Consider the following 133,264-nt stretch of genomic DNA (forward strand, 5'->3'; position numbering starts at 1 on the left):
TGCATTAGAGGGAGGAGATCAAAACGCGCAATTAAATTCAAACACGTTTCACAATCTTGGTGTGACAAGCGATCGCGATGACGGGAAACAGGGTTTGTCATTACAGTGCAAAACTCGAGCCTCATATTAATGATAGTCAAAACATGGAGGGACATTGATAGTGTGTCCGTCCCCTCAAAAAGTGGGGGAGGTGTCCCCTGCCCCCTTTAGATTGATGCCATTACGCGGGTTTTGCAATACTAGTGAATTTCATCTAAAGATGGTCAAAAAGACATTGGGGGGGGGGGGGTGGGAGGGGGCATTTTGATATTGTGCCTCCCCACCGTTCAAAGTGTGGGACACTCCCTTGTCCCTCTCACTCTTGTAACTGGGGGACGATGAATCCTTCGGGTGTGAGGTCAGTTACGGCGTGCGGTCCGGGCCCGCTTAAGGGCCCGGGAAAATACTGCATTGCAGATGCTGGTCAAAAACATGTCAAAATTTAGGGGGGGGGGACATGTCCCCTGTCAACCCCTCCCCCCCCCCCCCCGATTGACGCCCACGCAACACATTATTATTGCCAGTGTGTTTATAGAGCTTATAATTTGAAGTCGTGAGTTTTATTGAGTGTGGATGAACTCCTTTTAAAAAAGTTGACAGGATCAATACACGTTTCCTGGTAACATGACACAATTGCCCATTCCGAAATCAATACCGAAGCAGGGTGACCAAACGAAGATCGATTTGGTCCCTCATGACCACGGCCCCCCCCCCCCCCCCCCCCCCCCCGCTATTTGTTTCTTTCCCAAACGACATTGCAATGATTTGGTAACAGAGCAAGCCAATTTCATATTTGACGGAAAGAGCCAATACTATGAGGGGCCGTTTATGACTAATAAATGAGCAAACTCATATTATATAAGAGCAAAACCATATATATGAGCAAAACCATATATATAAGAGCAAATCCATACATATAGGAGCAAACCAATATATATAAGAGCAAACCAATATATTTAAGAGCAAAGATAAATATATCATGATCAAAAAATATGATCAAAAAATATATATCAAAGACCACCGAAAATTTATAAAGGATCAACGGCAAATAATTATATTATAAAGGACCAAAAACTAAAATATAAAAGACAAACACAAATATATTTAACAGCGCCCTCTATATTGGCATAGTTTCATATATACATATATATAAGACATGTGCACCCATATATAATAAGACATAAAAGTCTCATACTGATCTGATCAGTGTGCATGCTGCACGTACACCGACAGCGATTCCTCTCTTCAATACTATAGTGTAAAAACAAATTAGGATAACAGGAAAACTGTTCATAATCAAAAACTATAAATCAACTGTCCAACCTTTTTACACCGTGTGTTCGAAATCTTAAAAGTTTTGGTTTTACGCTGTGAGAGATAGTCCGCCATTTACTTTGCTAATGTATGCACGACATTGGAGCGACGTCATATGTTTTCATTACTTTCATTGGTTCTTATTTTTATTCTTTATTTGGCCATTAAACAATTACAAATACAAGCCTGAGCAGACAGTATGTCAAATAGGTAATATAAGTACATGTACCCTCCTCTTACCAGTTTTCACGGTATTATGCCTTTTTCTTTGACATGGGAAAAAAATAATGATGCCATAATCAACCGATGCCCTAATTATCTTCATTTGTTAATTATAAAGTATGCAAACATTATATTAAAACTTGATGGACATTGAAATGTTACACTACACACCGATCTTCGATGACTTCAACTGGCCCCATTTGTTTTGAGTTTTTCCTGAAACAAGAAAGTATGGTTTCCCGGTGAACCCATACATGGAAGAAACATCTGCAGTGATTACAAGTGTTCTTTGAGACTCTGTGTATGACTCTATAGCCAGTAGTTGTCTTCGTTTTATTCAAAATATTTTTTAATGAAATTAAAAAAATTACCATGGTAATTTGCAAAAAATTACAAAAATAACAAATTTAATAAAAAGTGTGAATAATCATTGGCTTTCAAATCTGATTTTTATTTAGTTTTTTTCCCTTTTTTTTCTTAACATTTATGATAAAGCGTATAAATAAACAGGGTGATAATTGAATCAACAAGCTGATGTTTAAATTTTAATATTAATAATAATATTGATATGAGGGTTAAAAAATAAAAATCTCAAAAAATATTAGAAAATGATATAAGGCACATGGCTTCTTTAAGCCTCTGGATTTTTTTTTCAGAATGCTCAGCAAAATATTCAGTAACATGATTTGATCATCATGAATTGTGAATTGAAATAGTGTTTGATTAAAAACTTTTTGGGTGGGCAAATATTTTTATATGGCCTCAACATTATGACATATTTTTGTACCTTGTAGAAATGCCTAAAATACCAAACTTTTTGCATTTACAAAGGCAAATAACCAGTGGAGCCTTACATGTTTCTAAGTTTTGGTCAAGGGAGAGGAGACTCTTTTCTTGGCAAATAAAACCACAAATATTTTATCTAGGGACTGTTTACATCGCTCACAGAGAGGTACATGTAAAAGATTTGCCACGATTTTAGGGACACCTTGAAAACAGGACCTCATAATACAAAAGTTACAAAGCAAGAAAAACAGTGAGGGCACGAAATTACACAAGAACCCTAATGTGAGGGCCAGGATCAACAGGTATTTTATTGAATATTAAGAAGCTGGTATGCCGTGCAAAATAAATCAAAAATCTCATTCAATTATAATAAACAAATTAATTACAACTATAAGTCACGCAGTCGCGACGTGTCGGTCACCCTCTCCCTTTCCCAGCGAAACGTACGCTACCAAGTGCCAGACCAAGGCTGAATTTACGGCTCGGTGATTTTCGTTCCCGATTTTAACCTTTGACGGCTGTTGACGTCCTTTTTATGAGACTTTTATGTCTTATGTGCACATGTCTTATATATGAAACTACGTCCAATATAGAGGGCGCTGTTAAATATATTTGTGTTTGTCTTTTATATTTGAGTTTTTGATCCTTTATATTTATTTTTGCATCTATTATATATTTGCCGTTGATCTTTATATATATTTTCGGTGGTCTTTTATATAAATTGTTTGCTCCTATATATATGCGTTTGCTCTTATATATATGGGTTTGCTTCTATATTATATGGTTTTTGCTTTTTTACATAATATATATATGGTTTTGCTCCTATAAATATATGGTTTTGCTCTTATATAAAATTAAATGGGTTTGCTCCTATATATATGGGTTTGCTCCTATATATGTGGTTTTGCTCCATTATATATGTGGTTTTGCTCCAATATATATGGTGTTGCTCCTATGTTTGCTCCTTTATATGTGGTTTTGCTCCTATATATATGGTTTTGCTCCTATATATATGGTTTTGCTCCTATATATATGGTTTTGCTCCTATATATGGGTTTGCTCTTATATTTATATGGTTTTGCTCCTATATATATGGGTTTGCTCCTATATATGTGGTTTTGCTCCTATATATATGGTTTTGGTCCTATATATGTGGGTTTGCTCCTATTATGTGGTTTTGCTCCTTTATATGTGGTGTTGCTCCTATATATATGGTGTTGCTCCTATATATATGGTGTTGCTCCTATATATATGGTTTTGCTCCTATATATATGGGTTTGCTCCTATATAAAAATTATGTGGTTTTGCTCCTATATATATGGTTTTGCTCCTATATATATGGTTTTGCTCCTTTATATATGGTTTTGCTCTTATATATATGGTTTTGCTCTTATATATATGGTTTTGCTTATTTAGTCATAAACGGTCCCTCATGCTATGAAATCACAGCGGCAGGGGAAAAAAATATTGCAATGTCGTTTGGGGAAAAAAAATCGCCGCCCGCGCATCCCCCATCCCAGTGCACAAACGTCTGTGGCACAAACTCCTTCTGATATAGCGCCCTCTTTTGAATTTTGATTTGGGGGACTCCGGCGGACATTTATTTCCCTCGGTGTCCGGCTTCTATCAATGCAGTTTATAAAACACCAGATGTGCATCTTTTCAATTGCGAAAGAACCAACCATACTTTTCTTGCATTTTTTCTTTTAAATAGCATCAGAACAGGTGCACTTGTTGAATGTAATGCTGTTGTTACATACAATCGATGATTGACCCATCATCCCATTGTTATTGCTTTGTTGCTCTGCGTAAAGCCCCCCAACTGATTCATATCAACAAAAACATTATTTTTCTGAACATTTTTTAAAGTAACAGATCAGCAGTTGGATGGGGATTGCTAAATACTAATGACATTATAAAGCCTCAAAATACAAATTTCGACTCGACAAGAAAAAAATACATAACTCATTTGTATTGTATTTTGCTTCACCAGTTTAATATTGTTCCATAGCGGAGCTCACAAATCGCAGACACGTTTGACAACAAGAAAGTCTCATCTGCGTACACGTAGTTGACAAAATATTGTATATTAAAATACAAAAAAATATAAACATTTGATTATTTGATTACATTTGATTATAATATAATCACAATTGAAAACTTTCATGAAATTTTTACGAATTTTATTTAAAGTTAAGTTCAAGTTAACAGTTTTATTTTAGAGTAATAATCATTTAATTCTAATTCTTCTAGCACAGTATTTGACTTAATTAAATATGCATAAATTTATCTTGCTGGTTGGAAAGAAAAGATGCAGCAGTGAATCTGGCAGAAAATTACTTCTTATAGAATTATACAAAAACGTAATGGGTGGGCATAGGTGGGTGGACAAGATAAACATTAAACAATTTTTGTCTCAAACTTTAAAAAAACAAAAACAATTCTAAAACACTAAGAGATGTCAAAAGAGTTACAAATCATTTTAATCTACTTCAGAGACAGATAAGTTTAATGTTGGGTTCAATGCATTCGATTAACTGGAAATCACTTCTTCTTTTGCGATAACAAACCATTCCAACGATTTCGAGTATTGTATCTGAGGAAATAATATTGACAGTTGTGGACAATTCCTTGCAAACATGAAATCCTAATAAATAAGACCACTTCATCAGAAGATTATGAACAATTTACACGGCTGCAACCATGTTTGTCCTGTATATATACATTTATACTCAGTTTTACTTGTTGTGATTGAGAAACTGATTTCAAACTCCAGTTTTAAAAATATCCTTTCATAAAAAAAACTGCAAGGTTTTCTTTATGCAAAAAAATATTACAAAATAATAATGAAACCAAAATCAATATTTTACAGAAAATGTCACTGGAAACTGAGCTTGAACCCACTTGCCCCCCCCCCCCCATAATGAGCAGCTTTGCATTGTTTGTTTGCAATTAATGTAATAACAGGGGTTCCTAACCCCTTCTAAAACTCCTAAATCACCCATCCAATCAATCCAAGTTAAGTTTTTGGAACAATAGGGGGATAATAACATATGAGCAAGCACCTACTCCAAAGTAATTGATGTAACGATACGGTAGCTCTACGAACAACAGCCGCTTGGTGCGTTCATTGATCTCAATGTTGTAAATAACTGGAATCACTTGCAGTAGAAATGCTCTTACTGCCAAATACATGACGGCAGTTAGTAGCTGGGCCATCAAGTACTTGATGAACATCAACCCTACTGTGGTCCAGCCTGGCCACCCGATGACGCCCCCGAGAGGGGCAAGGGCATCAGGGAGCATCCCGGTACGGTAGTTGAACCAAAAGCCACAAAGAGCACCAGACACTGCACAAAGGATAGTGATGGTATCAGCTCTGGTTGAAGCAACCCCATTCTGGCAGGGGTAGATGATGCAGAGGAACACTGATGTTGAGATGACCACAAGTGGGGCCTGGGGATGGGTCAGCAGGAAGTGATCCATCTGGTCCAGCCATGGCCAAAGGAGCAGCATCAGAACCAATGTTATAGTCACACCAGCCACTAGGTCCTATATCAGCAAAAAGAGTCATAAAACAACACACAAAGAAATAGAAAAAGAAAATATAAAAACACAATAATATCACATGAGAGATATCATTTTTTACCATGTATTCTACTTGCATAAGGATGTGGCTTGATGAATATTTTCACACATCTTGATTTATCTTAGATGCTTTATCTTGAGGATGGTCATTTCATCTGTGAGACCACACCTTCACAGACATCTGACAATGTGAACCATCTAGCTGTGGCAAAACAAATACAAACTATAAGAACCATTGCAACAAGAACATAATGATCACAATAATATTTGCCAACCTCTACTTTGCAATTTTTTTTTTTGCTCCCGAGAAAATGCTGTCCAACATGAGAGGAAGAAACAACCTTGAACAGATTTTTTTCAAGAAAAGAATTTGGCCAGTCACTGCATAACAATACCACCTCTCCCCACTTTCCACACATATCCAAACTGCAGTGTGGATTATTATTATTATTATTATTTATTCGGCCAAGATTTCAACAAACAGTACACGATACAATATTACCGTACTAAAGAAATATAACAGTATAAGAAACAACGAATGTAAACTTATGATGCCTAGAACAATTGTAAACCAATGATTGAATGAGACAGAGCACTGGCTATCAAGCAAGACAATTATAAAAACAGACAAGACAAGCCCATTCTAAGATGGCCAGGATTAATAAAAGTGAACCTAACCACTGTGACTCGAAAGCCTATCAATCCAATCTTAAAATAGGAATAGAATCTTTAACAAACATTTAAAAACAGTAAAGATAAACTTTGGAAAATATAATAAATATTAAGAACAAAATAAATATGTATATTATGTTAAGAAAAACCTATTTATATGTAGCAAGATTATTTGGAAGTACACATTTGAGTTTAAAAAAGCTGACCTAAAAACAATGAACAAGTTTTGCTGAAAGTGTTGTAGTATATGGGCACCATGCAGGCAGCCCATACTCAAGAATAGGTAATACAAGGGTTCTGTAAAGGGACATTAATGCAGTTGGGGATGTTCCACCTGCCGTATGCCAGTTGAAACCTAGAGTCCTATTTGCCTTGGAGACAACACTGTTGACATGGCCACACCAAGTGTGCTTGCATTGACCATGACTGAGCAGGTTTCACTACCACTACATGATGTTGCTGGTTGCAATTCACAATTTAAAATGTATGTAAATATTATAATTACAAAAGGGCAAATTCAGTGTCTAGTCAACAAATGCGCGATGTGCTTGCTGTGGGGATCAGTGGACTGTGAAGCTTCTAAAGCAGTGTTTAACTACACTATTTTATACACTATTTTATCTGAGTCAAAAGACATGCATGAACGCACAAATAATAATTTTAAAAAACGAATTTCCTTCAACAAAATAACCCTCCAAGGTCCTATCAACCCTTTCACGGAGAAATAAAACAAAACATTAAAAACATTATAACCTCATCAATAATTATTATAATAATTGCTTTTTATACAGATATTTTTTTCCAGTCACTTACCAGAATAAAGTGCATTCCTTTGTACAGTCTGCTGAAACATACCAGCATAGCCCAGCTGAAAGCTAATATTGTGCCCAATGTGTGTGAATACTATAGAAAAGGGAAAAAGGTCAAACATCAATCATAAAAGTATGACTAGCTTGCTCTAGTCATCGTCAGGAGACTGCATATGAAAGCCTTTCACTATCCGAGCTTCACCCCAATGGCATTGGGCTTTTGAAGCAGAGAACAATTTTGCTTTTTCAGAAAACCAGCATCCGGGGTAAAATTGTTACTGACGGTTTTACTCTGCACAATTCCAATACACATTTCAAATTATTATCTGATGAGTAACTAAAAATGCAGTCAAATTCATCCGATGAGAAAACAACGTTAAAGTACATTCCCTTGTTACTTGTTTGCTTTCATTAACAACAACAACAACAACAACAACCAATTGTTTGTAAGATTTGTTTTCTTAAACGAAACTAAGATGTAACTGCATCTTCACACAAACGAAGAAGGTCATTTTGTGAAAAGGGAGTATTACCTCATAGTGATCCCAAGTGCCGCACAAAAATGTGAATGGCATCAAAGTACCGACAATGGCATGAGTGGACGGCATCCCATACTCCATGAAGTATCTTCTCTCCAACCGGACAACAGGTGGTTCGCTGGGCCGCGGCCATTTCAACAACTCCTTTGCCGCCTGCCCGATGTACATACAAATTCCCCATATTAGAAGCATTCGTCTTGAGACCCACCACGATAGATTTGAAATAACCAGGGAGAAAACAACGAAATAAAATGAGTCGTCTCCAAGCCAAGCTCCAAAAGAAAACAAGTAATACCACAGCTTGTTTTGGGCAATGAAGCAAGGTGCTTCATCTTTCTCTCCCGCCTCATCATCATCACCATCGGTGAAGTTTTCTCCCGGGTGCTCCGACTGCCCTTGGCCGGTGTTTTTCTCTCCTCCCCCGTGGTTGTTGTTCTTGGTCAGAGACGGTGGATGTCCGTTGTTCTCAAAAGAAGCATAATTGGGATAGAGACCGAAACATCTTTGAAGTTTCGCCACGGTGTATGCGTCGTAGAATGGTAATCTACTTTGCTCTGATGATGAACCGAATATTTTCGGCCAAGTAATCGTCACTTTCATGATTGGAGACGGTTATAGAGTGAACTGCAAAATGCGCATAGCTTCGGGAATGTTCACGGGCCTAATTGTGGTTCCACCACTGATGAATAAATCCACCATATGTTATAGAGCGAGCATGGAGGTAGAGTTACAACTCTTGCCTGTTGTGTCTTGTGTAGGCCTATAGTGTGTCACGACCGCATATAGAATGTGTACGTGTGTGTACACATGAAGCGTGTTTAGTTGCAATGTTTGTTTACTATTAATAATAAAACCGCGCCCACAGCTCGCTCGCGGGCTCTCTATGGACAAAGTGCGTTTACCCTCGTAAGGTAACCAACAACAAAGCCTTGGATATCATCAAAGAGATATCATTCATGAAGTTATTTGAACCAATGAACCGCGGAGAACCATTCCATGGGACCTCGTGTGGGGTCATTTTCGATTGGGGTAAAAATTCGGTTTATTATGGAATAATCCACCAATGGAGAACACTGGGATGGAATTTGAAAGAGATTTATAGTAAATTCAAAGTAGGCATAGAACAGTTGAGGGAGTCTTCTTAATAGGCCCTAATAAGTCTTTATCCCTCATCATTTCTGTGAGGACTGACTATTTTTGTTTTTTAATTGGGCGAAATTGCACATGCCAATGAAGATACTAAATCAAAAGGAATTGTGGACTAAGTTGCAAACAACACTGTATCTTTATAGTTGGGTGGTTCAGCCGTCTATTTCCACATCTATGGTTTCAGTAAAATCTCCATACTTAATACTATGTGTCCCCCAGCTAGCTATACTAATCCCCCAGCCCCTATCTTCTGTGTGCAACACAGCCCCGTTCTGAGTCCCCCCCCCCCCCCCCCCCAAATGTGCAACACTGATCAAAATAAAACACTACAATGTATTTAATATCAGCAGTCCAGACAAGAAATAAAACAAAGTTTCAGGGTTTATGTTCAATCCAGGACAGATTTATTTTTTACACATGTTCTATTTTTATTAGATTTATATAATTAACTTCAACTGCAAAAGTATACATTTCAGTAATCGAAGCACAAAGCCTTATTTTTTATAGCTTGAAATTCAAAGGAAGTGTACACCATGGGAAACCATTTTGCGTAAAAATGTGCATTATCACCAAAACACAATTCAAACATGCAACTTAAAACAAACATTAAAACCTGCTCCTCACATTGAATTGAGTTAGAAAGACTCTTGTCTTTTCTTTCAAAATATTAATTTCTTTCTCAACTTCAAAAAATACCTTCAAACATCAGTACAGTAAAAGGCTTGAATTTTGATTGCTATAAGACATATAATAATCAAGCCATCCTTTGAAGCTGGAAGTACAGTACTGAAAAGCATGGTCAATGAACCAGTGTGACATTCTAGGCATGTGGCATTGACTCACTTTTTGAAAACTCTGGGGTCAGAATGGACCCAGACCAAGGAGGCCTGACCCAATCTGTGTCAAATTGAAATAGAGTTAAAATCACATTTTATTTCCCACAATTTTTCCTGGTCGCCCTGACCAAGAAATAGTCGAAGGACACGCCAAAGGACATGCCAACTCATTTACTAGAGGTGTACACTCCCTCGAAACTGTCTTTTACCCTTCACAACACTAAAACATACTTTATAGAACTTGCAATTAATATCTATTATAAACCGAATCTCATTCTCAGTCAACCAATAACCCATAAGGACAAAATAGTAAATCAAAATATGATCACACTGATCATCAAAAAAATGTATCATTTACATAGTATATAATGTACCTTTTATCTGAAGTTATAAACAATTTTACTTTAAAGAAACTTTGTTTTTTCCATGATTTGTTTTTGTTTGAATTATAGTTTTTTAAAAGAAGACGACAAATTGAGAAAAGGAAGCCAAGAAAGAACTTTGGGAATCTCTATGGCTTATTGCTAGTCCAATCATAGTACAATTAACAACACGAATCTACAACCACAAAGGATTGTGTGAACTATCAGTGGATAAGCTCTATGGTGTAGGCATAGGCATGGAGGAATAAATTAGAATTTATTCCTCCATGGCATAGGTGTGCATGCAGTACAAAAAAAACAGGGAGAAAAAAACTCTAATGAATTCAATACAAATGTAGTACAAAAAGTAAGTAAGAAACTGTTAAGATGTGACATGCTGGGAAGATGAAAAAGATTGTAAAGATTTCAGTTGCAATAGGTTAAATAAAAACAATGCACTGTCATCATGAGGACTATTTTGCACTTCAGTGTTTGCCTTAAACTTGGGAAGCCCATGGCTTTCAATCTATTCAAAAATATAAATCTGTTTGACGACCTATACTATAGCTAATGTGTTTGACATAGTCTTTGTTTACTCAGTCCATTAATGACCTTTACACAACATAAAGGAATCACCTACTTTTCCTTTGGGATGGCGGTTCAATGAAAGAGAAATGAAAGTTTATTTATGGAAAGAACATTGAATGAAATTCATTCGTGAATTTACAAAAAGAAAATATATAATTTTAATGACATATTAGTTGAATAATCCACAATAATAAAAGGGTGGTACTTGTTTATAAGGAAGGATACTTTCTCTCAAATTTTACCGCATTTCATACCCAAAAACTATGACTAAATTAGGAGAATTACAAGAATACTTTACACACTTATGCCAACAACATGATTAAATGTCTGCATGCACGATAAATATTCTAACAGGAAATAAAACATTATCAATACCACTGCAAAATCTTCCATTCAATAATAAATAAACTTAGAAAATTATTTTTCAATATTGTCAATATTATATTATTACATGTTATAAGGAATATTACAAGTATTCTGTGATTGGTTTTGCGTCACATAATATGTCATTTTTTCACTAGAAAGCCGCAAAATCATAATGAGCTGTACCCGTACGTAGCAATTGAATGAAACTACATTTTACCCGTACCAATCACTGGACTATATTCCCATAGCAACCAATGTATATGCAGCAACCAGTGTACTATACTCGCAGTAACAGCTAGTACTACCTATCTAGACACAGTAAGACACTTCCACCCTAATAATAATTCTAGTCATTTGTAAATTCACAGACTTAAAAACCATGTTTATGGTGAAATAAATATTAATGGCCACCACCAAGTTGTAAATTTAAGGCTTTTGATCAATATACAAATAAAGGCTTATTTTCAAACAATTCCGCAGACCTCTCAACACAAATGGCTGCATATGGATACATCCCATGCAAGTTTTTTAGATTGCATCACAGGAAATGCTAATCTTTTGAGTAAAGATTCAACCTATTTACCTGCATATGTTGTATCATGTGTTTACATCTGACTAAGCATACAGTCCACAGTTTGCACCAATCATCACTGAAACTAAAATCCATTAAAGGCAGTGGACACCATTGGTATTTACTCAAAATAATTATTGGCATAAAACCTTTCTTGGTGACGAGTAATGGGGAGAGGTTGACGGTGTAAAACATTGTGAGAAACGGCTCCCTCTGAAGTGCCATAGTTTTCGAGAAAGAAGTAATTTTCCACAAATTTGATTTCGAGACCTCAGATTTAGAACTTGAGGTCTCGAAATCAACCATCTAACCGCAAACAACTTCGTGAGACAAGGGTTAATTTTTCTTTCATTACTTTCTCGCAACTTCGATGACCGATTGAGCTCAAATTTTCACAGGTTTGTTATTTTATGCATATGTTGAGATACACCAACTGTGAAGGCTAGTCTTTGACAATTACCAATAGTGTCCACTGCCTTTAACAGGGAGTGTACTAAGAACGAGTGTACAAATGTACAAGCATGGACAAGTAGTAAATTTCAATCATTTGTACAGAAAAACTACACTTACCTAGTGAGTGGAACGTCCATTGTTTTAAAGGCTACATATTACACATTCAATCTGAAATGAATACCATACAATGCTCGTCATGCATATTTGTTTTGTGAAGACAATTTCAAACTATATTATTACCCCACCACCCCAATAATAATAGCACAGTGTGTTTGTGTAGCTATCAATGAAACATACATTCTATTATATATATTATTAGTTCACCCTTAGCAATACATGTAACCAATAAGGTTTAAAGGCAGTGGACACTATTGGTAATTACTCAAAATAATTATCATCATAAAACCTTTCTTGACTACGAGTAATGGGGAGAGGTTGATGGTATAGAACACTGTGAGAAACAGCTCCCTCTGAAGTGACGTAGTTTTCGAGAAAGAAGTAATGTTCCACGAATTTGATTTTGAGACCTCAAGTTTAGAATTTGAGGTCCCAAAATCAAGCATCAGACAGCACACAACTTCGTGTGACAAGGGTGTTTGTTTCTTTCATTATTATCTCACAAACCTGTGAAAATTCGACGACCGATTGAGCTCAAATTTTCACAGGTTTGTTATTTTATGCATATGTTGAGATACACCAACTGTGAAGACTAGTCTTTGACAATTACCAATAGTGTCCACTGTCTTTAAACATAAAAGACCCTTCCACGTTACGAACACACAGTTGCAACACAGAGCAGTGTGTATGTGTGAACGTTTGAGCTGCATTTATTACATGTACAATGACATACATATAGTGACCATTTTGCGTAAAAAGAGATATACAAACGAAAGATAAAGATTTAATAAGTAAGGGTGTGTCCCCCCCCACCCCAAACACACTTGGCTTTTTCAGCAGCATTGTTATCTCTGGCTTTTTAAGTCAGTCAAATTAAACCCCAAATATAAAAACTATTTATATATAAGGCAACAAGAAATTGGTGAAATGTTTGAAGCTTGCCCGAGAAGCAGGGGACTTGTGAAAAGACCAATACAGAATACAAATACAAAATAGTTTAAATTACATAGGCCTACATATCCAAACCAAATCACTACAACAGGGCTTGCTTTTAAATTTTTAAAGTGACCTGCCGTTGATTTCACCAAATTCTTCCTAACTTGGGATCAATCTTAGGACTTAGGGCGGGTTCAGTTCCGTATCCAAATACGTAGGACGCATTGAACCCATCCTAAGTTAGGACGGGTTACTCGTCCTAACTTGAGTTAGGATTAATCCTAGCGTTTTGTGAAATCGGCCTCAGCCCACGGGATCAGTTAGCTTGTAAATTTTAAACTGGTCTGCCAGCTTTTTCACTACATTTTCATCTGCCTGAGATGTGCCGTTAGAAGCAATATCAGTGGTTTACATGTTAAGGTGGGAAGCAATGAATAGCCAGCTTAAAGCTGTGCTATTTGGACAAAATTCGGACTTGGACTTGGACGTCTAACACCACTGTTAAGGAAGATTACTATACAACTTTTATAAAGTTGTACTTTAAACAAACACTTCATTTCATTGAAAATAAAAAAAAAGGTATTTTAAATACATTTACAGGATCGTTAATAATCAAATACAGATAATGGAGTTTTCTTGTTTGGTTTGAATCCCACCCGAGTTGGCGTAATGTGCCTATAAACAAAATTCACAGAAATAGGGCATGTACTAGTACGATTACACACATCGCTTCGGTTTATATGGGTAAACCAAAATTTATTTAACTTGTTGCTAGTACTATTTATGACCAGTTTCATAGAACTGTGTGCTTTCAGATTTCAGATACCTGAAAAGGCAGCTCTGGCTTCATGCCTATTTGAAGTCTTTTTTCAGATTCAATTTTTTGGGTGACCAATTATTACTTTCTGAAATTACAATATTTCAACGGTTCGTTTTTTTTCTACTGCTGTTTTATCAACATCTCTCCAGTGATCTTTACAAAGTCAATTTTTATGGTAGTTAATTTTTTGAGAATTTACCAAAGGTATACCCTCCCTTTAAGAATGCAGTAATTTTAGCATCGCATACAGTCACTGTTGTTAGGATCAGTGTTTCAATCAAATATTCCACAAAACAGACCCAAGAATATAAAGGATATGATTAGTGTCTGTGTTTTTTCATTTTCATTCCAGTCCAAGCCACCTGTAAATCCATGGTCCCAATTGAAACCCAATGATCATGGTTAACCAATGCGGGATATAGCCATAAGGTATCTGGATAATCAACAGCTTTTTGGTCTCTTCATTTACTTCGATGCCAACCACGTAATAGAAGAATTTCTTCACAAGGAACTTTGTTCCGAAGAACAAAATAATAGCACATACTTTCACCAAAGCATACTTAACAAACATAACACCAGCGGTGGGCATATCGGGCCACATGATCACCCCGCCAAGCGGTCCATCGGCGTCGGGTAAGATCCCATTGTGGTAGTTGAACCAAAAGGCAGAGGAACCCCCAGCCATGGCGCCAAGGATAGAGATTGTGTCTTTCCGGGTTGCACCAACACCATCCAGGGCTGGATACAGGATACAGAGAAGGAGCGTTACAATAATGATGATGACAGGTGCGTAGGGATGGGTTAACTGGAAGTGGTCCAACATATCCAGCCAGGGCCAGATGAGGGCCATCAGTAGGCACGTCAGTGTCACACCTGCCACAATATCCTGAAAAAGTCACAATTGGAATTATAGTCAATCAAAATGAGCAGAAAAAAATCAGTCAACTTTTGAACTAAACTTGGATTGTGCATGATTTAAGGAACTCAATTAGCACCCTCTTCTAATGTTTTTGATATTGATTTTAACCAGGAAAGGGTGAGGTTTTAATCCAACATAGCACAACAAAATGTGTGCTTCAATTTACCTCTATGGCAACATTGTTCAACAAGGTGAATTTGGTGTTTCTGCAACCATATAATCATATTTACCACACACAATCAATGATTTCATAAACAGCATAGCAAAATTTTAAACAAAATGTTCCAGGTTGTTGTAGCCAAACGGTTCATGATGGGGCCATGCAATAAGTTAAATGGCCTTTCGACTGGTGTTCTATCTCTGCGACATTTGATACTCCTTATCATTGTCTCAAACCAAAGCTCAGTTCAGTGGACACTAGTTTGAAATCTGTGTTGGGATTGGCAGCATAATGTTTTTTTTGCTCAGAGTGCTGAGCATTACATTGTGAGTCATGGGCAGACAGGCCCACCCACCACCATGGCTACAACACTGCCTGTGGCAAAACAGATCCTGATATACCTGTTGAGTGTTGACCATGTGACTTACCAACATAAAATGCATTCCTCGGTACAGTCTGCTGCAACAAACCAACAACGTCCAGTTGCATGCCAAGACAATGCCAAGCATGTGTGGGTACTGTGAAACAAAAGAACAAAATCAACAAATGAAGGATCATCAATCAAAAGTGCTGCCATGTAATACAAACAAGTTAGATCATAACATATCTTGTGTCTGATCGACCAAAGCTGTCAAGGGGCTAGTTAGTAATTAGTTGCATTGTTCATGACCCTCCATCTTCCTGGTAAAAAACCTCAGGAGGATGGAGGGTTGGGAAGGACAAGCAAGCTCTAAACATTATGGCATTATGCGCTACTCTGCTCTTAACGACTTAACAGAAAATCAGCCCATTATTAATAATTTTGAGTTCAATTTGATTTATATTCCTTCAATTGAAGGTGAACATACTCAATTTGAATTCCTTAGAAATTAGACCATTGAGTGTAATTGTCTTCCTCCATTAATACCCACTTGATCTTGATATAATGACTGATCGGCTCCTTACTAGGAACAACACTCAATGAGGTTTTAGGTCAGGAGGGAGGAACTCCTAGCTAGCTTGATCTTGACTATGTGGCACTATTAAATAAAATAACATTTTCCCATTGAAATAAAGGTCAATTTAATACAAATAAAATACTTTTAAGTTTATTTTGAAATGTTACTGCTACTAATACTAGGGATGGACTGTGGACACACCTACCTCATAATGATTCCATGTGCTGACCAACAATGTAAATGGGACCAGTGTACCAACCATAGCATGGGTGGATGGCATACCATACTCTTTGAAGTACCGCTTCTCCAAGCGTATCACAGGTGGCTCGCTGGGTCTTGGCCACTGCAAGATTTCCTTACTCGCCTGCCCAATGAACATACAAAAACCCCATACCATCAGCAATCGTCGGATGACCCACCATGACATGTTGGCAATGGCAAACGGGAAAACGAAGAAGTAGAACAGATCATCGCCTAGCGCAGCACCAAAGGAGAATACACAGTACCAAAACCAGCTCCCAACATGGTACCTCTCTCTGGGGTTTGCATTTGCTTCCTCCGAGTTGACGGGTGCTGGTGACCCAGCGTCCCCGTTGCAACTCTCATGGGCTTCCCCCGATTTGCGGTGTTTCAGCTGAAAGTAAGTGATACCGCGGTCCTTGTCGTCAACACGTACATCATTGCCATTATTGGGAAGTTCAACTGTTTTTTGCACGCATTCTTCGGCTGTTTTTGCGGCTAATTCCAGACCGAAAAACCGCTGTAGTTGAGCCACATTTTGCTCGTTGTAGAGTGGCAGGGTGCTTTCAGGGTAGGCCTTCATTATTCAAAGAAAGTTCAAGAAAACATAGCTGAGTGACAAGTCCAATATTCGGTCCAGCGCTTGAAGTGCAGCAGGTGTACACAACAATGCATGTAGTGCATCAGCAGTTACCGCACGACACACGCGATGTACGTAAACATGTATCCATAATAATGTGATCCAGATCGTTTAGCACGTGCACGTGACTATCGAGTTGGGTGTGTACAATGGTGCGACGTGGGGGGCGGGGCGGGGAATCGGCGGGAGACGAAAGTTCAATGAGATCCGTTATTATTTTACATAGTTTTGCTACTTTCACTGTATTACCCATATTATGCTACTCCTTCTATTCAGAAGTTTGAAGGAAGGAAGTAATGCTATCAAAGATAAGCCTTATTCAAGTGCTTGATAGGCATGGATCTATGTTATAGCTCCCTCTTGTAAAAGAGACACAAGTGACTTGAAAAAACGTTACCCAATGAATTCAGGAATGATTCGGGTTTCTCACACTGTAAGTTTACATTCAGAAACATTTCTTTCTTGATGATATTAAACTCGTTGTAAATTGTTTGGTCGGGGACAAAAAGGTATTAAAGCACCACAATTGGTTCCAATTTAAGTTGAAGTTTAGTTCAGGTCTGCCTGTTCAGGGACTAAAATAAAGATAGCATGTTTGGATCTTTGGGGGATTTCCTTCAAATCTGAAATTGCTTTCACTTTCAATTTCCTCTCTAGTCAACCTTAGGTTGAGGGGAATATCTATTGAAGAGGTTTAGCATTCCACCAGGGTCGGTAAATGTTGGAATCCATAAGAAGGCAGTGTCCGGTCAAACGTTGTAGTCCAGACCCGCCGACAGTCTGAGCTCAAGACCTAGAAACGGGTCCGATGAGGAGGAGTTAGGTGACCGGTCTCGAGACCCAGACCAGTCTCGAGACACGCCAGGGCACAAGGACTACCTCTACTTGTACTGGTTCCTCATGATTTTTTTTTCAAAAGCTCCTTTATAGAGCAAAGGAAATGTCAAACATGTATCTGGTCAGGTTGACCAAATCACATCCCTAGTGTTTAAGCTCCTCAATCTTCTAATCGTCTGTAAATAAGTGAAGTTCTAAACAGAACAATATTGATACGACCATTGTAACTGATTTAATCATTCACCACTATACTTTTATGCCGTTTCAATTATACATCTTTATATCTTATTGTTTTTTTTCGCTCATTAGTCTTCTTTACTTTAGTTTAATTTAATGTTCATTCTTCGCCAAAAACATTGCCCCTTACTAGCAAAATAGCCCAAAATGAACAAAATACTTGTTACATAACATTATGTAAAGTTTAGTTTGCATCATTAGGGCCTATAGCTCTATGGTTTACATGCAAGCACCATCCCAAGCACCCCGCAATGCTTAATCATAAAAAAGAAGAACATACATATCCTGGAACATCTTTTCAAAATTAAACACATTTTTGATGAAATCCACAATTTCACCCCATCAAAGTAATTAAGTATGATAATTGAAGGAATTAGCATCTTTACAGACATGCCAACCTCTGGGATCACAAAACTGTATTCTGAAACCCCAAACCTGTATTTTGCATCAAAAACCTGTATTTTTTTTTAAACACGCGTAAACGTAATTTTAAGCCCCGAGACAGGCAAAATAGAGAAGGTGTGAAGGCCATTAGGTTATCAAACAGCCTAATTAAACCAGTTAATTAAAACTAAAAAATAAAAAAAAATTAAAAAAATAAAAATAATAAAGTATAAAAAAATTAACAAATTGGGCGGAGGTTTCCCTACGGGTGGTTAACCCAATGGAACAGGTTTTGTATGAAAAAAAAAATATTGATAAATCATATCTTAAAGACATTGATTAATCATATCCTATTTCATATAGAAACCTTTGTCAATTAATTAAATATCATTTTCTTTGTCAAAAGAAGACAAGTACAAAACAAAACCAATTTAATTTCAATGAAGAAGACAACAAAAAAAAATCATCCCAAAAAGTTTCGTTTGTTGTATTTGGGGGCATAGTTCTTAAATTTATCTTATAAAAATCTCGCTTCAGGCGCTCTATATCTTTTGTGTCTTTATTTTGGCAAAAAATTCTTTTGCAAACTCGATTCGTCCGTTCATAAAACGACCGATACCATAAAGGGCATTTTGACAACAGCGCCCTCTGTTGTTCAATGAATTGTGTTAGACGGGTTCCCTGTGAAATCGGGACGTCAGATAAACTGGCGTGTAGTAGGCAATGCAGGTTTGTGCTACTAGCGTGCGTGCAATGATGGATGCGAGGGAATCTCTGTTGCGCTCTGTGGTGAAAAAGTTGAATAAGGAATACCCCCGTGGAATAATAGAGTTCACTGGATAATCATTATCGGCCGTAAGTAGTCGGCCGAAAACTTATTTGTGTCAATAAAAAAATATTGAACTTGAGTTAAAAAAGGGCACGACGGCCAACTGGGATAAAATTGTATTTTTGCGGTGGCGATGCTCAAACCCGTATACCCGTATTGTTTACAAAAACCCGTACGAAATACGGGAAAAACGTACTAGTTGGCATGTCTGTCTTTAGTTTGTAAATGCTTTGATCTGTGGTGAGCGCGCAGCGCACTACTGCTGACAAAAAGGTTTTGAAACTAGGATGTTTAGAAAATTTATTGAACTGATGGCTTTTCCAAGTTTTTGTAATCCCTTAGATTTCAATGAACTTTTTGGATCAGTGTCCTCAGGAATTGATTAAAAGGTGGGACTTTCTTATCTGAAAAAAACACAGCTTATTTTTTTCACCAAGCAGGCGTAAAGCTCTGAACTCAGTTATAAGTCTGAAATTTCACATCCCTGTTTGAAGCTTATTCAGTGAGCTGCTTTGCTAAACAAATTTTAAAAACTTGTTTGTGACTGAATGATTCCAGAGCCTTGTCACACCAGGTAACTTTTGCAGGCAACCAAATGCAGTGCATGCTACAATGTCTTACGATTCCCAAGAAAATTATGAGAAAGTTCAAATATGAATGAATTCTCTCCTTGAAAATTGCCTGGAACTCGTACCTTGTAAATTGTCTCGGGGTCTGGCAAAGCCCTAAGGCAACAACCACCTACCAGAAACCCAACATCCAACGCACATCACAGCAGAAAATCAGAAGCAATACAATGACTACATTTTTATCAATAATGTAAAACTTTACTTCTTCCATTCCAACAATTGCTCTTCCTTGCTCTGTTTTTCTTTTCATATTCTAAATTTAAATTGTGTACATTACTTATGTTTCTGAAACAAATTAACAATATCCAGCTAGATTTAGTGGATTTTTAAACTGCTCAAAACCTTCTGCCTGGCACACTTGCTTATGTTGAGAACCACATAAGACAAAATATCTCCATGATAAAGCAGCTTCAAACTACTTAACCATTTTGTCTTAGTCCAATTGAAATCAATGTTAACCAAATCAAGGCTACAGAAAAGTAGTCAGACCCCTCTTTGGTGTGACAAGAATCAGCATTCATTATTGTTATTTCACACATGGAACATGACATACATTACGACACCTGATGATTTATACTTCTCAAACCATAAAGTCGAGTCTTTAATTTAATGTTTACTGCTTGTTGCAAAAAATAGGTCTAACAAAATAATATTGAATAGCTACTGGCTTGTCGTATAATTCTCATGTAACTTAATTTATTGTAAAGCTGAGGACTTCCATACAAAGATGCATAACCAGTGAGCTGGACAAATCAGATAACTTGTTTCTCACAAAACTCCAGTGAATAAAAACCCCTTCAGCTCACAGAAACCTAGTGTGAGAACTATAACACATAACACACATTTGTTTTTGGATGTTTGACTTATTGACATCTTATTTACAAAATAAAGCTTTATCTCAGTATAATGTTCTGATGCTTCACGGAGGCAACGGAGGCAATTGCCTTCGTTGCCCCTTGTCATTGCCTTGGTGCCCTTGAAATGTTACAGTAGAAATTTACAATTTCCTCATAGGGTGCCCTTTGCCAAATAGAAAATGCCTTGGTGCCCTTGCCTTCTCAAAAACGAAGCATACAGCCCTGAATGTTCACTAGCTCAAATTTAGCATTAAATGAATATAATTTTTAAATAAACTTTAAAGAAGCAGATATTCCACATATTTAACTGGACATTTTAAATACATGTAAATTTCACCAAATTCCTCTTTCCAGGTAATAATGGTCAATTTCTCAAAGAAATACCGACATCTTCTTCTTCAAACACCAACACATGAAAATCCCCACATTGAGCGCACAGCACTGAGTTGAACCAGATTACAAACTTACTGGTGCATAACGACATGTGGCACAGTGCAAGGTGCAAACATGACAGCACATTGTCAAATTCAACCAGTGAACAATTCACTCTCCTGCAATTACACAAAATTTAAAATACTGGCTGTTAAGTTTCTACATCCTTTTTTTAGCAATAATAATTATGCGCTACATTATAAGACTCTGGCGGGTGTAGATACGACTTTGACACCCAAAGAAATAACCAATTAGATTGGTTTTACAAAATAAATCATTGAAATTTACCGTAAACAAATATCATGTAAAAAAAAAAAATTGTAAGTTGTTCTGTTTACTTTTAATCAACTCCCTTTCTTAGTAACTTTCATTCTATATAAACTCCGATTTGTTATTAGTTAGAATCTATTAATCTTATATTATAGATTTCCTGATACTTTTCTATGATTTGTCTTTGGAAAAATATCTACTCTCTCTCTCTCTCTCTCTCTCTCTCTAAAGCCACACAAAGGCAGTAAACTCTAAGACACTACGATGCCCCCCCCAAAAAAAAAAGGATGAGAAACAAAAATTGTACCTAATAGTCCAAGAATTTTGTGATAACCTTGATCTTTTTAAATCAATTAGACATATCAGATGACAAGATTGATTTCCACTTTAAAGGCACTGGACACTATTGGTAATTAATCAAAATAACTGTTATCATAAAAACTTAATCGGTAACGAGCAATGGAAAGCTGTTGATAGTATAACACATTGTGAGAAACGGCTCCCTCTGAAGTAACGTTGTTTTGAGAAAGAAGTAATTTCTCACTAAAATATTTTAGTGAGACCTCAGCTGAGGTCTCGAATTCAAGCATCTGAAGCACAAAACTTCCATTATTCTCTCACAACTTTGACAACCAATTGAGTTCAAATTTTCACAGGTTTGTTATTTTATGCAAATGTTGAGATACAAAAAGTGAGAAGACATGTCTTTGACAATTACCAAAGGTGTCCAGTGTCTTTAAGTCAAGTGTGACTCAATTCCAACCAAAGCTAAACCCACTTCACACAAACTTCCTTGCTCCAATGATTACCCAAAGCCCAAATCCATTGAGCTACTTTTTATTTTGGACATGCCCATCTCATGTTCAGAAAGGATAGGTACATGTAATGGCTCACTTCAGTGACTCTTAGATAAACAAAACATGAACAAAAGACATTTTTCTTCCAAGTTGGCAAACACATGCATGTTCCAGAAGTTAGTGGTCATATCCAGTCTATTACCATTAGGAAGCAGTTAGCTACATCACCCAATTGCACAGTGAACTCCTCGAGAGGAGACTACCAATCGGCATCTCCTCCAGCCTTAAAGAAGATGTAATCTCGACCTTTCACATTCATGATGCCATTTTTTAGATGAAACTTCCAGCGATTTCTACTTCTGCTGATCTGTTGAAGCGAAGGGGAGAGGTAGAGGAGGACGGGGAAAAAATGATTAAGAGGATTGTCATGATATGTGGAAAGGGGTTGAAAGTATGATTTATCATTGGTTTGTGGATGAGAAAAGTCAATCCCGTCCCCTAATATTTCAGTCAAACAAAATGCAACATTTTAAGTTTCTGTAGTCTTTGTCTTCATTACTTTCAGTTCTTCAAGTTCTGTTTATGGTAGGCACTTTTGTGTCAGATTTGCACTCCACCAACAATCAATCCTCACTTAAGGCTCCTGGCAAGTTAACAACGTAAATGTTTGTGGGCAGCTTTCATCAAAGAAAAGGTTTTTTCTTTGGGGTGTGTGGAACCCAACAAGCTGACTGAGGTCTTTGTCTTTTTTTCTCCATGGTTTGTATGCAACATCTCTTTAAAAAAGTGGGTGTCTACAATTTCTTTTCCAGGGAGGTCCAGAAGGAATGTGGGAGAAATCAAACTCACTCCCCTTGAAAAGGACACATTGCATGGTACTTTGTTGTTATATCAAACAATACAAATTAATCAGTCTCAGATTTGGTTCTATCTGAATTTGCTTTGTCTGGAAGAGCTTACACGTATGTTCTATCTACTGACTGAGTTTATTGCATCATTTAAAGCAGCTCAAACCACCATAGGATTTATTGATACCCTTCCAAGCTATGGTCAGGATTGACTGTGCTTTAAAATGTCCATATTTGGTCAAACTTGGCCCTAACTCTTACCTTGTCATACTGGCACACAACTACATTCTCAGTCTCAAAAAGTTCTGCAGGATCTTCATCGCTGACATCATCATCAGAATTTAATGGTTTCTATGGACAGAGTTAAATACAATCATTTAACTTTCTTAATGATGCCAATTGCAAAAGGGATGCTAATTGCACAATATGAAATATACTATTGCATTCCATGAGTGCATTAAAATATTTGTATGAATGCCTTGATAGTGTGCTGAAAGGGAATTTCTTTCTGGTCTGATAATAGATGAACCGCCAGATTTCTTTGGGAAAAATGGTCATATCTTAAACAAGTGACAACAAGAAATTGGCCCAGTGTAATGAGTTTCTTTCTTATGTTTTTGGCTTCCAGGGCTTGTCAGAAAAATATGTAGGCTAAAAAGGTCAAATCTTTGGACATTAAAATAGCATTACATTTTGTTTACAGAAATTTAAATTAAAAAATATAACAGCAGGGCTACAAATACGTGCAGACCACAGAGGCCCTTTAAGATTAAATTCCACACTTAGTAAGATTTGAGGGTAGATTTATAAAATATCACAAACCTCTTCAATATCTTGAGAATAATCATTGTTGTCTTCATTTTCATCATCGTCATTTTCATTATCTTCATCGTCGTCATCATCATCATCATCGTCTTCATCGGAAGTATCGTTCGCTCCATCCACTTGCTGGAGTACACGCGCCTAAATAAATCAATGTTCAATGGATAAATAATGTTCAAAAATATTGTTTACAAGACTCATTTGACACTTTTTAATTATAAAACTAAAAAAAAACCAGAAATTTTCATACAGACTAAAATAATACTTCAGAAATAACACCTTTATGAGATTGAAGCTAAATGTTAAACAATTATTATGACAACAGTTATTAAATGAAATTTGATCTTAACTCTTAAATAAGCCAATAAACACAGAGGTAAACAGATACAGATTGGAAGGCATCAAAAGCTATCAAAAAATTAAATGCATTTACACATTCAAACAGTAATCACTTTTGAGAAATAAAACAAGACCCATTAAATATTACAGGGTTGAGAGTCACTACTAACAAAAGAGTCTGAAACTGTGATCCAGATCTTATGATGTATGTATGTATGTTGGATTTGGTGAAAAATCCAAAAGACTTGTAGCTCAACACTTTTACTGGACCAGAGAATTTGTTACAAGACTGGAATTAAATGAAAATAACACTATCTTTACAGTTTCACATTTGAGGTGTTTATAGAACAAGCACTATAAGAAAACATTTGTCTCATTGTTCTTATGATAAATATTTCAATACTCAATGGAATTGAAATATATTTGTATTTATCAGTTTAAATGAAAAATGCAGTGCAGTGTTATTATTCAAAAACACACGACTGCTGGACTTCAGTCATAAGTTTACTGGCACGATGCTAAAATCACTGGCCTCAAGCCTGCAGTCAAGTGTTATTATCAAGCCCTGCTAGAAACCTCTGAAGTTATAGATTTTGAGGACTACTTGAGTAAAGCTAATGACAAACCTGAACTGTTGTTATGTTGATGGTGGGTTGTGCTCCCCCTGCTTGCTGACTTTGTTGTGACTGAGGCACCTGGGGTGGAGGTTGAATCATAACTGTTTGCCCAGAGGGCAGCACGGCCTGGTAGCTGGGTTGTAAGCCTCCTTGTGGCTGGCTCAATGTGTAGGCTGGAAATGTCTGAGTTACTGCTGCAAGTTAACAAATGTTGGAACATTTATAGCTTTCATAAAAGACATATATCCCCTGCCCATAAGACTGTATAATACAGCCCTTTATGAGAAAACAAGAAAATTTAACCTCATAAATTTATGCTTAACAATCGACCTGTACGACTTATCAATTAAGTTCGGCCAGAATCAATGCCCTGCAAATGGAAAACATGCGCGTGTAAAGCCATAGTTCCAGTGTGTTGTAGTGTGTTGTTTTGCATGTAAAATAATCCAGTACTTTTTGATAAGAGCAGGCAGGGGGTTCACCCATGTGTTTTCTAGCATGGTTGGCTGCAGATTGTGCCACAGCACCTTTTAAACAGTCACACCTTGTTAACAGTATAACATGGTGCATACTTTGTACAAAACAATTGAACACTTTTGGGACGCCCTCCAGTGCTATAAGAACTACAATGTATTATTGTTATTCATATGAATTTTTAATAGAGCCAGACCCATGAACACCTTGGTGGATCTGGGCGCTATACAAGAAGTCATTATTACTATAAAATGAGGTTTGATGGCCGGCATGAGGAATGATGGGCAGGGCCATTTCCTGAGGATATCCTTCACACACCCTGCAGGATCTTACCTGGCTGTGCTAGTGTAAGTCCAGCGGGCAAGGTTGTCAAGGGATGTTGTAATTGAAGCACACCTTGTTGAAAGGCAAGAGCTGCTGCTGCAGCGGACGAACTCTGCAAACACAAAAGTTTTAAAAGAGGGTAAACAAAAAAAATATGTGTAATAGACCTCCAACACTATAATTTAATGTTCAGAACTAATCAAGTTTAACTTTTTAAACTACTTACAAGTTGCTGTGTAGCTGCACCCGTTATCTGGAATGGCTGATTGCCTGAAGGGAGAAAAAAGGTGTTTCAGATAGTGCAAAGCATCAACTGAATATAAATTTAGATATATGTTTCTTACTGCTAGGCACATATTATTTATGTACTTTGGGTGAAATGATTTCCCAAGTGAATGTATTTTTAATTTTTTGACTTTAACCAATCATTATCACATTATCCAAACCAAAGCAACTTTTGTGGTACCCGTTGCTTCAAATGTAATAATACTGGCTGAAATGAGCAGTACTGTAATTCTTTAACAAATGGAAATAAAAGGTACATGAAGTAAGAAGGTACCAACGTTGATGGCACACTTTACTTTTGACCGTGTCCAACTCCCAAGCCCCACCCCCTTAAGGATCAGGCATACACCACCTTAATCATAGTCATACAAGTTGGATGTTGAATTTATGGTGTTGACTTTGTGAGAAAGGATTCCAAGTAAATCACTCAAAGATTGTTGAGAATAATGCGGAAATCCTGAAGATTCCTGGGCCCAATTTCATAAAGCCTGTAAGCACAAAAACTTGCTTAGCACAGAAAAATATTGCTTAATAGAAACGGGTTACCAGTCAAAATAACATTAAGTTTACATTGTTGCGACTGGTGTGTCGCTCAATTTTTGCTTAGCAAAGCAATTTGTCAATATGAAATCCACCCCAGGTCACTACAATTTACCCTGTTGCTGTGTAGCTGCGGCCCTGCTCGCTGCTGCTGTTTGCCGTTGCTGTGCATCAGCCACTGCCTGTAACTGCATCTGGGCCTGCATGTGTGATGCACTAGAGGATGCATTACTGCGGGAATGGTGACCCCTGGACTGACGGCTGGACTCTGCCTGTGGGAGGGGCTGTGGTGTTGGATCCACTGCTCTCGTCAATATCAACTTGTTCATCCATATCTACAAAGAAATCAATAAGAACATAATAATCAGAATGGATCATTTAGAAAACAGGCCTTCTACTTCACAGAGGCAACTAAAGTAATTATCTCAATACCCCCCCCCCAGTCATTGCCTTGGTGCCCTTGAAATGCTCCAGTAGAAATTCACAATTTCCTAATAGAGTGCCTTTTACTAAGGAAAGGAGAACATGCCTCCATGGTGCCTTTCCCCATTAAAAAATGAAGCATACAGGCCTGGGAAAACAATGTTATTTTTCTTTTATCTGACTTGTTTGTGAAAGGATTGTCCGGGTGTCTTTAGGGGCACTCTATTTGTTATTGTTTATTGTCTATTATTGTTAATTCTCAGCAAATCTGGACAACATGTTTTAAAGTTTTGATTAAATTTCTCAAACGTTGTTGAAGTATTTTTCAAAATGCCACTGAAATGATTAATCTCCAACTAATACACTTTACATTTTGTGTAAAGTGTTTATAAGAAGTTCTACTTCAAGACAATCACCAAACTAAAAATCTTAAAATAATACTAATTTTGAGGGCTTTGGAGAAATGCTTCAAACTTTTTCTGTTTAGTCCGAGCTTAATAGAGTGTGTAGGTTGACCTAAAGAGTTTGTGCGAGAATCTGTTCTTCTGAACTTTACAGCAAAATATTGTTATATGAAAACAACTTGTACTGAGCTGTTTTAATTGATTGCTTCAATTGAATAGGGTTTGAATAAATAAAAGTTTATTTTAGAATGTTTATTTTTTTTTTAAGTTAACCTTAAATTCAGCTTTTACGTTAAGCCAGTAAGTGCAACAAAAGGCGATTATTGTGGTCCCTGATATAAGCATGTAAACTTGAGCAAGCTGCCTCCTTGAGTAGTGTCTGAAAGTCAATAATCAATTTATCACCAGACTTCTCTCACATCCTACAGCTCATAACATTATGTGCACTGTGTTACTCTTTAAAATGCCCACTGCCTGCTGCTATGTCAAATATCGACCAACTAGCATGGCTCTTGAATCAGGTCCCTTGGACTGCACCATTTTTTGATAGGGGGTAAACACTGTAAATGCACCATCGTTTCCTTCCTCTAAGTTAAACATGACACCTTTTCTTACATTTTGTAGTAACATAAATTGTCAAATTCACTGAAGGCACAACATGTTTTAAACAAATTAAACAAAAAGTAACCAGTTTTGTTTAAGAGTAAAAACATTTTATTTTAAAACCATGTAGGCCCCATTTACTTTAATTCGCCACTTTTATCAGGATGTTTTCACACTTCTTAAACTGGTATCACAGATTTACTATTTTTTATGAAAATAACCCATACAATTTGTTTGGGGAAACGTCATTTGGTCCATGATGTGAAATAAATATTGTGGATTCAAACCACTCCCCTATACTATAATTCAGAAGGACCAACAGCTTTTCAATGAACACGCATGGATGGTCAGCTTCCTGTTTTCATGCTAAATATTCATAAGACAGCTAATATTTTATGCACCCAGAGAGCATGTGATTGGTTGTCAGTGACATCATTGTCAAACGAGAGATGAACTATAAATACACTTGTATATGCAAATATCTGGGTTTCAAGAGAGCCGTGCAATGCTGGAGCAATGGCAGACAGCGCTCTGTCGTCCTGACGGCGGTAGGAAGAAGCCCAATCGCACACAAAAGATCTGCCACCATATGGACTATAATCAACCCGTTTTCATCTCAAAAGCCGCTAGTTTTAAGCTCAAATTGAACTGTACGATGCTTGAAATATATTGTAGAGTCACATTGTGGAGTTTTCAAGATTGATAGCTTGCAACTTGTGCCTACACCGCTCGCTTATTTCAACAAGTTCACGACAAATGTTGTGTGTGCGGTACATACCGTACACGCACACTGTCGTATTAACACAGCACACGGGGAAAGTGACGATCATCACCGTCCACCGGGTATGTGTAAACCGCGATGGCCAAATTATTGTGAACTTTAAAGATTTACACCGTTGAATAATCGTTCATATCTCACCTGTTTAAGTTCCTGGAGAACTTGTTCGTCGACTCCTTCGTCGAGAAAGGCCTCTCGAACATTGAGAATAACATCATCAATCACAGACTTGTATAATTTGTACTGAAAAAGGTGGGAAATTATGAAGTGTTTTTTATTAATTTGTGAAATAGTTCTATTGCAAGATTTTTTCGTAATGGAGAATTTCGTACGCATTTAACCCTCCCAAACATATTTTGTGCAAATTTAAACCACTAAAAACAGATAAATGCTGTTCATTAAAATCCATAATTGTATACATTACCACTGCTTGTGAATTAGCCATGTTTATGAGCAAAACACAGCGAATTGTGATGGAAAATAAGCCGTAACAGATTGTTTTTTCCCACTACGGTCTCTTGTGAGTGTGGGCTTCCCCGAAGCCAGTCTGCCAATGTTGCACTGCGCTTTTATACATTTCATCAAGTCCCCAAACACTGAGAGGGGGTGGCGCTATTCATCAATTGTAGATACCCCTAAAACTAAATTTTGTTGGTTGAGCAACATTATTTTTACTTTCCCAACCTATTTCCATAAAATTAACTTCAGTTAAATAATAAGAAATTGTATATTTATGTACTGAATTAATTACCAATGTTTGAAACTGTCAACTTTTGAAAATTTCAGGCTCCATGTTTTAAAATTGCATGGCCAGATTTTCGCCCAAAGTTTTTTTGAAACAAATTTATCTCTGGAGTGGATTTTGGCAGAGTGATACTTTCGAAAAACATACACATTTTTTGTACATGCTGCCACTGACAAAAATGCACAAAATAAATGTAATACATGCAAATTAATATTGTTTGTACTTCGGATGTAATAATGGAAGTGAGTTAAAATGACAGGATCCAGACAATGATTCAGTTTTAAGTTTTTAATTAACTTCCACTTATCATTTTATAATTTTGTTTGTATCAAAAAAATAACAACTGATGGGGCTCTTACAAAAAATACATTCAGACTATTATTAGAGCGAATTTGCAAATTAATGTACGGTGTCCCAGTTTCTGGGTCAGACCATCTAGCCTATTAAAACCTGACCCAGCTAGCAACAGCAAGTTAAGTTGTCAAAATTGGCTTTAATGATCAAACAGTTTGTATTTGATATTGAAAAAATAATTGGTTCTCAACATGTGTACTATATAGTGACTATTGATGAATAAAGATAAAGTATTTGAAACAAACATTTGTTGTGTTTACTTAAAAAAAAAATATCGAAACTGGTATTTGTTTTTTAAATTAATTTCATTTGAGTATTTTGGTGCTCACAGTCATATAAATAGAGCAATTATAAATGCATGCATTAAAGTGCGTCAAAATCTCAACTTCATCACACTTTGCCAATGAGCAGGTTTGCAAAAACAATATAGCTTGATAATGTCCACTTTTTTGGCTCATGTAGCCAATATTTGAATCTGAAAGGTATTAGGTACACAATGCAGAATTGCCTTTTATTTGGAGATTCAAGTTGATGTAAAACAAATATAAACCAATGCCCATTGTTTTATTATTTTACAAACATCACTCGAAAGAGTATACTTCTTGGTTTGGGTGCTTTATAATAACAGTGGTCTGATATGGTACTTTTTTTTCAGAAGGGGTAATTTTACCACCCCTCCCACAAGCCACGTTGAGTTGCAACCCCCACCCCTCGGCCCCCGCCCACCCCCATGACCGACTGGTCTTTTTTTTACCGGCTGGGTGAAAGAGCGCCACCAATTGGTCATTGATTATTGCGCAATCGCTTGCATGAGTTCTATTTACATCGGCGGTCGGGTCTGCTTCTGCGCTGCACTGCTACACTTTTTCTCCTCTAACACTAGATAATTCCACACTATAAAAGTCTACACTATAAAAGTTCTTAATTCTTGTTAGCTATGGCCGGACCTCACAAAGGACACGACTGGTCTCGTTCCAAGAAAAGCGAAGAAGACGAGGAGGATGAGGAAGATGATCCCGTGGACGGTATGCTGAAGAAAGCTGGCTGTCTGGAGTTACATCATGCAGTTCAGGTAAGGATCAAGAAGACGGGTCCGACTCCGAGATTGGGATTGGTGATTAATCATTCACACTAGCTGGGACTCGGGAGTAGGTGGACTAGCTAGGACAATCTGTAGACGTTCCCTTTTTTCAGTAAATAAACAATAGATCGCCCCGACTGGCAAATATATATAATTGTTGAATAGCCATACAATTACAAGTACTACTTACTACCCTAAATATTAATATTATTATTAATTATTATTATTTATTTATTTAGAAAATTAGAATTGATAAATTATATGTCTTGCAAACTCAGAAGTATGATGAGGAACGTTCCGCTAATTATTGGAGATGTTGATTCTTGATATAGGCTATCTGATAGATAGCGGAATGAAACCCCATCATGGAGGTATTGAAGGCCAACCCAACTCTGATTTGAGCCCTAAAGTAAAATTGTACTTGAAAATTAAATTTTCCCTTAATAATGAAAAATTCCTCTCTTTTTTGTGCAAAATGCTTTGATAAATTATTATATTTTTAAAAACATTATGAACATTATTGTTCAAAAAGTGGGATTTCCAAATGGGTCAGTACTGAGAGACATGACAATTGAAAGTAAAGTTTAGAAACCATTGAGTAAATTGTATTTTCTTCATTTTTTGTTGTTGTAGGACTGTATGGCGGAAAACAGAGATTGGCGAAAGTGTCAGAAAGAAGTAGCTGCCTTCAAAGATTGCGTTTCAGGAAAAGTCGCAACTGCTACAACTAAACAGAAGGTAGAAACTACAACTAGATAAATCTGAGTGACACTGCTATCAATGCAATCAGGATATTTGTGTACAAGTGAAAAACATAGCTTCCAGATGTAACTTTAGGATCTCATAACTAGCCACTTCATGAGGGTTAAGATTTTAAAAGTTGTATTCAGGAATTGTATATGAGGACGGAAATGTTCTGACTCAACTTGACGATCGCTCCAACTACATGTACAGTTAATTTGGACCAGTCCAAAATTGAGTTTTACAGTTGGGGCGGTCCAAGGTCCAACTATAGTTGGGATCATCTTTCACTGACTGAGTGATAGCGACCATTATCATATGGATGTGATGCGTACATTGAGTATGCACATTACGCGTACATCAACATGGTTGGCAGTATTGATGACTTGCGCAGTCTCTTGAAAGGTTTTCTTAGTTTTCAAACTTTGGATCAGGTTCTGCTTTGTCTTTGGTTCCAGTCTCCTATCTGTTTTGATGTTTTCATTAAAAAAAACAGGGTACAATTTATACTGCTCCAAAATTGATGCTGGAGCCTGATCCCAGCACTCACCAGGAAGCACCCTCATTAACAGCAACACCTGTGAAATGTATGCAGAGATCCCATGGTCTGGACCCTGGCTCTGCTGGTACGCCCTACTGCCCCAGCTGTAGTGGGACCACCCAAACTGCGACACTCAAGTTGGACTTGGTCCCAACTATAAGCGGGGCAACTCATAAGTTTGCACGGAACAGATAAGCTTCACCAATCAACAAACTTTGTCCTAATTGACTAAACATTTTAAACAATGGCCGTCTTACATCTATGTAAAATGTTCTGCATACAGTTTAATTCATCATGATATGGAAGCCTGGGACTGCTTTTATCATACCGACGTTTTGTTTTTGTATCAATAGTTGGTTTGTATTTTTATACATTTGTAGTTAAATTTTGAATGAATTGTACATGTGTGTGTCATGAACAAACAGTCTAGCGCAAGTTCTGATCAGCAGAGTCTTGGTCGGTTCTCAGTCGTGACACACTTGTGTCCTCCAGCAAGATACTGTGCTTAACCATTGAGATTGCCATGGGATGTAAAGTTGTTGGTCCAGCGTGTTGTGTGATGCATTTTAAAGGAATCCATTGCACTTATTATCATTAAGACGAAGGGTTTGCCTCGGTATTCTTTGCCAGGTTGATTGCAGATTGTACTGTACCACAGAACCTTCTCTTGTGAGCCTTACTTTCAAAAAAGTGCTATGAAAAGCGTCTCATAAGTCAAGCAAATCACACCTGTATTGTCTGCCACTGTGTGTGAATTTTGTGGCAAAGGCCCTATATTGTTATTTTGTTTAATAAAGAAACTGCTCCACTACATCAATCCAATGAGTTTGTCCCATGGATTATGTTTTGAACAAATCTCTGCTGACGAAATAAATGATGAACAAGAACGCAGTAAAATAATTATCTTTTACACTTCTCAATTAATGTCCTTTCAACAAACACATGATTTCCCCAAATGTTACAAATCGTCCAGGGTTAATGGACAGCTCCCATGTACAGTGTATAAAGTTGCAGGGAAAACGATGAGTGAACTAAACATTAAAAAAACGAGGCAGAATCAATTTATTTCACATTTCTATTCATTGATGTAAATTTAATTTTACATTATTTACAGGAAATATACAAGTGAAAGTAATATAAAAGCAGGCTACATTCTGAGGTCCATGTATTCTTTTGAAAATTGTTTCAGATGTCCCAGGGAAACAGAGGAACCACTGATGGGGGGTCCATGAATAAGGTTTTGACCCAATTTTTTAAAGGGAATTTTCGTCCAACTTAAAACATACCTTTTTTTTTCACTTATAATACAAATGTAAATGAGGTCCACTTATGACCTTATAGTCTTGCCGACAAATGATATATAAAAAACCACAAATGGACTCATGGAATGCGTGTTTTACTAAAATGCAGTACTTGTTTATCACAGAATGGCCTCAGGAGTAGCATTTTTGTTTTCAAGGTGTTTGGAAGCTAATTTGCTGACTGACATCAGAGGTTTTTAGTTCTAGATTAAAACAAAAATTAACAAAGAAAGCAGGCTACATACCTTAGCATAGTAAAATAACCAAATGTACAGTATTTTAGCAAATTTTTCAGTGCTAAAAAAATGAAATGGCTTTTCAGTCAGCAAGCAAAGAGCTGTTGGTGTTTTTAAACATTTTAGTTAAAACTAAAATGTAGTCTTGAAAAGCCCCATGGCTTGTTTGGTTGATACTTCATTTGCCAACTTGAGTCTCGAAATACTGACTGTGAAATATTATTGGTGGTCTGTATGCCGCTGGAAGAAAACAATGTTCGTGTATTCAGTTTCCTATGATGCTAGGACTGCCATCAGCATTTCCATCTTGTTGACAAAGTTTTTGCCCGGTATTCTAGCGAGGTCCACTTCCCTGAAGTCTGTCATAATACTGTCCCATTTGGGATCCGTTACTACATTGCTCTTCTGCTCTGCAGAGTGTGGGTTCTTGCATCCCTTGACAAGGACCTTTATTCCACCCAATGGGTCACTTCTGATAGCTAGTGTCCTAAAGATTAAACAATTATATCAACAATTTAAGAATTCAATAGATGTAAGAATTTGCATCGGGGATAAAGACAAGTAATTTGGTTTGACTGATGTTTCATAAGCACTCCCCAGCACTGTTGCTGAGTTCTGTGAGAAAGTTCTCAGGCAAAATACTGAGGTGGGATTCGAACCCAAGTCACTGTGCACCCTTAGTGGTCTAGTGGTTCAGATTATCTGCTCTCAAATGCAGGGGGTGTGGGTTCGAATCACACCCTAGTAGTAAGTATGCATGTGTTTTTTTTTTCCTCGGGAGTGCAGTGAGTAGACAGTGCTGATCTACATTGCCACAAATGGACAGGTTAAGACACTTAAGCAGGTAAAGCTTTCTATCCTTGATCTAATCCCCATGTATTCCAGGTCTACAAGAAGTGTAGATCTACGAGAAATGTAGACCACTGACACTCACAATTTCCCTCCAACAGCCTTTAACTTAAACCAACTATAACTTGCATTACTAACCTCTTTCCGTGATGTGTTGAAACCAGTACGGACGATGCATTGCCAACCTTGGAGGCTGGCCCAACACCAACATGGTGGTTATAATGAAGGATTTGCATATTCATGGCTTTGGAGAGAGACACTACACAACTCGTCTGGTGTTGGGATATCTGTGCAAAAATAACGTCATCATTTCAGCAAATGAATTTGAATACAACAACCAATGTGAAAATCAACAGTTCATTTCTCAGTCTCAATAATACTTGTCACACAATCTCTGTAATTTGTCCATACGTGTATACTTATTTTTATATTTAACTTTCCCATTCAGTGGTGACCACTGGTCTGCAATGGTTCCCATGATGCAGTATGTACAAAGACAACAATACAAATAACAAGCGTTACTAAATAGACACACAGCAGCAACTAAACCCTCCATCCTCCCAACTAGTCTCAGTCTCGAACATTTAGGTCCCCGTTCTAAGTCTTGGTGGTCTCGACTACAACACTGGATTGACTGATTGAATGTTTGTCAAGGACAAAGTACAGGTTTCAAGCAGGCCTGCATGCTTCGTTTTTGAACGGGCAAGGACACCAAGGTATTTTCTCCTTGGTAAAGGGCACCCTATGAGGAAATTATAAACTTCTACTTGGGCATTTCAAGGGCACCAAGGTAGTGACCAGGGGCATGGAGGCAATCGCCTTCATTGTCTTTCGTAAAGTATCAGGCCTGGATTTGGTAATCACTGGGACACAATTGACCAGTATCAATCTAGAAGACCCACTGACTACAAAATTTCATACCCAGTGTACAATAGGGTAAGGGCACATGATCAATGGAGTAGTCTTACATAACCGACAATAATAGTTACCTGACAACGAAGTAGATCTTTTAGTTCCTGCTCTTCATGGTCGATTTGAACCACCCGACCATCTTTGCAAACCACACGCACAGTGGCAACTTCCACAGTTAGTTGCAGTAAACTCCTGTAGCAGAAGAGCATTCAGTTTTGGATTAAGTCCAAGGCTACATTCTTGTTGTGTGTCGAATACATGTATTGACATGAAGTTTTAAATACCAGATGATGTAATAATAATAATAACTAGTTCTTATATAGAGCATTTCACAATAACGCCTCAATGGTATTCGGCCAATTAATCTTTCTCAGCTCCCTGGGGAATATACAGCCCTGAATTGTTAAATGGCGCTAGTGGCTTTGTCATACACATTATCAACCTCTACCCTCGTAGGTACCCATTTATACCCCTGGGTGAAGATCAAGAACAGATATTGAGTAAAGTTGCAATTCAAATTAGAATAAAGAAACTGCAAGATTCCCAACTCTTTTTGTACTGATCTTATGGAGAGCGAATGCAATCGCTGGCCCCCGCACTCTTTAACCTTTTCTTCGAGGAGTGCGAACAAAATTCCTTGTTTATTGTATAAAATTGAAGTTAATGAGTGCATCATTTCTGAGCACACATCGGTTAAACTTGAATACTCACACTGCCATTTGTTCATAGCCACTTGTAGAGATGTGAATTTTAGCTGTGGATAGGAGCGGTTGAGTGTGAGCACTCCAGTGGACCAGAATAACTGGATCCTGTAATTCACGTGACATCTGGTCGATCACATCTGCCACCCTGAATCGTTAACCCCCAAAAAAGGGAAAATTTTAGATTAGAACTTCACGGGGCCCATCATTTGGGTTGCTGGTGCATAAACTACTTGCCTCTCACCACTGTGGCCCTGGTTCGACTCCCAGCTAGGGCCATATGTGAGTACAGTTGTGCTATGGTTCTTTCTTTCCTATGCCACAAGTGTTTTTTCTCAAGGCACCCCAACTTTCCTCCCTTTGGAAAAATAACTAATGATCTTTGTTCGTGCTGATCACATATGGGTGGATGTAGTACGCTGCCAAAAAGCACCCTACATGTTGTAGCTTCATCCTTCACAATCCAATAAGGGTCACTCTGTTTTGTAGCCAGTGGTTAGATAGACTACATGACTTGCAATCACAAGGTTGTGGGTTCGAATCCTACCAATTTAATTGCCGATTTCACAATGACTAGAATAAGTATTGTTGTCTAGTTGCTGTATCACAATTTCTTTGATTTGTGCAATTCACGAACCATTGTTTGTTTGCGACAGGTTAGCTGTTAGTCAGTTTGGTGATTATATCCCCTTGTGGGAGTCTGCCGAGTTCCCTTGATGGGAAGATCATTAAGACAGACAGAGAGAGAGAGAGACAGACAGACAGACAGACAGACAGACAGACAGACATAGGTAATAAATACCCATTTATGTTTTGCTCAAACAAGAAGACGAAATTGAAACCATTTATGACTCACATCTTCCTCAGTACAATATGCTTGGCTTGCTTCATGATTTTCTCGAGTAGACACTCCCTGATGTCAAAGGCAAGAACAATTAAATTTTACATTTTCTATTTGATGAGTAACATCACCCACAAACATATTTATGATTGTGGAAATTTGTGTGAGCCCAAAATGGTGTTTTTCTTGCGCAGGGGTATTGAATAATTGATTATTTTGCTTGAGTCATTTCTCAGATTAAAATGTTTTGGGGTGAAAAGTAACCAAACCATATTACTTCGAAGAGAATCCTTTCTCAAAATAGTTTATACTATCAAGGTCCCAGCTGTATATTTCAAGAATACCTCTGGGTTTTACCCCTAGTAAAGATGAATATCCCCCCTGGGTATGCTCATTTTCCGGGGTAGAACAGGGTAAAAGCGATCCAAGTGTTATTCCCTGGGGTTCCCTGTGCGAATAGAGTACAGTGTAGTGTGAAAAGGGCTTTAGTTACCCTTGCTGCATGTCGGTCAGTTCTTTCCTGCTAAGAGCGTGTGGTCCTGCGAGTCTTCGCTTCTTGCTCATAGTATGGGAGGCTGTAATTGGCCGAGGTGTGGACCCATTCATGTTGCTTCTGTGTAATTCTCTCAGAAGTTGATGAAGAGAGTGCTCAAGGGCATGGTTGGATTTCTTCACTGGTTCAATCTGCTGGGTGCAAATAAAAATGACAGTTAATTATCAACATCTGTACGTTTTCGTGTGGGGACTTTTTATTTATTCTCAGACCTTGGATTAGTGCAATATTGAGTTTTGCCTTAGCTGTTATTCCTTCACCAGTATGCAAATACATTGTACATTTCTTTGTAGTTGTACAACTCCCTAACATCACAATAATCTTGGTTGGAAACCTGGAATTACACAGAGGCCATGGTCTCTGTTGCCGCCCAGGCCAAATTTCATAGAGCTGCTTAGCACAAAAATTTGCTTAGCATGAAATTTCTTCCTTGATTAAAACAGGATTACCAACCAAATTACCACTTCATTTTCAGGATAAGAAAACAGCAGCTGACTACCAGTAACAAGCAATATGCAACAAATAGAAATTTGGTTTGTAATCCTATTTTTATCAATGAAGAAATTTCATGCTATGCAAATTTTTGTGCTTAGCAGCGCTATGAAATTGGGCCCTGGTCTTGGCCTTGGCTTCCCTCCAAAACTTTACCATAGACAACATTTTACAATGGAAGTGCCCTTTACAAAATGAAAATGGCATTGCCCTCTGCAAGATGAAATTCCAGGCCCGCTGTTGGGCCATTTTGGGAATCAATTTCCCTTTGTGTTCCTTCCATGGAGTATTTTATACAGTTCAGAGTGCACTTAAAGACAGTGAACACTAATGGTAATTGTCAAAGATTAGTCTTCTCACTTAGTGTATCTCCACATATGCATAAAATAACAAACCTGTGAAAGTTTGAGCTCAATCTGTCGTCGAAGTTGCGAGATAATAATGAAAGAAAAAACACCCTTGTCACACGAAGTTGTGTGCTTTCAGATGCTTGATTTCGAGACCTCAAATTCTAAATCTGACGTCTCGAAATCAAATTCGTGGAAAATTACTTCTTTCTCGAAAACTACAATGTTTCAGAGAGAGCCGTTTCTCACAATGTTTTATACTATCAACCTCTCCCCATTACTCGTTACCAAGTGAGGTTTTATGCTAATAATTATTTTGAGTAATAACCAATAGTGTCCACTGCCTTTAACGCCATGCGGGATTTATATGGCAACCATAATACGTGTAATTTGACTCCCAAAATGGCGTGCATGGCAGACACTAGTTGCATGTGAATTTGGTGAACGGTTTCAATCGTTACTCCACCAGCATAGCCCTCCCTCACCAACATAACCCCAAACAATTTAAAGTGAAATGCATGAAGAGTAAGACCTCGATGACTTTATTTATTTTCTCAAAATGAAGATTGAGTTGTAAATGATCATATGCAGCAACTGCAGGTTTTTTTCCCTAGAATTAAAACGGAGAACAAGGAGCTGGCCACCATTGCTTGCCACCATTTGACACCGAAGAATGACACGGTTACAAGGGGCAGTATAGGAATTTGCATTTCTCTGTTATAATTGAGGTTGTGACATACTTCCAGGCCCGATACCTCACGGAAGCAACAAAGGCGATGCGCACTGGTCATTGACTTGGTGCCCTTGAAATGCTTCAACAAATTTAAAATTTTCTCATACAAGGTGCCCTTTACCATAAAGAAAAATGCCTTGGTGCTCTTGATCTTTAAAAACTGAAGCATACACCACAGGCCTGTGCTTAACAGATTATGAATTTAATCCTGACTTCAAAAAGGACATTCGTGCAACTGTTTGTCGAACTATATGGGTCAAGTGAACTTCAAAGTGACCAAACATTCGGCTTTGTCTTTGCATGAAGCATGAACAAGCTGGCGGCTCAGAATGGATGAGTAATTTATTGTTTTAGATGACATCATGCTGGTTGTATGCATCCTGCAAAGGCATTACCACATTTCTTTTCAGAACTGAGAAGTCTCCCGAACCCCTGAACATCTACTCCACAGTAGTAGAAAAAAGAAAGACAGTTCTCTAAGAACAAACTCTACCTGGCAAGTAGATACACACATGGAGTTACCGCAAACCAAATATATATATCATTACAGCATTGTTGTTGTTTACTCTGCCTAGCTAGGGACTCATTGCCATCTGTATGAACCAATGAAACAGGCCCATAACCTGGACCCAATTTCATAGATCTGCTCTTAAGCAGAAAATGTTGCGAAACAATTTCCTGCTTAGCAAAAATGAGCAAGATATGGTAAATGTTGAAAAGTATTTTGGCTGGTAATAAATGGTAACCTTTATTTCTGATAAGCATAACTTTGCTGTGCTTGGCTCCTTTTCTCTATGAAATTGGGCCCTGCCGTCGATTTCACAAAGAGTTAGGACGAGTAACTCTAAGTTTAATCTTAAGGTCTGCATGCTACAGTGCAGGGTTGGAACTTGTCCTAAGTCATAAGTTAGGAAGAGTTTTGAGAAATCGACGGCTGGGCTTTTTTATTACCCAATATTAGAACTTGTATTTCAACGAACAGTCCATAGTTGGAATTACAATGGGTTTTCCACGCTCTCAGTCCAAAATAACCAACCAAAAAACAGTTAAAACTTTTAGGTTACTTTTAGCAGTTATTAAACACATGAATCACAACACCTGCATCCTAACAGATGACCTTAAAACAGACTCAAACTTAAGAACCATCCCCCTCCTCAATTGTAAAAGATGGTATTTAAGCAAAATGTTGTTATGAATGTGGCACTATTTATTCCATCTTATCAAAGATGTGTGAATGTTTTATGTGTTACACAGCAAATCATGTCTTGAAAGGTCATGGGTCAAAGGTGAAATGAACGTGCTCGTTTTGAGTTGATAGTGTTAAGATGGGAGTGCAAACTCACCAAAGGCAGGTAATTAATACTGTCTAACGACTGTAATATAAAATTCAGAACAAATTTTAAAAGACATAAAAAATAACCAAGTTTCGTCAAGATGGCAAGTTTTTGTTGTAATAATAATTTATTTTTCTAAGTGGTTTTATAATTGGATTTTTGTCTTAGGTGTTGCTTTTTTACCTCAGTATATTCTTTTCTGTGTTTAGCGGTTTGACGCCTAGCATAAGACGCTATATAAATACCTTTTTATTATTATTATTTTTGTTATGCAGTGTTACTCCTCCCCATGAAAAAGGAAAAAAACACAAAACAACTCTGGATCAGTCTTGACCCTGGTGACCAAAGACTACAACTTAGGAAGTGATTGTTCTGGTTGCTAACCAACTATGCCAACGATTAATGAAGAATTACAATCACCATATTTTGCTACCCTCCACCTAGGATTGTTTTATGTCACTTTGTGTGATATCCGCTTGGATCTAGTTGGTTGGAAAAAGTGTTTGTTATCACTCTGATGCCTTGCAGTGGCTATGCTGACTTTGTACTTCTATTCTTATAAAATTTAGATTTTTGGGGTTGCACAAAGAAAAATTTACTAGAGCGGGATTTGAACCAACAATCTCCGGATTCTTTCCCTTGTGGTTTATTATTTGATACCGGTAATACAAAATTATTAAGGTTTCATCTCAAATAGAAAAGAAGAAAAGACATTAATAAACAAAACAAAAACAGTTTGTTCTGTATAGTTTCTCATATTTTAAAAAGTTCGCTCAGATTGAAGAGGAATATTGATTACATTTTGGTTTCACAAAGCTGATCATGAAAAAAAAGTTGAGAATGAGTGATTGAGTTGATTAAATATCACCACTCACCACTGGGCGATACTCAATATTGCTTGCAGACTGGAATAAAATCAGACAAGATATTTACCAAGTTGAAAAGTTGCCACTCACTCACACTTGTAATGACAAGTTTACTATTTGGAGTTTTTACAATTACACAAATGTATAATAAGCACCATATACTCAGTGTTTTCTGAGTCTTGTATACTACTCGGAAAGAACTCAGAATAATTATTACAGCCCATACTAAGCCTTCTTTTGAATGGGAGAAAAACACCAGAATAATGACTCATTCAACAAACCCACAAGAATGTTCATATTACCCAATCACTTTGGCTACCGATTGTATAATGAATCAAGATTGCTCTTCTTGCTTTTAAATGCTTGCACAAAACTACTCCTTGATTTGTTTTCAATTTACTGTTACATTACACTTCTCCACGATTTCTTCGGTCCACACTTCACTCGCTTGATTGTTCCCGTGCAAACAAAGTTCTAGGGCAAAAAGCCTTCAGTGTAGCTGGGCCTATCTTCCGACTGCCATTAGCGAATCTGTTACGCTATCTTCATTTCGTAAAGTTCTAAAGACTCATCTTTTTCCAAGTTTAGTTGCTTTTAAGTGCGCTTTGATCTTGATGAAATAGCGCTTCATAAATTTTAATTGTTATGATACATTAAGAATACTGATCACAGTCGCTGTCTGCGTCAGTTACACTGGCCCCATGTGTAAATTGTAGACCAACTAAAATATGGCATTATTGACTATTGTATTTATTAGTTTGTTTTTCTTGTAGTGAAGTGCTGTTTGTATTACCTGGTAATCCACGCTTGTGTTGTGGCACAGTGCAAGGCAGAGCTGAACACCAGGGAACAGATTACAAAAGATCTGATTACCAACTACGATATGGGGTACCGGTGATTTCAACTGTACAGCTTCTCTGGCAATCTGCAAGAAAAGAAGAATCAGTCAAAGTCTATTTTTGGGGTCCAAAACAATTTCATCAAAACTAATTCAATTTATTGCATCTTAGAAGATTTGTATGTAAAATTTGCACATACTTGTTATCACTGATTGATTTAAGAAATGCAATTTAGCCCAAGGCATGATTTTTTATTTTAATATCTGAAGAAGAAAAAAATGTACTTAAAATGTAAAATATTCTTATGTGAGAGCATTGACATCCTATTTTTCAACTTGGAGCACATTTGGATAACACTACATGTATTTTTTAAAATTCTTGCTCACACAACTTAGGCTGAACTCTGATTATCAAGATGTTGTTTTTAATGCTTGTTGACTATCCCTATTCCCTATGCTCTCGTTTGTTTTTGTATGTTTTCCTCTTTTTCTGTAATTCTTGGTCAGATTGTTTTTTTTCCTCAGTCTTCTGTTTATTGTATTGTACTGTCTTCTAAAGCCTGAGTAAATACCTGAGCAAAGATTTCCTTGCAGAAGAGAACAGTCTGAGCCACTTCAAGTCTCTCCTGCCAATGGGCGTTAGTTGATACCCTACTCCTACTGGCTTGGCTTAGAAAAGATGTCGCAATATCTGCTTCTCCTAACAATTAATCAAAAGAAACAAAGTAAGACTTTTATCTATGCCGACAAGATCACCCTCCTACTGGCTGACTATTCAAACATGAATTATAGATGCACTATGCTGAAATTTTTATCCACAAGATTGTAGAAAATACAGTGACTATAATACACCGGGGCTGTCTTTCATACCTTGATGGTAAGTTCACATCTTTCAAGAAAGTTTTTTAGACAAAAAGAGAACCATGTGGAAAGCATCCTGAAATACGAGCAAATCCTGAAAACAAGTCACACGCTCGAGTGATGAACAATTCTATTGGCAACCACTGGATGGAAATCTAAACCACTGCTCTTTGACCTCGGTGATCTCACTGACCTTCTTTTATAATGACTTGTATGTAACTAGTTCCCTCAATATCCGATGGGATGGTTACTCTGAGCGGAGTTGAAAGACTCTTGTCAGTAGAATCAACGTCAATATCGGTCGTCTTCGTCACTTCAAAGGCCCCACTGTGCCAGAATCGGGAGCCAGCTGAAACCAAACAAAATTATGGTGCTGTTGATTCATTGCACTGATGTTAAACTTGGAAATTGTCTGCCCATGAAATAGGGGTAACATTTTATGTAAAGATATGGTGCAGGTCTAACTGCATGTATGTAAGCTAACTTTGCACAGTAAAACACAGGGAATCTGACTCCTAAAATGGCGTTTAGGTACCCAATTAAAGACCTGGATTATAAGAAGCAATCTAGCTCATAGACACAAGTGCCATGGATGGGCCAGGGGCAGAATTTGAACCAACATTCTTAAAACTCTGCCACCAGCACAAAGTCTGGTGATTAAGACCACTTAACCATGACACGCCATAAACATACAGTTCATGGATTATCAGTAAGCTTCAAAACTTTGGATTGTCAATGCTTGTTTTGAGTTCAAATCCAGCCTATCCTGTTGGTCTTGAGCAATACATCTGAACATAATCGCTTTACCCTTTGGATGGGAATTTCAGCAGTAGGTCCCTTGTGTTAGGACAGGTACCAGAAGACATTATTGTGAAAGACTACAGTATGGGTCACCAAATTGGACCAGCAGTCCAGTGGGTGTTTAAAGCCTCCTACTGTCTTACCTGTTCTGACCCTTGTGTTAGGACAGGTACCAGAAGACATTATTGAGAAAGACTACAATATGGGTCACCAAATTGGACCAGCAGTCCAGTGGGTGTTTAAAGCCTCCTACTGTCTTACCTGTTCTGACCCTTGTGTTAGGACAGGTACCAGGACACAATATTGTGAAAGACTACAATATGGGTCACCAAATCGGACCAGCAGTCCAGTGGGTGTTTTAAGCCTCCAACTGTCTTACCTGTTCTGAAGCTGAGGTCACCAAGTATATTCTTGCCAACCTTCTTAAGCCGCCAGTGTTGTCTCAATCTAAGTTGATCGGCATGGAAGTCATTATGATGTTGAGTCTTCTGTGGGCTGCTGGTGGTGGTTTGTGGTTGTCGCATCATACGCGTCGCTCCATTCTGAAGAATACTGGCTGCACCACTCAAACTCTTCATTGCATCAGAAACACAGAAAAGTTAAAATGATTACCAAGCCTGTTGAATAAAATGGCTTCTGAACGGCACATCTTAACAACAATATTGACAAAATAGGAATACTACCAACATTTGGGCTAGATAGCTCAGTTGGAAGAGTTAATTTAGAAGTCGCAGGTTTAAATCTCATTCTAGTGAATTGGTTTGTGGTTTATTACTTTAAATTTCATTTTGTATGCTGTTTCTCTCAATGTTCAAACATAATGTCCTTTCACTCAATGAAAACGCATCAAAACTGGAACTGTCTGATTGTCTTTAGACAATCAGACAATTGTTTGAATCTGTACCTTTTTCTTGTCCAGCAGCTGGACTAATTGCTTGGATTGAGTTTGTTCTTGAGACACGGGGTCCAGAACCATGTAGCGAGGATCTCTTGCCCATCGACAGATGTGTAAGATATCTGACAAGACACTGATTTCAGTAAGGGCACACCTGGAGGAATCAGAAGAAAAAACCCAACTTATATAAAACGGTCTTGATAAAATTGCATCGCAGATGAAGAATATTATATGATTTTACCCATTAGGCTAGCTTGGTGGTCTAAAGGTTAGACATTTACTCTAGATTCATTGGCAAAGGTTGTAGGTGCAAATCCCACCAGAGTAACAAGCCTGTCGATTATTTACAGAGTATACAGTGCTTTAAAACACATTGGTAGATGAGTAAAACACATTATTTAAATACAAACAAGTTTTATTCCAATTTAAATTTGCCCCCCCCCTCCAAACTTGAAGGCCTGTATAGAATTAAAAGGGCGACCACGCAATTAGAACCTGACACCCAACAAAAATGGAAAATGAGCCCAAAACAAATAACACTTAACCCTTTCACAGTAAAGTGCACCCTGTTGAAAATGCACCAATTTGAGCCATATGACGTGTGCCGTGTACTCCAATAAGTGTAAGGTTCGTTCTGCTGGAGACAATAGCAGAACAAACTTCCATAGTTCTTGGAGTATGTGCTGTAATGCTTTTTGCTGTGATGTTTTTTTAACTTCCTCTGTGCTTCTCACAATGTGCGCCAAGTGCGATTATCAAGTAACTATAATCAAAACAAACAACGCCCACAACAAGGCATGGGACAGGTTGAACATGGCGCATCCATAGCAGAGTCTATGGGACAAACCTAAGTTTACTATGCACTGATTCCCACGGCCACTGCACTGCTGTGACTGCTGCTGCTGCCTCATCCTTAGAGGTGTCAGTCTTCTTGCTCTCCTTCTCTCCTTCTGGAGTCACAGCTTCATTGTTGTCTTCTCCCTCGGACTTTGTGAAGTCGATACGGTGTGCTAGCTTGGCAAGGCTTTCTGACATAGAAAGGGGCCTAGACAAACAATGAAAGTAATACATAGGGAAATATATCACTGTTTCTTTCTGAGAAAATGTGTTCCCATTTTCTAGATTTCAATACAAAATCAGTCTGTGTCTGTGAAATATCTACAAAATAAAAGTGGGCAGGTTTTAGTAAGGACAATAATATATCAAATCAATGGTTTGTCAGGGATTTGTTATGTTTTTCTCAGTATTTGCAAGAATAAAAAAGATAACCACCTTTGGGCTGTGAATAAAGTTACAATAAGTCGCTCTGGCAAGGGTCAAAAACTCTTACTTACAATTATTGTATAAACTACTGGGAAATTAGCTTCCAATTCTTGAAAATATTTAAGAGGAAATCAGTAATTACCCTCTCTCTGGAGAATTTAAATTTTACTAATTTTGTTAAAACCAAATTGAGACAAAGCAAAACATCAACCAATCGGGGGCCCAATCATGACAAAAACACCCTCTGCCCATTCGCTATGCTCTGCTACTGACTGTAGTCTACACAAGGCACAATGATGTTAATATTACTGTTACAATGTGACCTTGCAAACCACACAGTGAATAGCATCTATCTAGTTGATGATTGATAGTGTGCATGTTTGTATGGTGATTAAAGTCAACCATGTCAACATGATAAAGTATCAACTAAATTATAGTCTTTCTCAAAAGTCTAGAAAAACAAAAGGTCAAAACTCTTTCAGGGTCGAGTATAAAGCCATTTAATATTTTACTAAACTAGTATAAATGACCGCAAAGCCAAATAAACCAACAGGTCCATTTATTTGGTTTAAATTGTTTTGAAGTTTCGAGTTTGCAACACACATCACATTCTTCACACTTCAATTCAACTGTTCTCTATTCAAAACTAAAAAGTTATATTATTAATTATTATCATTTCATCGAGTAAATTTATAATAATAAAACATACTTAGTATAGGTTTCTTGTCCATCTAACGACACCTCTTGCACTTGAAATTCTTGCAAAGACTCTATAGAAACCGTGACAGAATCCATGTTGGCTACTCATTGAATCGAGACAACACTCTCAAAATAGATGTTTCTAAATCTAGAAATAGATTTGTGCACTGAAGAAGGAGGAATTCCCTTTTTAGTTTTCATCGACTGCTAATGTCACTGGTATCCGATTATAATTTCCGTAAATAGTCTGGTATTTGCTTCAAAGTGTTGTATCTTTATTAATAGAAGGATTACAGGTACAAGGGCATTGGTGTCACGGTGTTTTGTGCGCAAACGAATGATTGAATACGCTGGTAATCGACAGTACCGGCTGTGGTTAGAGTAATGGTCCTGGGCCAAGGTCATTTGACGTCATCCGAACAGCGGTCATGGGGCGATTCCGAGTGAGGAAGGCGAAGATGGCCGGTAAGTTGCCTCCTCTTTCTTAAACATTCCCAGGGTTTTCCCAAAAAACTGCAGGTCCTTATCTCATTATTTTCCCCCTGCGTTCTTTTTCGTTTTAGAAACTCCCACACGGTACTACTGCAACTATTGCCAGGACGAGTTAAAGTCGTTCAGCGTGCGCTGTTGTGAGTGTACGGACTTCGACCTTTGTTTACAGGTAATGGGAAGGGTAGTGCATTGAATGTACCCGTGTGTTCTGTGGTGGTGTGTACATCCGTGTACATGCAGTGTGTGTGATGTGTACATTGGGAGCACTCAGGCGTTTCCTGCCGGCATGTTGTTCACTGCTCACACAGTGATAATGCATGTGCTGGCAATGTAAGCAAATAATAAGGCAGACACTGGTACTATTTTAATTGTGTGTGTGCATTGTGCATGTTTAAATGTACAATCTGAATGCAATTTTGTGATGGGATGCATTGCAAACCATGTTGTGTTTGTGTTGTGTTGTTCAATTGACTACACAGTTGTAACTATAAATAAATAGGCCTACAGCTGATATTGAATTTTAAAGATAAACATTATGTTTACCTAAATACAAATATATAGATTCTGCTGTTGAATGATGATGGTAGCCTTTATTACCATCAACCATGGAGGAATGCATCAACAAAGCCAGTTTTAGTTTTGTTTCTCAATATTCTGCACATCAACAACAACACCAAAGTTCCCAAACAAGTGCTTTATTCCCTTTAATAATAAGCCTTTATTATTATATATATAATCCATTAAACATCAGATTAGATTTTGAGATTTCGAAATCAAGCATCTGAAAGCACACAACTTCGTGTGACAAGGGTGTTTTTTCTTTCATTATTATCTCATAACTTTGACGACCAATTGAGCTCAAATTTTCACAGGTTTGTTATTTTATGCACATGTTGAGATACTCAAAGTGAGAAGACTGGTCTTTGACAATTACCAATAGTGTCCAGCAGAGTCTTTAAAACAGTACTTGAGTCTTGAGGGTGTTGATAAAAGGTTGTAATTTAATTGCTTCTTTGATGTTCCTGTAATACTATTAGTATTTTGATCAGTTTGCTTTTCAACACCAAACTAGCCACTCAGAGAGAGTATAATAATTGACTGGTCACCGGGTGTTTTTAACTGTGGGTGCTGGTCATCTGTTTCTCCTTGTCACTGACTGGCTTGATATTTATACAATTTTGTAAATTTGTGCAGAGCTTCTTTTTTTCTTAAAACCATTATGTATGTACGTAGTTATATTTTGTGGAATGCACCTTTCATTGGCTTTAGTTGTTTTGCCGAGGGTAAAGTGTAGGGTAAATAAATGTAAATTAGGGATAGACATAAATGTTTTTAATAATATGTTATGGTTACTTATGCGCACATATTTACATTGTATGTACTAATCCCATTTGTTTATGATTATTTTGCAGTGTTTTTCTGCTGGAGCGGAACTTGGCTCTCACAAACGAGACCATGATTACCAAATTATTGTAAGTATGGCACAGCATTCTTCATTCAAAGTACTCCAAAGGGGGATATAAAATTAAGACTTTGGTTAAGGAGATGTCCCCCCCCCCCAAAAAAAAAAAAATGGAAAAGAGAGGTATTTGATTGAATTTATTTACTTTTTAATGCCCTGTCTCACATAGGCCTCGATAACGAGAACAAAAACGATCTAGGTTAAAAAATGCACGGCATCGATTGGTTGAATGAGCTGGGGCGTATTCTGCTTGGAGCAATTCAACCAATATAATGCGTTCTCTTTGCGTCGTTATCGTTTTCGCTGGAGTGTGACTCGGCCTTTACACTTGAAGATTTTAAAATTTAAATATTTTTGTTTTTGTATTAAAGGACAACGCACTATTAGCCTGTGGTGACAAAGAATGGAGTATGAGCGAAGAGTACTTATTATTAGATGCAATAGAAACGTTTGGCTTTGGAAACTGGTAAGTAATACAATTGAAAGACAAACATTGTTTTCATATATTCTACTTTATATATGTAATATTCACTTAAAGGCAGTGGACACTATTGGTAATTGTCAAAGACTAGCCTTCACAGTTGGTGTGTCTCAACATATGCATAAAATAACAAACCTGTGAAAACTTCAGCTCAATTGGTTGTTGAAGTTGCGAGACAATAATGAAAGAAAAAACACCCTTGTCAAAGGAAGTTGTGTGCTTTCAGATGCTTGATTTCGAGACCTCAAATTCTAAATCTGAGGTCTTGAAATCAAATTTGTAGAAAATTACTTCTTTCTCGAAAACTACATTACTTCAGACGGAGCCGTTTCTCATAATTTTTTATACTATCATTCTCTCCCCATTACTCATTACCAAGTAAGGTTTTATGCTAATAATTATTTTGAGTAATAACCAATAGTGTCCACTGCCTTTAAATGTGTCGCACTCAGTGTTGTCGAAGACTTAACAGGAAAGTAAATGTACATTGTTGTGTTACCATCCTTTTGTTTTAATAAACACACCATGCCTTACAATACAACAAACCTATGTGTAGAAAACTTCCAGTCATTGGATGAGAACATTCCAAATAAACCAATCTTGACCGGCCACTTCTGCCTCCTACATAGTAAACCCAGTGCCTATAGGTCCTTCTCTGCATTACGTTTGTCCATGTTGTCCTAGGGCTGCCTGGTCTACGTTTCTCACGGCAGTGTTTTTAATTGTGTCGTTTGTATGTTTTTTTTTACCCAGGGCGGATGTTGCAAGTCACATAGGTTCTAAGTCCCCTACAGAAGCAAGAGAACACTATGACAGCAATTATATATGTGGGAATCTCGGCAAAGGTAGGATGGTCCACAAATACTCTCAAAGTAATTTATCAAAATAGAAATGTTTCTGAACATGATATCAGGTTGCAGGCTTGAAAAATTGAAAACCACAGTGTGTCAGCTCAGTGCTAAAGGTTGTTAATTGCAATTTCATAACCATAATAATCAAAAAGGTTCAAAAAGTGACAGATGTGTATAAGTTTGATTTTTTTTCCAAAAATCTACAAGTAAATGTTTTTCTTAGAAACTGAATGTTTCTTTTTGAAGACAACTCTCAATCAATGAGCTCCCTTTACCAGAATTATACAAAACCCATTTTATGAAATCAAGACAAACTGCACTAGCGATCTTATAGTCCTAGATGTATTATTTGGAAAGACAGTAGGAGGGTTAAGGGGCGGAAGTTAATTGATCATCTTAAATCAACAATTAATCTGAGGATGTAATGAATTGTCAATGTTTGTATGTGTTTTGTATTCCAGCCGCTGTTCCAGAGAAACCTACATTTAGGGTGCATGACCACACAGGGCCTGAAGATGGTGAGATTTCTACCCATTGTTACTAAATTATACAATTTTATGAGCTAAAGACTCGGGTCAAGGATAATTTCATCCGTTTCTGAATTTGAGAAGTTTACCCAACGGTATCATTCAATGCCAGGCAGAAACAACTAATGATTTGTCTGACAGAAGCTCCTAAGCAATCACTGTATTGTGAAAACTGAGTTCAAAAGTTTTGACTATTTGTTACATACTTATTGTTTACTCAATTTAGGAAATTCAACTTTAACTGGCTCCACAGAAGTGTGTGGGAGGCTTGTGTCTTTCTACCAGGAACTCAGTGCTATACTTTTGGGGAAATCGTTTGTCATTTATGTGTCTCACTGGTCCTCTAGTATTTTACCAGCTGTCAATTTCACAAAGAGTTAGTACTTGTCTTATCTTGAGTTTGGACGAGTAACTCGTCCTAACTAAGGATTAATTTGTAAGGTCTGCATGCTACAGTGCAGGGTTGGGACTCGTCCTAAGTCCTAAGATTAGTCTTAAGTTAGGAAGAGTTTTGTTAAATCGACGGCTGGTGTTTAGTCAGCAGACCACTGTTGGTAGAGAACACTGTGTGTGGTTAATGCAGGCTTTTCAGAGTCTCTTCTTATCTATTTTCCTAGGTCCATTATCTCCAACCCTCGTAGCAAAGTTCACACCTGTAGAATTGACATTAATTGACCAACAAGAATTAGGATATATGCCACTACGAGATGACTTTGAAAGGGTGAGTACCGAGTAAGGCAAACAGCTGCTTAAAAGGACTATTTCATCAGCTTTTTTAAAAATCTTACATTTTTGTAAATTTGTTTACATACGAATTCTTGATACTTTTATTGCTGTTAAGATTCTCAGAAAATTTCAGAAACTGACATATTATAGTTTCATTCTTTACACCAATTCTTGTGATCGGCGAGCCACTAGTTGTGACTTACTTTGTTCATCAAAACAAATATAGTGCGGACATGGTGCCAAACACAGCAGAACTTAAGTCCGGTGAACTACACCGCTTAGCCACAACACTCCACAAAACACAAATATTTGAACCAAATAATTATCCAATCAGAGAAAGGAAGTTTTGATTTGAATTGAACAGACATTTTCTTGTCCTTGTGTTTTTTTCAGGAATATGACAACGAAGCGGAGACACTAGTTAGTAATTTAGCCATAACAAATGAAGACGATGACTTAGACATTGGTGAGTCAAACATAAAGCTGTTTCCTCAAGGGGCACTTCTTTTTTTGTAGGGGGCGTTCTTTCATTTTAATCACTTAAACCTTAACCAAAGGGATGATACATCATTGGGTTTCGGAAGAGTACCATAACCCCTATTCTTTAATTTCCAGTGATTTAACATGTTATGTGTTGAATGTCTTGCTATGCAAGTTGCTGGCTGAAATCGTTCCCTGCATCCATTTTGCTCATCCTGATCAATCAAAACCTAACCAAATATTTGCCAGTGATTCATCCCAGCCGTGACATAAGATGATAACAGAGGATGTATTCATTTCTCTTTCAGCTATAAAACTCATTCATGTAGATATTTATACGAGACGACTCAAGGAACGAGAGAGGAGGAAGAAGATCTCAAGAGAGTTCGGTCTCATCACAGCAGCTTTGACATCGACAGCTAATAAAGCTAAAGAACAGAAGGACCAAAAAGGAACACAAGGTGAATTCTCTAACCATGGTGTCTTATGGATGCCTTATTTTGACTGGCCCCTGGGGCTGGAATCCAGGAGTGTTGGCATGATATTCTTTCTACTTTAGTCTGATATCCGATTTTTGTTTTGCCCTTGGGGAAAAAGCAAAATAGTTTTGATTAAATATCCTGTAAAGTATGTGAAACCATACACCATTCGAACAAGAAGATCAGTCATTGTATTAAAAAATTATGTTCATACTTTTGAAGGACCAAATATCATGCCTTGTGTTGTTAATGCGAGTCAGACTCAAGTTGCTGATTTCATTGACTTGTGACTTGAATTGACTTGAAGGAAAATGAATTGAGACTTGTCTTGACTTGCACAAAAGTGACTTGAGAATTGAGAAATGACTTGAATAGATTCAATTTTCGACAATGGAATTATTGTTTAAAATAAATGTTTGACTTGACTTTCATAAATGAGCAATGTGAAAGAGCCTGATTGTCATGGATGGAGCGAGCGTCTTGTTTACAGCCACTGTCGTCTGGAATTTGAAAGCCCTACTTGTTCATTCATTTGCATCACTTTAAAAGTATTTATAATGTACAATTTTGAGGCCCAATGTCTTTGAAGTTACTGCAAATTTTGATACATTATTTCCCACTGCAAAATCTACCTTAAACCCTGCCTTAGAGATGTTAACATTACGATGTGTTGTGCATTATGTTAGTTTGATAAAAACAAAATTGATGAAGGTTGGTTTGAGGAGAGTGTGGTGAGTAGAGAAGGGTCCTTATTACTCCTTAAACTCCAGAGGAAAAATACTTGCATCGAATGTTGAACATATAGATTAATTTGAACTATTTATTTTTGGGCATATTTAATCAAGAGAAGACGCAACTATACTTTCAGGGATCCAAACTTCTTTTCTTAAATTCAAAAACACAATTTGTTGTTGAAAACTTGTGTAATTTTTAATTTGTAGTCATCTTATTTGCTTTCTTGTGCAGTGCAACCCCAGAAAAGGAAACCAAGCAAAGAAGAGACGGAGTTGAGAGAGAAGATGAAAGTTCTGGCTCAGTTCCAATCGGGCAAAGAACAGGACGAGTTTTTCGAGAACCTCCAGAGTAAGTACTGAAAATTAGAAATATAGGCCTATCTCTCACATTATAGGATTGTTTACCCAATTTCATAAAGCTGTTGAGCAGAAAATTACTTGGCTTAGCAGAAATTGAGTGGGGCACCAGCCACAACAATGCAAACTTAATGTAATTTTGGCTGGTAACCTGTTTCTGCTAAGCAATTACAATACTATTCTGTGCTTACTTAGCAAATTGTGGTGCTGCCAATATGGATGAAAGTGGGCCCTGGTCGTGACACTTGTGTCCTTAAGCAAGACACCTAATCATTTTATTGCTTCATTCTTTGAATTGGACATAGAGTTGCAGTTCCAGTGTATTGTGTAATGCACGCAAAATAACACAGTTCTTATTGCAAAGAGAATAATGTATTCATTAAAAGATGGTCTGGCTTCTCATTAAATGGAATATTCCTCATTCCAAACTCACAAAATTATTCTTGGATTTGCTTATATATTTTCATATAAATATGAATATTATTTGTATATTGTTGTTTCTGAAGAAATTAAAATTCTTAGCAATCAATAATGTTCCATTCCATTATTGTACTTTTTTCAGAGGAAAAAGACATCAGAGCAAGAATAAAAGAACTCATCAAGTACAGAAGAAATGGAATAACGAAAATAGAAGGTGTGTATAAAGCAAGTAGCAATGAGCACAGTAATGATGAACACTGTGGAGTATTTCTATTTGAAATTAATTTATGGGATATTCCTTAGAAGTCCGGAAAGTGAGTACAGAAATATCAGAGTGTTACCAAGGAACGGTCATATGTGTTACTCTACAAATCATTGAGATTATAACCCTAGGGTCAATTTCACAAAGATGGTCCTAGGAGTTATAACAAATGAGGCTAGTTCTAAGTTTGGATGAGTAATCTAACTCGAGATAAGGCTAGTCTTCAAGGCAGTGGACACTATTGGTAATTGTCAAAGACTAGCCTTCACAGTTGGTGTATCTCAACATATGCATAAAATAAAAACCTGTGAAAATTTGAGCTCAATCGGTCATCAAAGTTGCGAGATAATAATGAAAGAAGAAAACACCCTTGTCACACGAAGTTGTGTGCGTTTAGATGGTTGATTTTGAGACCTCAAGTTCTAAACTTGAGGTCTCGAAATCAAATTCGTAGAAAATTACGTCTTTCTCTAAAACTATGGCACTTCAGAGGGAGCTGTTTCTCACAATGTTTTATACCATCAACCTCTCCCCATTACTTGTCAACAAGAAAGGTTTTATGCTAATAATTATTTTGAGTAATTACCAATAGTATCCACTGCCTTTAAGTTTTGTGAAGTCCACCCTTGCATTTATAGGTCTATATTTGATAATCCCCAAATTGTTACCTTGGAATTATTATGAGCAATCCCACAGTTGCTTTATCTATATTGATCATAGGTATCAATCGTCTATGTTACCCAGTGATTTTCAGGATTTGATTTGACGAGGTTTATTGTCCTTAAAGGGCAAATTGAACAAAATCACTCAAACTAATTTGACTTTTTGTCTTTAAATATTTTGTTTTTTATTTTTGTCATAAGTGTGAATTTTTTCCTCCCGGTAATTTTGTTGAAATCTGATCAGGAAAACTAGCCTCCCCCTCTTTGGTTTTGTCTAGTGTTTTTTCTTTCTGTTGCCCTGCATACTTTCCAGCAAAAACCCATAAATATGAAAAGTGAAAATTTGTTCATTAGACCAATGCAGCATCTTGCCAGCAAAGACTTGCACTGGAATGCTGAACTGGTTTAAAACGTAGTTATTAACCTTGTGTGTATTATATTCCTGTCCCGCTTATTGAAGAAGTCACAGAATATGAAGAAGCCAAGGGTAAACGAGACAGACGGAAGGAAGGAAAGAAGAAAATTGTGAGAAAAAGTGGAGTTGTGTCTTCCAAGAAGACTGAGTAAGTAGGAATGAACGAGTCTTGAAGATTGTTTTCCCTTTTTGGTCAATCATAAGTGCCTATTGGAATGACAACTCTACATAAAATATTTCTCCGCACAACTTTTTGGAGGCAAAGCAGCATAAAAGGTATTGACTTTTTGTACTGACCTCACTCAAGGACTACTGTCTGCCCATGGTCTGCCTTTTTGGAAGTCAAATTGCTTGTCCGTGTGTCGTCTGAAATGCGCACTGCACAGAAACACATTGAGAATCCGCTTGGCATAGAGGCCCCTGCATTATGCACTCTGTTATATGTATTCATGATATTGTGGGTTTTTGTATTTATTTGATTAGGATTCTTTTCTCTTTTTAAGATTGGATTAATTCATGGCTTTCGAGTCACAGTGGTTTTGTTCACTTTGGTTAAATCTGACAATTTTAGAGTTTTTTTTTTTCTTATCATCTGATTCCAATAGTTCTTGCCTTTCTGTTACTACATCATTAGTAACGGAACAATAATAAATATCTCTATTAAATTGTTACATGTTAGTTGAGATCTTGGAATATATCTTAATAATGAGAACAATGTTAATAGTATTAACCACCTTAAAAAAAACCTTATTAACACCTAATTATTTCACTGGAAAAGAAACCCTTTCTTTTTTACACATTTATTTCCAGACCCAAGGAGGAACCTAAGAAAGATGATCGAGGTAAGCGGAGTGTTTTAAATTTTAGAGTTCTCAATGCAGTTTGCCAAGAAGTAACTTTAAATGAAAAAAAAGTACAACTGCGTGTACAACCATGTATGAAATCTCATTTGTGGGAGTGTTGGCTCTGAAAAGACGTTGCGAAAATTATTCTCTACTTCAGGAGAAACAGAGTATACTCTTGTTTTTGCTCCTTGTTATTGCGTTTGTTTGTTTGGTCAAGTAAATAATAATAATACTGTTCACAAAGATGAGACAACACCGGCTCTTTTCAGAGCAAATACACCCACAAAGATATTTAAAACATGGTTGTACACGAAAGTTTACTATCTAATCAGTTTACAGTTACTTCTTATTGTTCACACCATGCAAAGATTCTAACACCACCATAGAGTTATATATAAGAACTAGAGGGCGCACTGGTGATGCTTCTTTCACAAACGCGATGGGACCGCAAGGAGACACGCGCGCGCCATTCCGTGCGCGCGTTGAATATGAAACACACGTTGGAGTTTGTGTTTATTGAACGCTACGCGATGCTGTTTTGTCAACTTACAAAATGGCCGCACAAACACACGCTGTGCGATGCCTGTTTTGTCAATTTAGAAAATGGCCGCCTGCGGGCATGCCGGGTCGTTTATATAGGCCAGTGCGCCCTCTAGTTCTTATATATAACTCTATGAACACAACATAGTTTGCCAGTGTTTACCCCCACGATCCAGAGTTTTGTTTGAATAGCTGTGTCAAATGCAATGAATTAGATTGCTGATTGAAGTCGTTTGTGAATTTTGTTTTCATTATTACAGAAATAGTTGAGGATGAATTTCAAGCAATAAAATCATCTCCTGGTTTTAACTTTCTGTCAGACAGAGAGAAAAGGGTAAGTGAGAGATTTTTACATTGCCTTGATTGTGTTTTTATTATTGTTGATACAATAGAATGAGCAGTTGCAAACTGCTAACCAACCAAAAGGACCTATTAAAGGTACAAATGCAAAACAATGGCCTGACGCTTCAACCCTAGCAGAGTCTTTAGAAACACTCTGCTAGTGTTCAAACGTCAGGCCTTTAATACAGGCCTGGAGTTTCTTATTTGAGAGGGCAAGGCCATTTTCATTTTGCAAAGGGCACTTCCATTGACAAGTCTATGGGAAACTTTTGAAGGGGCACCAAGGCCAATACATGGGTAAACAGAAGTTGTAGGCTCTGCTTAATTCCAGGCCTGTTTTTGTTTAGCACTTTGACAACCAAGAACGTGTGTAAATTTAAGAAGCCATGTTAGCTGGTGGACTACTACTTGAAGGCCATCTTGGCTAGCGGTCTCTATTTGTAGGCCATTTTGGCTGCTAGTCTTTTTCTTATAGGTCATATTCGCTAGTGGTTTCTTGTAGGAATGCATTAAAAACTTAGTCTACCGCCATTTTTGCATGTTTGCCAGAAAACAGATTCTTACTACACCTAAAGGGGGCCAGCCTATGTTTCCTTCCAGCCTTATTTCAGCTAACATTGGTTTTGAATAATATGAATGACTTAACAGTATTTTATCAGCCAGAACAAAATAACAAGAAATATACAAGACTGATTGTTGAATTCTATGTGCTTTATCATTTACAGCTTTGCAACTCCATGAAAATGAAACCAGCTCGATATATTACTCTCAAAACAGTCATAATCAGGGTGAGTTGAAGATAGTCAGGGCCAAGAGATTTGTATTCTTTATTCCATTTGCCTATAATATCACAGTAAAATTAAAACAAGCATTCATTGTCAGTAATATTATCAGTTTTTTATATCAAAAAAAAATAAATAATAACAATTTGTTTGTTTTATTGGAGCTTTTCAAGTTCTATGTCCTAAGGTTTTGTGATTCCAGTGTGACTTGAATCCCCATCACTGCTGCTTAGTTGCAAAAAGTATATACAGATGCATGCAATTCGATCATACAGATGAGCGCCGAATCATTTTCCATAGCTGTAGTGGCCATCATACAGGTTTTATGGAAGATTGTTATTTTGTTTTAGCAAAACCAATGGACCGATTGCCCTACCAATGTTTACATGTGATCACGTGACCTATAGTGGGTATAGAAAGACACAGCTACGCAGTAAAGCCATGAGAAGACTCGTACCGATGGACCATAATTGGCTGTATTTTCAATAAATAACACTTACAACTAAAAACGGAGCCCTTTTTATAAAGTTGAATATTGTGACATTGATTTAAATCACATTTGCTGTTTGGTGTTCCCAGTATTCTACTTCAAAAGAGGTTTCTTTTTGAGATTATGGTTAGACTACGTAGATTACTGAGGTTTGAGCGAGCTTACATGCCGTGGATTTTGCGTTGTGCACGGCGTGGAGTTGGGTTGATAAGAAGGAGATCACGAAGTTGTCCTGCTCATAGCTGACAGCTACCCCTTCTAATCATATAAAGCATTTAAAGAAGTTTCCACCCATGATATCTCTAGTTTGTAATAAGTCTGTGAATACTCTTGAAAGTGAATCGACGTTCTCTCACGATCTCTCTCTGTTTCAGGACCACCTCATGAGGCGCCAAGGTCTTCCGTGTAAGACCCGCTACCCAAGCAACCTCGACAAGTCCCATCGTAAAAGAATCACCAACTATCTTACCAAGAGCGGATGGATCAAGGTTAGCTGAGAGAGGCCCTTTTTTTACCTTTTTTGTATTTAATTGTTTTATGGTTATAGAGTATCTGTATTTCAAGGCTGTTGAATCCCTGACATTTTGGACAGGTCTAACTTTGTTTAAAAGAAATCCTGGTTTAAGGCCATTTTGTAAAAAACATAAGAAAAAGTTTTATTTATTAGACCCTGTCTTGTACATATTTAAAAAAGAAAACGTTCAATTTGTAAGATTGAGAGAGCAATGTTTAACGTATCAACTCAAAAATGGATGACGTAATTTTCAAGACACTTTGTGGTTATGGGCTCCGTCAAAGCACTGGACACCTTTGGTAATTGTCATGACCAGTCTTCTTTATGAAAGCGTGGTCTTTCCTTACAAAGCCCAAGCCATGATTTTAAAAACAGCCATAAACAGCAATACACCATTTTTACGCTGCGTCTTCTGTTGCAAGGTTTCTATGTGCAGACTTGGTTTTTGCTTCATGAAGATATTGGTGGCAGCACAAAGTGTGAACTGTTATCACACTCATCATTCAAAAAGGTGTCAAATCACCTTTCCTTTTATCCTTGGTTTAGTTTCTGTGAATAAGCCATTTGCGGGTTAGATATAAATAAGGTCTGGTACAATGACTTGCTTAGTCACAACGTACCGCTTACATTTTAATTCCTCAGACTATAGAGACAGTTGCTATGTCAAATGGTTCGGGTCAAGCTTTTGTATAGCAACCTCCAGGATGAGCAAACCCTGGTACCATTGTGTCATACACATCCATTCAGAATTGTGTATGGGTGTTCACCGTCTCTTACGTAACTAAGCAAAAGCTTGGCCCTTATCATGTGACATAGCAACTGTCTCGATAGTCTGAGGAGTTCAAATTGAAGTGGTAACTTGTGATCAAGCACATCATTGTACCAGACAAAGTTCAAATCTAACACACAAATGGCTTATTGAAAAAAAGTTGGCTGCACCATGGTGAAAGTGTATTGTGTTTATTCTTGTACAGCAATATTTGACAAGTTAATTGTGATGGTTCAAAAAATAACATGGTACTTTGATAGTTGAAACAACTACTGTTGGATATAAATGTATATAATATTCTGAATTCCAACAGGGTGCCTAAAGACTTGGCATACTTGGCATCCGATTTTTGATATTTGTTTGCATAAAATAAGAAACCATACCGCCTCATTTGTTACACTTGAACTGAGTCAAGCCCATTCAACAAATTTTCCAGGGTTTCAACACTAGAGGGCGCTGTGTGGGATGTTGTGCCTGGAAAGTGGATTATAAAAAAATCAAAATACCAGGGTTTAGGATAGAATGGGTAGGAGGAAACATGTTGAAATCAGGGAAAGGACCTGAACCAAAACAAAACTATTCAATTGTAAACCACATCAATACAAGTAAACAGCATTTTACAGTGGAAAACGACGTTATCCATGTATGAAAAAAAGAGTCATTAAGTTGTTTGAAAAACAATCTCTTTTCTTTTAGAAATCTGATGTAATTTCTCCTGATTAAGTACTTCAGCATTCTTGCCTCGTACAATCACTGCTCCCCTCTGTACACAACTTTTTTTACTTCCTGTGCCACCCCCTCCTTATTTTTATACTTTCATATAGAAAAAAAACTACCATGCCAAATATACTGATGTAAAACAAAACTCCATTCCAAATACGTCCAATAGTTCTCATCATCATCTTCAATAGAATCTTAACTTTTTGTACTCAAAGTGAATATTAATGACAAGCAAATCTTCATTCAACTTGAACAGGGCTCGACACTTTCTTAACGCTTTTGTATGAGTCTCCGTCGCTTATGTCAGAGCAGTTCTGCATACTAGTTTTTAAACTAGGTTTAATTCAAATCCACTTAAAAAAGAAAAGAGAAAATAACTGTGTTGTACAACTCAGTTCCCTTTTTATAATATTTTGTGTGTAAATTCTACAATTTCAATTGTCAAATGCCCCCCCCCCTCTGAAATGTCAGACTCCAACTCCATACTCCAGTCAACTCCATTTTTTTTTACATTCACACAAGAGTGGTCATAATGACCAGTTGTTCGCGTGACCAAATCCCACATCAGGAAGTATTCTTAAATCAAATTGTTTACCCATCAGGAAATGGATCCAGGTTAACTCTCATGATTAATGTAGGCTCATCATTATTACAGGATAATTACAATCCCATGTAAACATGGAAGTCTGGCTGGACCATTTTTTATACAAAATTGATGTTGTTTTAAAAAGCACCTGATAATCATGTGAAAGTAAATGTTGCTTTTGTGAGTACTGTTGATAATATTTGATTAGTGTTCCCCGCTGTGTATTGCCTTGAGCGATCAAACCGTGAAGTCCACTAAATTGCTTTTCAGTTTAATAAGACGTATTTAACTGGACAAAAATTCTACATGTCTGGTGAGAGTTGGTCAGTTGGTCTTCATACATGAATGGCAATGATGAAAAAACAACTGTGAAAGCAATTTGTAAATGTAATATGGAAGCCCACAGCCCATGCATAAATTTTACATCTGTACCAATTCTTCTGAAAATTATTTTCCTCTGAAATACTATGGTATTAAATCTCACCTCTTGTTTTTAATTTTCAAATCAAAGTCAACACATCTGAATACTGAATCACTCTTTGTTGTTTTCCTGCAAAACGTGACTTAGTTTACAAATATTTTCTTTGATGTTGTGTTCATTGAAACAACATACAGGAACAGAAAAAATTATTCAAAATACCAATGATGTTACCATACCTTTAAATCATAGTCACTCTTATCAATAACCATTGCCAAAGAAACTTAAATACATCATTGTATTCTAGAAATCTAAACATATTTAGCTCAAGTTTTGTCTTGTGAATAGTCAAATATTTCAGCATTAACTAGGTGTCCCATGGCATGATGTGCAATATGAAATACAGGCATCCTTAGTTCAAAGGTACAGCATTGTTGTTGGATGCATTGATACTCCTATTAATAAGTCAATGTATCTTGCCTGTATGCATTGATTCCTAACGCTCTCAAACTCTTGGCTTAAAGCCATTGGACCCTTTCGGTACAGATTTACAAATAATTTACAGGGTTTACAGAAGGTAATGGTGAAAGACTTCTCTTGAAATATTAGTTCATGAAATGCTTTACTTTTTGAGAAAACAGTAAAACAATATAAATTCTCGTTAGCGAGAATTACAGATTTATTTTAAACACATGTCATGACACGGCGAAATGCGCGGGAAAAAAGAGTGGGTTTTCCCGCTATTTTCTCCCGACTCCGATGACCGATTGAGCCTAAATTTTCACAGTTTTCTTGTTTTATTGTGATACACGAAGTGTGGGACTTGGACAATACTGTTTACCAAAAGTGTATAATGGCTTTAAAGGCCGTGGACACTATTGGTAATTACTCAAAATAGTTATCTGCATAAAACCTTTCTTGTTGACAAGTAATGGGGAGAGGTTGATGGTATAAAACATTGTGAGAAACAGCTCCCTCTGAAGTGCCATAGTTTTAGAGAAAGACGTAATTTTCTACGAATTTGATTTCGAGACCTCATGTTTAGAACTTGAGGTCTCAAAATCAACCATCTAAACGCACACAACTTCGTGTTATAAGGGTGTTTTCTTTCATTATTATCTCGCAACTTTGATGACCGATTGAGCTCAAATTTTTACAGGTTTGTTATTTTATGCACATGTTGAGATACAGTAAGTGAGAAGACTGGTCTTTGACAATTGCCAATAGTGTCCATTGTCGTTAACCTAAACCTCAATATGTATGTTTTTTTTCGAAGACAAAACTTTTGACAGATATCAATTCTATTTTGAGACATTGGGCCATTGCAAAACATAAGTGAAAGGCTGGTCAAGAGCTTTCTTTAGTTCTAAAAGAAACAGTTGCTCAACATTTTTTTATGAGCTCCTGGTAGTTGGCGGTGCAAAACTTTGTTAGGTGGGCGTGGTTAGGTGGGCGTGGTTTATGATGAAATGGCACACTCGCCAGAAGGATAGACCAGGGCCCAATTTCATGGCTCTGCTTATCGCTGAAGTCTGCTCTCACGATTACGCTTCCCCGCTTATGTGCAAGCGTTGAATTTCTGCGCTAGCCTTTAAGCGTAGAGCCAGAGCCATGAAATTTGGCCTATGCTGTTAAGCCCCACCCACCATAGCAACTACCTAGCAACACAGTACTCCCGTAGTATGGACACATAAACTGCCTCATGTTTCGGCGCTAGCAGAGATAATCTTTAATGCGAGGTTTAAGAATATTGGAGATTGCACCCTTGCTAGAAAACAGTAGTGTACCAGTACTTCAACAATAATTCACTGTTAAGACCTTGCAGGGCAATGTGTTCACTATAATTTTTTAAAGTAAGTGGGTCTTACATTTAGTTTGTTATTTTTAGGGCCGAGCTAAGCTTATTGGTATTTTGCTGTTTGTGGAATATAGAAAGATGAAGGTGTAGTTTTGTGTGTTCAGTAAAACACAGACACATTTCCCCTACTGTTTGGGCTTAGAGAAATATGTTTTTTAACTAATTTTTTATATGTGTACCTGTATTCTGGGGTTAAAAACCCACTTGAAGTTTAAACTTAGTATTAACATTTAAAGGGAATGTATACCTTTAGTTCTTGGAACTGTCGCTTGGATTAATTATGGAGGTAAATCTGTTTCTACCTCCATGGTTTAATCCAATATAAACGTAGATATACACAATACAACTAACATAGGTGAAAATTTCATTTTAAAGGGTGATCTTGTGTTTGGATATCGCCAAAAATCAGGAGGAAGAGTAATCCGTAGTTGGAATACACAATCTGAAAAAATTTATCTGACAGTAATGTTTCTCAGATTTAACATTTTGGAGAATCAAAACTGATACCTTTTTCCATAAACATTACTTAAAAAGTTTAATGATTGTCAAAATGCTTTACACTTTCAAAAGCTGCCTGTACTTCAAACCACGTAGGTTTATATATCAATGGCTTTTAAGAGTGATAACCAAAGGTATACTTTGCTTTTATTTTCATTCAATCCATGGAAATCCAATGAAAGGTTTTGCTTGAATTTGATGGATTCTGTACTTCATAGTTACCATGCTTAGCATGAGGTATTACATGCCAGAGTTAACCATGTTGTTGGGTTTGTGTTGTAGGTTGGTCTTGTTTTTAATTTTTAAATAAACCAAGAAAACATTCTTATGTCGTTGGTGCATTGCTTGATTACTGTTTAAAGGCAGTGGACACTATTGGTAATTGTCAAAGACTAGCCTTCACAGTTGGTGTATCTCAACATATGCATAAAATAACAAACCTGTGAAAATTTGAGCTCAATCGGTCATCGAACTTGTGAGATAACAATGAAAGAAGAAAAAAACACCCTTGTGTGCGTTTAGATGGTTGATTTCGAGACCTCAAGTTCTAAACCTGAGGTCTCAAAATCAAATTCGTGGAAAACTACTTCTTTCTCGAAAACTATGGCACTTCAGAGGGAGCCGTTTCTCACAACGGTTTATACCATCAACCTCTCCCCATTACTCGTCCCCAAGAAAGGTTTTATGGTAATAAATATTTTGAGTAATTACCAATAGTGTCCACTGCCTTTAAGACCAATAACTGTTGCACCACCAGTGAAATTATGCAATTTATATTGCAAGCAATTGTTTTCTACTTCTGTTGTCTTTTGTGTTTTTGATTGTCCTGAAATAGAATCAGTACTTTCAAGCCAATTTGCATTTGTAAATGTGTTTTTGCTAATGATGCAAAAAAACTAGAGTTGAAACAGAATGTTTCTCAAGGGGTTCTTGTCTTGTGGTTGGGTAAATGGAGATATTATGAGAAAGTTGTATGAACGATCTAGACCCAAATTTCATAAAATTTGCTTAAAAAGATTAATACTGCTTGAGAAATGTTTGCTTAGGAAAAATAACTTGGGAACCAGTCACGTTAAGTTCACATTGTATGGTATTTTGGCTGGTAACCATTTTCTTGTAAGCACATTTATTTTGATTCATAGCTAATTTTGGTCATGAAGAACCTCTATGAAATAGGGCTAAATGCTTTGAAATTGTTCCTGTTAAGTCACTATCTGTCTCGTTGCCCATAAAATGACAAACACTGTTTTTGTGTTGATTGCGCATTGCACATTGTATTTGTGTTATAATTGGAATTGTATTATGGTTAAAGCTAAACGCACAATCTATGTCATGGTTATTTCGGTGGTTCTTGTTTTTTAACATAACTTCATTGGTCACTTAATGTGTGCTATTTGTCGCAAGGTCTGTTTTTTCTGTCATTAAAGTGACTTAAGTTTATTTTAAAGGTTCACAAGTTAATCTCACACCAATGTGAGCTTTTTTACCTGTGATCACAGGGTACTCATATCTTTTTGATAGGGGTCATATTAATAGAGCAGTCCATATTTAATGTAATATTGTACATGTCCTGTATTGGTGTATTCTGACATTGCACCATTCTGCTTGCATGCGCATAGTTCATGTTGTATAGTTGCACAGGTCTAGAATTTCATCTTTGACAAGGCGGACCATTTTCATTTGGCAAAGGGCACCCAGGGAAACATCTGATGGGGCACCAAGGCCAAGACCAATGACCACTGGAAGCCATGGCCTCGGTGTTTTTTTTTGGGTAAATCTAGGCATGGTTGCAACTACATAGCTGGTGGGAGATACCATAGATGATGCGTTAAACTATTTACTGTTCTTTGGCATAATTACTGTTCTTTGGCATATTTGCATCCTACTAGTGGTGGAAAACACTGTATAGGACATCCGAATTGGATTGGTGTCTATATATAAAGGCTTGTCAAGGAACATTTTACCTATGCTATGCAGAAAACCAATCTTTTGTTACAGCATGGTTCTATCAGTTGAACTTGACTCTTATCGTATTATTGTTTGGCAAAGTGGAATAATAACTTCCTGTTTGTTAGTTAAAGGTGCTACCTGGACCCAATTTCATATAACTGCTTATAAGTACCAAAAGTAGAGCACAATGAAATGTTGCTTACAAGAATAAGGTAACCAGCCAAAATGCTGTATATCACATGTACCATTTGTGACTGGTGTCCTGCCTATGTTTTTGCTTAGCAGAAAACTGTGAAGGAATATTTTCTGTTTAAGCAGCTCTATGAAATTGGCTCCTGGTGTGTATTTTATGTAACAATGAGATAGATGGTGCATCAAGTGACATTACAGGAACACGGTGCCTTGGATCGGCCGAGTTGGTCTTTGAAAAGCATGCGTAACCATTTGTTACAAAATGCATATGATTAGAAAGATATTTTAAAAGTAAAATAAAATGATCCACACAAGTATCACTCGAAATTGCGTGGTTTCTTTTACCTCGTCAACTATATGGTCGGCCGTGTTAGTTTGCAAAGTAAAAGGAAAACCATGCAATTTCGAGGCAAATTTGTATGGATCATTGTATTCTACTTTAAATCATCTTTCTAACCATATGCATTTCATAAAAAACGGTTACACATGCTTTTCAAAGACCAACTCGACCAATCCAAGAACGTGTTCCTTTAAGAATGGTTACATGCTGGCAGATATTGCAAATTTGACATCAATAATCTAAACCACAACAAAATCAGAGGAGTGTTCATCAAGTATATCAAATTTAGTAAGTAACTTTAAGCCAAAAAGTAATAACTTATTCTGAGTTTTAATTCTAATTTTAATCGACCCCCTGCATTGGCCACCATCACTGAGGTCAAACAATGAAAACTTGCAATTTGTTGTGTGCGCCCGCACTGTCTTAGCTTATGATAGGTCTTTGTTGACCTCAGTGAGGGCGCTGTTTAGGCTAGTGATGTCATATTCAAGGGGTCTATGGATACAGTTTGACAGGATAACTACACTACCTATATCTTGTAAAAGCCAAATGTCATTTAGTCACCGTGGTAATAGTTTCCTTTGCTTTTTGTTGCCTGTTTTTAAAAAAACTGTCTTTAGAAATGCTGCATTTTCTTGTTGTCTTTGAAAACCTCAATAATCCAATACTGTTCATGAATTCAATTTATCGTAATGTATGATTGTGTGTGTTGATTTGTGTTTGACTCATTTTGCATTTTAAGAAAAAGAACCAAACAAAAGCATACTCTCATTTCAATAATAATTTCTTTCCTTTTCCATGTTATGCAAACATGAAATAAAATTGTTTTTTTTATTAAGCCTTAAAATGTTTACTGGGTGAGTGAACAAGTCGGTGATCATCGAATGAATAATTGTTTGTCTAAAGGAATACATGTGGTTTAAAAGGAGAAGGTGTTCTATTTGTTAGCCCTGGTTTTGGAGAATCCTTAAAAATTGATCCGATGGTGGGAGTTGAAATTATAGCTGGGTCTACACCCAGGGGTGAAAAATGTGGTAAAAATGGTAGCTTATGTGAGCATCTATTGTTTGTGAATAGTGTAACATTGAAGGTTATGGATTTTGTTTGATATTATCTGTAGTATATTTAATGCAATTCACTGTTTATTTATTAAATGGCAGTATTTTGCCAACTTTATCAAAATGGCCTTGTTTGTTGTGATTATGTTCTTTCTCTGTGATTGGGGTTAACATTTGGCTGGTCATTGTTTGTTGTTAGTTGGTGGGGTTCCTTGGTTTCGTTTTAAGGACTCAAAAACAGGATTGTTTATTTTTTAGTCCAAAAGCTTACTGATTAACAATTTCATAGAACCAATTCTGAGAAAAATATTCCCTCAGAAATGAAGCCATATTCGAGACCATCTGAAAACCTTTAAAAACCCAGCAGGTGATTAATTTGGTTGTTAACAATTTGTTTACATGCAGACAAAATTAACATGCATGGTTTTCACTATCTTTTCCTGACTCATTCAATGTATTAGGCTCAAGTTTTCACAGGTTTTTCATTTCATGTACATGTATAATGGTTGATCACACACAAAAAACACAAAAAGGGAATACTTGGTCTATTTTGTCAGCTCTTGCGATTCTGTTTAGCACCTTTAAGGGAAGTTTAAAGTGACCTTAAAACTACTGAAAGAATCTTTCGGAGCTTTCATATCATAAAATGGATGCATAGGGTTTGCATAATACGTTGGAAAGTGGCAACCATGTCGTGCCATTGTTATTGCTTAAAAGAGCACTTCTTATTGAGTGTAAACAAATGAATTTTAGGCTCCCAAGACATGTCTTGGCACATTAGCTTTTGTTTTGTTGAATATAACTTGGGCACAATTTTTACTCAATGGCCTTGGTTGTTATACTTCCTGAAACGTTCGAAACAAACTTTGCTGTATGGAACTTGTAAAGATTTTTTTCCCAGCACCATTATAAACCCTAAACATATAATTCCATTTTCATGTAATTTTAATTGCTGATAATGTGACATCAACAACGAAAGCTGATATAATTGATAGTTTATTTACAACACAGAATTATAATATTTTAGCACCGCCCAAACCACTCTGACGTCACCAATCCGTGATGCAAGCAACAGACCCATCTTTACATAACAAAAGGCCCGCCTCACGCACTGTGTTTGGTCACTCCGTGAAAATGCATCTATTGTTGAAAATGAGTCACAGGGTTTAGGTATAGCTCTTTTCCCCAATGTGGATAACATATTTTGTGATGCGATCATATCAGCAGTATTAATAACAGTGATTACCAAGGAAGGTCCATCAATACGTGACGTATACAATATTGCCACTTGTGTTTCCAGTGAGCTTCTGTGTTTATTTTATGACTGACAGTGCACGGGTCCAAAGTACAAGTTCATAGACTGGAGTCAACATCCTCTCCACTCCGCCTGGAATTCCGTCATAATGTCCCGATGACCGACCATGCTCGTTTTGGACTGGCTGGACTCGCTGTAAATTCACTTTGGTGTATGTATGTGTGTGTGTGTACTTTCTCCTGATCTACCGTGGACACTAATTGCCAGTTTACTCTAGGAAAACACCTGGCTGTGTATGGTTTCCTTGCAGACAATTCTCATCTGCAAACTGAGGGAGACTGTTCGTATCTCAGGAGAGCATTGCCGACAGAGAGGTGATTGAAGGTACCGTTACATGCACTGGATTCACGGCGTAGGTGAGTAGTGAGTATTACATGTCATCACACCATGTTCAGACAAGATTGGCCTAGACTACGACCAAAGAGAAAGGCCAAGCCAGTGAGCTTCATTAATTAATCATCATTAAAATCTATAGACAGTGGCCAACTCATCTTCCTGACTGATCTTTTTTATCCCCATGTGAACAGACGAAGTCATTAAGCAATTTGCCAACGGGGGAAGTCTGTTCATCGTCTCGCGACCCGTGGTCGTGTCGGGGGAATTTTCATCTCGGAGTCGGCGAAGCCATAAGCCCCATGGCTCGCTCGATGCACGCCCACATCTCTCGAAACTACATCTTAATTATCATGTGTTGTCGACAGAATTTAGTCATTAACATATATATTTTTACAGGCTGTAAATTTTTATAGACGACAACGTTGTCATATCCGATCCCTATGCGTAAGCTTTTCGTTGCCATAACGAAAACAATGTCATCTTTATTTCCGGAAATGTTGGTAAAAACAGTTTTACCTGCGGGAAATGGATTATAAATCATTCATTCAAGTCAAGTCCAAGAATATTCTTTAAGTTTTGTTCATGGTCGAAAAAGTATGAATAAAATAGACGAGCAATTAATTTTGGAAGGTTACTTTTTATAGCAACTTCGTGTTTTTTTATGCCCACTCGTTTCCCTAGAAATACCACCGTTTGAAGTAGTGTCCAGCATGCAGGGACACGAGTTCGAGAAACTTTGCCTCAAAAAATCAAACTTTCGTTCCGGCTAAATCGGACCATGGAGGTAGAAATGATCAAATGATCGGACCTACCATTGACTTGCACACAAAGAAAGTCAGTAAAAATGTCCTTCTTTCGCAAATACTGATGATATTTTGTGGTTATTGTTTTCACCGTTATATATGCCACCATGGTATGTTCATTAACAAATTGAAAACGTCGTCTCTTTAATACGAAAGCTTAATTTCCCGCGCTGTAATTTAATTCTTTAGGAAATGGAGATATTTTGACGAAGAACAAATTACAGCTGAGACTGAGATCATGATCATGAAATAGCTTTAGTATAGGGATACATGTATCAAGTCGACACTCCCGGTGATGTTGCGTGTTCGTGCTTTGAATAAAACTCGCAAAGTTTTTGCAGCGACATGTTAATGAACGTGACATTTCCAAGGCAAAATAAATGATACACTTATCGCATATCTAATGAGGAGGTTCAAAGGCAAAGCATACCTTTGGTTTTTGGAAATCTTCGACTGTAAAATTAATTTCCAAAAGGTGGTGATGTTTTTGTGATATAATTGCCGAAAATCTGTAGTGGTGTGTGATGTCCACGCATGCAGGAAGAGTAGTCCATATTTAGAAAACACAATTTGCAGGAACGTCTCTTTGAAATGCTTTTGAATCCCCTTCTCTAAAAAACACAATTCAGTTGAAGGGAATTGTTTCTCAACTGGAATCACCATTATGTATTTGGAAACAGTTTTCACGTGAAGTTAGATGATCTAACTTTACCTGCAAGTTAAACTTCAAACCAAGTAAATGAATTACTTCTCCATTATTGAACAACATACAAACAATTTGTATTTTCATTAGGTTGAGGTTTTTTTCATGGCAGAACATAGCCCACCTCGTTGAGCTGTTAATGGCTCCGCTTTTAACATCGGTCTCATCACTGTGTATTGGTGACAGTGATGAGACCGATGTTAAAAGCGGAGCCATTAACAGCTCAACAGGGTGGGCTAGGCAAAACACTGCACAAAGTCTAAAAAACAATAATTGTTTTCTTTTATGGAATTTCCAATTCAGTGACGAAGTCAGTTTCGGTATCAACAACATTTGAATCACAACATATCTCTGCAACAATTGAAGCCACTTTCAACTTCGTTTTACGATGTAACAGACAATCACACTAATAGATAGGCCTTCGAGAGTCTGATAACGTTGGGTCGTTTGAAGGAGCAATGGTCATAATCAATTGTCGTAAAACTCCAAGCGGAACAACTAAACAAATATCGCCTTCTGGTTCGGTTTATAAAAAGGCTTTATTTTTTATTATCAGGTCAAGTGAAATCAAATGGATTGGACTTCCTTCTTGTCTGATAATAAAATACCCAGGGACTTTATGGAGTCATTAAGCCGCATAGCATGCCTTCAATTTCATTGTGATGTACTCAATAGGAGATTGGATTTGGAGTCATCCTATTTCCAATTCAATTCAATTCAATAAGACATTGTTTTCATATTGACGTCCCAAATGACAGTAAATACAACTTGTATAAGGACAATATTTTAAACAGTAGTTTGCCACAGAATCAATATAACATGTTTACAGTAAATTAGCTTATTATAAATTTGACTTGAAGGGCACACGTGACTCTGTAAACAAAAATACTTCGAAGGAAAGTACATTGAATATTGGTTTAGAAAAGTCAAGACTTGTTTCAATTGTTGCAATCAGTTATTTGGTAGTTTTTTTTAATATGTGTACTGGATATCTTTAAAACGCTTTATTTTCACCACATTGACAGGTTTTCAGATGGCAACTTGTGTCATGATTTCAGACTTAACTAAATCAGTTATTTTCTTTCTCGCTGACTACCAATGCTGCATGCATATGACATTTTTTAGGTGAATACCTCGGCTGGGAAAGACATCCCATAAACCCAGACTGGATTAGGGATACACGGGATAACCATTATTATGCTTAACTCATTATTGCAAATATATGCTCCTGGTCGCAATTTGGAGCTTTTTATGAAAAACCAGACGCACTATAAGTTGACCTCGTCGAGGTTTCAAAAAGCTGTCATTGCCATAATTATAATCTGATAAGAGAGAGCTTCAGACGGGGAGAAGGCCAACTCTGGACAAAGTCAGTTCATACATAGCCAGCGGGTTAATGGCGTCAGTTATTGTGTTGGATTAGGAAATAAAATTAAGTGATTTATTCATTTGCCGAACAAGGAGAGTAGAGGGCAAATGCCGAATCAACCCGCTCGCTAACTTTTTAAAATGAATTGTTGAGTTGAAAAAAAGAGTATAATCAGAGGTGCAAACCAAAAGATTAGATCAGAAGGTCCCAACATTTTTGGAAGTTTTAATTTTGTTCAGGTGTTAATTTTTTGTTCTTAAATAATGTGGATTAACGCTAGGTCCTACTTCTCTCACTTTACTACCGGTCGGGAGTTCTTCTCGTTCAGGCCCATGTACTGATGTTCTACTTTCACACATTCGAAAACAACTTTATTTAACTCTGTAATATTGATGGAATCCTGAGCAGGGCAGGCGGCATGACATCTTTTCCCAAGTTTGACATTGTTTTTTTTTTACGCAAGTTACACTTTGTCCTCCATGGTAGAAAGAAGTGGGTTATTTACGATGACAATCTTGTAAGTGAGGTAATAAAATCTGTCATGTAATGAAATATTTGAGCTGTGGGAATCGTATGGTTGTTGATGGACGGAATAAGTGCACGTGAAATTGGTTGAAAAGCCACAGGAACACGCGGGTTAAACCTGCGGCTATCGCGGGGGACTTTTTGCTTGCGTGGGGACTAGCGCACTTTATCGGTCAGTGCGCGTCGATTGATGTTAAACCAATTTTCCAAACTTTTGCCCACTGATGAAATCGCCCTAAACCACATCAAAGATTTCCCATATAATGCTTACTCAAAGTTTTTCGGAATCGTTAACCCTAGAAAAATATAGATTTATTATTTTGATGGATCAAAGACGGTGTGTTTTCCCATCTTTGAACTGAATCCGTGCAATGGAGGTAGAATTTTTCTGCAAGATGATAAACAGAACATTTCAAATAAACAGAGCAATGTAGTATGAGTAGGATTATCTTTTCGATTCCATGATCCTGGGCTTAACTAAACCTTAGGCCAATCCCTCTGTCATGATTTGCATTTGCATTTGTTATCATGTCCTTGACAACAATAGTGTTCTATAATTATACTCACGGGGAAAGTCCCTTATTATTTTGATGATAGTGTAACACTATCACACATTTCTTACTTCAATTTCAAACCTATTAAAATGTATTCCAAAAATTTCTTGTGGTAGCCCTATTGTATTATCTGTGGTCGCGCGTAAGCCAAACATAGATAAAGGAAATTCCTTCAACTCAACTCGTTTGTAGTTTCCGCCGCCAAAATAGATTATAATACTTTTAAAGTGATAAATTCGCTAGGGCCTATTCACCAATTCATTTGTGTGAATTTAGTTTATTTCTACTCCATGCCCGTATAAGGCACACAGTTAACAATACATTTCTTTGTATGGGGTCGCCCACATTGGAAGTCACTGAACCATTTAAACAAATTGACAATGTTTGAATACCGTTCGTTGGATATTTACCAAACGAAGATAAAATTGTTTTGGTGGCGAGTTTTGTGTATGATTCATGCAATTGCGGTTACACAGGATATGTCATCGGTAGATGGTTTAATTCTGGAGGATTCCTTTCAAGGAAAAGCAATTATTTTACGGTGTTTTTTTAATGTGATTTATCTTAAGGGAACAACATGGGAGCGGTTCTACGGTGGAGTGGGATTTTCCTGTGCATTGTTTTGTGTCACTTCAACTTGAACGCAGGTGAGTCAACTTTTTGTAGTTTATAACAAAAATTGTGGGGAATAAAATTAAAAAAAGATTTTGTTAAAAAAAAAATTACTGATCAAAATTTGTTTATCAACATGCCAGTATATTATCAAGCAGTGCATATTTTATACATAAAAGTTTGACTTTAACTTTTGCTCCAAGTGTTCTTATCATCAGACCGTATTCTTGCTTTTTGTTATTACCAGAGCCACTTTTGAGGCGTGTCTTAGCCTCACACCATACTAAATAATATTATGTCGATTATTATTTCTTTGTAGCACACAAATATTTTAGTTCTAAAGGTGAAATTGTATGAAACTTGACAATTAATTTAAAAACTAAATTAACTAACTGATCTACTTTTCAACAGCTGTTGAGGGGTTTAATCGTTGCTGTAATGATGTAACTTGGGCCTAACAAGAGTTTAAGAAAACATTTGGATTAAAATAAAAGAGTTGTTAAATTACCCTTTGTGTTGGGGCTTATAAAGAATTGTCTCTGATAATTGATGGTACAACATTTTAAACAAATTTACATTAAATATAAATTATGAAATATTTTTGCTAACCATAATACGGTTACCAGCCAAAATACTATTCCACATGTATTATGTTTGATTGATTTTATATGCAAATTTTGCTGAGCAGAACATGTTAAAGCAAAAACTTGTTTTGTTTGCTTAGCAGCTCTTTGACATTAAGTCATCAGTATCAACATAATACTTCAAACTTTGTAAATAAAATGTGGTTGTAAGTAAAATACAAAATGCTTTAATATCATTTCTGCTTTTCTTTGGTTTTGTGGACAGCTGAGACAACTACAGTTCCTACCAGTGGTGGGGATGACACTTGTGCCAGTCATCCATGTAAAAATGGAGGCATATGTACAGCATTCCCAAATGCATACCTCTGTCGATGTCCTGAAGATTATAGCGGAGTGACGTGCGAGGTACTCATTAGTAGTCAAGGTAAACATAACAAAATATATATAATATTTGTTTTTGGTATTTAGGTGTACTTGTTAAATATTTTATATGTTATACCTACTTTTAAACTATTGTAATCTCTGTAATTTGACCTTCCGGTTGCAAAGTTTGTCAAAACAAATCAAAATTTAAAGTTCAAAGTTCCAAGAATTACACAGGGTAGAGTTGACCCTGATATTGGCATCGGTGGCTCTTTAAAATGAGCCCTTTGCAAACTGAAAATGTCCTAATGTCCCAATCATGATGGAAATGATCTTGCCCCTATACCAAGATGAAAATCTTTGTTAGTCTATATGGTTTGTTTGAAAGAAGTGCACTGCATAAAATAGGTTTAGGCCCTATAGATACGGAAGAGTGAACACAATTGACAACATAGGGTGTCAACCATACTTTTGGTTTGGGGAACCACAGATAAAACAAGAAAACTTGTGCGTGAACATTTCATTTCAAAAAGAGGTCACGATTTGGAGATTTTGCTGAAAATCCGGAGTTGATATGTCCAAGCAGGAAGAACAACCCCTACTGGGGTGTCGTGGCCGAGTGGATAAGAGCACCAAGCTCAAGCTCTGGTGGTTCTGTTCAGCAGAGTGTGGGTTCGAATCCCAGTCATGACACTTGTGTCCCTGACCAAGACACTTGACTATAAGTGCTTCTCTCCACCCAGGGGTAAATGGGTACCTGTGAGGGCAGAGATGGTTCTTGTGATTGGTTTAGCTGAGTAGCGCATACATTGTGCACAGGCTGTATACTCCCCAGGGAGCTGAGATGGTTTAAGGAATGTTTTAAGGCCCAGTGACCAGGGGTAATAGTGTCGGAAGCGCTTTGAAACACCCCTCGGGCGTGAAAAGCGCTATATAAAAACGGTTTATTATTATCATTATTAAAATCTTAGAATCATCAAAGCTTCTCAGATTCAAATTTTAGGGCATTAAACTTACACACAATTCCACGACCACTAGTGACATTACTTTCAAGTGATATGTTTCTCAAAATGCTTTTTACTATATATCGAAAGCCGCTGTAGGCTTCTGTGAACCATTTGCCATTAATTTTAACGCATACCTAACCCTATACTTCATCCCCAATCTGGTTATATTGGAAATTACAATGATGGCATTTTAAAATTAATTATTGATAACTTCTTGTCCGCAGATCAGACAGCCTGTGCCAGTATGCCGTGTGTTAATGGGGAATGTGTCAGTACAGGTCCTGCACAGTTTACGTGTATGTGCCCAGCTGGATGGCGCGGAAGTAATTGCGATCTAGACTTCAATGAGTGCACATCAACGCCATGTCTTAATGGTGGAACGTGTGAGAACATTGATGGTGGATACAACTGTGGTTGCGTATTAGGATTTGCTGGGCAAAATTGTGAAACAGGTAAGGTGGATTTTGTTTTCCCTAAGTAGCAAATTGCTGCACAAAATGTCTCAGTTGCTCCTAACAAATCATCATCTGCTACACCATATTGACATTCAGTGTGCACTAAAAAAAGTTAAGTCGAAATCGTTTGCTATGCAAAAGTTGTTCACTGCATGTCAAATTAAAATTTGCTCAAATTAAAATTTGAAGAAAAAGGCCTCATAAATGTGTATTTTATTTTCTCCCTTTTCTTCTTTTTCATACTTGAAACTTCTGAATTTACAACAATTAAACCATTGAACCTAACAATGGAATATAGAGCTCAGTGCTTAAGCAGAAAATACTGTTTAAGTTATTTCTGCTCAGCAAATATAAGCAGGATAGCAGCCATAGACAGTGCATGTGAATATGTGTGTTTTGGCTGGTATCATTGTTCTGGTATGTACATGTATATATAATTTTATTGTGCTATTGTTTGTGCAAGCATCTCCATGAAGTAATATGGCTCAGGGAATTAACATGAAAAGTGTATATTTTATATGAACAACATATTATTGGTTAAATTTCCATTTTAAAATAATGTTGTTTGCAGATATAAGCTGTCCAACAAATATATGCCATAACAATGGAACATGTGTAATAGCAACATGTGTCTGTACGGAAGGGTTCAGTGGAGAAACCTGCCAAGACAAAGGTAAACACAAATTGAGAAGTTGGGTAACAACATACATTCTAAAACTTAGCTCCCAGTTTTAAAACATCTGGGTGCTACATTGACTCGGTTCTGAGTCCCTGACATATTTCTGGGTCAGTATGACCCAAACTACGAGTCAAAAAGTAAGAAATGGGTCAAACTAATGAAGAATCTCAGCCTGACCCCATTAATGGACCGGGTTGCAAGTCTGGGTCAATTTTGACCCATGAGTTTTAAGAGTGTTGATTGGTAATTTCACATGTGTAATAAATGCTTTGCATACTGAAAATACAAACTCTACCTGGCAAGTACCATATACACATGATGTTACTGCAAACATATTGATACCTCACCATACAATGCCTCAAATCCTATATATACTTATAATGTTAGAGAAAAATCCAGACATTTTGAGTGCCTAAATGGATGTACATCTTATGGTTATAAGTTTTAGCAAAATTTGTAGAAGCAATGATTACATACATGTATTTTGTAGTTTGAAGAGTATGCTTTAAATCACCCCTTTGCAAGGAATTTATCAGAATTTCTTTTCCTGTGTTGTTCCAGTTTTCCACTCACAATTTTTTTCTAACAATATGCTCTTTATTTAGAATTTTCTGCTAAATTTAGAAACTCTTTCTTGTGTAGCACGCTCAGTCAGGTTAACACAAATCTCATCATCCAAAAGTAAACAAATGATTTATGTTGGGATACAAATGTTTGACTGTTCCACACAAGTCTCAGTTTTGGCCATCGGGAGGACCATCCCAGACTGAACTTGTACAAACCCACAGTCAAAGCTACACAGTTAATTGAATTGTTCACGTCTGTAATGTAGTTACTGCTAAAGCCTGCATACAGCTTGTTTTTGAGTCGGAGGTTTTAACATTATCCTAAGGCAATTCTGGCTGGACTTATATGCTAATATACTAGCTGTATGTTCTATAGAGACTTGAGTAGCTAGACCAGCAAACATTAATGCGATATAATGCTATAAATAGAGGTCTTTTGGAGCACTGCTGGTTGGAAAGAGCCAAAGTTGGTTGAGCTTTTTTTTTTTTATAGATCTTATATGCCAAATTTCATAAACAGCTTAAGATTCACTATATTTCCTTGGGTAGCTAGAGAAGCACCATCAATAGACTCATTTAAGACTAGGTCAGATACAATCCAAATGACCACTTTCATATGGGGAGCTCACCACTAACTTTGTCTACTTGCCTCACCACACCTGCAACCCATACGGGAGTTTGTTGCAGTATTCGATAGATACAGATTTAGTTGTTGTTAGTTTGTGGCTTTGAGTTGTTATTTTCCAATTATTTCTTACCACTTTTGTGTTTGAGACTTTTCCAAAAGATTTGGTCACAAACATTTTTAAAATGCTGATAGAGTTTCGCTTTAAAAAACATAATTAAAACAGTCACAGGAATGCACATGTACTTTGATTTGAAATTCTCAAGTCGATGATTGAGCTGCTAATGAAAAGCAGACAAATCTGACTTCTGCAAACTCCAACTAATTGTAAAATCATATGTGAACATTCTTTGGGGGTCACTTACCAAAACAGATCCCTCTGACTGACATTTCTGACTGCAGACATCTGTGAATTTACTTCCCTTCAAGTATGAAGTGAGCTATGAAATATTCCTTGAACTAGATTTCTTGGATTTGAAATTTTGCACTGTGAAGATATAACCAAGTGAATATGTGGAAACACCATATTAGGTGTGGTGGTTCACTGAGGGCCCAATATCATAGAGCTGCTTCAGCACAAAAAGTAGATAAGCATAACAAAACTATGCTTACAGTTATAAGGCTACCAGCCAAACTTCCATGTCACAGTTACAAATTGTGACTGGTATCCTGCTCATTTCTGCTTAACAGAAGGTTATTTAGCAATATTTGCTGCTTAAGCAGCTCTGTGAAACTGGGCCCTGCCTAATTTCATGGAGCTGCAAAAAGTAGATAAGCACGACAAAATTACGCTTACCGGAATAAGACTCAGCCAAACTACCATGTCACAAATTGTGACTGGTATCCTGCTCGTTTCTGCTTGGCGCAGAGAGTTGTTCAGCAATATTTTCTGCTTAAGCAGCTGTTTGAAAAGACCCTGGACATTTTGACCAGTATGCTGAAGACACTCATTCTCCTGAAGACAATCGGAGCATACTGATCGAAATAAAGATTCATTAATTAACCACTTGCTCTTCTCAGAGATTTATAACATGGTGTCTCAACAAACATCTGTTACTTGTATTAGTTTGTAAAATACTTTAAAAATTGGTCTTTCATTGTGTTTAGTGGGCTGTAATTCGAATCCATGTATGAATGGGGAGTGTCTACCGTCAACGGATGACCCTAATGGTTATACTTGCCAATGTCATGTTGGCTTCACAGCAAGACTTTGTGATCGACCTCTATATGGTTTGTAAAAAAACACCATTATTGTTTGTCTCTCACAGGTCTGATACATCATTGGTATTTGGAGTGAGAAGAAGTTCTAATCTCTAGCTTTCAGTAAAAACACAATACAACCAACTTTTCACAGATTGTGTTTGGGGAGAAAACACCAGATAATGGTTGCTGTTATTTTCTCGGTCTGATGCTAAATTGAATAGGACCTACCCTAGAAAAAAAATTAAAATTATCAAGCACAGAAATGATTGAATGTATTGAAAAGGTCAAAAGTGAAGGGTCGTGTCCCTTGTGCAGTGCAATATTTTCCATTTTTATATTTTTAACGGGACAATAAATTTATTGAATTGATAAATTTTTGGCAGAGATATTATGTTTTCCATTACACCAATACTGGTACCAAATTTGTAAATAAAGTTCTCACCATTCCAATCTTGTATCACACCTCGTTGATTCACAAAGTTATCAATAAATTAAAAAACAGTTGAGGTCTGAAACAATCTTTTCAACTTGAAGTGGGGTTTAGAGAGTTTTAAAATGACCAGTTATTTTGATGTTTACTTTTGGTTGTTTATCTTATGCACATAGAGCAAGTAGAAAAGATGCAATGCTATATCTATAAAGGTGGTGGTTTAGCTAACATTTCTTAACATAAATATTTCTTTAGAATTGCATATAATCATTAAGTGACTTGACACATGCTATCAGCATAACCACAAGTCCGTAACACCATCATGACTATTTGCTACATGAAAAAAAATACCTAACAGATTTCAAATTTTGGGGCAGTAATGTACTCTTTACATAAACTCACATGTTGTTCTATGATTCTCTTTTCTAAAGAAAACAGTTTGATTGTGTAAAAGTAAGTCCCCACAACTCTGGGTATGTCTTACCCACATGATTAGATATACAGAATTTTTAAGGATGTAAAAACATGTAAATACAATATTCTTATTTTACTTGTACAGTTGCGTGTTCCCATGATGGTAATACATACTATGATGGAGAGGTTAGGAACGACGTATGCAACCAGTGGTAAGAAACTTAACTTTGTGTTTTATTTTTGTTTAAAGTCCTGTGGGGTGGATTTCACAAAGAGTTAAGACTAGTCTTACCTCGAGTTAGGAGGAGTTGCTCTTTCCTAACTTAGGACTAGTGCACTATAGTGTTAAGTTTTTAATAACTCTTAAAGAGTCCGAGGACTTTTCCTAAGTTATCATCTTTGTGAAATCTACCCCTATTTCCATCAGTTAAAGGAGTTGACATGAATTCTGGAATGTATAAGGCTCAGTATGAGCAGTAATATGATAACAGCACCTTGCGCAAAAATCCTCCCAAATCCTCCTCATGGTGTTTTCTGATTGCAGAAGATTGAGGACTATAAGGCCCATAAATCGCTTATCACTGGGCCAGGTATACCAATCATATTTGTCTTGTCTTTTCTTGATTGATACTTCAACAAGATCCTTTCTCAGGGATCACAAGGTCAGGGTCAGTTGTGTGCATGAAATTGCCAACCCGAATGCCAGAAACCTCTTCCTTCTCTTAACGATAAAGCCCATATACATCCTGCAAATGGGATACAAAATTTTGACGTCACATCTACGCAACAACTCATTCGCATCAGTTGACTTGCAAAACATTTGCAGCGAAAACAGCCCTGTGATGTCAAAATTCATATCACATTTGCAGGAGCCGGGCTTGAGTAAGCTGATTTCATTTTCGTGCATTACACAACACACAGGACCTTTGTCTTTACGTCCCATCTGAAGGAGGAGGCAAAAATGTGTCTTGCGTGTCTTCCTGAATTTTTTTTTCTTTCTTGTGGTCAAGTTATCATCTTCTACAAGTCAAATGCTGTATTTTCTTTGATATGATTATACAAAAAAGTGTTGTGCTTCATTTCTTTGTTGTTAAGTAATTCATAAACTATTGGAATAAAATGATTGTAATGATTTCAATGAGCAAAGAAGTAATTTTAAAACAACAGCTTATCTTGTTAATTTAATTCATCACTGATGTTATAACATTTAATGGGTTACTTTAAAAGATAATATTTATTTATTAATAAATGTTAAATAGGTCCAATTGGATTGCTTTCCAAAATGGTCAAAATATTATTGTATTGTACATGTCAGTAATATACTTACCTTCAACACCACCCCCCTCCCTTCCACAAAAAAACAATTGCAGACTATGTAATACTCCTTAGTTTATACTCGCATAGGCCTAAATAAGCAAGATTTTATGTAATTATTATTATTTATTTGGCAATTCACATAAAAATACAAAAATACAAAAATTATAAAAAGGATAAAACTCTTAAAAACATTAAATATATGAATAGGTTATACTCGCATAGGCCTAAAAAAGCAAGATTTTATTAAATTCATCCCTAACGAAATATTTTTAAGATACACAAAATTAATTGTTTTTATTTTTCATTTTCGAAAATAGCCCTCTCAAGTTGTTAGTAAAGTTTTATGACTATCAATTAGACTCACATTTCTGTACAATTTTTCTTCCAGCCACTGTAGGGGAGGTGAATGGCTGTGCACAAAGAAATTTTGCGGGTAAGTTATTTATATGTGAAAATTGAAATTACAAAATTGTTTCAAATGTCATCAAAAATGTAAAGAGGGGAATTGAACAATTTTTTTTTGATCTTCAAATACTTTAGGAATATGTTGGGGCCCTATGTATATTGCAGTTCATAACTTTTTAACCGACTGAATATTTGCTAAATTGTAGGCCTACACAGTCATTAAAAAGAAACTTTCCCTCAACACACTCAACACAAGTACATTCCGTTTAAGTTCTGACTAATTTTGTTGATCTACAGATCGTTTCTGGTAAGGTTTGATTTCAACGGTGACTACTCCTCACTTGTCCAGGGAAATGAAGACCATTTTAAAAGGTAAACTTAAACCCTCTGTGAAACTGTACATCCAAACCAGAATTTCAAATAAAAAGTGTCTTTTATTGGGAATAAAACATGGTGTAATGGGTCAATTACAAAGCTGCTGGTCAAACTTTGCGCGCTTTTTGTGTTAAATATTTTGTTTAAATGGTAACAAATTATTACAACTTTGGAATGAAAAGTGTTATGAGTGCAGACCAACACATGTTACACATGAGATAAAACAACTGGACACAGGAAAACAACTGAGTTTGAGAAGGTTATATAAAAACTTCAAAACGAGAACAAGTGAACATAAAAGAGGAGGGTGCTTTCAATAAAGTCAATGCTAGGGCCTATGCCTTTAAAAGTATTCAATGCAAGTGCCATTTGCAAAATAAAAATTGCCCTTCCCCTTCAAACAATGCATGTGAAGTACAAAAGCAAACTGCCTCTAAAAATTTCTTTTTTTTCTTGATACAGCTCTTTAAAAAATAACCTCGCATTGGAGTTTTCAATTGATGAGAGTATGATGGACAAGTTTGTGGTGAGTTTTTTCTATGATTTGACATGTTTTTAACTAAACAGTTTCTACGGGAATAGCTACTCAACACTTACTTTCAAAAAGTAGTAATTTACATCTTAAATGCATGGCATCAGAGCCTAAAATTAAACACAATGAACTGAAGGTTTATAATACATATTTGATACACTATTCAAGTCACATGAGTTTGTCATTCTACTGATTCAGTTCTTATTTTGAGTTAGCATCTTTGGTTCACAATACTTTATTTGCAAAAGATTTCACCCTGTACTCCCTCCCAAACCCCTCTTCCCTTCTAACCCACCTGCCTGTTTCTTTGTAGATATCATCTGGTAGTATCCATGTAGAGTTTGCTCTGGTGCCACTGGTTGATTCACATCTCAACATTGAAGATGTTGCAGCAAAAATGCTATCTACGGTGAGTCTAAATTCCTACACCTCCTTAAACAAAATTTGTTGTTGTAAAAGTCTGTACTTGGAAAGTATAGGCTATAGCAGTTTGCAGAAACACCATTGGAATATATTACCTACCATGCAGTGTAGATTTTACTTGTAATAATAATAGTATTAATAATTTTGAAGTCTGATATAGCGCACGTATCTACCAAACAAGGTACTCAAGGCGCAATTATGTAGCACTTTATAAGGTTTTACAAGTTGCTACGGTGCATTCAGCAGCCACAGTCAGAAATACCCTTCTCTTTTCGATAAGTGCACTGGATTCTTACATGGGACCAACAGCTTTACGTCCCATCTGAAGGACGAATCAATGGCTAAGTGTCTTGCTTAAGGACACAAGTATCACAGCTGGGGATTGGAACCAACACTCTGCTGATCAGAAACACCAGAGTTTGAATTCGATTCAAGTTTGCACTTGACCTGCTGCTCTGTTTATCTACTGCAGCTGAGAAGCTTGGAAATAAAAGACTGCCAATATCATATAAGAACATCTTTTCCTGTATGTCTGCTGCAGTGTTGTAGTTTGGGAATCGGTAGATTGCCAAATAATTTCAAATTTTTAAAATGATATTAGACTACAGATTCAACGCTGACTGTCACTTTTTAGGAACAGTTTTTGATAATTACTTAACAGCGTGATCATGGACAACATTGATCTGTTTGTAACAATTCAATTATAAATTGAACAGTTTTGTTGCAGCGCAAAGGGCTTTGTTGTCACAGCAGGTGTTTTACAATACGAGGCAGGTGAAAATGCTTGCAGGTTGAACAAATGCAATTAGTATGATTTTTCGGTTCCAAGGGTATCATCGCTCTATTGTTACAATCAAATGATTTTCAGGGGCAAGTCATACCTTATGGGCTGTAATTTTGAGATTCAAAAAAATGTAAAGATGTTCTTTGATTGTGTTTAACTGCACGCAAAAGGTCTAAAGTAAATGCATAGTACCATACAGTGAATTTGACTCTCAAAAATGCGAAAAAGCAAGATTAATTACAAAGGTGATGATATCAGCTGAATTTTGTCAAGAGCTTCAAATTTGTTACCCTGATAGTGACTATTCTCAAATTTCAACACCTGCTTTAAAGAGTTTCCCTTTCTCAAATAATCAAAGACAACAGAAAGAAAATATGTTTGTCCAAGTTTGACCAACATTTATTGCTTTCATTTTCCTTCTTGTTTCTCCAGCTCGAATCAGACACATTCTATTTTCGCTACAAAGAAACGTCGCTCTTTGTCGACAAATCCTCGGTCTTGTTGGAGAAAGTAGAGACACCAACTGAAGAGCCTGGTGCCCCGGTCATAAGTAACGTCACTTTGGTAGTCGTCTGTGTACTGGTCAGTGTACTTCTAGTCATGGCAGTTATCATCGGAACTGTTGTTATTATAGTAAGTATGATTTAAGAACCTCGCTTATAATGTAGCCGACTTCAAAACAACTGCCTTAGGCTATAGTGCAAGATTGAAAACCTTCACTTTTAATTATGATTAGTTTCAATCTGAAAGCAGCATTAGGAAGATAAGTGCCAATCCTCAAGTAAAATAATTTCATCTGAAATACTGTCAAAGTCTAGATAGCATTCAACCCCCCCCCAAAAAAAAAAAAAAACATAAATAAAAAAGTAAAAAAAAAATGATGAATAAGTAATAATAAAAGAACAAACAAATCACATTTGCTCACAATTGCAACATTCAAAACAAGCCAAATAATTGAATAAATAAGTGCAAAATTACTGATAAAATATAAGTTGGGTGGTGTTTTCATACAAACAAATGATGTGTCACTTTAAGGTTTCTTGATTAAAAAAAACATTGGTATATGAAACAAAAAGTTTAATAGAAGTTACCATCTAATATATCAATCTTGTTATCACTCAGCGACGTATAGATTGAAACTAATCTGGGTTTTTATTTTTTCATAACTACCAATCAAGTCTTTTTATCATTCTGCAATAAGCAGAAAACAAATCTTTGATTTTATATGAGGTTGTTATGTTTAATTTACTTCATACAAATGTTTACTAAATAAATACTAAACTGGATCCATCTCAAGTTTCTGAACTGCTTTCTTTCAAATGCTTTCATTCTTCATGACCTCATCAGGAATGCAGATACCAAGTAGTGAAAATAAAAACCATCAACACCCATATCAAATTACTCCAAAGTTGTTTTATTTTATACCACAAACAAGATTTGCTATGGATGACTGAATGCAAAACCATTTTGTTTTGTCTGGATTTTTTGCTCTTTAGACCCCAATCATTTTGTCTATGGAAACTGTTTTGTTGATGGGTCGGGAAAACTTTAAAGTAGCCCCGAAAAAGTAGACCTGGCCTAACAAAGCCCTTTTTGTGTAAACAGCGTAATAATGCCACTACCTGGATAAGGTTTCAACCGTAGAAACCCAACGCTGAAAGTTTAAAAGGCTTAGAGTCTGATCCCATGTTCCGTTTTGGTCACATCACCCTAACCCAACCTTGCCTCTGGGCTTTAGTTTTTAAGGGTTCACAGCTTAAGTGACCTGTAAAAGCTGTAAGAAACTCTATTTCGGGTAGGGTTTTTTTTTTTTGCCTTTGACAGTGTGAAGCTGATGAGTTACAGACACCCAAGGGGGAAAACAAGTTCAGCTAAGGGAAGGTTTGGTCTCACGGGGAAAGCATGCTGAATTGTTGTACATAAATGGACTGTGACATAACTCAAATGAAAAAAAGAGTAGTACAAATAAAAAACGTGGGTTACCTTTTCTGTGGATTTTAAGAAAACAATTTAAAGCCATTTTATTTGATGTAGAATTATAACAAGTTCATCTGTAGGATTTGTTTTGAAACTTTGGTGGAAATACGATATTGTAAGGTTTGCGGTTATGCATGTAATGATAATCTCTTTATAAATGAGTTTGGGTGGTTCTGAAAAGAACCGTTGGTTTCAACTTGATATTTTGATCAGAGGGCCTATGCCCTTATCGTCTTATTGACAAAGTTCCTTGTATAGTATAGACTAGGTAGGCCTACAGGGTTCTTCTATCAGTTTGCATTCATAAATTCATCGATTGTCAATTTTTTTGTTTCAGGTCCATCGAAAACGATCAGAGAAGACATCTTTGGGGCAGTTTCGGGGTCGAGAATCAAAAGAAGAGGTAAGATCCTAATTCAGTTCTTTCATCCCATCATTTATCTTTTTTTTTCTTTTTCTTTTTCATATTTTAAAATCTGATGAACCAAGCAAAGATACATGGCGCAATTCCATGTAGGGCTGCTCAACTTTTTATTAAATTGCTCTGTTGCTTTTGTCTGCCCAAGTTCTGGTTTTGTATATTAATTGTTTTGTTAATTAACCTTGCCTCCATGCTATCTACTGTTGTTTTTGTATTTTTACAGTGTCTTTGTTTCTTTGTTTTATTCTGATGTGTGATCAAGAGTCCCTGGGGTCGATTTCACAAAGAGTTAGGACTAGTCCTAGGAGATATTACAAACTTGAGGCTTAAGTTGGAATGAGTAACTTGTCCAACTCATTGTCATTTAAAGGGGGCTTGCATGCCTGTTTGGGGTTTCTCTTTTGCACGTAGTTTGTTTTTATGTTTGTGCGAAATAGGTACTAAACTTAACCAACTTTCACCTCTGAATAATTGTGTGTGGAAATTAACCCACTCGAATTGAATTTCCATTTTTGCACATATCTCGGCTTGGTCCAAGAGCCAATGCTCTTTGCACATATCTCGGCTTGGTCCAAGAGCCAATGCTTTTTTTTCCAAAGGTGATTCATGAGATAGGAATGCTAAACACATTACACCTATAGTACAATAATATGCTCTTCTGACTCCCAAGTTCAAATGAGAATGTTCACGGCTCATTTCCTCCGGATGGGTTTTATGATGAATTATTCCATTTCTCTCTCTCTATACTCACTATCCCACAGCCTCCCGCTATGAATAATTCAAACACAAGACACCACAATGATTTGTACAACTCAGTCCCGGAAGAAGAGGACGACAACTGCGAGCTTAAAAACATCAACATTGATATGTTCAAAGTGGTCAATCCACCTAGTGATCGGAACCTTGGACCTGACCACGTCTGAACCCCCCCCCCCCACAACCCTCTTACCCTCTTAGGATTGATGGGAACAGGTTGGTGTCTTCAACTCTTATATAGAAACTCAGGGGATTGTTAATTCATCCCAAGTTTGGTATTCAGCCCCCCCAGGCACAACAAATCATTACACCATCTGTTGCTTGTGAGCTAAAGGTATGGTTGCTGATGATCACAATTTACTATCTGGCAAAACAAGGTATATTGTTTAGCCTTTTATTTTTTTATTCTTTTTTACTCAAGTCAGCATTACTTTTGTCATCATTTTTTATTGGGACCATTGCTTTCACTTAGGACTAGTCCTAACTTAGGACATAGTCCTAATGCAATATTATTAAAACCTTAGGACTATTTTTAAGTTAGATACTCGTCCTAATTGGAGATAAGACTAGTCTTAACTCTTTTATGAAATCCACCACTGGACACCTTGTGTTTGTTGGATTTCAGAGTTTGAAGAATATTATTGAAAAATTACAACAATTGTTTTTAAACCGACTTGCCTACACTTGTAGTCTACATCAATTTAGAGAAATTTTGTAATCATCCATAACATAATCATGCAAACCCAACCCACCATAATAGTAAAACCAAAATAAGAATACTTAAAATAATTTTTTTAACCAGGGTCAATTCAAAGGCTTCCTAACCAATATTGCCCAGTGGTTAGGTCTAAATCAGAAGTTGTTGATAAATACAGCTCGATCCAGTATGCGACTATTTCTAATTAGTCATGCCCTTGGTTTAACATAAACAATAAAAACTCATTTTTCGTGACCTTAAAAATCCACTGAAGGTTGTTGATAAACCTGTTAGGATCTGGTATGCTAAAATGTCAGCATTCCTTCTTCCCAGGTGTCAGTCAAACAGTCAGTCTAATTATCGTACCCCTGTCTTTTTTCAAAGGCACAGATTCCCCAAACCCGAAACCCATTTCTTAATAGGTGTCATCAGTCATGTGGCAATAGGTCAGCGTTTGGGTAACTACGGTCCCAGCAGCCCAACCCACAGGAGGTTCACAAAACATTTTACAACTCCCTTAAATAGTTCTCCATCAAATTCGGGGCGAGGGTATTTCATCATCAGAGAGAATGGTGAATAGGGCAATAATAATGGGCCGGGTGTGATGAACTGGTTTACTGCAATGAGCTTTTATTTAAAAACAAACAAAATGGAGTCAAACCATTGATCTGCAATGCTTAAACTATAACATTATAGTTTGCTTTTCAATACTTAACTCAGTGTTATTTCTAAGTATTCATTAGTTTTTCGGGTGATCATTTTTTACTATTTTTTTTTACTTTGTTGCATGAAGTAAAATCTGTTTTAAGACTGCTTTTAGGATGTGTGCATGGTTCAGTGTTTTTAAATGTATTTTAAGATGAAGGCACAATGGGATCATCAATGTTGGTGGTTATTTAACAAAAGGTCACATTTAATCCTAAAGTAAAAAAAAAGGAAACTTTAAGGTAGGGTCAAACTTTGGTAAAATAACCCTGATATCAAGAATTGTGTAAATCCTATCTAACAACTTACTTGTCATAAAGATGGCAGTTGTAGTGAGCACCCTGTGAAATTATTTTCGTCTGAAATACCCCCCCTTTGATTAGAAAACAATGTTTGAATCTTAGAAACGATTCATGCTAAGCGTTTCTCAGATTTCTGGAGGTTGGTGTCTGCTTTGCTACTTATGCTGCAGCCGGAGTTGCGGTAGTACACTTCTGTCACCACGCTACATGTGGATGGATTGTACGGTCTTGATAAAAATTCATGAAGAAAATACGCTGACAGTTTTTTGCTGTTTTCTCAATAACTAGGCCTATATAAAGACACTGCATTCAGCTGAAATGATCACATGTATCTTTTGCTGTATCTGTCTTAATAATTTTGTTGACAAAAACATGACCCTACCTCTAAGTGTTTCTATTCATCTGCCTTGAAGTTATATCACCTTCTATCATTTAAGATTTTGAGACATTTGTCCACTTATTTCGTCAACTCTCCGTTTCTGGTAACATTCAAATAACTTTGACTCTGAGCTGATATTTTGTTTTTGAGAAATTAGTTATTTGTTTACCCATCTGTCTCTGATATTTGTTTGAGTTAACATAATATCATGTTTAAAGTCCTAAATTGGTCTAATCCCATGAATGTTTTGTAATGAATGTAAATATTTCTTGAATTGAACATTGAGAATATTTTTAGTTTTGTATTCACATAATATAATTAATGTCAATTTTGCGCTTATAAGCTATGAGAGGGGAAAAATGAACTGTCGTAATTTGTTGAAACAAGGTTCTTAAGAAAGGTTCATGTAAATTGCTTTAAGTTAAGGCTGCTTAAGCTTCAATCAAACAGGCTTAATAACTTTATGAAGTAGTTTGAGAGTTAATAATTACTAAGCAATTAATATTTCGTTGTTTTAAACTATGGGTCCCACCAAACAATATTTAAATTTCAGTTTCTGCTAATCCCATCTTATTCTGTGATGAGAAAATTGTCTGCCCGCATGTTTTATGAAATACATTTGGATCTTTACTCCAAAATGGGGGAAAAAACTAGAATTTGAACAAAATATTTCGAAGTTATAACAAAAACTTAACATGTTGTGTTAAGAGGTAACTGTTTGTGCCAACTAAATACTATATAGCCCACTTACCCAACCAGCGCAAAAAAAATCAAATCATTATTTCACTCAATGCTTTGTGCATTTCTGAAATCACTGCCAGACCCCTTTTTAAGAGTCTTTAAAACACTGGACACTTTTGGTAATTACTCAAAATAACTTTTAGCATAACTCACTTGGTAACAAGCAATTGAGAGCTGTTGATATTATAAAATATTGTGAGAAACGGCTCCCTCTGAAGTAACAAAATTTTTGAGAAAGTGGTAATTTCCACTCAAATATAAAAGAAAAATGAGCTGAAGCTTTTATTATGCATCTAAAAGAACATAAAGTAATGCAACACGGGTGTGTGTTTCTTTCTTTCACTATGCTCTTGCAATTTTGATGACCAATATTGAGCCAAAACTTTCACAGGTTTTGGTATTTTATGCATACAAAATTATGTTTGGTTACACCAAGTGAGAATAGTTCATGTACTGGTCTTTGACAATTACCAGAGGTGTCCAGTGCCTTAAGGACCCCATGCCCAGTTACAGCCCTATTTCATCTTTATCGAGTATGGGTGCAGCAGAAGAGCTTGTGATCCATTTATTTTGTGGGGACAGAAGGGGATAAGAGTGGAATGCTGAAATTGTCGGCCCTCTCTGTCATACAGGAGGGATCAGCCACAACATGACGTGATGGTCTAGCAATTCCTCTTAGCATGAAGCTGGAGCTCACATTGACAAAAAGGGACCCCACCATCATTTCGACAGGCATGCCACAGTAAGCCCCTTTTGGGAGTAAAGGCGACTTTCTGATCCTTTTTGAGAACCGTTGCCCGAGGCAGAATGAAAAGTAAACAGAATTGTCAAGTACTTTTGCAGATGTTCCAGTTTTGTGGGAAAAACCACGGAAAGAATGAACAAAACAAATTCCAAAATGTCTCGCCTTAAATAATGTTTAAAATGTTAACAATAAGAAGTACTTGATGTTTTTTTTTTAAATTGATGTACAAATTAACAGTAAGCCACGCGGTCTGTGTGTATAAATTGTTATTCTGTATACAATTATCTGTATATCTTGTCAACTCAGCTGTATATTCAAGTGCATTGAATAAATATAATGAAAAAGCACCAAACAAAAAAAGAGTATCAAGACAATTTCAATGAATTGTGTGGTTATTTGGTGTCATGATTAAGCAGAACTATAGGATGAAGAGGAGGCCAATTCTTAATGGAGGCCCGCGAAGGGAATCAACATCAATATGACAGAGAGAAGTTCCTGTGAGACTATGTGCACAGAAACTTTCAACATTTTACCAGAATGTATTGCTTCGTGCTCAAAACTTTCATGGACGGCCCAAACAGCGCCATCTTGTTTGAAACTTTATGTAGCTGGGGTGGATTTCACAAAGGTAGTCCTAACTTAGTACTAGTCCTAAGCAATGCTAAGAGATAGGACTGGTCCTAAGTTTTGACCAGTAACCCAACCTAACTTAGGACTGGTCCTATCTCTTAGCATTGCCTAGGACTAGTCCTAAGTTAGGACTACCTTTGTGAAATCCACCCCTGGTCAACTTGCAATTCCACTATGTTTCTTTCCAACAGGTATACTTCAGTAGTCAAAAATTTGCAATGAATAATTCGCGTCAGTTGACTCGTGCTGCGACGGCAGTCGCCGCATGGGCTGCCTGTGCTGAACTATGAACCGGGCTTTATCTAGCAATAAGCTCCTTTACTGGCGCTTGAACTTGTGAGAGGCGTTTCCTCATGTACATTTCATTCATATTCTGGCTTCCGTATTACACTTATTGTTCGTTTTGCTTCATTACCTCGTATTGGTATATGTAAAGCAAACTTTTTCCGCTAGATTTTTTTTATATAAATATTATTGAAAAGTTGGTCATTGTCAGGCACATGTTAATAAAGACTTTGTAAGATAGCAGTTTTAGACTAGACAGTACAATTGTTATTATTATTGTTATTATTTATTTGGCAATTCACATAAAAATACAAAAATACAAATAATTTATACGTAAAGGATAAAACTCTTAAAAACATTAAATATATAAACATATACATCTGGATTGGAAAACAGTAAAAAGGGAGATACATCAAGATATAAAAAAGGAGAACAGGCAGTAAAAGATAAGACAAAGTACTACACGACTGGGGACAACAGAAAGACAACAACAATCCAGGTGTTGACACTTACAGAATTCAAACCAGGAATTTGTAAGACAGGAGAAGTGATGGTGGAGTTTTCATGGTCTAAAGATTGTGTGAAAAAAAACTTTGAAAGTGGACGTTGAAGGCATCAGCAATGCGAGAAGTATCCCTACATTCATGTCCGTCTACATTAAAGGACCTTACTTCAGGCTCAACTCGGCGTGCCCTGATGAATGACCAGAAGTGTTTCTCCCATTAGACTGAAGTAACTTATTTATGTGATTTGCATGAGCAAGTTTAATTGAGTTGCTGAGTTTATTGCAGAAAGATTTAAATCTCGTCCATAGGTTGTCACATCCGATCTTTTTTGCACGACGAAAAAGTCCGTTTTTCAGTGTGATGAGTTTTCGAATCTCTGGTGTGATCCACGACTTGGTTTGTTTCTTTGGTCTACGAGATGGAACACTGTCTTTGATGCATGCTGTAAACACATCAAGAAATGATGGCCAAGATGCATCAATATCCTGGCTAATGAAGGCGTTCTAGGGAACAGCGGATATTAAATGTTTTAAATGATCGACGTTGGCCTTTTTGTACATGACGCATGTGCGCAGAAGCTTTTTAAGTCGTCTAGGTCGACCAGCAATTTTAAAAGAGACGGCAGCATGATCAGAGTTTCCTAGGCCATTCACCACATCAACATCTAGAACGCGATCAGGTCTTGATGTAAAAAGCAAGTGTAGCGTTGAACTATGGCGAGTTTGTTCCTTCACCAGTTGATGTAGACCATTTGAATCACTGATATGTTGTAAATCAGCAAACAGCTTAGAATTGTTCTTTTCAAAATTCCAATCTATATTAAAGTCACCGATGATTATATGGCCAGAGAAGCTATCCAAGGGCAAACTCCAGAGTAATTCATCAAATTTCTCAATGAAGTTGGTATCAGTTGGTGGTCGATAAACCGTACCTACAAGCCAGCTTTCTGCATTAATGTTGCATGTCATCCATACACTTTCAAGTTGAGTACTCACAGCAACATCATTGTTTAAGGGAAACGGTTGAGGATCAAGTTCAGGTTTCATGGCAAGGAGCACACCCCCTCCCCTGGAGCCGCGATCTTTGCGAGCAATGACAAAGTCCTGAAGGATTGCAGAGTTCGGAACATCAGGTGTCAGCCATGTTTCAGTTATTCCAATAACATCGATGTTCTGAGAGGTGACTACTCCTTGAAGTTCTATCAGTTTGTTTTTATCACTTTATGTGAATTGCCAAATAAATAATAATAATAATAATAATTTTACTGTCTAGTCTAAAACTGCTATCTTACAAAGTAAGTCTTTATTAAAGTAATGTGCCTGACAATAATAATGCATTTGAGAGAGTTTTCAATTCGGAGTAGGCCTAGGAGTAGGCCTGTTAGGGCAACTACGGTTATGGAAAAATGTATCCAGCCTCAAATTTATATCTGAGAAACTTGACTGACAGTCACGTTTGTCAGATTTGGTATTCCAGTTATTGCACATTATTCGTCCTGCGTGGACATAACCACTCAAGATTTTCGGCAATCTCAAAAACCGCTACCTCCTTTTGAAATAAATGTTCACAGTTTATGCATTGTTATGGCATATATATGTGATGAATCAATATTTTATGATACCCATGGGCATTTCGTTAATTACGGTGATAAAAAGTTTGTTGAATGACTTTGGTAAACGATAGAGGGCGCCATTGTACTTAAACGGTAGTCGCACGGATACAAATGTCAAGGATGTAAAAAGGCATAACTTTTTGGATTATTTTATCTGAGAAAGAATTTGGGTCTCAATCTCGTCTTTATTCTTGTATGTAATGTAATTGTACACATTATTACAAATATTCACTATGCTATTTTCAATATTCAGCTCATTATAGGTGAGTTTGGTAATTAATCAGTGTGTAGCGTAGTAATTTTAGCCGGTTTAGGCGGAGGGGTCTATTTGTTGCGTCCTTTTTCGTTGTTGGTCTCTAAATGAGTGTCACGTATGACAATGATGAGAGGGTAAAATCCAACATTCGGGGTGGAGGAAGAAGTTGGAGAGACCCGCTCATGGAGCCAGTTTGATTGCCAATAAATAGAGGAACGGATCGGTTGGTTTTCTTCGGATGGTGAATAAATCTGTCAGCAGAGTAACGTATCAGTGAGCAACCCAAAAACAAGGTGTCAGGCCTTCCTTAATTGTCTCCGGACTGATAACAAAACACTACAAATTTGGTAACACGGATGGGGTTGCTTTAATCTGCTGCTTTGCTGGTTGTCGTCCAGTACATTGAGGGCATTGGCCGAGTTCTGAAGAGGGAGTGAGGATCCAAGTGGAGGACAGCGACTGGAATAGCCTGTGGCAGTGCAAGTGGAGAAGCCCGGTGGCGGTAGTGCTGTTGGACCCTTTTGGAGCTACGAACTCAACCTTTACATGTGCATGTACATGTGAAATCTAATGACTCTGAACTGAACTGGACTGAACTGGTTGATCAGCAGTGAGGTGGGATTATGCGATTCAATTCGCACATTGTTGGTAGGATTTAGATAGGCCTATATAGTTTGTTAGTCAGTAAATTTTACCTGATAATGTATAGGTGTTAGTTTTATTCCTAGTGAAAACCAACCGGTCCTGTTGAAGCAAATTTACCTGGGTTTAGGTGTTTATGACTTAATTTTGATTGTACAAATTGGTTAGCCTTCAATAACTGAATCATAATTTCTTGACTCACAATGGCCGTACCAGAGGCTGATCTTGTGACGCGCTTGGTCGCAGGGCTGACCGAGGCACTTTGGCAAGATAAACCGAAGAATGTCATTCAGAGGCCCTTGAAGTTGGGTAAATACTATGGTAGGCCTAGTAAACCGGGAGATCCGACCATTATTGAATGGCTTGAAGATGCAGAGGTTTATCTGCAACAATGTCGTATCCCTGAGGTAGATAGGGCTAAAGTGGTTGTCCACCACCTCGCGGGTGTTGCTCGCGATGAGATCAAATGCCACAATGAGAATGTAACGGGTGACTATGCAGCGCTAAAAAAACTCCTTCGGCGTCAGTTTGGGGCAGAGGAGTCAGTACAGGCCCTTCAGAAGGCCCTTTTTGAAAGACGGCAAAGGGAAGACGAATCCCTTATGGATTTTTCCCGCTCGCTCATGCGAATGCATGATCGGATTTTAGAGGTTGCTACAGAAACAGAGAAAGATGCATTGAAGGGTTTGAGAGATAGGGTTTTGATTGGGCAGTTTGTGGCGGGCGCAAGGAATCAAGGTGTCAGGCTTGAGCTGAGGCGCTTAGAGTTGGCTGAACCGGATCAGGATTTTACCGAAATGAGGGATTCAGCTCGCGAGTTGTTCAGAGATCTAGAGGAGTACCCTCGGGGTTCCCGACGTGGTGCAAGTGTGCACTTGCATCACCTAGGTACAGAAAATGATCTGAATAGTGACGAGCCAGTGGCTGATGCTAATGTTAGCATTAACCAAGTAGTTAACAAGTCCCAAGGGGACACACAGTTGCAAACAGTGTTGCAACAACAACAAGAGATTCTTAAATGTATGCAAACACAGCAAGAAACTCTTTGCAAACAGCAGGAACAGATAACTACGCTTATGCAAGCAGTGGTGAAACAAAGTGGGACGGTAACTAGCCAGGGCATGTATGAAGGCTCAGGAAGGCGGCAGGACAGGCCCCCGATTCGCTGTTTTTATTGTAAACGCCCAGGTCACATGAAGCATGAGTGTAAACTTCGTATGGCTCACGAAAAAGCGAATGGGGGGCAAGGGCAGGCTATGGGAGATGCACAAAACACAGGGTCGGGAAACCAGACTTCTCTGCCACTGTAGGCCGAGTGACAGAGGAACAATCTGGAAAGGCCTCACCAGTTGGAAGTGTAACAGAGAAGTCTTATGAAGACATACTAACCAGTCTAGTAAAAGAGAGCCCCAAGGCTCATATTGCTTTGGCTGGAGTGCCAGTGGAATGTATCCTCGATACCGGGGCAGAGACTTCTCTGATTAGCGCCTCTTTTTATAGGGATCACCTTGCAGGGAAATTGAGTGGAGTCAAAACTCTAGGTACTTACCTGCGTGTGTTTGGGGCAGGGAATAGTGAGGTACCAATTGAGGGGTACATACATGCCCCACTGATGGTACATAACCAGACTATTGATGCACATTTTTTGGTGGTCAAAGAATTTCCTAAGGGTGAGGCAGGGAATCATAAAAGTTTTCCAGTATTGTTGGGTTGCAATGTCCTTCATAAGCTGAAGGATATAGAGGTTGATTTAGAACAAAAAGATGCAGATGCATGGACAATGGCCATTAATTGGTATAGTCTGACTAAAAACCCAGTAGTTGAGGGGTCACATGGGGCAAATAAGTGTGTACGGGACCCACTGGGTGCTCGTACAGGTAGAAATCCAGTACATTTGTTGCCTAGGGAAGTGCGTAGTATAACCTGCTATGTTCAGGCTAATCAAAGTAGCCTTGACGGGCAAACTGTCCTTGTTGAGGGTCTATCTAGCTGTGCAGATAGTGGAGGTCAAACCAGTAACATAGATGGAAATTGCCGCGTTTACGATCTGTGTACAGTAGTTAGTGGTAGAACTGTAAATGTGTTGGTAGCGAATGTAGGGATGCGGGTGATTGAATTGTCCCCACACACAAAGCTTGCTTACGTGACTGAGGTATCCTCAAAGACAAATGTTGCACTTGAGACGGGTGTGGATTGTGTTCATGTTGTAGTGAATCATTGTCTGTCAGAGTCTGGGGAATATTTAGACACTGGTCGTACTGAGGGAGCCCCTGGTGTCGATTCCAATGAGTTAGACATTGAGATGGGGGATGCTGTAGAGTCACGGGCAAGAGAGTTGTATGTGTTTGAGGATGGGTCAGAGTACCAACTTCCTTATGGATTAAGTCTTGATTTATGCGCTGATTTGTGTAAGGAAGACCAGGACAAAATTGTGCAATTAATTCAGAAACATGATAAGGTGTTCTCGCAGAATTCGTTGGATTTAGGACTTTGTGATAAGGTTCCCCACAAGATTGACACTACTGATGATAAATCAATTAGCCAGCCTTACAGACGAATTCCGCCGCAACATTTTAGAGAAGTTAGGGAATTACTCCAGAAGTTTCTTGATCAAGGTATCATACAAAAGAGTAAAAGCCCCTATGCCAGCCCCATTGTATTGGTCCAAAAGAAGGATGGGTCGCTAAGGATTTGTGTTGATTATAGGAGGCTTAATGCCAAAACAGTACGAGACTCATTTCCATTGCCTCGTATCGAGGAGTCGCTGGAGGCGCTCCAGGGTGCAAGGTACTTTTCTTCATTAGATTTAGCCCATGGATACCATCAGGTTGTAATGGACTCAGAATCAATAAGTAAAACTGCATTCAGAGTACCTTTTGGGCTGTTCGAATATACGAGAATGCCGTTCGGGCTGGTAAATGCCCCTGGAACCTTTCAGAGAGTGATGGAGATGTGCCTTGGTGACTTGAATTTATCAGAGCTTTTAATCTATTTAGATGACATCCTGGTATATTCCTCTACGGTACAGGAACACATAGATAGGCTTGACAGAGTCTTCACTAGATTGGCAGATTTTGGACTTAAGATCAAGGGTGCAAAGTGCAAGTTATTTCGTAGGCATGTGTCTTACTTAGGACATGTGGTAGGGCCAGAGGGTGTTGCAGTAGACAATGACAAGATTAAGAGAATTGAGGATTGGCCAATACCTAAGACAGGGGCACAATTGCGGTCATTTCTTGGTCTGGCCGGTTATTACCGGCGCTTTGTACCCGGCTTTTCAAAAATTGCCGCACCCTTGCATGCTTTAGTGCCCTCACTGGCTAAGGGAAATTCGAGATCCAAACCTTCGCCATTTTGTTGGAGTTCTGAGGCACAGGTGGCCTTTGATACATTAAAGCAGACCTTGACGCAAGCACCAGTGCTTGCATATCCAGATTTTTCTAGGCCATTTGTGTTGGAGATAGATGCCTCCTTGCAGGGTTTAGGAGCTTGTTTAGCTCAGTGCGACAAGGAAGGCAAGAGACATCCAGTTGCATTTGCTAGTCGGGGGCTGAGGGGGGCTGAAGCTAGGTACCCCGATTTTAGTTCTTTTAAGTTGGAGCTTTTGTCCCTAAAATGGGCTGTGGTTGATAAATTTAGAGATTATCTCCTTGGGGTACCATTTACAGTGCTAACAGATAATAACCCCTTATCTTATCTACAGACAGCTAAGTTGGGCGCATGTGAAATGCGCTGGATAGCACAACTTGCAGCTTTTACCTTTGATGTGAAATTTAGATCAGGGGCTAGTAATCGTGTAGCGGATGCACTAAGTCGCAACCCAAGTCACTCACTAACAGGGGAAGTTGAGGAAATACTGCAATGTAAGGTCCACTCCACAGTGGTTCCATTGCAACATATAGAGGTACATAAGGTATTAACTTCTCATGATACAAAGGCTGGACCTCCACAGGTTAAGTGTCAATCAGGTATTTTCCCATCGTGGACACCAGAGCAGCTGTCTGCCCTACAAAGGGCTGATCCAGTGCTGAAGTGTATCTGGGAACGTTGGGATCAAGGTTGGAAACCGAATGAAGTTTTTCAGGCTGAAAGGGAGGAGCCAGTAGAAATCAAATCGTGGTTGTGGCAGTGGCCCAGGTTCATAGAAAAGGATGGTGTTTTGCATCGTCGTGTCATGGACCCATTGCATGGTGAACTAGATCAAGTACTGATGCCCACAAGTTTACAACAGAGGGTGTTAGAGGGTTGTCATGATGGGTGGGGGCATCAAGGTGTTGTGAGAACGTGTGCCCTCCTGAGGCGGCGGGTGTTTTGGCCCAAAATGGCTGGTTCAGTGCGTCGGCATATCGGTCATTGTGAACAATGTGTAATCTCTAAGGCGTCAGAGCCTCAAGCAAAAGTGCCAATGCGGCACCTTTTAGCATTTCGACCACTCGAAGTGCTAGCCATAGATTTTGTCAAAATTGATCGAGGGGCAGGAGGCTATGAGGATGTTCTGGTCATGACCGACATCTATACAAAATTTGTACAGGCATATCCGTGTAAGGATCAACATGCAGTAACTGTTGCCAAAGTCTTGAGGAATCAGTGGTTTTCCAAATATGGAATACCTTGTCGTTTGCACAGCGACCAGGGTCGGAATTTTGAAGGGGAAGTTGTGAGGGAATTGTGTGCATTGTACGGCATGAAAAAGACCAGAACAACTCCTTACCACCCCGAGGGGAACGCTCAAACAGAGCGCTTCAACCGGACTCTGTTTGGACTCATTAAGTCCATGGATGAGCGGGATAGGCGGAGGTGGCCTGACCTTTTACAGCACCTTGTATTTGTGTATAATGCTACTCCGCATTGCACCACTGGAGTAGCGCCGTATTTGCTTATGTTTGGTAGGGAACCATTGATACCTCTAGACCAGATGTTGGGGAGAACTGATAACGATTGGGATCAAGATTTTGTCAGAGAACAATCTTCTTTGCTCTCTAGAGCTAGTGAGTTAGTAAAGGAACGAGTAGCAAAAAGCTGCAATCGCAACAAGGTTACTTATGATAGGAAAGTAAAACCTAGCAAACCTATTGAGATTGGGTCCCATGTTCTACTCAGAAAATGCGCATTCAAGGGACGCCACAAACTGGCTGACAAGTTTGAAAGAGACCCATATGTGGTCGTTTGGATAAATGAGCATAGCGATGTATTTCGTATCCGTCCCTTGAAGGGGGGCCCAGAAAGAGTAGTTAATAGAAAACTCTTGCGGTTAGATCCCTTTGCAGAAAGTGACACAGAAAATGAGAGTGATGAGTCTGATGGAGATTCAGATTGGGAGGTCCTACACACTGAGCCTTCAGGGGATCAGTCTCTGGTTCAAGATTTACAGGGCGTGAGCAATGTAGAAGTAGGGGAGCCCCCAAGTTTACATTGCCCTGCATCTGAGCACCTAAGAAGTTCTCAACGAACTACAAGGGGTAAACACAGCAATCCATTCAGATTGCCCTGTTCAGCTATTAAGTGATTTGTCTTTACTCTGGTGGCGGGGGTTCTCAGTGATTGCAGAAGGTCAGGGAGTTGTCTTGCTGGAAAGACTTGGGGCATCCAGTTTCCGCAATGGCACACCTTACTGTAGGGCACCACTGGGTATTCTGGCTACCAGTGGACTGACATGGTGTTAGGAAATTGTGTAAATTTGTAATTGATTAAGTGGTAAAGGAGTGGGTTGATAGGGCTTCCTCCCCCTTTTGTAGTATTGTGTTCTTAAACGGAAAATGAGTTTTGTCCTTTTTGGGCACAGTTTTGTTAAACGCTTGAAAAGGAAGCGAGGTTCTCAGTTTAAAATTGAGTTACAGAGTAAGGTAGTTCCTGTTACATGTATTGGTGAGGGCGGTCTCACTTTAAGTAGGATTCGGGCAAGGCCGAGGAAGTATTATGAATATTTACGGCAGGCAAATCCTTTAGTTTTAATTATTGACTTGGGTACAAATGATTTGTGTTCTAAAAATGTTAATCCAAACCAAGTGCATTCTTCACTCTGTGACTTTGTGTATGAGTTACCCAAGAAGGGTATTAACCCAGAGGTAATAGTGTTTCTGCCAGTACTCCCTAGGACAGGAGGTTTACGGGGTGGTCAGGTCTCACTCGAAGAATTTAATGATCGAGCAGAGAGATTTAATGATCTTATTCAGCAGTCGACCTTTGTGGAAGATCAATGGTGGTTGTGGGAGCACAGAGGGTTAAAGAACTCTCGGTATAACCTTGATGGGGTCCACCTGAACACTTCGGGAATGGCACTGTATGAGAAAACGCTTCGTCAGATAACAAAGTACTTTGAATCTCGCATATGGGCATAATTAATGTCAGATGATAATATGCTAATTGTGTTTTCTTGTAGGTTTAAAGAAAAACAAAAAGTTTGGTTAAATACATGTAACTTTTGTTCAAATATTTTCTCTGTTCTATAAAGCAAATATGGGTTGGTGCGAGAAAGATGGTATACATATTGTATTTTGGTGATTAGTATGATTCGCTTATTTGTAAGATTAAGGGGAACATTTTTATCCTCATGTGATGCTGAATCATTCAATCGATCCTCAGGAGTTGATCGAACTAGTAGGGGAGAATGTGATGAATCAATATTTTATGATACCCATGGGCATTTCGTTAATTACGGTGATAAAAAGTTTGTTGAATGACTTTGGTAAACGATAGAGGGCGCCATTGTACTTAAACGGTAGTCGCACGGATACAAATGTCAAGGATGTAAAAAGGCATAACTTTTTGGATTATTTTATCTGAGAAAGAATTTGGGTCTCAATCTCGTCTTTATTCTTGTATGTAATGTAATTGTACACATTATTACAAATATTCACTATGCTATTTTCAATATTCAGCTCATTATAGGTGAGTTTGGTAATTAATCAGTGTGTAGCGTAGTAATTTTAGCCGGTTTAGGCGGAGGGGTCTATTTGTTGCGTCCTTTTTCGTTGTTGGTCTCTAAATGAGTGTCACGTATGACAATGATGAGAGGGTAAAATCCAACATTCGGGGTGGAGGAAGAAGTTGGAGAGACCCGCTCATGGAGCCAGTTTGATTGCCAATAAATAGAGGAACGGATCGGTTGGTTTTCTTCGGATGGTGAATAAATCTGTCAGCAGAGTAACGTATCAGTGAGCAACCCAAAAACAAGGTGTCAGGCCTTCCTTAATTGTCTCCGGACTGATAACAAAACACTACATATATCGACAACATTATTGAATAGGATTGAGAACAGCAAAAAACTAGTGGGTTCCAATTACCAAACGTTTATAAAATAATGTTACTGGTCTTTCTTATATTGACAAACACTGGCCGTGGGGGATGACCATAATATTGTTATGTTTTGTTTACTTCCTTGACCCGAACCAAAGGGTGGGGGGGCTTTCAGATTTTCCTCCTTTTTAAGACCTTTTTTAGGTGTGTAAATGGTTGTCATGAAATATTTGATTTACAGTTATAATGTTTTCAGTTTGATGGCTATGTTTGACATGAGAAAAACAAAACACTTGACCAAAGTGCATGCAAGAGAATGTTTACCGTGTGGGAGGTAGACCTACTTTGGTAGGCCCTGTGTTTATACTAAATCAATTTCAAAAGGCAAATCTTTTAATCTTTGCACCTTTTTGTATTCGAGTTGAGTTGGTAAACTAATTTGTCAAGCCAGCTTGAGTTCGTGGTGCTGATATTCCCCCTTCTTCCTTTCATGTTGTTTGAATACTCACAAAAACAACATCGATATGCCATTCAGTCACCGCCCCGCCCAAAATGTCCCGCCAAGTGCACCCCTAACTACCAATCCAATGTTTTGTTGGCACGTAGACTCGTGACATATTGTGGCGCAGCTAGAAATGTATTTCATTAATGTTTTATAAACAAATTTTGTCATTTGATTTTGAGTTCCTTAAGTGATTACATTTTCGCAATCGTGTATTTAGACTCAAAGATCAGATGACATCCGTTCACAACAGTTACTGGTTCACAACCATTCTGTCTGATTTTGAACATTCTTGTCGACAATCATCGTTGAATTTCTTCATCATCAAACTACGATTTTAAAGATGAATGTATTGATCCAGAGGGAATCCAGCATGTGCAACAGAGCTAGAAATATAACCGGCATGACTTTCTTCAAGTTGGTCGTACTTCTTGCTCTGGTTGCACTCGCTCGTCAGTCGGTCGCCAGACCGGCATTTGGTGGAGACAATGAGAACGATGGAAGGGATTTGGTGAAACGTAATTCCTCTTTTACAAATAGCACTTTGCCGCCATATTACGACTTTTCACCGTCATATTGCAACTTTTCCATATTTACCTCCGAGTCGTTTCATCCAGTGAAAGAATTCAACAGACTTGTAAAAGAGGGCGCCATTTTCGTCTATCTGAAGCTGGATTTCATAAACGTTGAGTTTGATGACCCTTCCTCAACCTACTTGGAGGACATTGGATACATTATTGATCCACTGACTTGGGTGTGGTCCAAAGGAGGTAGGGGAAAACTTTTACTTGGTGCTCCCTTCGATTTCAACCTGATGTCGTTGACAACATTAAGTCATGGCGTATTCTCCTTAACAGTGAAGATAAATGCATCTTCTGTTTGCAACGAACCAAATTCAACTGATGAAGACACACTCGAAGAGATCAAAGGGCTTCTACAAGACATGACGAAAGGAGAAAATGACACACGTCAGGCTGAAGTGGGTGATGATGGCGAGGAGATAATATGTCTTGAGAAACAACTGGATAACGGGATGGACAATAATTTGTATTTTGCGAGCCTACTCAGATTGATGGAAGAAACAAGTGCATATGACTGTTGGCAGAGAGGCGGTGACCAGGTTAGAGTGGTACGTACCGTATACTGGCTAACTTGGATCCGCGTAATTAGCTATATCTCGGCTCTGTTTGCACCAATGGCTATTAATTTTTTCTCCAAAAAAATCCACCAGAGAGCGATGAAAATGGGATCGAAAGGGTCAGACTGGTATCAGATCTCCCAATTGGGCCAAAATATTGGCTATGTAACTGGGGAAATAGCAGTGTCCTTTTTTTTACAATAAGGTACATAGTGTTTGTTGGGGTGTTTATAGTGATGGAATTTGTTCCCTTTTTTTCTTGGTAAATACAGAGAGCTATACAAGGAGACACAGTGCTCTTTATCGTTTTAACCACACTACCCCGGTTATCGAAACAGTTTATTTATATCTTTATCAACGTCCTAAGCATTTTCTTCTGTATTGTAATACTGGGTATTACTTGGCAACGGATGAGCAAAGGTGCAAACAACAGTAATGGAACACGTGAAGAGTCGCAATCGGTGTCTACGGAAAGACCTTCATTTGAGCACCGTATCCAAAACTTCTTTAAACTGGACATGATTGGTTGTAGAGCAAAGATGATTCTTAATGTGCCGTGTTGGTTGAAGCTAGTGCTGTGCAGCTGGCCAAAAGTCATACTAAACCTGGACTGCATTGACTGTATTCCTAACAATAATTTCTGCAGTGTTCACTTTCTATTGTTGTATATTCCGTTTGTCCTATTGTTCTTGTTATACTTCGGATTCGAAACTCTACCTTTATTTTTTTTCATGAAAACATTGTTGCTAATGTTTCTGCCGAGGAAAGAAACGGGTGATAATCGCTATAAAATTTGTTTATTTCTTTTGGGTGGCGCTGTGCTGTGGGTTTATAGTATCTATGCTTCGATCTATAAGTTGGTGGCGAACATGTACTATGTTTCAGAAGTACTTGTGTTTACTTTTATGGGTACTGTGGTAAATGCTGACAAGGTTGGCCCAATTATGATTGCAATGTTGATCTTGGCTAAGTACGTAGTCGATGCAGTTACGGGGTTTTACGACGGATATTGCACCTTATTAAGTGACGTCATGAAGGAGGCGGAGTCCCTGATGGATGAGGCAGATGTTTTGACAAGGCGCGAGATAAAATATCAAACGAGTCTGGGAGATGGAGGAAATGGATCCATTGAAATGGGTGATATTGAAGACAACAATATTAAGACCCCTCTCGTCAAATATGATTCCAAGGGAATACCGACAATTGAGCTTCGGTTGTTTTGGTGGATTGTTGAAAAATACCGGCCAGTCGGGGTGCAGGTTGGCCGGACATTGCTGCAAATCAGCGGCATCATCATACTGGTCGTGACTTGGATCAAACTTCTGGGAGAGACTGACTCTGTACATAATATATCTACCACTGTCAAGCTTTTCTCTGCGTTATTTCTGACTGGGTTATATCCATTAGTCAACCATTTGCTGCATTCCCCCGCTTCTCAAGAATTCAACGCCGAGGCAAGGAAGAAAAAAATAAGGATGGATATTTTGAACATTATGGTATGCGGTAAATTGAGCATAATAAAACCCGAAGAGATAGAATTTCCCACCAAGCATCCGATCAGAACTGTGAGATTGTGAAAAGGATTTGAACGGGCCTTTGTTCATAAATTATTGGCGGTTTTTGACAATTGGCTTTGCATTTGCATTCAGATATAATACGTATTATATAGAGAATGAATTATTGGTGAAAATGTCCTTGCACAATATTGAGCTCGGGCACTAAAGTGACACTTCCTCCGAGAATTACGTGTTTCTATACACGGTTGACATCATTACGTGAAGTACATTGTATGAAGAATAAATCAAAACAAAGATTGGAAACTGTTTCACAGAAAATAGAAACATTCAAGAAGTAACCCTTTCTAGGAAAATTATTCCAGAAATCTTGCATTGTTGTTAAAAAAATAAAAATAAAAGTTTATGGTTGTATTACACACCTACTTGCTTGGCCTTTTAAATGCTGTTTTCAACTTTTGTGATGAAAAATTTGTGCAAGAAGATTCAAGGAGCAAAATGGGGCAAACCATGCTGAAATTAACAGCAGAAAAAAAAACAAGATTATAAGCTGTTAAAAAAAAGTGCCTTTCGAAAAGTGTAGCACTCTTCCAATATTATTGTGTTTTCCAGGGTTAATCTTTTTAATGTGTAAAAAATCATTTCGTACATCTTGGTGGCAAATGAGAAGGAAAAATCAAAGTATCTAAAATTGTTTTTATTTATAATGAATAATTATGTAACATTATAAAGAATTTAGGGGAGGTAGGCCCATTTTTTTTTACTCTCAGTTTATCAAGTTCTAATGCTGTTTTCCGTCGTTTCCCGTCGTTGTATACATGGTTGTTCTCTACTTGTGAATTAAGGCTTTTCAATATGCCAACAACATTGTTAATACCATTATTTGTAATGTAAGAAACTGTTCAATAGAAACTTAAAGACAGTGGACACTGTTGGTAACTGTCAAAGACTAGCCGTCACAATTGGTGTACCTCAACATATGCATAAAATAATGAACCTGTGAAAATTTTAGCTCAATCGGTCATCGAAGTTGCGAGATAATAATGAAAGAAAAATAACCCTTGTCACCTCGAAGTTGTGTGCATTTAGATGGTTGATTTCGAGACCTCAAGTTCTAAATCTGAGGTCTCGAAATCAAATTCGTGGAAAATTACTTCATTCTCGAAAACAATGGCACTTCAGAGGGAGCTGTTTCTCACAATGTTTTACACCATCACCCTCTCACTATTACTCATTACCAAGTAGGGTTTTATGCTAATAATTATTTTGAGTAATTACCAATAGTGTCCACTGCTTTTAAGAGAAAATATTCAAGAAGAAATTAATAATTCATGTAGCTCTTTTAAGAAAATTGTTCTTGCATTGAAAGAAAAATAATTAGAGAAGTTTTATACACCTGCACCTGTTTGTAAACACTCAAGTAACCTTCGAAATGTTTAAAAAAAATTGTGATAACGATTTCTAAAGAGTTAAGTGTAAAGTCATGGTTTTTACTCATGAACATCAATTGTAAGAAGTTTTTTTAGTTGCCAAAGGAAGTAACCCATAAGGTAACCAAGTTAGGATCCAGCTTAGTATTTTTTTCAAACAGTGTAGCTATAGAAGTCACCCGTTTTGTTATACAAAGTTTCTCATTTTGTTTGAAAGATAAACCACGAGAACCCTTACCTCAAATGAAAAATTGGGCTAAGCTTAAAACATCAGCTTGCGTTAATAAGATGACTGTTTTCTTAAGGATTTATGTGATTGTAAAGTCTAAGAGGTATTTTGACAAAATACTCCAAAAGTGAATGGCCATAAAAAAGACTGCAAGTGTTGGTATCGTATAACTTTTTGAGCAACGATTCCCTTCTAACAATAAGATGTAAATTTTAGAGAAGTTTCACGCATGAACGTTTCTCAGATTGGGTATTCCAATTACGGCGTATTCTCCACGAGTGACCACTGGCGATATCTCAAAAACGCCACCAACCATTTGAAATAAAAGTCAGTTTTTATTGTATTTTTCATAAAGGATTAAAACAATCGAGCAGTTTTCCAACCAAAGCTTGTACATTTTTGCCTCTAAGGGAGTTGTGTAAAAACTACCGGAAAACAAAGTATCAAAACGTGAGTGATTGTTGCAGTGTTGCGATGATAAACCAGTTTCCGAGTCAGCCTGACTCAGGAATGGGTCAGGCTTGACTCGGAAAACCAGAATCTGGGTCAAATCTGACCCGGGTGATTTTAGAGTGAATAGTTCTTTATAGAGTAAACTCTTTAGAACCCTCCTGTGAAATAGTTCCATGAAATCGCATTTTCTCATTAGTGTGTAGGGTACAACTATTATCATCACTTGAAGAAATCAATTTTATAAATAGTTTTTATCATTGCATTTGGCTGGTATTTGTTTGTTTAATTCGCTATACGGTTGGGTATTTCGGAGTAATGTAAAGGTCTGTGTGTGAGGAGCAGGAACAATAATATTTTTAAATATGAATGTGTAATTTGAGTCATCCGCATAATAACCAAGGCTTTGCTAAATTATAGAGAGGTCGAATGTCAGAATATGAATTTTAATAGTTGTTTGGTTTTTTGTTTCAGTTTTATGGGCGTGGTGGAAAGAAACGAAAATATGGATGTATATAAATTTTGAAGCTGTCGGCCCACCAGCCTATATTATGCGGATTTTTATTTTATTTTATAATTTACTTTAAACAAACCTTCGTTGCTTGTAAATAGAGTTGCTTCATGCAGAAATAAAAATATATGATATTTGTCACTGTATCAATATTCAATCTGTTGGATTCCCTTACCTGAACCCGCCTTATAACCCCAAAAATTGGGGTAAAAACAATGACATAATGATATCTCACTGTCAGCTTTGATCAGGGCTCAATTAAATAGAGCTGCTTGAGCACACAGGTAGCTAAGCACAACAAAACCATGCTTACCTGGGCCCAATTTCATAGAGCTGCTTAACGGGTCGATTTTGTGCTTAACGGGTGCACCTAGCAAGTTTTTCATTTCATAGCCTTGCTTAAGCAAGGTATTTTGCTTAAAACGGCGAGGCAAGCAAGCAAAAAGGGTCCTTAAAGCCCCATTGCTTAAGCACCCTGTTTAAGCGCCGGGCCCAGTTTCAAAGAGCTGCATCCCGTAACGGTCGATTTTGTGCTTAACGGGCGCACCTAGCAAATTTTTCTTTTCATACCCTTGCTTAAGCAAGGTTTTTTGCTTACATAGGTAAGCAAACAAAAAGGGTCCTTAAAGCCTCTATTTTGCTTAAGCACACAATTCACACAGCGCTTAGTGCAACACTCATTGCAAATGATGTTATTGTGCCGGCACAGCGGTGATTGTACGTGCGTTTGTATGGTAGGTGTAGCGAATAAACGAGTGTCTAAAATGCTTCAGAATCATGCTGTACAATGTATCATCTTCTTGTTTACTTTCAAGTTAGTGTGTAAACCTTTCGAGAGGCACTTTGAACCATTACAAATTATACATATCAGACACAGAAGGTGATGATTTTTTTTTTTTTGCCACTCGAGTGCACTCCGCATTTATTTCGCCCGCCATTTTGTCAGCACCTTCTTCTTTTTCGCTTAAGCAGACGATCTAAAATGTTGCGTGCGCAGTTTGTTTACGTGCTTAAGCTAGCAACCGCTGGTGAAGTAGGTTTACGCTTAAGCAATTTTTGTTGCTACGTTAAGCCAACATATTTGCTTACCGTTAAGCAGCCCTAGGCCATGCACACAGTGCAAAATACACTGCCTTCTTCTGTTTTGCTTAAGCAAACGATCAAAATCTCCGCGCGCAGATTGTTTACGTGCTTAAGCTCGTGTACGTTTAGCATGGAATCCGAATGGTTTGAAGCAATTATTTTTGCTACGTTAAGCCAACAAAATTTGCTTACCGTTAAGCAGCTCTATGAAATTGGGCCCAGATGGTTACCATTTTTATCTTTTGCTCAGCAGAAACTTTGTAAGCAATACTTTCGTGCTTAAGCAGCTCCATGCTTGGGGGTGGGGGGGGGGGTGGTGAGCTTACAGACAGTGGACACTATTATGGTAATTTACTCAAAATAATTGTTAGGGCATAAAACTTTACTTGGTAACAAGTGATGGGAGCTGTTGATAGTATAAAACATTGTGAGAAACAGCTCCCTCTGAAGTAACATAGTTTTCGAGAAAAATGTAATTTTAAACGAATTTGATTTCGAGACCTCAGAATTAGATTTTGAGGTCCCAAAATCAAGCATCTGAAAGCACACAACTTCGTGTGACAAGGGTGTTTTTTCTTCCATTATTATCTCGCAACCTCGACGACCAACTGAGTTCAAATGTTCACAGATTTGTTTTTGTATGCAAAATGTTGAGATGCACCAAGTGAGAAGACTCATTCTTTGACAATATTACCAAAGGTGTCCAGTGTCTTTAAAAAGGTGTCAAGGTTGTTATTGTTTTACTTTTCATTTTACACCGTGAGCATTTTGTACATGCAAAAGGAGGAATATTACATTTAAAGGAAAAGGGGGTTATTTTCTGTACAAGAAAAAAAGAAGGGTTGCTGAAGAAGGGAAATAATGTCATACTGTGAAAATAAAATTAGGGCCTAGTTCAAAATATTCAGTTGGGAAAAGATTGTAGATGGAAAGGAAACTGGATTATTAAACAAAAGTCTGCATCAAAATGTTTTTTGTTTGTTTGTGGGGGGTGGCGGGGTAGATCTTCAGTTGCGGTTAAGTAACTCCATGATATTGTCTGTATTGTCTTCTTCCTTTGATGATCCCAATTATGTCCACATAAATCCATAGACAAAACATTTCAGCAAACCCCATGGGCTTTTCACTCATTGGTTGCTGACACTTCAAACTTGATGATTGGTCACCACAGCATAGGTTGACAGAAGAGAGCAATGCGTAGACGATTTCTCAAATAGAAAATTTGGAATTTTAATTAAAGAACAGTTCCACAAGAAGAAAAACTCTACCAAACCCAGCCCCGCTTTTCTTGCTATTTTTAGCTTGCTATAATGATCAAACATGCAAACATTATTTGTTTTGCCTGCCCGACTCTCATCGAGCTGCTTCACATGAGGGCGCTGTTTAGTTACTCCGAAGTTTTCACGTTCTACACAAAACACACACAGCGTGCAGCATGCAGCATGCAGCAAATATTATGCATCACAGCTACTACAGCGCTTGTCCAGGGTCTCATGAAAAGAAGGTACAAAAACCACTTTAGTGATGGGCCGCGACTATCGACAAAAGGACGACGGATATAAATCGAAAGGTAATAACATCACATAGTCATATTATTATAAATAAACAACAATTATCAGCGACTTGAATGTTGTCAGAGTTTGGAAATTGAAGTTCAACAAGTTGCAAGACTCAGCCCGGAGCAATAGGCCCTAGGGACTGAAAACCCCACATGCATTGCATGGCTCCGGTCCTTGAATCAAACTGTGGTCCATAGAGGCGAATTCACTGAGAAGAAACCACTGACCCAACCTACTGACCCTGGCTGCCCAAGTTAATAAAGTGTGCTTGTGTTGTGGGTATTATGTTACTTCTAGATAGAAGTATCATTATATTAAGTTCAATCAAGCAAAGCTATATATATATTTATAAATTATAATGGGTAAAAACTAAAATTAATATTCTCTATCCCTGATGCAAATTTAAAGCCATTGGACCCTTTCGGTACAGAAAAAACAAAAAAAAGTTCACAGATTTACAAATAATTTACAGGGTTTACAGAAGGTAATATTGAAAGACTTCTCTTGAAATATTAGTCCATGAAATGCTTTACTTTGCTTTACGCGCGGAAACAAGAGTGGGTTTTCCCGTTTTTTTCTCCCGACTCCGATGACCGATTGAGCCTAAATTTTCACAGGTTTGTTGTTTTATATATAAGTTGTGATACACGGAAGTGTGGGACTTGGACAATACTGTTTACCGAAAGTGAATAATGGCATTAACATCTATTTGTATAGTTGCGGTACCTACTGCCAAAACATAGGATTCAAAGTGCCTCTTATTAATTAGCGACTGGGCAATCTCTGTGGTCTAGTTAGTAAAGACACTCACTGCGCTAGAATTTATGGTTTATCGCAATTATTGCCTGACCAGTGACTGATTTTGCTGAATTGCCGAAAGGCACTGGGGGATGGAAAAGGGGTACCGAAGCCCCTTTTTTCAATCCTTTAGTTTGTCTGTGTATTGCGTGTCTTTGTTTAAGTTTGCCAAATTTATTATATCAAATCAAATGCAAGATTAGTTGTGTCCTTGCAACCGTACTAACCCAAACAGTGCTTCTTATATCAGTTGCTTATTGTGTTTTCACATACCATTAACGCTCATCAGTGTATTCTTTGTATCGTTTCTAGGACCTTCAAAAAGAGCTCAACATGGTGATTCGTGGTCAGCAAATCGAAAGGTTCAGAAAGGCGTCAAACTGATAGCTGAAGAAAACTCAGAAGTAGTCCAAGCTTTCAGGTAAATCCAAACGTCAACTATTTTATGACTGCACCAACTGTTTAGTAATTTAACCAGGGACAGGGTTGCCTCCTGCGTTTCCCATTTGTACAGCTCTGCACCCCAACAACAACAGAAGACATTGAAGAGAAAAAAAACTCTTTCTCTTGAAATGCAAACAAAAATCAAACTTTCTCATTGTTGGATTTTCTTTTAGAAATATTAGCTTGAGGTATAGTATTCTACGCCCTATTTCCCTGCTGTTGTAGAGGTATAGTATTCTACGCCCTATTTCCCTGCTGTTGTAGAGGTATAGTATTCTACACCCTATTTCCCTGCTGTTGTAGAGGTATAGTATTCTACGCCCTATTTCCCTGCTGTTGTAGAGGTATAGTATTCTACGCCCTATTTCCCTGCTGTTGTAGAGGTATAGTATTCTACGCCCTATTTCCCTGCTGTTGTAAATGTAGTTCTGCATACCTTGCAGGAAAAAATGTAGAGTGCTTTGATCGAGACGCCCATCTAGTGCTATGTGTTATTAATGGGTATTTCAGAACCTCAACATAGACTTTACATGTACGTTCAGCCCATAGCTCCCTTTGACACTGAAGTATGTACACTGCTCCAAAATTGATGATGGTGCCCAAGCCTGGGGCCAATTTCATAAATCATGTAAGCAACGGTTTTGTGCTTACGGAGCATCCCTTAGCAGAACTTCTATTTCATAAAGCTGAAAACCATGGTGAACGTGCATGTGTGTCGAAAAATGCTCTGCTAACTTGAGAAATCATGGTGAAATATGTTTATGCTTACGCACATTTTCTGCGACATTAAGCACACAAATTTTGCTTACTGGTAAACGGCTTTATGAAATTGGGCCCTGGGCCCTTATGAGCTATGCCAGAGCCTAAGCACAAGCTGAGATTTGCAAAAGGCTGATGGAGGGAAATTTATTGTGGATGTTTTTTTTACTCCAGGGTTTTCCAGAACGAGTTAGACACTAAACATGACAAGCACGAGAGGCTGGTCAAACTTAGCAGAGATGTCACCATTGAAAGCAAGCGGACTATATTCCTACTGCATCGCATCACAGGGTAAGAGAAGTTCTTATTCTTATCCCACAAGTAGCAGTAAAATTAGAGATGCCTGTACTGTGAAGTGAGAATCAAGCTTTACCTTGAGGTAGATTGTTGGAATCAAACTCTACCTTCAGGTAGATTGTTGAAATCAGGCTCTACTTTGAGGTAGATTGTTATTTACAATGTATCAAGCTCTACCTTGAGGTAAACTGTTGGATTCAAACTCTACCCTGAGGTAGAATGTTTGACTCAAGCTCTACCTTGAGGTAGATTGTTGGGAATCAAGCTCTACCTTGAGGGTAGATGGTTGGAATCAAGCTCTACCTTGAGGGTAGATGGTTGGAATCAAGCTCTACTTTGAGGTAGACTGTAAGAATTCAGCTCCACCTTGAGGTAGATTGTTTGAATCAAGCTCTACTTTGAGGTAGATTGTTTGAATCAAACTCTACCTTGAGGTTATGTTGGAATCAAACTCTACCTTGAGTTAGATTGTTTGAACCAAACTCTACCTTGAGGTTTTTTGTTTGAATCAAGCTCTACCTTGAGGTAGATTGTTGGATTCAAACTCTACCCTGAGGTAGAATGTTTGAATCAAGCTCTACCTTGAGGTAGATTGTTGGGAATCAAGCTCTACCTTGAGGGTAGATGGTTGGAATCAAGCTCTACTTTGAGGTAGATTGTAAGAATCAAGCTCTACCTTGAGGTAGATTGTTGGAATCAACCTTTTCCTTGAGGTAAATTGTTAAAATCAAACTCTACCCTGAGGTAGAATGTTTGAATCGAGCTCTACCTTAAAGTAGATTGTTAGAATCAAGCTCTGCCTTAAGGTAAATTATTGGAATCAAGCTCTACCTTAAGGTAGATTGTCAGATGGTCAGAATAAAGCTCTCATTCGAGGTAGATTGTTGGAATCAAGCTCTACCTTGAGGTAGATGGTTGGAATCAACTCTACTTTGAGGTAGATGGTTGGAATCAAGCTCTACCTTGAGGTAGATTGTTTGAATCAAGCTCAAGGTCGTGAGGTTTGTTGTGAAGTAGGTTCGTTGTGAGGTAGGTTGTCGGAACCAAGCTCTACTTCTACCAAGCTCTACCTCAAGGTAGATTGTTGGAACCTTGAGGTAGATCGTTAAAATCAAGCTCTGCCTTGAGGTAGATTGTCGAAATCAAGCCCATACTTAAGGTAGATTGTTGGAATCAAGTTCTATCCTGAGGTAGATCATGGGAATCAAGCTCTACCTGGAGTTATATTGTTTAGGTGCTATTGTAACTGGTTTCTTCACAGTGATGAGGACAGGGAGACAGTCATCAAAGAGGCCGAGGATAAGATCAAGTTAATTCAATCCACTCACATTCTTCAAATTGCCAAGGAGCTACAGGGACAAGATCCTTTCCTTTTCCAACGAGCCATCTCACCCGGGTTCCAGGAGTATGTGGAGGCAGTTTTATTTCTCTGCTACATCAAGGAGAAGAAGCTGATGACTTTGGAGGAGGTCAGGGGGCAGCTGGTCTTCCAGGTCCCTGCTGGGGAGGATTCACTTGCAAAGGTATAACAAACAAACGAAGACAAAGGCCGATGCGCCAGTATCCATCACAATTTATGCTCCTGGCACAAGAAATGAAACACATATCCAGAGAAAAAGTTGGGTTTGAGAGCCTCTTATGAACTTATGAATAGATGACATGTTACAGATATTAGGAGGCAGATTGTTCCAAAGTTGCGGAGCAGCATGAGAAAATGCCCCAATTGTGTTGGGTACAAGGAACAACCAGTAATGAAGAAGTGGATGATCTAGGCGACATCTTGAAGGATTGTACTGGGTTATAATTCACAATTATACTGAGGAGTGGAACCATGTAAAGAATGATAAAAAAAGCAAAAGCATCAAGATTCTCTCTTAGATTAGGCCACTACACGAACAAAAACTGTCAGTACATAATTATAAAATGTCAGATCATCACCCCTTTAGTCCTCAAACCAACCTATACTTGAGACGTTTACCAAGTTGTGTCTTGAGTTTTACATGCAATTGAAATGCATCAAACGGCCGTTGATAGAGCACTGTCTTAATGTTATGGTGGTCTTAAAATAAATATTGCAGAAGCTTACTTTATATGTTGGTGTTTAAGCCGACTGTGGAGCATGATGAAGGCGTAAATAATCCAATCAAAAGCTGTGGCTTATGGTCCGAACATTACAGTACATTATTTTTCTAGGCATTTGAGAATGAGAATCCATACTTACTAGGTGTAGAGTGATGATTAAACGTGGTTTTGATGCGTGTCAATTTTATGGTATTCTAGGAGGATTCACGCAAGTCAGATGTTGTATCCGATGCTACCCCCGATGGAGAGGTACATGACCCGGATAGCCCAATGAGGGCGCTTTCGGTATCTGTATCTCCTATGGACTACGTCCTTGGTATTGCCGACTTCACTGGTGAGCTGATGAGAATGTGTATCAATAGCATTGGCAATGGAGACACAGAGACACCCTTCGTGCTGGTCACCTTCATGCAGCAGCTCTACGATTGCTTCCAGCTTCTGGGAAACACACCAGGCCGTGAGTATACTCGTAAGATGTCAGTGATGCGACAGAGCCTGGCCAAGGTAGAGAATGCGTGTTACATGTTGAGAGTCCGCGGATCGGAGTTTCCTAAACACATGCTGCTGGATGCGATATCGGCCCTCCCTGGTGGTAGCACAGACACCATGGACTTAGACACGTGAAGTTATATTTTGTTTTGGTGTATTTTGGAGGCGGCCAAACTTTGTAAATAAAGACATCTTGTTTCGCTTTGGGAGACAGTTGATAAATCAACATTTTTTTTTATAAGTCTTGGCGACTAGTGCGACTAGTGTCGAAGTTGCGACTATTGATTGCTTTTTCGAGTCGCGACTAATGTTTTTCAACTACTATGTTAGTGCTGCCACGACTACAATCATAGTCGGGACTACTACAAAAATAGTTGCGACTACCTGTTTGGTGAACCAATTGTGTCGCTCACGACATCATAATTTACGTATAAAAAACACAATCAGACATCTGTGATACATGTGTACATCCTTCAATCCATCAGCGTCAATTTTACTATATTGCGCTTTGGCAAACATTTGTCGCAATTCATCTACGGAATTAAAAATAAGTTGCGACTCGTGTCAAAGTCGCAACTATTTAAGGCACTACTACTCGAAAAGTAAATTCCATAAGTCGCCCAGGAGTATATTTTAGTAACTAACTGATTTGCGTAACAGTCATGTTTGTCTGCTTGGAATGCTTTGATACTGTGTCACCAATTGTAGTCGGAGCGGATGTAGTAATGGTAACATATTGTTTGTTTAATGAGCCATTTGCATGTGACATCACAATCTGAAACAGCGCCCTCACTGAAGTCAAGGAAGACCTATCATTGGCTGAGAGTTGTACATCACGCGTTTAACTAGAGCAGAGGCGACCTTCACAAGGGGTCTATTGACACTTTCCCATATTGTAAGAAAACGGTTTAAAGACAATGATGGTGGAAAGCTTTCCTTAGACTTGCTGAGGTGCTGTATTTTTTGTTAGAAATGAGTCGTCTCGGGATAAGAAAATTGTTTTAACATTTATAGGCCTACAAGGTATTTACCATTACTGGTATTTACGCGACTCTCTTCAAAACATTGCTCTGTGATTTGAACTTTTTTGTTCTCAAAAACTTGACGACTGATGAAGCTGAAACTTCTACTGGTAAATGTTACTACGTATGTTCATTCAAAACCTTGAAGATGGGATTTAAACTAGGCTCCACTGAGGTGAAATGCAGGGCACAATGGGTGGTGCCATTTCATAAAAAATCTTAAATTTTTATAGTACTTATTTTTCTTTATAGTAATAATTCTTCATTCATTAAAATAAGCTAACAATTTGAAGGTTAGCAAAGTAACTTGCTCAGTTTATCCTGAATATATTTATGCATTAAAACGTTTCTTGTGAATATTTTTGATCATCAAACATTTGGAGGTTGTTAAACAATGAAAGCAAATTTCCCACCTGAGTGAGATCTCAAAGTCTTGGGTTTTAGTTTCCAGGTCTCAGTCGTAGTGTCGGTCTTCAACATTTAGATTTTTTTTGTCTGGAGCACAAAGGTCTTAAAGTCTTACAGTCTTATCATTTTGGTCTTAGGCATTGGGTTCTAATTGAAGTTCTAGTCTTGATCTTGGACTTGGTCGTGAAATCATACATTGTTATTTTCAGTCTAGGCTTTGGTCTTGGTTAAGCCTGGGTGACTAGTGCGACTAATGCCGAAGTCGCGACTGTTTATTGTAATGATGAGTTGCTAAAACAGTTTTTCAACTTCTTGGTTAATCGTGCCACCACGACTTCTACAAAAATAGTCACGACTACCTGCTCGGTGAACCAATTGTGTCCCTTACGACTATTCACAACAACATAATTCACTTACGAAACACAGTCAGACATCAGTGACACAATCCTTCAATTATGAATTTTTCTATATTGCGCCAGTGGCAAACAATATGCCGCAGTGCATCTTAGGAATAACAAATTAGTCTAGTGTCAAAGTTGTGACTATTTAAGGCATGACTAGTCGAGTGCTAAATTTGACTCGTTGCCCATGCCTAGTTTTGGTCTCAGGACTTGTTACCGGTCTCAGATTTCAAGGTCTTGGCTTCAATTCTCCAGAGTTTCATTAATGTTGAATGTGACTCTTGGTCTGTGGAGCTGGAGCTTTTACCCATGAGTCTATCCGAGGATAAGAGACAGCTTGATGAGACGACTGCTTCAAGATGACGTGACCTCTTCAAGACCTGTCCTGCTTGATGTCTTTACTCCTGCCATGAGAATCTTGATGGATGTTTCTAGCTGTGGTTTGCTGCTGATCTTGATATTTCATCCATCACTCCTGGAATCCATCCACCAACTTGGCCGTTCCAGGTACATGTATGACATCAGTAATTAAGAGAGGTTTGCGTTAACACTGTGTGAATATCTCTTTGTGAGTAGTGTTGGTGCTGAAAAGAACCGGTGGTTAACATACTCAAAAAGAGATTATTCACATGGTGTTACCGCAAACCTCTCTTAGTTTATACTTCCACTGCGTGAAGTTTCAAATTCTACATATATACATGTATCATAGTGGGTGCGTTCGATTAGCTTCCCTGGGTCGACCCTGGACTGCCCCCAGTGCGTTCGAATAGCTTTGACGTCATTCCAGGGGCTCACCCGGGTCAGCCCCAAGTGCCCTGCTTGTGGAGTGGGTCACTTGGGGGCTGGCCCAAGGTGCATGACGTCACTACGAGAGCTGTGAGTGGTCGTTCGTTTAGCTCTTGTCAGGGCCTCACCCGAGCGAGCACCTCGGGGTAGACCCAGGGAAGCTAAACGAACGCACCCTATAATTGCCAAAAGTATACAGTAAAAAACCTAATAAATACAAGGATGATATTTTGTGGACTTTAATCTAAATTCATAACTTTCAATGTCAGTAGTTGTGTTTCGTTGATGTTGAATGTGACTCTCAAGACCTGTCCTGACTTGATGTCTTTCCTCATCCTGCCATGAGAATCTTGATGGATGTTTCTAGCTGTGGTTTGCTTCTGATCCCGATCTTCATCCATCATTCCTGGGATCCATCCACTTGGCCGGACCAGGTATGACAGTAATTGAGAGAGATTTGTGGTAACGCCATGTGAATATCTCTTTTTGAGTAGTGTTGGTTCTGAAAAGAATCTGTGGTTAAACAAAACCATCCCTACTCAAAAAGATATATTCACATGTTGTTACTGCTAACCTCTCATGGATACTGAACATAAAAAAAAACAAAATAAATACAGGAATGATATTTTGAGGACTTATTTCTGAACTCGAAATTGTCAATGTCAGCAGTTGCGTTTCATTCATGTTGAATGTGACTCTTGGTCTGTGGAGCTGGAGCTTTTACCCATGAGTCTATCCGAGGATAAGAGACAGCTTGATGAGACGACTGCTTCAAGATGACGTGACCTCTTCAAGACCTGTCCTGCTTGATGTCTTTACTCCTGCCATGAGAATCTTGATGGATGTTTCTAGCTGTGGTTTGCTGCTGATCCTGATATTTCATCCATCATTCCTGGAATCCATCCACTTGGCCGTGCCAGGTATGAAATCAGTAATTAAGAGAGGTTTGCAGTAACACCATGTGAATGTCTCTCTTTTTGAGTAGTGTTGGTTCTGAAAAGAAACAGTAGAACCATTACTACTCAAAAAGAGATATTCACATGTTGTTACCGCAGAACTCTCTAAATTATTCTTCCACCATGCAAAGTTTCAAATCCTACATCAGTAATTGCCAAAAGGATACATAACAAACTAATAAATACAGGGATGAGATTTTGCAGACTTTTATCCTAATTAAGAACTTTTAATGTCGGCATTTCAGCATGGAACAAAAACAAAATTTGTGTTTGTGTTTTCTGGCAAAGCAAGATTGTACACTGGTCTTTACTCGTCATTACCACATAAACTGACGATTTTTAAAAGTAACAACGGTATAAGTTTTCAGATGAATCCTCTGAGTGTCCTCTGTCATGTCAAAAGTTGATAAAAATAGTAAATTGCAATTTCTTTAAAATGCAAGATTTCATGCTTTCTTCCATTGAGCTGTGTACAAATCGAGCCTGCAGGAAGTCCAGGCTGTATAGATCTCGTATTAACATGTGACAACATGGGTTACTATTATGGTCTATGTATACTTGTTTGTTTACAGCCGTCATCTTGTATCATTCTGATGTAGAGATTTGTGAACATTTCTTCACTGGCTCCCAGGGGAAACGGCTTTTGATATCACACATCTCTCTACTGCCAACCAATGGAAAGGTTCAACAGTGGCTCCTTCAAGCAGGTGTCTTCAAATCAAGGTATTTCCAGTAATTTCTTGCTAACAGTTGAAAACAAAATAACACGGAGAAGAGTTTGCTGGATGTACATTGCATGTATAGTGTACATGCATAATGTACACTAGTGGCTATGTCCAAATTGGACCACGGCTGTGGCTGGTGCTAGGGCTGTTGCTATGGGCATCCTATTGGTCAAGGCTTGTTCATGCAGCCCATGAGTTGATTTAAAATGCAATGAAAATGACATAGAGAAAAGTTTATTACTGACTGTTCAATGTGTGTATGTGTACATACATGTATGCTAATTGTACATTTTGTGAACAACATAGGCCTACATGTGAAGTGTATTACTTGATTCATGTTAAAATGAATTAACAGCCTAAATCCGATATCATTCTTTTCTAACTTGTAGGTCTTAAATAATATTATATAAATATATTTAATATAGCGTCTTACATAAAAAAAATTAAAAACACTGAACAGTATTTACATATAAACAGTATTTATGCGTCATTCTGTCAAACAGGATTGTCCGATCTGACCCTACGTGTTAAGTGACCAACTGTGCCGAGGCCGTTATGACATGCTTCTTGGGGGGATTGCAAACCTACAATCAACCATTGCTGTTGAATAAATGATTCAGTGTCAGAGAGGTCGTTTTTTTGATTAATGGGCCAGAATTTGGAAAACAAAGGGGTAATTGTTTTTGTGCTTTAATGCCTTTTAGATAAAAGAAGAATTGTTTGCATGCGTGATAGAAAGTAAGGATCATTAGTGGAATTATGGGAGCCACCCCCACCATTTTGAGTAACTTGTCCCACCCCACCCCAAATCATAAATCTGAACCTTTAAATTAAAACCTAATAGACAATATTACAAGCTTTTATGTAATATAACTCGATGTTCAAAACTGTTTTTTCCCCCTTAAACACAGACAATGAGTTTAATTTGACCCCTCAGATTGTCTTGTCAAAAAATAGTCGGCATAATTATTAGCATAAAACCTTTCTTGGTGGCGAGTAATGGGGAGAGGTTGATGGTATAAAACATTGTGAGAAATGACTCCCTCTGAAGTGCCATAGTTTTCGGGAAGGAAGTAGTTTTCCACGAATTTGATTTTGAGACCTCAGATTTAGAACTTGAGGTCTCAAAATCAACCATCTAATAAACGCACACTACTTCGTGTGACAAGGGTGTTTTTTCTTTCATTATTATCTCACAAGTTCAATGACCGGTTGAGCTCAAATTTTCACAGGTTTGTTATTTTATGCATATGTTGAGATACACCAACTGTGAAGGATAGTCTTTGACAATTACCAATAGTGTCCACTGCTTTTAACAAGAATGTTAAATTGAGGGATGTTTTGTTTAAGGAACCTGTATACACAGACCGCGTCTCCCCCCCCCCCCTTGTGCCCCCAACCCCAATAATACTCAACAAATAAAAAAAACAAAATTCACCCTAATTTCACCAGTGCATATGTACAGTTTTACTAAATATTTTCTTTCAGTAAAAACTTCCATAAAAATAATATTAAATTTTAGTGATTTTTGTTGTTTTTACTGTTGATTGTTATTTAACATCAATTCAGGACACTATCTTTACCTTGACCTTTGTGATGTTGCATGCTGAGTGGTTTCTAGCAGTGGCTTGTGTCATATAAAGTATTTAAGCTGTTTACAGTTTCTAGTGCCGCCAGTCATTTTTGGAAAAAAGTTACTCCTGAAATGAAATAAGCATAAGGCAATATGTATTTTTTATTTGCTGAATTTAAACTGCCTGGCTGGGTATTTTTAGTTAGAAATGTGTATAAACTGTACAACAAATGTGACATCCCAGTTTAGCCAAATTGTGCTGCAAAGGGATCACACTACTCAAGACATTGTCTAGTTGAGAATCATTTCTCAGAAGAAAAATTTCCTCATAATGTGGTAGTCTGCGTGATGTGAATATTCCCCTCCTTACAGGCACGGAGCGCACCGCCACAAAATGTGTTTGTCTACCATTTCCATCATTTTTAATTTTTTTAGGCTAGTTCCTTTGTGCACATTTTTGATGGGGGACAGGATAGGCACATGGAAGCGCACTGTGATTCATACCAGGGGTCAATAGGTCAATTTTTAGGCTGTTAGGCAAGTCAACTGTTTGTCAGTGCATGGGTTTTTTCTCTGTTCACCTTGGATCCATTGTTTAGCCGTGATGCTGTAAAGCTAAAACAAAATTCCCAATACCGGTTTCTTGTCTTTGACATTGACCAGTCAAAGACACTGACCGGACAAATTATTTTGTAGATGATGTTTTATATACGGTCACTGGTTGCAACACTGTACAGTTCTTGCTGCCCAGTTGCACTCAACTTACCCTGTTAGTGGATGTATAATAAATGGTGACTGCTCTATATTCCGACATCCCTATGTTCCGACACCCCTATGTTCCGACACCCCTATATTCCGACAACTCAACCTATACTCCGACGCTCCTATGTTCCGACACCCCTATATTCCGACACCCCTATGTTCCGACACCCTTATATTCCAACGACCCAAACACCCCTATATTCCGACACCCCTATGTTCCGACACCCCTATATTCCGACACCCCTATGTTCCGACACCCCTATGTTCCGACAACCTGCACCAATATTTTGTGTTTGTAAAACAAGTTGTGTTAGAGTTATTGATCAACGGAGTAATAATGTGCGAAACAACTTGTCGGAACATAGGGGTGTCGGAATATAGGGGTGTCGGAATATAGGGGTGTCGGAATATAGGTTCAGTTGTCGGAACATAGGGGTGTCGGAATATAGGGCTGTCGGAACATAGGGGTGTCGGAATATAGGCTGAATTGTCGGAACATAGGGGTGTCGGAACATAGGGGTGTCGGAATATAGGTGTGTAAACCTAATAAATAAACCATGCAGCAACCCAATCAACATAAATTAGTTTAAAGACGAATGTCGTCTTGTCAATGGATGATCGTCATGGGGTGGGGAGTGGGGGAGGGGGTATGTTTATTTCATTCTATTGTATTTTATTTTAATTTCACATCGCTGGTTTGGTCGTTTCTGTGTAGGTTTCTTTTCTCACAACCAAAGAACTAGTTGAAATGAAACTAATAGAAAGTGTGAATATGCATCTTCAAACATTTGGAAACAAAATTCAATTGTAACGTTTCATCCTTGCCTTGAAAAGCACATTTTAAAAACAACAGACTTGAGTTTTGTTGGTATACTGCCCTCTGTTGTCCTTCAAGTCAAATGTTCCCTGTCATCTGTTGCTATGGACAATGGATGCATTGCCATGGTAATATTAAACCTATTATGGTTGTAAGAGATCATCAAGGACCATGACAACAAACGGTTGCCTGGTTACAAAAACAAAAGCGTTAGGAAATTTTTGTCTCACCTGGGTGAGCTTAAAGGAAGGTTACAGAAATGGTAAGAAACAAAAATCGTGAAGATCACAGATTTACATAAAACTTACACGGTCTAATGATGATGATAGTTAAAAACATCCCTTGAAATATTTCTGTCTGAAATGTATATTTGATGAGAAATAAATAATACAACTTCGCGTTTGGAGTTAATCGCTCAGTGAGCGTTTTATTAATTTTTAGTTTGGCATCGATGCAATGCAAAATTTGTAATCAGTTTTTCACTGTTCTCTCCTGACCCAGATGGCTGATCGATCGCATACTTCTACAGGTTTGTCAGTTTATGTATATGGTGGATTACATAAAGTGCTTACTCTGCCAGTAACTGTTTTGTTAGCAAAAAAACAATTCTGTAAAATTGTGCACAGTTTTATTTTTCTGAATGTTGTGTATTTTTGGTGAAATTAGTTTTATCATTGTTGCTGTTGATTTATGTACAAAATCTTGCAGCTCGAAGACTGAACAGCACAGTGTTTACTACAATAAGTAAAATAATAAAATAGAATTAGCTGTTGCAAACTGCTTACCAACCAAAATGGTAACCAACCTATGGTATAAAAAAAAACAGTTAATGGTCTTACGTTTCGCACCTAGCAGAGTCTTTCTAGAAGGCTAAATGACCAATAAAGACTCTGCTAGGGTTGAAACATCAGGCCATTGGGTTTTGTTTGTAGTAAGTAAAAAGGTCAACTACAAAGTTGATAAATAATAATAATAATAACACTAAATAACACAGTCCATGCAAATATTAAAAAGCAGATATATATATATATTTTTTTAAATTCAAACATCGCAGCCCAAAAGCTGAAATATGTTTAAAAGCTGTAAAATGTAAACACTACAAAAGGAAGTGTGAACAGAAAAAAAGGAAAACAAATATTAATACAATATACAAAAAGGAAAACAGATAAAAGGGGGGACAAGATACTTGGATTCAAGCTCTATTAAAAAAACAATTTGTAAAAAGTTCAACTGTTGGTCAGAGATGGATTTTTTTTAATACCTGTTGGTTCAACACTTGATACAATCAAATGTTGACATTTGTTTATCACTTAGATTTGAGAAATCTCATCAATCAAGTTGTTTGGAACAACTCAAAGATACATTAAAACAAAAGAGATGTTAGCAAAATCATATGATTTTGGAGATACTAGTGGGTTTTAGAGTGCAATCAGTCATCATAGATTTGTCTTTGTATAGTTACCATGGAATTATGTGCCCCCTTCATCTTTGCATATGACTTTAATCTGCTTCAACTGTCTAAATTGGGTGCGATTGTTTAGATGACATTCAAATACGATATGATATAGAAACATCACATTTTGTTTAAAAAGTTCTCAAAAGCTTCCTTTTCATTTGTTAGAATGGTGGTCACATAACTCATATCTTTGAGTTAGCCAACTGTATACAACCCAAGCCAAGAGTAATTGCCAACTTAGGAGGGTGGAGTTTGTTGTTAACAGTGGTGTTTTCACATGTGAGGTGTCGCTAGTGTCTGTTCTACATAGTACTAAAGCCCCTTTCACACGAGAGCAATTTAGCAAGGGTCCTGTATGGTTTTACAAATTCTCGATGAATACATGATAATTTTCACCGTTTGATTTTGGTCTTAGTTCTTTTTGAAAATGTATTATACAGGAATTGTAGAGATGGCAAAATAGGCACAGACAGTGTTCATGCACGAAATAACTAAGCTGTAAAAATGTTGCTTTACTGTTGTGTGAGCAGCCACCGTGTGTGAGTCGGGAGGAAATGGTGGAAAACTTGGAGGAAATGATGGAAAACCATGCCCAATATTATGTTTGTTGCCCATTATTTTGGTTGTTAGAACTGAAGATAGCACTGGCTAGTCGGGTTCAATCGATCACACTTTAACAGGTAATGGTCTGAAGTCGAAAAAAAAATGCCAGTGATCAAAGGGTGACCTGTAATATTTCTGAGCGACCTTTTTATAAAAAAAAAACGAACGTAAATCTTTGGTTTTTGGAACCGTTCGATTACTTCAATCCTTTATACAAACAACGCCCCATTAACAACTGGATGCTGCTCGAGAATTGGGAGAAAGTTTTGTATGACCAGCAGCGTGTTGTGTAACGTTTATTGAGTTGACATGTACACGTAGGCTGGGTTCAACCCTCTTTCTTGCTCTATGGTTCAACATGCGTCATCACCCAGTCATCCATTGGTGCTAGGCACAAACTTCTTATTGCTTTCACTCATTTATCCATGACTTAACAAAACAAAAATTCAATATGATATATATTCGATAACATGTCCATGCAGTATTGACTCCTTTGTAATGTGTTACTGTGCCCATAAGGTTTGGTTTTGCGTATAAATTAGTGTGTGCTTTCAGATGCTGGGACTGAAGATTCCCTCAGATTCAAATTAGGGGGTGAACAATTTTCCCTAAAACTACTTTCTAGAAAGACTCTGCTAGGGTCGAAACGTCAGGCCTTTAACTAATGTTTGGGGCAAAAAATAAATTATGACCCTGCCTTTAAAGTTCTATGTTGTAAGTTAAGGTCATTTTAGTCTTCCCCTTATTCCCCGTCATTTGAAATAGATTGCAGTTTTATCAAGTAGGTGCAATCCGAGCATTTTTATACTCTATCACCCGTTACGTTTCCCGCCCAGAAATGCCACTCACGATCTTCATAAAAAAAGGTCATTGTCGGCAGGGTGATTTGGAAATATTGTAATTTTGGTTCAGTATAAATTGCAAAGTTCCATAATTGCAATTTGATGTCCGCATTAAATACAATGGGCTTTAATTTAATGACAAATGCTTGTAAAGTGGTCAGACAGGATTCACGGATCTAAACAGGTCAGCGTGTATCGACTCCGACTTTCACTGGCTCTGTATGGTGGTAAATTGCAACCGTACTAATTATGGCCCCATTAACAGTGCCCAGGAGTGGATTTCACAAAGAGTTAAAGACCATCACTATTGGTAACTTTCAAGGACCAGTCGTCTCACTTGGTGTAACTGGAGATATGCATAAAATAACAACCTGTAAAAATTTAAGCTGAATCGGTTGTCGAAACTGCGAGATAATATGAAAGAAAAAAACACCATTGTCACACGAAGTTGTGTGCTTTCAGATGCTTGATTTTGATACCTCAAATTCTAAATCTGTGGTCTCGAAATCAAATTCGTGTATAATTACTTCTTTCTCGAACACTACGTTACTTCAGAGGGAGCCGTTTCTCACCATGTTTTATATTATCAAAAGCTCCCCATTACTCGTTACCAAGTAAGGTTTTATGCTAATAATTATTTTGAGTAATTACCAATAGTGTCCACTGCCTTTACCCGAGTCTTATCTCGAGTTAACTTAGGACTAGTCTTAAGTTTTTAATATCTCCTAAACTTGTCCTAAGCTATAGGACTAGTCCTAACTCTTTGAAATCGACCCCAGCTTTTAAACTCCCGCGACAACGTTAGCAAAACAAAAGCTACATATGTTGAGTAGGATTTCACTGAAATGTTGTCAGACTATTTTGTCCTATACCAGCCTCACAGGCCGTTTTCAAAACTACTGTGGGCTTGGGTTTGGTTCGGTTGCACCAGTAATTTAAAAGGTATGCTTTCCTTATGTGGACCCAATTTCATAAAGCCTGTAACCACAAAATGAAATTTATTTCTTGATAAAAACAGGATTACCAACCAAATTTCCATTTGTTGCATATTGCTTGATACTGGTATTCAGTTGTTTGCTTATCCTGAAAATCACGTGGCAATTTGGTTGCTAATCCTGTTTTTATCAAGGAAGAAATTTAATACTAAGCAAATTTTTGTGCTTACAGAAATTGGGCCCTGGATGGTGCCCAAGCCCCCGAAACCGAGCCCAAAACCCCGAAACCGAGCCTAAAACCTTGATTTCGAAAACGGCCGTTATAATAGCTCCTCTGAGAGCCGCCATCTTGTTGTGATCTCTAATAACCTATGCACAGAGTGACAATGGTCCTCTGGGTCATTACATGGGATTCAGTGGGCGATAAAACAAGATAAAATATTTATGGATGTTTCTTTTGTTTCTCAGCATTGGACATGTTATGTATGAGAGTGGACATGAATTTTTGCCCATTACTATGTTTATTTAAAACCTTTTGAGGCACGTGAGTGTTTTATCAGAGTTTTTGAATGGATAGCATTTTTACGCAGTTTTGAATTGATGACTTTGAAATCTAAAAGCTTCTTGTTAGTCGGAAAATATGTTTAGGGTGAATAGATTAATTTGAAGGAATATGTGGGAAACATGGCCGCTAGAATGGGACATACACTTAATCGCAGTCAGTGATTGTAGTTTTGTGGATGTTTTTAATAGAACGCCAGCGCACATCCCTCTGAACTGCGTACTTTTAACCTTTTTTTTTGCTCTGGTAAATGGTAATTTAATTTGCATCGGCGATAAAATAGTATTATTTGTGTTTTACCGTCCTTTGGTCATGGCTAATGGGCAAGCTCTGTGATCTAGTGGTATGATTACGGAATTAACTCGATACCACCCAAGTATAAATATGCATGTGGACTTTCCCCCACCCCCAAGACTATGGGGGAAAGTACTGAGTACACAGTGCTACACACATCAGTGTTGGGTGAGAAATACACAAATGAATTTCTTCGTTTGTTTCGTGACTGTCTGGTGAAGTCGGCAGATAGCATCCTCGTTCAAACTGTCAGCAAATATTTGTGCCCTGCGTCCTTATTTAATATGAACCTCTTTTTGTATAGATCGGTTTTGTGCAATTTCTATTAACCAATTTTGCGGAACGACCCCCCGACCCGTGTCCCAAATTAATTTGGTTAGAGTGTTTCTTGCTGCTGAAAACACGCCCAATATAAAATACATGAAACTGTATATTATATCAGGCATGCAACTTTTCCTCGGATCAGCTGATTTCCTCTTTTTGTATTCTCAGTTTGAAATTGAAAAAGACTATACAAAATTATGGACATTTTTAAACTTCCTCTTTGTTGGTGAAGTGACAGTTACAAGCCTGATGTACGGGGAGAGCGGACATGTCAAAACGAGCCCCGTATATGTAGCTTTAAAGGCACTCGGGCTTCGCTGCTCTCGAAATATCTTTCGACCTTGCCGGTTGTAACAAGCGTCTATGGTTGCCATGGTAATGTCAAGCAACAAGTAATCTTGTTGGGTGCCACGTTTCAGCAAGCCTCTGTGTGGGAACGTGATTAAAGATTTAAAGCCCAGCCATGGTTTATGGTCTACGCGTGTGTGTGTGTGTGTGTGTTTGAAAGATGAGGAATGGAGGATTGTGCCATGGCAGTCGTTTTGCAGTTCATTGTTGGTGTGTGCCTTTCACCATACGAAAAGCTATCTGTAGCCACGCTTGACTTGTTGCGGGAAGCAATTAAACTGCAATTGGCTTTACACTATTGCCATGGAAACGGAGTATAAACCCACGTCATTGCCACGATGCTATGGCCGAGCCTAATTCCAAACCAGTGAACTGACCCTTCACAATGGCAATACCTATTGCTTTGTTAGGAGTAAAATCAACCGATTACCTTCGGTAGTAGATAGCTCCCTTTGCGCCCATATCTGTTATACAGCATTTTTTTTTATTTTGATGGGAGGGCTTTTAAAAATGCGTGTATCTTAATAATATCAATAACTTTATTGACCTGTGGGACCATTAATAATTCTGCCATAAAAAAGAGGTTAGCACAATGGAAACAGATAAACAGACTAGACAAGTAAAACAAAATTCTATCTGAAACTGTATTAATTACATTCTAAAAACAATCTCTTTTTGGCCATAAAATGTATCACTTTGGCCATTATTATAATACGATGTGACTCGTCATTGTTACGTACACAATATTGTTTCTCACACCCAATCAAAAAGACTGTTACAAAACCTTGACCGCTTTGACATCCAGTCTGGCCCTTTAAAAAAAAGGGGTGCCTATCTCATATTACTGCTATTGCAAAAAGGAACCGAATAAAGATCGTGTACTCTTAAAAGGGAGTCGGGCGAACATAATATAATAATAATTTTCTGACCACTTTCATTCTAAACGGATTGTTGAAAATAGGGCAATGTTGGTGCAATATTTTTGTCAAACTTAACAAGAGGAGAGATGATGTACCCCCATAATGAATCAATTGAGGCCGTAGTTAATTATTTGTGACACTTTTTGGTCACTTTATACTGGAAGTTTTGTTAAGACAAATAGAACACACCCTTAAAGGAACATTTTTGCTAACAAAACAGTTGCTGGCAGTGTAAGCACCTTTATGTAATCCACCATATTCTAAACTGACAAACCTATGGTTGAGATCGATCGGTCATCTGGGTCAAGAGAAAAAGAAAAAGTCGGTCCCATGTGTTGTGTAACGCATGTAAAAAAAAACCAGTGCACTTATCGAAAAGAGAAGGGGTTCGCCCCGGTGTTCCTGGTTGCGGCTGCTTAATGCGCCTTAGCACCTTGTAAACCCTTATTAAATAATTGGGTCTCAGAATTCATCACTGCAATTACCTATCTTTCTGAAAGTTTGTATATACTCAGCGCCTTGAGTACCTTGTTTGGTAGATACGTGCGCTATATAAGATTTCGATATTAAAAACAGTGAGCTGTCTGATTGATTCTATATGAATTCACACTTAACTTAATCACCAACCATGTACTTTGATATCAAAGTTATAAAATAAGAAGATAGTTTACCCGGCAGTGACGTCATAAAGACACCATCTTAAGAGTTCAACCGGTGGTGGCAATACAATGGAAAACGCATACTGATAATTCTGTGTACGTGCGGCGCACACGATTTGGAACCTGAACAAAGTCCCTGTGACCTCTAGGCGAGGGCGCCCTACTTAAATGACGTCATGTGTCTTTTTACTTTTATATTGTCAAGCCAATCGAAAATTTAGTTACCCATTCAGTTGCTATTACTTCAAAAATATGACTCCATTTAGTATGATCTGCTCAGCATTAGTATTGTCCAATCTAATATGAGTATCGTCTTTATTCTTAGAAATTGCCATTTCATTTTGTTGATTCGCTGAAAAATTATTTTCAATCCAATCATCTGGTTTGAAATAAGAGCTAAAAAATGATATACCGAAGATAATAACTTCAATACATCCACTAAAGTATGGGGTTTACATTTATGATCGTAAGTGGTCGTACACAAGACATTTTGGTTACCATTTGATAGAAGTTATACTAAAATAAATGTATTGCCCAATGTTGTTCAGATACCAATTCTACAGACCCTTGGGGACAGTTACCAGCCAAAATTAAGAAATTTTCTTCCCTGCTATTTAAGAAATTTAAGTTTTTCAAAACAAATGGTTACGTACAAACAAAGACAGCATTTTGTCACACATTGTCTGTCCAGTGTTAATACGTGACTTTTTCCCGTTTTTATTGCCTTAATATCCACAACAAAATCTCAGTTGTATTGCTTACAATCTTTAAGAGTCAGAAAAGTTATTTACACAATATTTTGTATTTGTTTTCAAATTTGTTCTTTACTTTCCAGGCCATATGTCTGTCTTTTGTTACATACGTAACACATTTTAAATGACCTTGTAATTCCTAGAGGTCAATGTTTTTTTTATATTTTTTTTATTATTTATTATTATTTATAAATATGAACAATTATAAACAGATTTAAAATGTAAAGGAAAACAAATGTAAAGGAAAACAAAAGACTGTAACAAAATAGTTCCTTTTGTCTTGCTCTCACATGCCTATCTTACAAAGTTATCCCTTAGGTCCATTCGTGTGGAATTGCCCATTTCTTAACTAACCTCGCATTGCAGACTGGGTTTCAAGACAATATTCTTGAAGCAAAAACAATCTTTGTTTTTATACTTCTAACTTCGGTATATCATATATTCGGTATATCATTTGTTAGCTCTTATTTCAAAACATATATATTTCTTACCATATATATATTTCTGCAAACTGCTTACCAACCAAAAGGACCTGTATACATGCAAAAACAGCATGACACGTATACGTTTCGACTCTGTTATAGCAGAGCCTTTCCCGAAGGCTAAAATGAGAAAGAGTATTTGTTTGTATCTGTGAGAATACATACAAAACTTGAACTTGCCAACAGCCACATCAAACCTAACGTTCCAAAGATATGAAACGCATAAACCCCTCGTGGCCTATGTTCATGGTTAACAATTTTGTTTCATCTGAAGTTTATAGATAATTGAATAATAAATTAATAGTGGCGTGTATAATAATCTCTGTGTAGAAATCATCTTCTTTGACAATGCCATGACAACTGTTTCTAAAGCTCTTCAAATATAACTAAACGAAAGCTTCATGGTCTTCTGTTTGTTCACAATACATTTCAGCAAAACATAAATTTAAAGCGAATCTTTATTAATCTAATTTCCGTGATTAACAGATAATTTACGAGAGTAGTTTATGAAAGTGATTTTTTTACGAGTATAATGGAGTCCGTAATGTAAACCCGTTATAACCACTCGCCTTTTGGGTTATACAAGTTCATAAACAACCCGACAGTTTCACGTCATTATTAGTGTAAAAAAAAAATAATAATAATAATAAAGATGACATAATTTGCTTTAAATTGCTTGCATTTGTACTCATTCATCGAGAAGGACCACTGCAGATTGGCCAATCAGCTCACACACTGACATATCGCAAGCCTTTAAAACATAATATAACGAAAATAATTTTCGTCTCTGGAGACGAATTTTTTTTAGCATGTTAAACGTTTTTTCGTAACATTGTTTTACTCATTAATCTTCAAACGGTGTAAGTTTAATGTTACTATGTGGACATTCTGTTTTGTGTTACAAAAAAATACCCAAATCCTTTAATGTAACCCATTTAACTAGATTTAGGCAAAATAATGTGAGCACGTGACCTCATTTTTAGTCGATCAGCCAATAACATTTGCCTGCTAAGGACTATTACATCACTGCCACATTTGTTTGCTTCTGTTGATGTATTCTGGTTGTTTTTGTGCCTGAACATTTTGGTAAAAATCATGCTTTTTATATGGGGGGGGGGCCCTTAAATAAATAAAAATTGTGCCGCTGTTTCTGTATCTTTTGCTTGATGCATTGATGTATTTGTTTGCGTCTTTAAATGGTTTTATTTTGTAACCAAAAACTCACTGAAATGTGGAGACTCGTTCTGTAATGTAACCAATATTAATTTGATTGTCTTGTCAAAATTGAAATACATCATGTCGCGAAAGGTAAAAACCTGTTGCTCAAGTGCCAATCTCGTCAGCTAATTCTCTGCATGGAGTGTATCCCTCCGCTGGAGGATGTAGTTCTATAGGAGATACGTCATTACCTTTTTGTCGATGCAAAATGCAAACCGACAGCTCTGTCGATATTGTCCGACTTTGGTTTGTTCGGTTGGCAATCTTTGAGAGATCTAGCTATCCTTGCTTGTTATTAATGATTGGGGGTGTTGCATAGGCTTGGGGGGGGGGGGTCCTTTGGAATATTCCGTCCTTTACTTTGCTTCTTGGCAGCGATTTCCCTTAAAGGCACTGGACACTATCGGTAATCACTCAAAATGTGCAGCATAAAAAAAACTGACTTTACGATCAATGAAGAGCTGTTGATCTAAGTATAAGTCATTGTGGGAAACAGCTCCCTCTGAAGTAACGTAGTTTTTGAGAAAGAAATATTTTCTCACTAGAATATTTGAATTTGATTTGTCAGAATTTTTATGCAATAACAGAAACAACAATCTAGTCACAATTATAATATTTCACACTTTTTGTGTCTTTATTCCCTGCGATATTAATTTTTGCATTTCGTTACTGTCTCTGTAAAACATAATTATGACCTGTTGACTTGTTTACGTTCCACCGCCCATTACAATTTTCTGAGCTTTTGTAGTCCAAGGACAACATTATATATCCGGCGAGTTTCCATGGCAATTGGCGCCATTATCATTTTGTTGATGCCGATCGATTAGTGTTGATTGTTAGACGCATTGTACACGTTGGGTTCTGTCCTCCGTCCCAGGGCAAGTGGCTGAGTGGTAGAAGCAATTAAGATGTGGAATTTTGGTGTGTGGCGAATTGCATTATATTACAATTTTTACTTGTTGGCTTTGCACCCTTTCCCTTTTTATGTAGTTTTTCCTTCACAAGGACCAGTTATTCATTATTTGGTGTGTAGCGAGTTTTATTACATCAACGTTATTTAATACCTGTTGCATGTGCCTCTTTCCCCCTTCTTTTGGGGATATTAGATGCCATTTATGTAGATTTTCCTCGAAAGGACCACTAACTCATAATTTGGTTTGTGGATAATTGTATTACATCAACATTATTTTATACCTGTTGCATGTGATCCTTCCCCTCTTTTTTTTGGGGGGGGGGGGCGGGGGAGGATGCCAAGTGCCATTGATGAAGATTTTCCTTATTTCAAAAGGACCACTATATCATACATTTTTTTGTTAAGTTGTAAATCTCCTGGGACTTGTTTCATTAACGGAAGAGTTGAACAGAATGCATGCACAGAATTGGTCATTAAGACCTTTTGTTTACTAACAGGGACCACCATGATGAATGACAAAGGTCTTGAGTAACAACACAAGTATAAATTGGCTTCGAAAAATGTTGTCTCTTTTAGAATTTTTTTTACAAATTGGGTAGGTAGGGAATATAATTTTGTTTACAAACATTGAGAACCCAATATTAAGCGATTCGTGTTTAATCTTGAATAATTTTCACTGATACTTTCCAGCCTCTTGATCAAGCATATTTTTATGTGAAGCTGAAATCTGCCTACTGTGTTTTGCAAAATAGCAACTGCTATGAAACCGGTCTTCATGGGCAACTGTTTTTCTCCATAAATTGATGAATTTTGTTGAGGAGGTTGTGTTATTACATGTTTTTCACAAGCAAAAACTCTGAAAATGTTAAAAGTTAAAACCTTTAAAAAAACCAGTTGTCATAAAAAAGAAAACAAGGGAAATAAA

At 37.6% G+C, this 133,264-nt stretch overlaps 8 protein-coding genes across 15 annotated transcripts; 4 read left to right on the plus strand and 4 right to left on the minus strand.

Moving 5' to 3' along the window:
- Positions 1-4,341: 4,341 nt before the first annotated feature.
- LOC117299773 (sphingosine-1-phosphate phosphatase 2-like) lies at positions 4,342-8,757 on the minus strand. Its single transcript, XM_033783290.1, has 3 exons — positions 7,964-8,757; positions 7,435-7,524; positions 4,342-5,913 (listed from the first exon to the last, which is right to left on the minus strand). The coding sequence occupies exons 1-3, from the start codon at positions 8,567-8,569 to the stop codon at positions 5,371-5,373; spliced, it is 1,239 nt and encodes a 412-aa protein (XP_033639181.1). The 5' UTR covers positions 8,570-8,757; the 3' UTR covers positions 4,342-5,370.
- Positions 8,758-13,903: 5,146 nt separating this feature from the next.
- LOC117287703 (sphingosine-1-phosphate phosphatase 2-like) lies at positions 13,904-17,125 on the minus strand. The gene is made up of 3 exons (XM_033768218.1): positions 16,390-17,125; positions 15,675-15,764; positions 13,904-15,053 (listed from the first exon to the last, which is right to left on the minus strand). The coding sequence occupies exons 1-3, from the start codon at positions 17,005-17,007 to the stop codon at positions 14,511-14,513; spliced, it is 1,251 nt and encodes a 416-aa protein (XP_033624109.1). The 5' UTR covers positions 17,008-17,125; the 3' UTR covers positions 13,904-14,510.
- A 5,083-nt stretch (positions 17,126-22,208) lies between these two features.
- Positions 22,209-30,116, minus strand: LOC117287719 (transcription initiation factor IIA subunit 1-like). Of its 2 annotated transcripts, XM_033768230.1 has the most exons (9): positions 29,218-30,116; positions 28,935-29,036; positions 26,701-26,920; positions 25,987-26,030; positions 25,770-25,872; positions 24,972-25,156; positions 24,007-24,147; positions 23,446-23,535; positions 22,209-22,703 (listed from the first exon to the last, which is right to left on the minus strand). In XM_033768230.1, the coding sequence occupies exons 1-9, from the start codon at positions 29,236-29,238 to the stop codon at positions 22,596-22,598; spliced, it is 1,014 nt and encodes a 337-aa protein (XP_033624121.1). In that variant the 5' UTR covers positions 29,239-30,116; the 3' UTR covers positions 22,209-22,595. The 2 variants fall into 2 exon arrangements, with proteins under 2 accessions (XP_033624121.1, XP_033624113.1); XM_033768222.1 differs by having other exon boundaries at positions 28,935-30,116.
- Positions 30,117-30,702: 586 nt separating this feature from the next.
- LOC117287768 (cytochrome c oxidase assembly factor 4 homolog, mitochondrial-like) lies at positions 30,703-33,072 on the plus strand. The gene is made up of 2 exons (XM_033768286.1): positions 30,703-30,964; positions 31,607-33,072. Exons 1-2 carry the CDS (start codon positions 30,830-30,832, stop codon positions 31,730-31,732), a joined length of 261 nt encoding a protein of 86 aa, XP_033624177.1. The 5' UTR covers positions 30,703-30,829; the 3' UTR covers positions 31,733-33,072.
- A 730-nt stretch (positions 33,073-33,802) lies between these two features.
- On the minus strand, positions 33,803-46,987 carry LOC117287734 (mediator of RNA polymerase II transcription subunit 17-like). Of its 4 annotated transcripts, none has more exons than XM_033768247.1 (14): positions 46,788-46,987; positions 45,663-45,860; positions 44,825-44,969; positions 44,300-44,492; positions 43,313-43,468; positions 42,831-42,958; positions 42,214-42,345; positions 41,430-41,459; positions 37,589-37,779; positions 37,111-37,167; positions 36,265-36,402; positions 35,631-35,745; positions 34,780-34,928; positions 33,803-34,279 (listed from the first exon to the last, which is right to left on the minus strand). In XM_033768247.1, the coding sequence occupies exons 1-14, from the start codon at positions 46,871-46,873 to the stop codon at positions 34,066-34,068; spliced, it is 1,932 nt and encodes a 643-aa protein (XP_033624138.1). In that variant the 5' UTR covers positions 46,874-46,987; the 3' UTR covers positions 33,803-34,065. The 4 variants fall into 4 exon arrangements, with proteins under 4 accessions (XP_033624138.1, XP_033624132.1, XP_033624151.1 ...); XM_033768241.1 differs by having other exon boundaries at positions 37,589-37,782; XM_033768260.1 differs by lacking the exon at positions 41,430-41,459.
- On the plus strand, positions 46,985-59,247 carry LOC117287763 (transcriptional adapter 2-beta-like). The gene is made up of 16 exons (XM_033768274.1): positions 46,985-47,242; positions 47,341-47,438; positions 48,682-48,741; positions 49,103-49,197; positions 49,966-50,057; positions 50,525-50,581; positions 51,208-51,311; positions 51,710-51,782; positions 52,105-52,257; positions 53,242-53,358; positions 53,929-54,000; positions 55,171-55,273; positions 55,936-55,967; positions 56,771-56,844; positions 57,578-57,640; positions 58,499-59,247. Exons 1-16 carry the CDS (start codon positions 47,206-47,208, stop codon positions 58,619-58,621), a joined length of 1,353 nt encoding a protein of 450 aa, XP_033624165.1. The 5' UTR covers positions 46,985-47,205; the 3' UTR covers positions 58,622-59,247.
- Positions 59,248-68,161: 8,914 nt separating this feature from the next.
- LOC117293260 (protein crumbs homolog 1-like) lies at positions 68,162-87,325 on the plus strand. 4 transcript variants are annotated; one of them, XM_033775489.1, is made up of 14 exons: positions 68,162-68,698; positions 73,202-73,279; positions 74,094-74,252; positions 75,423-75,650; positions 76,225-76,326; positions 78,631-78,753; positions 79,716-79,782; positions 81,276-81,320; positions 81,590-81,664; positions 82,130-82,193; positions 82,513-82,608; positions 83,839-84,039; positions 85,721-85,786; positions 86,566-87,325. In XM_033775489.1, the coding sequence occupies exons 1-14, from the start codon at positions 68,677-68,679 to the stop codon at positions 86,725-86,727; spliced, it is 1,488 nt and encodes a 495-aa protein (XP_033631380.1). In that variant the 5' UTR covers positions 68,162-68,676; the 3' UTR covers positions 86,728-87,325. The 4 variants fall into 4 exon arrangements, with proteins under 4 accessions (XP_033631380.1, XP_033631398.1, XP_033631389.1 ...); XM_033775507.1 differs by lacking the exon at positions 78,631-78,753; XM_033775498.1 differs by lacking the exon at positions 76,225-76,326.
- A 22,265-nt stretch (positions 87,326-109,590) lies between these two features.
- Positions 109,591-115,913, plus strand: LOC117301273 (translin-associated protein X-like). Its single transcript, XM_033785158.1, has 5 exons — positions 109,591-109,723; positions 110,823-110,931; positions 111,888-112,004; positions 113,272-113,533; positions 114,291-115,913. Exons 1-5 carry the CDS (start codon positions 109,678-109,680, stop codon positions 114,714-114,716), a joined length of 960 nt encoding a protein of 319 aa, XP_033641049.1. The 5' UTR covers positions 109,591-109,677; the 3' UTR covers positions 114,717-115,913.
- Positions 115,914-133,264: the final 17,351 nt, after the last annotated feature.

This window comes from Asterias rubens, chromosome 1, assembly GCF_902459465.1.
Source record: "Asterias rubens chromosome 1, eAstRub1.3, whole genome shotgun sequence".
NCBI lineage: Eukaryota > Metazoa > Echinodermata > Asteroidea > Forcipulatida > Asteriidae > Asterias > Asterias rubens.

Excerpts from the sequence above, each read along its gene's own strand:
- LOC117299773 (XM_033783290.1), bottom strand. The coding sequence starts at position 8,569 with ATGAAAGTGACGATTACTTGGCCGAAAATATTCGGTTCATCATCAGAG. Across the intron at positions 7,525-7,963 it reads GCACTTGGGATCACTATGAG|TATTCACACACATTGGGCAC; the intron begins GTAATACTCCCT and ends CCTTTTCTATAG. Across the intron at positions 5,914-7,434 it reads AAGGAATGCACTTTATTCTG|GACCTAGTGGCTGGTGTGAC; the intron begins GTAAGTGACTGG and ends TTGCTGATATAG.
- LOC117287703 (XM_033768218.1), bottom strand. The coding sequence starts at position 17,007 with ATGAAGGCCTACCCTGAAAGCACCCTGCCACTCTACAACGAGCAAAAT. Across the intron at positions 15,765-16,389 it reads GCACATGGAATCATTATGAG|TACCCACACATGCTTGGCAT; the intron begins GTAGGTGTGTCC and ends TTTGTTTCACAG. Across the intron at positions 15,054-15,674 it reads GAGGAATGCATTTTATGTTG|GATATTGTGGCAGGTGTGAC; the intron begins GTAAGTCACATG and ends TGACTTTTTCAG.
- LOC117287719 (XM_033768222.1), bottom strand. The coding sequence starts at position 29,129 with ATGCGTACGAAATTCTCCATTACGAAAAAATCTTGCAATAGAACTATT. Across the intron at positions 26,921-28,934 it reads TTCTCCAGGAACTTAAACAG|ATATGGATGAACAAGTTGAT; the intron begins GTGAGATATGAA and ends ATTTCTTTGTAG. Across the intron at positions 23,536-24,006 it reads ATTCTCAAGATATTGAAGAG|AAACCATTAAATTCTGATGA; the intron begins GTTTGTGATATT and ends CTCTGTCCATAG.
- LOC117287768 (XM_033768286.1), top strand. The coding sequence starts at position 30,830 with ATGGCCGGACCTCACAAAGGACACGACTGGTCTCGTTCCAAGAAAAGC. Across the intron at positions 30,965-31,606 it reads AGTTACATCATGCAGTTCAG|GACTGTATGGCGGAAAACAG; the intron begins GTAAGGATCAAG and ends TTGTTGTTGTAG.
- LOC117287734 (XM_033768241.1), bottom strand. The coding sequence starts at position 46,873 with ATGGATTCTGTCACGGTTTCTATAGAGTCTTTGCAAGAATTTCAAGTG. Across the intron at positions 44,970-45,662 it reads TCAGTGCATAGTAAACTTAG|GTGTGCCCTTACTGAAATCA; the intron begins GTTTGTCCCATA and ends TGATTCCTCCAG. Across the intron at positions 34,929-35,630 it reads AAGATCTACTTCGTTGTCAG|ATATCCCAACACCAGACGAG; the intron begins GTAACTATTATT and ends ATTTTTGCACAG.
- LOC117287763 (XM_033768274.1), top strand. The coding sequence starts at position 47,206 with ATGGGGCGATTCCGAGTGAGGAAGGCGAAGATGGCCG. Across the intron at positions 50,058-50,524 it reads ATGTGGGAATCTCGGCAAAG|CCGCTGTTCCAGAGAAACCT; the intron begins GTAGGATGGTCC and ends TTTGTATTCCAG. Across the intron at positions 56,845-57,577 it reads TGTCAGACAGAGAGAAAAGG|CTTTGCAACTCCATGAAAAT; the intron begins GTAAGTGAGAGA and ends TATCATTTACAG.
- LOC117293260 (XM_033775489.1), top strand. The coding sequence starts at position 68,677 with ATGCACTGGATTCACGGCGTAG. Across the intron at positions 81,665-82,129 it reads AATGAAGACCATTTTAAAAG|CTCTTTAAAAAATAACCTCG; the intron begins GTAAACTTAAAC and ends TTCTTGATACAG. Across the intron at positions 82,609-83,838 it reads CAGCAAAAATGCTATCTACG|CTCGAATCAGACACATTCTA; the intron begins GTGAGTCTAAAT and ends TTGTTTCTCCAG.
- LOC117301273 (XM_033785158.1), top strand. The coding sequence starts at position 109,678 with ATGGGCCGCGACTATCGACAAAAGGACGACGGATATAAATCGAAAG. Across the intron at positions 109,724-110,822 it reads CGACGGATATAAATCGAAAG|GACCTTCAAAAAGAGCTCAA; the intron begins GTAATAACATCA and ends TATCGTTTCTAG. Across the intron at positions 110,932-111,887 it reads GAAGTAGTCCAAGCTTTCAG|GGTTTTCCAGAACGAGTTAG; the intron begins GTAAATCCAAAC and ends TTTTTACTCCAG.